The sequence below is a fragment of the Carcharodon carcharias genome, chromosome 23, assembly GCF_017639515.1.
Source record: "Carcharodon carcharias isolate sCarCar2 chromosome 23, sCarCar2.pri, whole genome shotgun sequence".
Classification (NCBI taxonomy): Eukaryota; Metazoa; Chordata; class Chondrichthyes; order Lamniformes; family Lamnidae; genus Carcharodon; species Carcharodon carcharias.
In genome coordinates, this window is record NC_054489.1 from 20,839,899 (window position 1) to 20,984,077 (window position 144,179).

Here is a 144,179-nt window from a genome sequence, read left to right on the forward strand (position 1 = left end):
TTTAGGGCTGATTCATCAGTACAATCAAGTGGCCCCTAAAAACAATAGGAAAGGTTTTACCCACAATCACTGCATTCCTCCTCCTTTAATTTTTAAAAAATATTTCTTACTTACAAGAATATCTTAATCCACACCATATACATATAAACACAGGTCATGCAATTATAAATTAAGTCTCTGAGGTGGTTTTCTAATTCGGTCAGAGCAATGCAGTTCTACAATTTGAGATTCTTCCAATGGATCGACATGATCAGGAACTGCAGCATCAGGGACATCCTTAGACAGTGGCACTTCTGAATGAGGTAATTCAACAGACACATCAGGTATGTCTATTCTATGCTGATCTGTCACCTCAGAGACTAAAGGTTTGACATCAATTACAGCTGGAATAACTGGTGGTTGGAATGTCTCTCTACTCCTTAAATGATCCACATGTTTTCAAACAATCTGGTCTTCCACTTCCATTTGGTGTGACAAGGGTCCAGTTTCAGAGACAATTATACCAGGAGCCCAAGTATTTCCATTTCCAAAACTTTGCGTGAAAACTGTATCTCCCACAGTAAATCTTTGAGTTTTGCTACGAATATCATGATTCACTTTCTGACTACTCTGGTTCTTCTCTACTTTCCTCTCTAAGTTTGGAAACCTTGTATGAAGGTGGCATTTCATCAGTAATTCAGACGATGTTAAACCCATAGTTGCATGAGGAGTCATACAATAATTGAGAAGAAAATGTGAAATTCGCATTTCTAACGTTCCTTCAGATAACTTTTTCATTCCTGATTTGAAAGTTTGCACTGATCTTTCTGCTAAATCATTGGATGAGTGATAATATGGTGCTGTTTTAACATATTTAATTCAATTTAAACTCATGAATCCCTGGAATTCTGTACTAGTGAAGGCAGTATCGTTATCTGAAACAGTGACTTCTGGTAGGCCATGTACACTAAAACATTGGTGCAGTTTTTCAAAAGTTGCACATGATGTCAGTGTCTAACTTCATATACATCCATCCACTTAAAATGTGCATTGATGATCAATAAATACATGGTACCTAGAAATGGACCTACATTGTCTGTATGTAGTCTAACCCAGGGTCGATGAGGCAGTGGAGCAGAAACAGGCAACTTGGGTTGTTGCTGACACTGGAGATAGCGCTTAACCATTTTTTCTATATCACTGTCTATACCTGGCCACCAGACATAGTTTCACGCAAGCATCTTCATCTTTGAAATGTTTGAATACCACTGTAAAGCTCTGTCAAGAGTGATTCTCTTCCTTGCAAAGGGACAATGACTCTTGATTCCCACAAGATTCCATCTTGACAACTTGCTTCATTATGGGCAGAATTTCACAGTTGGTATGTGGGGGTGGTACCAACTGGCATGCGCATAAAATGAAGCCTGATGATGATGGGTGTGCATCCCAATGTCACATCGCGATATTTTGGAAGGCGGGAGTGCTATGAGTTCGGAGGTGCACCCGCCATTAATTAACGGGCCAACTAAGTAACTTGAGGCAGTAATTGAAATCGATTTTGCGCAGCCTGTGCGATTTTCAGGGTGTTGCATGGGTGCTATGGGCAGGCAGGTAGGCCACATTTTTAAAAACCTCATCCATGGGCGGGATAAGAGGGGTGAGTGGGCTCGCTAATGCAAGTTGTTAGAACTTTAATTTATTACTTACTGCTACCTGCTTGTGTGAACAGGGCAACTTCATTTCGCTTCAGAGCTGCTTTGACAGAAATAAGAGGCTTCAGTTCAGGACTCTGGAGGAGTCATAACATTTGGGGCCTTGCAGGTATCAGACAGCCTTCCCTTACCCTGGGAATGGGGATTGTGGTCCCCAGTGGAGGCACCTCCTCTGAGGAGGAAGATAGGGACAGAAGTGGGAGGAGGCCTGGTGCCCCTATTCAGCCCCCAGGCGAACAAACCGTGGGACGGCTGGCATAAGGGGTGCAGGGCCAACAGGAAGTGCAAGGTGGAAAGGGCTGCAAAAGATGCCACTATCCTGCTGCCAGGGTTTACAGGCGGCAATGCAGCTACCTCAATATGTCTGACGTTCAACGCCGAAGGAGGCTCCGCCTCTCAAGGGCGACTATGACCTCCATCTGTCAGATAATTGTCCCTGAGATCAGCTCCAACTGTGTGGGTGGACACCCCATGTTGTGGTGCTGAAGGTCACAGTGGCTCTCAACTTCTATGCCTCCGGCTCTTTCCAGGGGTCAGTGGGTGATCTTTGTGGAGTCTCCCAATCAGCTGCCCACAGTTGTGTCAAGCTGGTGACAGATGCTCTGTTCAGGTGGGTGTTGACTTTCATTCATTTCCACATGGATGAGGCCAGCCAGGCAGAGCGAGCCAGATGTTCTGCAGTGATCGCTGGGTTCCCCTGCGTCCAGGGTGTAATCGACTGCACACATGTGGCCATCAAAGCGCCAGCGGGTGAGCCCGGTGCCTTTGTCAACAGGAAGGGCTTCCAGTCCATGAACATACAGATAGTGTGTGATCACAGGATGCAGATTCAGCAAGTCTGTGCACGGCACCCTGGCAGCTCCCATGACATTTACATCCTGAGACACTCCCAGGTGCCGAGGCTCTTTGGTGCTCCAGCCGGCTGGATGGATGGCTGCTGGGTGACCAGGGATATCCCCTCAGAAGGTGGCTCATGACGGCTCTCTGGCATCCAAGAACAAAGACCAAGCAGCAGTACAATAGAAGCCACACCTCCCCAAGGCCGGTGGTACAGAGAACCATCTGCCTTCATAAGATGCGCCTCCAATGCCTGGACTGTTCAGGGGCTGCACTGTAATACCCCCCAGATCGTGTGTCACTGATAATGGTTGCATGCTGCACTCTCCACAATCTGGCACTGGAAATGGGGAAGGCGCAGTGGAGGAAGAAGGTGTTGACACAGCTGCTCTGGGAACAGACGATGAGCCCAGTAGAGAGTCTGAGGACGAGCACGGTCAGGAGAACACTGAGGGGATAGACGCTGACCTGGGCAACCTCCAGGGAGGCAGGGGCACCCAGGAGGCTTTGATCCAACTCTCCTTCAGCTAGCCTACCAAATAAGAACCACCACCACATGCCAGGGCTGCAGGCTCCATACTCGATACCTGACAGGAACATTTACTTGGTGAACAACATGCACTATGTGCAATTTCAATAAAGTTCAATGACAAACAAGTACTCATAACATCATGGGTTCCCCTTCACCTGCAGAACTAATGAAACACCCAGAGGCTTGTTGAGAACAAACACATTTACTGCTTTGCAGCTTGGCATACATTAAGGAAAGTAAATGAAAAGGTGTTCAACATCACACCAACTTAAAACAACTTAAAAGTGGGGCAGACGAGAAACACTAGTGATAAGCCCGTGTTGTGCCTAAGGTGCTTTATGTTTTCACTTGCAGGTGCTGTGTCTAGGTACTCCCCCCTCTCTGGCACTGGCATTGGGGAGACAGCCTGCTGACTCTGCTGTACTGTTGGCTTTGATGACCTTTGTGGACGTCCTCTGGCCAGTGGAGCCTGTGCTGGCCCCACCTGGGAGGGAGCAGTCAGTGCCACAACTGGCATCTCCCCAGACGCCGCAGCCTCATCAGATGGCACGGTCACTGACAGAGGGGCGGAGGAGCTGCTGCCTTCATCCAGAGCGCCCTGAGAGGAGCCCGCAGAGACGACAAGCAGCTTGTGCGCCAGCGTCAGGTTGCTTTGGACCTCTCTGCTCACCATTGGTGGATGGTCACTTAGCTGGGATTCTGGGTGCCCAATCCATCTCCCATACTGACCACCTGAGGTCACTGCCGGTGTGAGGGCTTGTAGTTCCGGGCGCATCCCCAGGAACCCCTGATCAATCTCCTGGAGGAGCCTCTCCATGAGAGTCGCCACTCTCTCCATGGAGGAGGCAGTGCACTCGGCCATGAGGGTCATTGCATTGGTCATGCTTCACAAGGACTCCTCCACAACGGAAACCATGGCACGCATGCCCTCATGTATCTCTGCCAGATCCTCCCGCACACCCTGCTGGACTTCCAGCATCTGTTGCCTCAGGCACATCATCATTCACCAACAGAGCATGTGCCTGGTCCCCAGCAGTCCTCTGACTGCCGGCGCCCTGGGCACTCCCAACCTCCGCCGGCACCTCAAGCGAGTGTGAAGTGGCCTCACTGCTGTGCACCGAAATACTAGCTGATGATCTTATTCCCACCGAGGTGCTGGTATCTGTGCTGGTGCCTGCCTGGCTGAGAGGGGGTGATGCTGGTGCCTCCAGATAATCTGTGCCCTCAGGGGTGAGCAGCAGTCCTTTGAGCTCCTGAGACTGAGGGTGTTCTGGTGAGCCTGAAAGGAAGAAGAAGGATATCTGATTAGCTGAAGTAGTTGCCCTGTTGCTGTGCATGCCTGGCACCCAGATCAGGGTGCCCTCATCTTTCCATTATCAACGGGGATTCCACGTTGGAGGCTGAAATCAATATACAGTCAACAGTGGAATGGTTGCAATGACAGACATTCTGACCTCAGTGCACTGCACCCTTACCTCCCTGTGGCACCCCAACCTCACTGCGGCCGGTTGATCTAGGCACATGGCACCTCTCCAGCGCCAGTACCTCCTGCTCGTACCTGGTAAGGATTAGAAGGTGGGCTGGCCCTCCTCCAGTCCGCAACCTCCCTGAGTTATTGTGGGCTGCCTTCTCCTGAAAGGAGAGAGGAGCATTGATTAGTCCACCTTATACTTGCAGCCTGGCCAACCCCAACCTGAGGAGCACCTCGGAGGGCTCAGCAGATTCGTGACCCTGGAGCCGCAAAATCATTCCAAGCAGCCAGGCTCACCCAGTTTTTTTTTAGCTGCAGTTTTGTAGAACTTAATGCAATTATTTGCAGGTCTGCAACTCCTGGAAGCAGCTGTCTGCCTTCAGGGAGCTCCCTGGCCGTGCTCATCTGTGCCTGCAGTGACTGCGGGCGTTGTCGGCCCTCGTCTCACCCCCACCCCGGCAGCACCGAGCTTCCCAGCACGCGTTTCACTCGGGCTGGCCAATTAATGGCGTGAAATCGTGGCCAGGGCTCAATCGGGGGGAGGGGGGGTGGGGGTTCGGGGGGGTGGGGTTCAGGGGCTCCATTTCCCGGCCGCTCCCCGGCCTGACGATTTTGTGCGCCCCGATGACCGAGAAGTTCAGGCCACGTGAGCCGGATTTTAAGTCCCGCGGGCGGGCGCGTGGCCTACCCGATCGGGTATAAAATCGCGTCAGATGACGTCTGGTCAGTGTCCCGACGCCATCGCATATTCCTGCGATATTTCGCTTGGGCCAGCGCGCGCAAAATTCGGAAGCGAGTCTGCCAACAACTTAGCCCATTTATGGCGCAACTGTCCGCGGTTTTTCATGGCGCCTCCAACCTTACACTTGGTGAACAGGCCAGTCGGCCAATGGGCCTTTACATTTTTCACCAAACCTCATCCAAGGGCAGGATGAAATCTCTGTTGGGAAATAAAAGAGAAAGAAATTGAAGGGGGTCAGCATTTTGATGAGGTGGGCTTTCAGGTGCTTGATTAATAAAGCATGGACATTTTTTTTGCCGCCTCTTTAGAGCTTTATTTCATTATTTGCAGGTCTTCAGCCCCCTTGATGCAGCTGCCAGCCTTCAGGGAGCTCTCTTGCAGCGCTTGCCCGTGCCTGTGGTGGCGTTGACGCCCGCCCTCTTCCCGCCCCCACCCAGCGCTGAGCTTACCAGCCCCCGTTTCACACTGGCTGGTGGTTAATTGGCCAGCCGAGGGAAAATCGCGTTTGGGGGGCTGGTGGGGGGGGGGGGGGGGTCGATCGCAGTCGGGGGGTCCCTTTCCCGGCCGCTCCGGGGCCAGCCGATCGCGTGCGTCCGACAACCCGAGCAAACTCAGGCCACGAAGCCAGATAAAAGCTCTCAGATTTAGTTACTGGGAAATTAACACGGGGCAGGATTTTCCCGTTGGCGAGCGGGAGGGCGGGGCCCACTCGCCTACACGTAAAGTGACGCGCGGTGATGTCGGGCGGAACTCCCGACGTCATTCCCCCCCCCACCATTTAAATTTTCAGGAAGGAGGGGGGGGCCTCAGCAAAATCAGCTGTGCGCCCCCAACCTGTCAATGGCCAATTGAGGCCTTTGGCAAAGTCATTAAAATAATTAATGGACCTGCCGGTCCACCCTTAAGGTTGGTGGGCAGGCCAGGAGCCCTGGTGGGCTTTAGAAAAAGCATGAAACCTCATCGTAGCTTTTAAAAATATTTATTTAAAGTTTTTAAACAAGTTATGGACATGTCCCAACTCCTGTAACAGTGTCACATGAGGGAACGTATCAGGGATTTAAAAAAATTGATATTTTTAATATTTTTGACAGTAGAGCCAATCTTCCTGAGGCAGCACTTTGCCTCAGGGAAATGAGTGCACAGTCCCAGCTCAGGGAATCTCCCCCCAGCCCGCATAGCGCTCCCGTGGGAACATCACGCTGGGCGGGCCTTAATTGGCCCACCCACATAAATGGCGGCACGTCCCCTGATCGGAGGCGCTCCCGCCTCCTGAACACCGCCCCACCCCCACCTCCGACAGGGGGAAATTTCTGTCCATTGTGTTTTAATTTTTTAATCTGGATAGCATGTGCCCTTAGGAAAAAAATATATAATTTGTACCGGAGTAAAATCACTCAGCTCCTTCACAATTATTTTTCTTCAGAGGCACGCAAGAGGCACAATTCAACTTCACCCCTGACAGGGGAAAAATCCTGCCCACGGCGACAAAATCTAGCCAGTGAATAAATTTAATAATTACATGGTCATTTTTTATGATCCTTGCTGAACACAAACCAAAAATAAAACACAGATTCTTCCAAGAATTAAGCTTTGAATACACATAAGCTCAGACACCTGACGCAGATGTTTTGCTCGTTTCTCCTACTGTGACCTGGTTAGGAGCTGACAATATTCAAAGGTAAAATTTTGCCCACCCCAGACCCATCACCTCCCTCTCAGGAGTACAAGTGATTCACTGAATGTCTCTACTTATTGAATATGTTTTTGTTCTGCTTCTCTCATGTAACCTCCAAAACCCTACAAGCTACACTCCGATTTAGGAAATAAGCAGGTAGGCTACTTTTTTTCCATTCATTCACAGGATGTGGGCTTTGCTGGCTGGGCCAGCATTTATTGCCCATCCCTAGTTGCCCTTGAGAAGGTGGTGGTGAGCTGCCTTCTTGAACCGCTGCAGTCCATGTTGTGTAGGTACACCCACAGTGCTGTTAGGAAGGAAGTTCCAGGATTTTGACCCAGCGACAGTGAAGGAACAGCGATATATTTCCAAGTCAGTATGGTCAGTGACTCGGAAGGGAACTTCCAGGTGGTGGTATTCCCATCTGTCTGCTGCCTTTGTTCTTCTAGATGGTAGTGGTCGTGGGTTTGGAAGGAGCTGCCTGAGGAACCTTGGTGAATTCCTGCATCTTGTAGATGGTACACACTGCTGCTACTGTGCGTTGGTGGTGGAGGGAGTAAATGTTTGTTGATGGGGTGCCAATCAAGCAGACTGCTTTGTCCTGGACGGTGTCAAGCTTCTTGAGTGTTGTTGGAGTGGCACTCATCCAGGCAAGTGGAGAGTATTCCATCACACTCCTGACTTTTGCCTTGTAGATTGTGGACAGGTTTGGGGAGTCAAGAGATGAGTTACTCAACACAGGATTTCTAGCTTCTGACCTGCTCTTGTAGCCACAGTATTTATATGGCTAGTCCAGTTCAGTTTCTGATTAATGGTAACCACCAGGATGTTGATAGTGGGGGATTCAGTGATGGTAATGCCATTGAACATGAAGGGCCGATGGTTAGATTCTCTATGGTTGGAGATGGTCATTGCCTGGCACTTGTGTGGCACAAATGTTACTTGCCACTTGTCAGCTCAAGCCTGGATATTGTCCATGTCTTGCTGCATTTGGACATGGATTGCTTCAGTATCTCTGGAGTCGTGACTGGTGCTGAACATTGTGCAATCATCAGTAAATATCCCCTCTTCTGACCTTATGATGAAAAAAAGGTCATTAATGAAGCAGTTGAAGATGGTTGGGCTGAGGACACCAACCTGAGGAACTTTTGCAGTGATGTCCCTGAACTGAGAAGACTGACCTCCAACAACCACAACCATCTTCCTTTGTGCTCGGTATGACTCCAAGCAGCGGAGACTTTCCCCCCTGATTCCCATTGACTCCAATTTTGCTAGGGCTCCTTGATGCCACACTTGGTCAAATGCTGCCTTGATGTCAAGGGCAGTCACTCTCACCTCACCTCTGTGGACATAATTTTGAAGTATCAATATTAAATCCATCGGTGCCATACAAACCCTTTGTAGAGTTGACATACCAGGATCTAGCATAAAGGTGCTTGACTTCTGCAGGTTTCAACCCAGCATCATTAACTCTCGTCCCACCTGACGTTTAAACATCTCACGTGGAATCTTGCACCACCAAAAGGGGATTTGTAAATTGCTGAGTCACGGCCACACGTTTTTGTGGATCCTTTGTTTTCAGGGTCATAAATTTAGAATTCTTTCCATGTACACAAATGTAAAAAGATGTGACAAAAAACAGCAGTGTAACTCAGGGCTGCAGTACCGTTATGTCCTGGTGGTGGCAGTAATGATAGTAGCGACTTTGAAATGTGGGCAGATCTCCAACAGGAAGTTAGAGATGTTGCAGCTGTTTGTTTGTGAAGAATTACTCTATTATGACCTTAACCTGTTAAGAATCAAGTTATCATTTCCAGCCTGACCTTTTGTCATTGTGGCAAACTGTTGAGCAAACCTCTTCCAGGAAATGGAAATCCCAAACGTGTGGACTCGGGGGGATGTCCCAGACTTGAAGTGAATGGCTGAGGCAGGTTCAAGTTCCCTAAGTGAGAAGGCTTTAGGACCGGAACAGTGATGATATAACTTGCAGTAAATTTTGCAGCTTGTACTCTTGCAGCGGAGGGAGTTGAGGGATTTGGGGAGGGCAAAGTTATACTTTTGAATATTGTCAACTCTCAGCCAGGGTATAGTAGGAGAAATGAGCAAAACTTCTGCGCCAGATGTTCAAGCTCCTGTGTATTCAAACCTTGATTCTCTGAAGAAGCTGCATTTTATTTTCATTTTGTGTTTTAACACTCAAGGATCATAAAAAGTGACCATGGAATTATTACATTTATTCACTGGTTTAGATTTTGTCACCATGTTAATCTCCTAGTAACTAACTCTGCAAGCTTTTATCTGGCTTTATGTGTTTGGTTCCATTTTGACCAACAAAACCTGGGTTCAAATCCTAACATGGGAGATGATGGAATTTGAATTCAATAAAAATCCGGAATTAAAAGTTAGGTGATGACGATCATGAAACCATTGTCGGAAAAACCCATCTGGTTCACTAATATCCATCCTTACCTGGCCTGGCCTACATTGTGATTCCAGTCCCACAGCAATGTGGTTGACTATTAAATGCCTTCTGAAATTCCTTCTGAAATTCCGTTGTATCAAGCCACTATGAAGCCTAAAAGGAATGAAACCGGATGGGCCACCTGACATACATAGACTGCAGAGGTTCGAGAAGACAGTTCACCACCACTTTCCCAAGGGCCATTAGGGATGGGCTATGAATGCTGGCCTAGCCAGCGATGTTCACATCCCATGAACGAATAAAAAAAAGGTTGCCCAGGGACATTTTGCAGACTACTGTCAATACCCAGGCAGACTGCAAAGCAGGAAGCTAAAATTGAAGATATAAATTATATGTATATTAAACAGGAAGTGAATTAAAGTATGGCATACACATGGGGCTACAGGAGAGACATGAAAGAGAAAAACAAAGTCTAAAAAGGAATTATATATATATTTTTTTAAAAATCTGTACCATTAATTTTCTTTTGATGGAATGAAACTCTATACTTATAAAATTAATTTTTCAGGCTGGAGTGGTTGTGCAGCACAAATTACCACTTTTTATACCATTAAAAACCCAATTACTCCTGATTACATTAGTCTTGATGTTTTCATTTGTCTTCAGTATGAAAAGTGGGTTGATACCCTAAGTTCATGCCATTACAGTGAGTTTAGGACCAGAAATCATTGGTGACTGCAATAGCACAGTGTGTGGAGGAACAGGTTATCACCGACAGCAGCCTTATGGATATCTGCATTTAATTGCACATATGCAGATGCAAGATGTTTCTGTCAGTTTTACCCAGTAATAATGTCAACCATTGACTGTCTCACCACTATTAATACAGCAAAATCAGGGTCAATAACTCAATGAGAGTAGATTGGGTACTTTTCAGGCTTAATGCTTGAGTGTTAAAATGGTGGTGTTGTTTGCATGCCCATTGCCCGATTTTCCATTCCATTGAATTTTAAAATTTGCATCCTTATTTTCAAATCCCTCCATGGCCTGGCCCTCTCTAACTTTGTAATCTCCAATAGCCCCACAGCTCCCCAAGATATCTGTGCTCCTCTAATTCTGGCCTCTTGAGCATCCCCAATTTTAATTGTTCCATCTTTGGTGGATGTGCCTTCTGCTGCAAAGACCCTAAAACTCAGGAATTCCCTCCCTAAACCTCTCCATCTCACTCCCTCTATTTTCCCTTGTAAAACATTCCATCAAATCCACATCTTTGATCAAGCTTCTGGTCATCTGCCCTAAACCTCCTATTGCGGCTCTATTTCAAATTTGGTTTATACCCCTCCTGCTTTTGAAAGAGAACAATCTCTGATATATGTTTATTGGCTATATCAATCAATAGGTTTGCAAATGGACAGGATTTTTCTACCTTATTCACAATGAGTGTTAACAGAATCCCAGCAGTGATTGCGACCTCAGAGAGGTTAAGCTCGTTTTATGTTAAGGTGCTAGATAAATGCAAATTTGAAATATTTGCCTATAACAATACGTTAAAATTTCCTGAGGGGTTCTGTGATCTCTCGCTGTAACTTCGGTGGAAATTCTTGATATGAAAGAGATACTTTATCTCGGGCTTCAGTTGAACATCAGTTGAAGTATGAGAAGAGATCGGATGAACTCCCCCAGATATTCCAAGAGAACCCCACTCTGACAAACAAAACGTTATTAAATTATAGTCTTCCAAGTTTGACCAGCAAAGCCTGATTCGATTACCCATTCTAATCAATTAGTTGAGCTCCTGCTTTTGAAAGAGATAAATCTCCGATATATGTTTAATGGCAGTATCAATCAGTAGATTTGTAAGTGGACTGGATTTTCTACCTTATTCACAGTGAGTGTTAACAGAATCCCAGCAGTGACTGTGACCTCACTGAGAGGTGTGGATAACACTCCAGTCATTGTCATTTTATTATTATCAATTAAAATCTATATCTCATAAAATCACTCTCAGAAATCAATCCCAGTTTTTACCCATTACCAGAGCCCTGACCATTGCTCGCAGTATCTTGTCTGGTGCATTGTTATATTATTAGTGTTAAAACAGGCAAACCACATTGGCCCAGATTTTCCAAGGAGGGGCAATTGTCGTCGAATTGCTGCTCCGTATTTCTGGCCTGGTCTTCCGAGCCCGGCCTCTTCAGAAATGCAGAGCGTAGCTTCCATCCCAGAGCTCTGTCGGAGCCTGTAATGTCGGGGGAAAAGACTGCATCTGCCCCCTTTTTACGGCACTAACTGCCATATGGTAGCTATTGTGAATGTTAGTGAATGGGCTAATGGGTGAACCTTAGTGAATGGGTGAGTGGATGAATGAATGAATGGGTAGGATAGTAGGGTGGGTAAGTGGGTGAGGTAGGTGGGTACATGAGTAGGGTGGGTGAGGTAGGTGTGTAGATGGGTAGTGTGCGTGAGGTAAGTGAGTAGGGTGGTAGGTGGTTAGGCTGGCAAGTGCATAGGGTGGCAGGTGGGTGGGGTGGCAGGTGGGTTTGTGGGTAGGTGGATAATTGGGATTAGTCAGGTTGGGTCTGGGGGGTAGTCAAGTCTTGTCGGGGGGGCGGGTAGTCAGGTTTTTGGTGGTTAGCATGATCGCGAGTGGTTGTCGGGTTGGGACGGGAGTGGAGGGTAGTCAGGGTATTAGTGGGGTTGGGAGGTAGTCAGGTCAAGCCAGATCAGGATGTCATGGGGGGGTAGTAGTGGGGGGGGGAGGGTCAGAAGAGGTAGTTGGAGGTTCAGGGACGATAGTCACGGGGTCGCGTTGGGAGTCGGGAGATCACCATGAGGGATTGGGTGTGGGGATGTATACCAGTTGTGTGGTTACCCAAGAGCCAGACTAGGATTTTTCAGTTTAACATTTCCTTGGTAACTACCAGGTAAGTACTTCAGAACTGTCCGAACTCAGTTCAGGCTTTTGCGGAGGATCCTGGGGAGCTGGGGAATTGCCTGTTGGAAGTTTAAACTTCCCATGCATCGGGACTTCTGCAGGGTCCAGATACGCATCTTTGATCATATGTCCAGTCTTTGACGACCTAGAGACCAGAAGATCTGGGCCAGTGTATTTTTTTGCTGCAAAGGTGAAGCTTATTTCCCTTTAAGACTCCAGATATCTAATTTCCATTAAATGAGCAATAGATGTGTTCAGAATATAACAGCACTTCAGACTGCAAGTTATGTTTCTGCTTTCTTTCTTCTCTTAATTTCTGCTGGAGGTATACGTTCGAAACTCAGGAAAAGGGAGAGACTGCGGATGTATCTGTGAACTGGTCATGTGGTAAAATAAGTCAGAAATTCTGGTTCTTGTGTTAAGGTATTTTCAATTGCCTGGGAACTTAGCACACTCCACATAATTATCTTTGTTTTTTTGTACATTTTTAAAGTTTATAACAGAATATTTGCGATGCAGCGCCTAAAGTGCAATGGGCGGTAAGTGTACCAGACAAATGCATGTTGATTATTGATCTCTGCCCTCCCTGTTTTTGGTAGATTTGGAATCAGAAGTGGTTGTGAAATTGGACAGGAAGCTACTGTACCATGGTTGCCTGCCTGTTGCCACCAGTAAGACAATTCTCCCCCAGGTGTGACAGCACCTTCTAATTACATCCTTACATGAGCAGATGTATTCACATGACACAGTTATGATAAGGAAACAATGCATTTTGCACCATTATCAACATAGTAATGCTGGAAGCAGTTTGAAGGTGACTTATAGAATTGCTTCTTTGAATGGAAGGTGATTTAACATTTAAATCCTCTTCCAGGAAGTGTAATGTTCCTTTAAGAATTGCCTCCCTCTCCAGCTGCCCTGCAGCAGCGGAACTACTCTGCAGCTGCTGCTGCTATACAAAGGCTACAGCAACAACAACTCCAGCCCACGTCCATGTATCCACTCTTTTCCAAGGCTGGCACCCAATCACAACCAGAAATTCTACCAAGACGATGGCAAAATCAGTGTGACTTCGGAATAATGGCCAGTTTTGATTGTGGCCAACTCAGTCTACAAAAACATAAATCAAAGGTGCAGCAGGATCTAACCAAAGGCCAAATTCCCACCCAATTATTTTTCATATATTGTTGAGCTGCTATGGTGTTACTATCAAGAGTTTTGGACCTGCCTTTTTTCAAGTTGTACATATCACGGCCAATACTGAGGTTTATGATTGATGACATCCTCATCTGATGGATTAAAAAAAATCAATCAAATCATTTATGTTGATCCGTATTCATTGATTTGCACCATAAATTGGATCATTATGCAATTCCTCTAGCTTATTCTAAAAGCAACAATGGGGTCTAGGAATCTACCAGCCTGTTTGTCCAACAACTAGGCAAGATATGAAATGGAAAAAGCAGGGAAGAAACAATGGAGCTGTTACAAAATCTACCACGAATATTAGTCCAGCAGTTAACCAGCAATCAGGTGGAACGTTCGCTTTAAATCTGACTACGTCCTGGCTTGAAACACTGTTTTATATCAGCTGAGGGCCTGGGTTTCTTCTTTTTAATTGTGATATTCTTGGTGAGTTTTGTGTCAATCGGAAGGTATACGGGCAAATGCAGGCAAGTAGAAAATATTCCTAAGTTGGTCACACAGGTGAGCATCAGGTGTTTCCCAACTTCCAATATGCTAAATGCAGATGCATCAACTTTAGCCAAAAGTGTGTGTTTACACTGCACAGCGCAACATTTTTTCCCATTTCATTTAGACTTTGGATGATTGTATAAAACATGCCCAGCCATCCATTAAATGTCAAAGCCAAATAGGAACATATAGGCTATAACGAAAACAAAAAAATGCTGGAAAATCTTTGCATCTGTGGAGAGAAAGTATGTACGGACTCGAAACGTTAACTCTGTTTTTCTCTCCACAGATGCTGTCAGACCTGCTGAGTTTTTCCAGCATTTTTTGTTTTTTGTTTCAGATTTCCAGTGTCTGCAGTATTTTGCCTTTAACATACGCTAGAATTTTCCAGCTCTTCAGACCGGTGGGATCTTCCGGTCTCGCTGACGTGAATGGCGATTTCAATGGTTCACTGGCCCCACTGTGGTGGGCTGGAAAATTCTGAGAGGTGTTGCAGGTGGCTAAACTGATATTGTTCATTTTACAGTGTCGTCCAACATCAAAATTACCTCTATAACTATTTTTTGTGATCTCTAAGGAGTAAATCTGCTTAATAAATTCTGATTTGTACTTATAAAGACTTTTTCTTTCCCAGGGTCATATGAATGCGAATGAAATTGATGCTGGCAGTAATTCAATAAAGAAATAATGTAAGGATGGAACCACAACTCTATATCACATCAATATGTGCATTGAATGAATAAGCTGGGGATAAATCTGGTCAATCATAGTTACCAGAAGGCCCTTTGGTCCTTGAAAGAAATGTATTAATATCTCTTGTTAGAGTAAATACCATTACTGCCAAAAGTAGTTTCTCACATTATATTATCAATCCATAAACTTACATTTCAATTTAATTCCTACCAATGTGTAGCAGGTTTTGATTTATGTGAAAAATTTTAAAATATTTCCACAAGGGGTCACTCTTTGACTAGCAAAAGAGAATCATTTTTTAAAAAAATTGTTATATAAATTCTAACAGCAATTGAAAAATAGAGTGTAGTGAAGAATACAAATCTATACTCCAAGTCATCTTCTTCATTCTCTTCCTGTGCCTATAGCACATGAGGCAGACAGAGCACATACTTACATCTGCTTTCCATAGCTTATTTCCCTCAATCTATAGCCTCTGGTGTCAGGCTTATGGCCTGTCACTAGCCTGAAGTCAGAGGCTATAGGTTGAAGAACACCACTCCGTATCAAACACGGCTGACCAGGGGTCTCTCCCACTCTTACTACCTGCCAAAGCCATATTGGAAGGATTTGCAATCATATTTACCAGAAGGGCCTCATAATCAACCTGTTCAGCTCTGCTGTGGACACACCTTCCATGGCCATCAAGTTCTGGAGTAGGACTCAATCCCAGAGATTCTGGTTCAGAGGCAGGGACACTACCCACTGCATCCTAGCACCACACTCCCAGTAATCAACTTTAAATTATTTCTCTGTAAACCCAATGAGATAATGTCCCAAAGACCATTAATATCCACTTGTGAAGTCACAGCAACCTGCCCCGAACACGGGGATCCTACATTGTAGAAAGATTGTCTCAGCTACTTTCACCTCTCTCTTTTCACTAAAATTATAAAGAACTGAAATATTTAATCCACTTCAACATGTTGAAAAGCAAAAGTTGCCACTCAGTACATCCAGGCGCAAAATAGTTTTTAAAAATGAATAAAGCTGTGTAACGCACGGATAACAATGGGCGGATTCCTCCCAGATTTGCACCAGATGTGGTGGTGGCGTGGAAAACAACATTTTACATGCAGTATCGTCCCAAACCCCATCTCATCGTTTCCGCACTCCTGGGAGACACACTCTCTCGATGGTGGGCCACCTCTCATTCACCCGCCTGGCATCACCTCGCAGCTTCATCATGCCGGGCGCCATATTTAAAGTCTAGCTGCAAGCACACCTCTCAGCGCTTCCACGCCACGACTACTGCACAAAGACAGGATGGCCCTGAAAAGCAAAAAGACTGCAGCCCCCACCACCCCCCCCCCCCCCCCACCCCCCCCCCCCCCCCCCCCCCCCCCCCCCCCCCCCCCCGCCGACTGCAGCAACGCATCTCTGGAACACCTTTTGGATGCAGTGGAGTCCTGCCGGATGTCCTATACACCCCCCAGCCCTGGCTACAAGATGGGCAGCAGCGTCACCAACCAGACTTAGGAAGTGGTGGCAGCAGTGGTCAGCACTAATACCCTTCAAATGAGGACAGCTACCCAGTGCCGCAAGAGGGCAAATGATCTCCTTCATTCCGCCAGGCTAAGTCACTATTCTCATCACTCTCAACTCACACTCACAAACCCACCACACACCCACAGGGCTCTCACTCACTGCCAGTTCAAGGGACATCACCATTCGCTCTCTCACACACACCTTCATTGTCCTCACCCTGTCCATGGGACCACTCACTGCCCACACATGTCAGGCATACTTATCATCAGCAACAGAATTACCTGGAAAAACTCAGCAGGTCTGGCAGCATCGGCGGAGAAGAAAAGAGTTGACGTTTCGAGTTCTCATGACCCTTCAACAGAAGTTCTGTTGAAGGGTCATGAGGACTTGAAACGTCAACTCTTTTCTTCTCCACCAATGCTGCCAGACCTGCTGAGTTTTTCCAGGTAATTCTGTTTTTGTTTTGGATTTCCAGCATCCGCAGTTTTTTGTCTTTATACTTATCATCAGGCCTGGCAGGGGTCCTGCTTACGTTCTCTCCACCTATTCATGCAGGACAAGCTGCCACACAACAACAGGGAGAGGTTGCAGACCGGTGACAAACTGGACCAGTCCTGTGCTGACGGTGAAGTCGGTGATGCTCTACCAAGTGAGGGTCCAGCAGTGCAACATACGTCAGACAAACATGCAGTGAGTGATGTGTCCTGTTTCACAGGCCACTGTCATGCACTAATTATCTCTCCTTGCTTCCGCAGGCACATCTGGGAAATAGCCAAGAGAGTCCATGACCCAGGGCCTCTAATCAAGCCCTGAAGATGCCTCGGAAGGCACATTCCTTGAAGTCCCATCACAGCGCTCACCCACAATCTCCACCAGTGCAGAGACACACACCTCGGTGGGACCCAGCTTTAGAACAGCCTCGGGATCACAATCTGGTGAGTACATCACACTGTCTGATCCACAGCAGGCAGTGGCAGGGACTTCCCAGGTTCCCAGCACTCGGAGGACTGCCGGAGGCCAGAAATCTGCTGAGTCCGAGTCAGGTGATGAGCCTTTGGACTCGGTCATGCCACACTTGCTGGAGCTGCAAAGGCAAGCTCGGGAACATACGACCATACAATGCGGCAAAGAGCAGTGGGAAACCAGGGGATTGGGAAGCCTACAAAGACCAACAGAGGACAACTAAAAAAGAAATAAGGAGGGAGAAGATTAAATATGAGGGTAAACTAGCCAGTAATATAAAAGAAGATTGCAAGTGTTTTTTTAGATATATAAAGGGTAAGAGAGAGGCAAAAGTGGACATTGGGTTGCTGGAAAATGACACTGGAGAAGTAGTAGTGGGGAACAAAGAAATGGCGGAGGAACTGAATAGGTACTTTGTGTCAGTCTTCACAGTTGAAGACACAAGTGACATTCCCAAAGTTCAAGAGAGTTGGGGGGCAGAGATGAGTATGGTGGCCATTACCAAGGAGAAGGTGCTAGGAAAACTGAAAGGTCTGAAGATGGATAAATCACCTGGACCAGATGGATTACATCCCAGAGTTCTGAAGGAGATAGCTGAAGAGATAGTGGAGGCGTTAGTGGTGATCTTTCAGGAATCACTGGAGTCAGGGAGGGTCCCAGAGGACTGGAAAATTGCTAATGTAACTCCCCTGTTTAAGAAGGGAGTGAGGCAAAAGACGGGAAATTACAGGCCGATTAGCCTGACCTCGGTCGTTGGTAAGGTTTTAGAGTCCATTATTAAGGATGGATTTCAGAATACTTGGAAGTGCATGGTAAAATCGGGCAAAGTCAGCATGGTTTCATCAAGGGGGGGGTCGTGCCTGACAAATCTGTTAGAATTTTTTGAGGAGGTAATGAGTAGGTTAGACAAAGGAGACCCAATGGATGTTATCTACTTGGACTTCCAGAAGGCCTTTGACAAGGTGCCGCACAGGAGGCTGCTTCCTAAGATAAGAGCCCATGGTGTTAGAGGCAAGGTATTAGCATGGATAGAAGATTGGCTGTCTGTCAGGAGGCAGAGAGTGGGGATAAGGGGATCCTTCTCAGGATGGCGCCCGGTGACTAGTGGAGTTCCACAGGGGTCAGTGTTGGGACCACAACTTTTCACTTGATACATTAATGATCTAGATGAAGGAACTGAGGGCATCCTGGCTAAGTTTGCAGATGATACAAAGATAGGTGGAGGGACAGGTAGTATTGAGGAGGCGGGGAGGCTGCAGATGTATTTGGACATGTTAGGAGAATGGGCAAAGAAGTGGCAGATGGAATACAACGTGGGGAAGTGTGAGGTCATGCACTTTGGTAGGAAGAATAGAGGCATAGACTATTTTCTAAATGGGAGAGAATTCAGAAGTCTGGAGTGCAAAGGGACTTGGGAGTCCCAGTCCAGGATTCTCTTAAGGTTAACTTGCCAGTTGAGTCGGTAGTTAGGAAGGCAAATGCAATGTTGCCATTTATTTCGAGAGGACTAGAATATAAAAGCAGGGATGTGTTGCTGAGGCTTTATAAGGCTCTGGTCAGAGCAATTTTGGGCCCCGTATCTCAGGAAGGATGTGCTGGCCCTGGAGAGGGTCCAGAGGAAGTTCACAAGATTGATCCCAGGAATGAAAGGCTTAACATATGAGGAACATTTGAGGACCTGGGTCTATACTCGATGGAGTTTAGAAGGAAGAGGGGGGATCTGATTGAAACTTACAGAATACTGAAAGGCCTGGATAGAGTGGAGGTGGGGAAGATATTTCCATTAGTAGGAGAGACTAGGACCCGAGGGCACAGCCTCAGAGTAAAGGGAAGACCTTTTAGAACAGAGATGAGGAGAAACTTCTTTAGCCAGAGAGTGGTGAATATATGGAATTCATTGCCACAGAAGGCTGTGGTGGCCAGGTCATTGAGTGAATTTAAGACCGAGATAGATGGGTTCTTGATTGGTAAGGGGATCAAAGGTTACGGGGAGAAGGCGGGAGAATGGGGTTGAGAAACTTATCAGCCATGATTGAATGGCGGAGCAGACTTGATGGGCCGAATGGCCTAATTTCTGCTCCTATGTTTTATGGTCTTATGGTCTAATATCAGGAAGGGATGTCAACTGCACTCCCTAGATTGCAAGGCATGATGGAGGACTCCATCCACCTTCAGACTGAGGTAATATCACTGGCATGCCAATGCACTGAGGTCAACACTGGTAGGATGGCGGCCGCCATGAAGACCTTGGTCCAGGACATTATTCCTGCTCTGCTGAAGGCCATGGTTGGCCTCCAGCAATGTGCATGTGAGAGTGGTGCAGGGCAGCCTGATCTCACTCCAGCTACCCCTTTTCCTCAAGAGTCAGCCTGGGGCCCTCGGGCACCCATAGGGAGGAGGATCAGCAGGTGCACATCCTAGGGCCATCCATCCAGGAGACTCTGGGAGTGACCGGCTCATCCGAATCCCCTCTTCCTGTGACCTCAGCAGCTCCAGCTCCACAGGCCAAGGAGAGTACCACTGCCACACAGCAGGACCCTGAAAGTAGGCCAGGGCCCTCCAAGTCTCAGTCCTCCAGAGGACGCCTGCCAAGGTCAGGACAGACAGGATGTAGCAGTCACCAGGCTGCCTCCACCTCCACTGTGGATTTCTGGGGAGCACCAGGATGTAGCAGCAGGATTAGGAAGGTTAAGAAGAATTAGTTGCACAGCCTGGACATGGGTGTTAATCACTTGTGTATAATGTTCACTGTTGTCAATAAACTCCCAAGAAGGTCTCCCTGCCTATGACTCCTTGTTCTGATGAGTAGTGTTCTTGTCACTCAGATGTGGAACCTTTCTGCACAAAATAAATTCATGTGTCTCAGCCCAGGGCCTCTTCCCCGTGCTCTGTGCGGCCTCCGGACCAAAGTGATGGTCCAGCCTCACACTCCCTGGACACATTACCAATACCTGCACCATTGCTGCCAGAGTGTATTGGACAGGTGTCACAGAGTTCTGTCATTCTCTCTGTGCGCTCTGAGCACCTTTAAGGTGGGGCTGGCCCCCATCTCTTCAGCATCTGTGACCAGTGATGCTGTGCTCCTGAATGGCTCAGATGCTGAAGGCGGACGAAAGATCAAATGCTTCTGAAGTTTCATGGCTGCGATTCTATGTTATGACCCTGATCACAGAGCTCAATCGAGCTGCCCTTAGCCAGACAGGAGTCAGACTTTCTCAGAGGCTTTGTGAAGATCTGTGGAGTGTCCTCACTGCATGTGGTCATCATCTTCCTGCAATGGAGCGACTATTTAGGCCTCCACTGCATCTCCACGAGAGGAGCATTCTCAGAGAGGATATTCACGCTGCCATAATCCAGACTGAAGTCAAACATTCACAGATGCAATGTGGGGATTTAAGGGGTCACCTCACTGCATGTCGTCATCATCCTCCTCAAATCTAGCAGCCATGAGGGCCTCCTGAGTGCGCCTGCCTCGTCCAGCAAGTGCGAGGGCCTCATCCCTGTTATTGTCACCTCCAAGGGCCTCCTCACCCTTATCCCTATTGGCGTCCTCCTCATCACGGAGGAGACCTCGAGCTCTTCCATCTCCTCTTCAGCCAGCTCCTCTCCCCATTGGAGCGCCAGGTTGTAAAGGGCGCAGCAGGCGACGACAATGTGTGACGCCCTCTGTGGACTGTATTGCAGGGCTCCACTAGATCGGTCCAGGCATTGGAACTTCATTTTCAGTATCCCAGTGGTCTCTCCACCAAGTTGTGAGTTGCAGCCTGAGCCGCATTATACCCTCGCTCTGCTGCAGTCTGAGGCTGCTGCACGGGTGGCATCAGCCAAGGCCTCTGCAGGTAGCCCTTGTCCCAGAGGAGCCATCCCTGTAGCCTCTGTGGACCCTGGAAGATGCCAGGGATCTGTGACTGACTGAGGATGTAGGAGTCATTCACACTCCCTGGAAACCGTGCGCACACTTACAGAATGCGTTTCTGGTAGTTGCACATCAGCTGCACATTCAGTCAATGGAAGTCCTTAAGGTTGATATAGTTCACGTCGTGTTGCGATGGAGGTTTGGGCGCCATGTGAATGCAGTTGATCACACCCTGAACCTGTGGGAAACCTGAGATCTGGGCGAATCCAATCGCTCTTGCATCCTGACTGTCCTGGTCCCAGGTGAAATGCACAAAGTTTTGTGCCCTCCCGAAGATGGCATCCGTGACCTCATGGGTGCATTTGTGGGTGGTGGCTTGTGAGATCCCTCAAGGTGGGGTGAAAAGCTTTGGAGCACATGGTGGAACTTTGATGTCTTTGCATTGCTTGAGTGCGCAGATAGAATAGAAGCCCGACTCCAATCATATCAATGTGGCTGTGCCTGAACTGTCTGGGTCGCAGAGGAATGGTCACTTTATACAGGTTTCCCTAATGCGTGGCCTCTTCCCTCACCCCCACCCCCCACCCCTAATGCTTGTGTGCTATATTCAACAGCAGGCGCTTGACCATTCCCCCTAACAAGTTGCCTCAACGGCTGGGCTGCCTTTAACCCTGACCGGCCAGCGCCCCTCAAGCTTTAAGTCCAACAGGCGACCCTGGTGAGCGCTGCACAACGTTACTATGTACTCACCTCCGAGCTCCCCTCAAAGTGCAGGCCGCCAAGTACACGCCACTTATGTGTTGTTGTGAAACACGTCGGCTTGTTTTCCCACTGATGTGGACGGACGATCCAGTGGCATGGGGGGAGGGGTTGGGGGTGGGGAGACAATTCCGGTGGGCAGGCCTAGTAATGATATGCTGATGTATTACTATGATGTTCCTGATGTCCGATGGCGTGAAATGCGGCCTGTCATTGGCAGGCTGAGCAGAGAATCGCCAGCTGTCAAAACCGATCGTGCTATATTGTGTGCTCACACTACTGAACACGCCCGATGCTGGTGGGCAAGGGAAATTCTGCCCAAATGCTGGACGGGGTAGGTTTTATGGATTTAATAAAACCTCTGGCTTGAAACGATGTATATATATGCCTCAATAGGATGGAAATAGGTCAGATTTTATAATGGCCACTTCACTGGATTACTACTCATGTAACAAAGACAGAAAGCTACCCATGTGTATCTTATAACACAATTTAGGACTTTTAGGGCAGAATCATCTCAGAATTGCACTATGCATGGTAGCGGGCCGCAATGGCAGGTTTTACCTGCCGGCCGCAATAGCAGGTTTTTGCACCGTATCGTCCGCTTCCTGACTCATTAATTATGCAACCACAGGACGGTCTCTGAATCACCCACCACTCCGTTACCTCACTGTTTCCTCACTCCGGGTGCCATATCTAAACTGCAGCCACGCACACAGTTCTCAATGATTGCAGCCCAGGCCTGCGCCAGTAAAGATATGGTCCTAAAAGCCAAGAGGAGTTCAGTGACCCGTCACTGGTATGTCTTTTGGAGGCCCATCGCAATGTCCTCCAGCCCCGCAGGAGGTCCAGCAATCTCACCACTATAGCTTGGGAGGCGGTGGCAGTGTTGGTCAGTGCCAACACCGCATACAAGAGGCCAGCCAACCAGTGCAGGAAGCGGATGAATGATCTCATCTGTGCCACCAGGGTAAGGCCACCATCTTATCACTCTAAACTCTCACACTCAAGCCCATCACACATTCACTGGCATCTCACTCACTGCCAACTTAAGGGACATCACCACCCATTCTCGCACACACACACTCAAACATCTCCATCTGGCCTCATCTCCTCTGGAGATTGCCTCCTCAGCCCTCACCATCTTGAGGCCACTTGCACAGGTCAACATGTGCCCCCAAATACACGCTGGGATACCCTCCTTCCCCATTACAGCCCTCATCCTGCAGCCTCTTCCCTTGCCTGAGGCCACTTCTCCCCCTTCCCCAAGCAAGCCCTAGCCCTGCAGCCATTGAAAGCCACCCCCACCATACAGATGGTCTGGAGGTAGATACCTGCCCAGTAGCCCCCCTAAAAGTGTTGTGGTGCTGTCTGTGAAGCCTGGTGCTGATGACTGCAAGTGCTGCCTGAAGCAAGGTGGGCAAACAAACCTCAAAGTTCTGAGCAAAGTGCAGCTCACCAGGTGCATGTTACTTATGTACAATTGTGAAACATGTTGGCTCGATTGCCCGATGATCCAGCATGGGGCGATGATTCCAGCAAGCAGGGCTTATACTGAGATGCTAAAGTATTGAAGTTAGGTTCCCGACGTGTGGCAGTGGGAAATGTGGCCTGCCATTGATGGGTGAAGCGGACGATCGCAAACTGGAATCACGGAGGCCTTTTTTTTGGCTTTCTGGCCATTTTTTAAAATCCATTCACCGGATGTGGGCTTCGCTGTTAGGCCAGCATTTATTGCCCATCCCTAACTGTCTTTGAGAAGGTGGTGGTGAGCTGCCTTCTTGAACCGCTGCGGTCCATGCGGTGTAGGTACACCCACAGTGCTGTTAGGGAAAGAGTTCCAGGATTTTGACCCAGCGACAGTGAAGGAACAGCGATATATTTCCAAGTCAGGATGGTGAGTGACTTGGAGGGGAACTTCCAGGTGGTGGTGTTCCATCTACCCTTATTGTCCTCTCACACCCGCCAGGACACCCGTCACAAACAGGACTGGAAAATTCTGGCCTTAGATTACATTTACTCCCAGATATTAACTATGTAATAATTTGACTTAAAAATTTATGCATGAATAATATTTAGAACTATTTTCCCGTTGCAATTTTTCTTATCTTTCTCTATTTTATTGACATTTCTTATCTGAATTGATCCTGATTGTTTCTCTCAAGGCCTTACTCATACTTTCCAATAAGTTATTTTTCATTGCTGCACCCTCAATGTGTGAAGAACAAAATTTATTGTACTATCTCTTACTCAAACTCATTCTTCCCATGGGCCTCAAAACTGTGGAACTTCCTATTCCCCTTGTCACAAGAGTCCTACTATTTGCAGTCTTTAATAAAAAAACTAAGTTGTTACACATTACCTCACTGCCACTTCTCTCTCAATTCACCTCTCGTACTCTGTTCAATGCTTTTGGAATCCTGATCTATCCACATAGCCCTTTACCAACATTTCTCAATTTAGAAGTGGAGAAATCCTATTTCTTTGCACATTTTGCATCATCCTTTCATCAACTTATCAAAGCATCTTCCCTATGTAAAAGGGAAGACGCAGCTTGGATGAATTAGGACCAGAAAATAAGCTTCAATGCTTTGAAAACTCCCGACCATAAAAAGATTTCAAAATGTCTCTTCAGGTGTCTCTATTATGGTAATTCTAATACCACAAGAGAGGACGCATGAGATGCACTATAAGCCATCGCAACAGTAATTGCTGTTCTCAGTTTTTGAATATTTAATTATTGTTACATTTAAAAGTTCCAAGTAGATGAGAAGTGCTAATTGAATGCAGGGTAAAGCATCATGTGATGCCAAAACTCACAAATACTTAATGTTATTATTACAGTTCAAAGATGGATCTATGCTGATATTGGCCATGAGGAATGGGCTAGCGATTCAGCCCCTCAAACCAGTTCCACTGTTCAATTAGATTGCGTCTGATCTGTAGCTTTATTCTGCTTATTTCTCCTTGCATCATATCCTTCGATAGGTAAGCTTGTTGAAGTGCAAAACACTTGCAGCTTCGACTTTCATCCTGGGGGTTGTTGACTGATAGCCACATTACAGAATCAAGTGTCTGCACAGTAAAAAGCACATTGAATTAGCTCTGAAATCTCTGTTCTTTGCTACTACCTGGCATGCTAGAACAAATCTTCACGTTGCAGATGTTTCATGAATCCAATACTTTCAGACTGCCTGCCGTGGAGTAAATAAAAACAGGGAATGTTATCAGAGGGCATGTAACCTGCTACCCCTCACAGGAACCAATGATATAGGTCTGAAATGAAAACACCCCTGGCAATTCTGTAGCTGGAGATCTACTTTGGTCCCATATCAAACCCCACAGTTAGTGAAGGCGGCTTTACTCCCACCTAACTGAACCCACCTACATTTCCACTGTAACTCTTTACCCTGTATGAGTCACATAAATCAGCACTTGTATGGAATAGAAAAAATTACCATGCCCCAAAAATCCATGTGTGATTATGATGGTGAGGTTGGGATCATGTACGTGAATTCCCTCCAGTGTTGACATCAGATTTTATGGGCTCAGTAAGATGGCATCCGGTTTCAATGTGGTGGGGGGAACAATGTATGAGCTGGAGTCCACCTCCCCTAGGCAGCTGGAAAATCTGGTGCCTGGATGAAGCCCAGAGCCATTCACATAGAAATTGGGAACTGAACAGTGGCCCACACCTCTGGGGATGGCTGGCAGGAAGTGCACACTCAATGCAAGTCAGAAGCTTGTCACCTTGGTCAAAGTCAAAAAAGTCCACATGGTGCCCATGTTTGAAATGCAAGGGGCAAATAAGGAGCCCAACATCTGTTTGAGGCTTTCTGCTACAAGATTGGTTTGCCCTGAGTCTTCTGGCACCAGATACATTCAGGAGATTAAAGGGATTGCCACAAGCTGCATCCAACTGGGTCACATATTGAAATATTATTATCTGAACATGGATGCAGGAAAAACAGGATTGATTCTCCAGGCCACCCGTTCAGAGGACATGGACCACGGCTGGCCACCTCTTTCCTCACTACTCCCTTGGGCACTGTTAATTCCTAATCTGATTGCTGCTCCCCTTATCATACTTACAAAGGAAGATGGCTGAGTTTGTTGATGTCCAATCATCTCAGTCCCAGGACATCGCTGCAGGAGTTCCTCAGGGTAATGTCCTAGGCACAACCATCTTCAGCTGCTTTAGCTATGACCTTCCCTCCATCATAAGGTCATAAATGGGAATGTTCGCTGCTGATTACGCAAAGTTCAGCACCATTCGTGACTCCTCAGATACTGAAACAGTCCGTCCCATATGCAGCAAGACCTGGACAACATTCACACTTGGGCTGATAAGTGGCAACTAATATTCTCTCCACACAAGTGCCAGTCAATGACCGTCTCCAACAAAAGAGAATCCAACCATCTCTCCTTGACATTCATTGGCAGTACCATCATTCAATACTCCACTATCAACATCCTGGGGGTTACCATTGACGAGAAACTGAACTGGACTAGCCATATAAATACTGTGGCTACAAGGGCAGGTCAGAGTCTTCGAATTCTGCGAAGAATAACTCACCTATTGAGTCCCCAAAGCTTGTCCACCATCTACAAGGCACAAGTCAGAAGTGTGAAGGATTACTTTCCAGTTGCCTGGATGAGTGCAGCTCCAACAACACTCAAGAAACTCAACACATCTAGGACAAAACAGCCTACTTGACTGGCACCTTATCCATCACCTTCAACATCCACTCCCTTCACCACTGATGCACAATGGCAGCAGTGTGTACCATCTACAAGATGCACTGCAACAACTGTCCAAGGACCCTTTCACAGCACCTCCCAAATATTGACCTCTACCACCTAGAAGGACAAGGGCAGCAGAAACATGGGAACACTACCACCTGCAAGTTCCCCTCCAAGCCACTCATCATCCTGACTTGGAAATATATCACTGTTTCTTTACTGTCGCTAGGTCAAAATCCTGGATGTTTCTCCCTAACAGCACTGTGGATGTACCTGCACCACATGAACTGAAGCGGTTCGAGAAGGCAGTGCACCACCACCTTTTCAAGGGCAATAAGGAGTGGGCAATAAATACTGGCCTAGTCAGCAATGCCCACATCCCATGAAGGAATAAAAAAAATGTAGCCCATTACTTAGCCAGCGCACATATCATAATAGCAGGCATGATGGATTAGAAACTTGCCTGATTTTCTGTGGGATAGCCTGCCTAATAGCTGCACTATCTACCAGGCCAGATATTCCTATGTCACTCCTGGCATGGAATGCTCTGTGACAGAACACAAAGGCAGAAAATTACCCCTTTACCTCATTAATCAATTATAGTTTAAAAAAAAAAAATCAGTGTTGTAAATGACTAGAAGTTTAACAATGAAAGTCATTTTTTTAGTAATCAGTTCAAGTCTGTGCAACTTGCACAGGTTATTAACATTTATATATATTTCCCAGCTGAATTTTCTGATGTTTATACTTTCACAATAACAGTATGAGTACTGTCATGGCAGATCCACTAGTTATAAAATTACTTATAACTGAAGTACCACATCTGCTACCTTCCACTGTCACCACTTTCTTTGCGAGTGGCTAAGCAGACTGCAGTTAACAAACATTAGCCTATATGTTATGGCAAGGCACAGGACAGTGATTGGTGGCATAAATTCATTGTTCTATCTGTCATTCTAGCTAGTCCACAGAAAGATTGGAGGGAGCTGAAATCAGGTGGCTGAGGGAGTTAATTCCTGATTGATCAAGTTGAATGGAGCCATTTTTATACATACATTTCAATTGTGTTTTGATTTTTTTTGCAAGCAGCAAATTGGTTTTAATCTGGATAGGATGTGCCCTTAGGGGAAAAATATATCATTTGTACTGGAGTAAAATGATCCAGCTCCATCACAATTATTTTTCCTCAGCAATAGTGGTCAGAAATGTAAATAATATTAGTAACAGTGTAACACAGAAGTCATGGGTGAGGTCAGTTTTGTGTTATACGCTTACAAAGCTAAATACTTATTATAATGTTTGGATGGGGTTGTGTTTGAATAATTCAAGTATCTAGTGAAGAGGTTGTTGAGAAATATTAAAATTATACACTATAGTGGAAACCCCATTACATGCAGTGAGAGTTGGACAAATGAAGGATATGACAGGATTTATTGTGTTACTGCTGATTACAGAAAGAATATCATTTGGACTTTTTTTTTATTCGTTCATGGGATGTGGGTGTCGCTGGCTAGGGCAGCATTTATTGCCCATCTCTAATTGCCCTTGTTCAGAGGGCATTTAAGAGTAAACCACATTATTGTGGATCTGGAGTCACATGTAGGCCAGACCAAGTAAGGACAACAGATTTCCTTCCCTAAAGGATATCAGTAAGCCAGATGGGTTTTTACGACAATTGACAATGGTTTCATGTTCATCATTAGACTTTTAATTCCAAATTTTTATTGAATTCAAATTCAAACCTGGGTCCCTAGAACATTATCCTAGGTCTCTGGATTACCACTACTCCACCAGCTCCCCCCATAGTACATTAAAATATTGCAAGGAATGTTCTTGTGATAATAACAATTTGCTGTCCTTCAATGTTACACATTTACTACAGGCCTACAATAACCACAAAGATTGGACATCTAAACAATTATAAATCATACTTGGTAACCAGTTTACCTTTTAAATCTAACATGTGTCATTAATTAAAATGCCAGTATTGACCAACATGTGTACTGGTCATGTTGGATTTGGAATTCCTTGCCTCATCTTAGAAGGGACAGTCAACCTTTGTTTTGTATGATGAGTCTATACCTCTGTTTTTAGTTTCCTTACTTCCCTGATCTCCTGGTGTAACATACAAGTTGTAACTAGGCAAGCTAAGGGATGGTTCCCAAGCATTGGTTACTGATGGTGAAATGGAGTTGAACCTCCATCATATTCTTTGCCCTTTGTTTTGTAGAAAAGTTATCGTGGTTTTTCTTACTGGTTCCTTATAATAATGAAATGGGATTTTAAAAAAATGGGAAATAATACACAAACCAATGCCTTTGGTCCAGAATGTTGACAGTGCTTTCAAACTCTAGAAAAATGCCTTACTATAGACCGTATGACCATAAGGAGTAAGCCATTCGGCACATCGAGTCTGCTCAGCCATTCAATGAAATCATGGCTAATCTGATAATCCTCAACTCTACTTTCCTGACTTTTCCCATAACCCTTGATTCCCTTACTGATTAAAAATCTGTCTATTTCAGCCTTGAATATACTTAATGACCCAGCCTCTATAGCCCTCTGCGGTAAAGAATTCCACAGATTGACTACCCTCTGAGAGAAGAAATTCTTCCTCATCTCTGTTTTAAATGGGCGACCCCTTACTCTGAGATTATGCCCTCTGGCCCTAGACTCTCCCACAAGGGGAAACAACCTCTCAGCATCTACCCTGTCAAGCCCCCTAAGATTCTTATATGTTTCAATAAGGTCGCCTCTCATTCTTCTAAACTGAAATGAGTACAGGCCAAATCTACTCAACCTCTCCTCATAAGAAAATCCCTCCATACCTGGGATCAACCTAGTGAAGCTTCTCTGGACTGCCTCCAATGCCAGTATATCTTTCCTTAGATAAGCGGACCAAAATTGTTCACAGTATTCTAGGTGTGTCTAACCAGTGCCTTGTATAGTTTTAGCAAGACTTCCCTATTTTTATATTCTATCCCCTTTGAAATAAAGGCCAACATTCCATGTGCCTTCCCTTTTACCTGTTGAACCTGTATGTTAGCGTTTTTGGGGTTCATACACAAGGATTCCCAAATCCCTCTGTGCTGCAGCCTTCTGCAGTCTTTCTCCATTTAAGTAATCTTCAGCTCCTCTATTCTTCCTGTCAAAGTGCTTAACCTCACATTTTTCTATGTTATATTCCATCTGCCAAGATTTTGCCCACTCACTTAACCTGTCTAGATCTCTAAGTAGACTCCTTGAGTCATCCTCACCACTTGCCTTCTCACCTATTTTTGTGTCATCTGCAAACCTGGCGACAGTACACTCACTTCCCTCATCTAAGTCATTAATATATATTGTAAATAATTGAAGTCCCAGCACAGATCCCTGTGGCACTCCACTAGTTACAGGTTGCCATCCTGAAAATGCCCCCCTTATCCCAACTCTCTGTCTTCTATTAGTTAGCCAATCCTCTATCCATGCTAATATACTACTCCCAACACCATGGACTCTTATCTTATTAAGTAGCCTTATGTGAGGTACCTTATTGAAAGCCTTTTGGAAATCCAAATATATTACATCTTCTGGTTCCCCTTTATCTATCCTGCATGTTACCTCCTCAATGAATTCTAATAAATTTGTCAGGCATGATTTCCCTTTCATGATGCCATGCTGGGTCTGCTTGATTAGATTATGTATTTCTAAATGCCCTGCTATTACATCCTTTATAATAGACTCCAACATTTACTATAATTGGCTGGATTTTCTAACCAGTGAATGACCCATACTTGGATTAGGCAAACAAGGGATGGGACATTGGGCACAGAACCACATCTTTGGAATCTTGCACAAATCACAGTGCAGATTTTTTTGGTTGGTCTTTTTTGTGTAAAAGATTCATTTAAATATTAAATTCCACAATAATAACATGAAAATGAGGCTGGCAAAATGCCCCAGTGTTCTTGTGGGGAATGTACCAGCTGCTCAGCTCCCCAAATGAAAGATCTTTGAAGGGAAAGCAGGATGCATGTTTTCAAGAATTGACTATTTATAGTAGTGCTGCTACATATTTCATTGCAGCAATCTAAACACTGAAAATTTGCCGTGGATCAAGTGCTATTCTCTATTTTTGCTTTTTGGATGTGGAGAGGAATGCAAGACAGATTTGTTTGCACTAGAGATAGACAGCTTTCATCTAACCTTACACACGCAACTGGGACAGTATATATAACAGGCATGCCTACCTATATTAGAAAATAAGAAATAGAGCAGGAATAGGTCATTTGGTACTTTGAGCTTCCTCCACCATTCTCTATGATCATGGCTAAGCTTCTACCTCAATTTCACCTTCCCACACTAGTCCTATATCTCTTAATTCCCTTAGTACCAAAATGTCAATTGATCTCTGTCTTGAATATGCTTAACAACTGAACATCCATAGCACCTTGGCTTAGTGAATTCCAAAGATTCAAATCGCGTTGAGTGAAGCCATTTCTCCTCATCTCAGTCCTAAATGGTCCACCTCATCCCTAGTTCTAGGGAATATCTAAGGGAAATTATTTCCACAGGTACTATTTAATCAAGGAGGCAGTGATGGGAATATGCTACCTGTTGGAATCTAACCTGCAGATGACTGCCATCAAAAGAACTGTGACAGTAAGGGTTGTCAAGGTCACCATGTCCTCTTGGAACATTATGCTTCAGGCTAAATCAAAGCTTTTGAGGGTGTATTAATAGCATTAGTCATTCTGCATTGTATGGCTACATATCACTTCAAGTTGCCAGGGTTAATACCATCTCCAACAATGCCAACAACATGTCTTTAGATAATGTCCATTAATTTGTAGAGCTGCCAAAAACGGGGGTGATGAGTGGGTGGTACATTCGGGGACAGAATACGTGTGACAGTTAGAGACAAATTTGTGTTTATAGAGGGTGGGAGACCAAAAAAGAAAGCATTGGAGTAATGATGCTTTGAGATGCTGGTTTCATCTAGAGGAGGGCATCTCTAATTATTTCTTCAGGACTTTTATAAATACAGTACACTTGTTAGTATCCCTTCAAGTACTATTAACCTCGTAATAAATTGTTATTCTTGAGTCTATGAGCGAGTGAGTACAGCACAGCGACAATAATAATAGAGGCTCGAGTAAAGATTGTTAAGATGGAAATGTGAAGACAGCTCCCCAACATATAAAAATGTTGGTAATATGTCATCTAAAGGAAATGTTTTCTCTCCAGTTTTGAAGATATGGATGACCATGTTGAAAAAGAAGCACAAAGAAGAGGCAAGAATATAAAATTACTTTGAAGTAGGAACACAGCATGTTTACTTATATGAGGGTAAGCTGCAGTGTAAAAGATATATGATGTATTCAGTGACAAATTCAACTCACTTGGACAATGGTTTTGGGCATCAATGTTGGAAGGCAAAATTGAAGCAAGGAACACTTGTGACTCCTTTCACAACCTCCGGACATCTCAAAGCGCTTCACAGCTAATGAAGTGCAGTCACTGTTGTAACGTAGGAAATTAATGGAAGAATTCCCAAAACCTTCTGAATGCTCATTTTCAGATCAATGGCCACCAGACATGCTACCAATTTTGTGTGAAGTGTAACCAAGACTTTGCTGGTCTGAAATGATTTCAATAGCACTGTGACAAGATTGGTATAATTGTCATGGGGTAAGATTGTATTGCTCTTTTGAATGCTAACTCAACCAAACCTGAAAGATGATGTTGTTCCTCTCAGTTGTGTTTAAACATCAAAGAAAAGGAATCACTAAAATCCAGGGACTCTCTCATGACTTACGACAAATACAGCAGAATTACGAAAACTGAATGCAATCATCTCAAATAAGTCATCATCAGAGACTTTGTCACAAAGAATTTGTTGGTGCTTCAAGAATTCCAGATATTGACCATGAATTTCCTTCAGGGCCTGCAAAATTAGCCATATGCAGCATATTGGCCATAAGCAGGAAGCAAGATTGGACAGGACCAGGAAATGATGGGCCTTTCAGTTTTGACAGGACCTGGGTTAGGTGCAATTCTTATCTATCTAAAACTTAGCTCTTGATTTAGTAACAGTCCATGCAGAATGAACAGACTTCCCATGACTCCAACCTCCATTCTATCCTTCCATCTGTATGCTGGGAAAACTCCAACATACAAGTCACAGTTAGAATGGATATGAGGCCTGTGTGGTCATGGCCTGCAAGATCCTGGAAACCTGCCAGCAAAAGTTCTGATTAGCCTTCCTATAAAGGGATCTGACTTGTTGAGGTGCTTGCACTGTTGAAGTGCTGCCTCAGAAAGCACAGAGCCCTAATGAAGACACAAACCCCTTGCCCTGATTTCAGGGTTAGTTGCAGTTAGTTATCAGATGCTTGCAGTTCACCAGTTATCAATGTAGAAACATAGAAACATAGAAACTAGGAGCAGGAATAGGCTAATCGGCCCTTCGAGCCTGCCCCGCCATTCATTATGATCATGGCTGATCATCCAACTCAATAGCCTGCTCCCGCTTTCTACCCATACTCTTTGATCCCTTTCGTCCCAAGAGCAATATCTAACTCCTTCTTGAAAACATACAATGTTTTGGCCTCAACTACCTTCTGTGGTAACAAATTCCACAGGCTCACCACTCTCTAGGTGAAGAGATTTCTCCTCATCTCAGTCCTAAATGGTCTACCCCATATCCTCAGTCTGTGACCCCTGGTTCTGGACTCCCCCACCATCGGGAACATCCTTCCTGCATCTACCCTGTTTTTGCTACCAAAGTGGATAACCTCACATTTATCCACATTATACTGTATCTGCAATGCATTTGCCCACTCACTCAGCTTGTCCAAATCACAATGAAGCATCTCTACATCCTCCTCACAGCTCACCCTCCCATCCAGCTTTGTGTCATCTGCGAATTTCGAGATATTACATTTAATTCCCTCATCTAATTCATTAATATATATTGTGAATAACTGGGGTCCCAGCACCGATTTCTGCGTTACCTCACTAGTCACTGCCTGCCATTCGGAAAAAGACCCATTTATTCCTACTCTTTGATTCCTGTCTGCCAACTAGTTTTCTATCCATCTCAATACAGTACCCCCAATCCCATGTATTTTACACCAATCTCTTATGTGGCACTTTGTCAAAAGCCTTCTGAAAGTGCAAATAAACCACATCCACTGGCTCCCCCTCATCAACTCTACTAGTTACATCCTCAAAAAATTCCAGTAGATTTGTCAAGCATGATTTCCCTTTCATAAATCCATGCTGACTCTGTCTGATTCTGCTGCTGTTTTCCATGTGCTCAGCTATTAAATCTTTTATAATGGACTCTAGAATTGTCCCCACTGTCGACGTCAGGCTGACTGGTCTATAATTTCCTGTGTTCTCTCTGCCTCTCTTTTTAAATAGTGGGGCTACATTAACTACCCTCCAATCTGTAGGAACTGTTCCATAGTCTATAGAATCTTGGAAGATGACCACCAATGCATCCACTATTTCTAGGGCCACTTCCTTAAGTACTCTGGGATGTAGATTATCAGGCCCCGGGGATATATCAGCCTTCAATCCCATCAATTTTCCCAACACCATTTTCTTCCTAATACTGATTTCTTTCAGTTCCTCTCTCTCACTAAACCCTGTGTTCCCCAACATTTCTGGTATGTTATTAGTGTCCTCCTTTGTGAAGACAGAACCAAAGTATATATTTAGTTGGTCAGCCATTTCTTTGTTCCCCATTATAAATTCCCCTGTTTCTGACTGTAAGGGACCTACATTTGTCTTCACCAATTTTTTTCTCTTCACATGCCTATAGAAACTTTTACAGTCAATTTTTATGTTCCTTGCAAGCTTACTCTCATACTCTATTTTCCCCTTCTTAATCAATCCCTTGGTCCTCCTTTGCTGAATTCTAAACTGCTCCCAATCCTCAGGTCTATTGTTTTTTCTGGCTAATTTGCATGCCTCTTCCTTGCAGCTAATACTATCTGTAATTTCCCTTGTAAGCCATGGTTTGGCAACCTTTCCTGTTTTACTTTTGCGCCAGACAGGATGTAGCCACCCACCAGTCTTGCAACTAAGGGAGCATATAGTTGTCAAGCACATCCACAACTGTAATGGGAAATTCATCACACAAACAGAAAACATGATGAAAAATCATTAAAAACCCATCAGCAGTGGAGCTGTATTATTTAACAAAATTAATTCACTGCTACTGTGCCCCAGATTTTCACTCCTAGGTCGGATGCACAGAGCTGGGGCATTTCCCAGCTCTGTGTATATGACCCAGAAAGGAGAGGCCTGGAAGTTGCGACTTCAGATCCGGGAACGTGGGGGAGGCAGCTGGATTAGAAGTCAGTCCCTGGAACGAGTGCAGATGTTGGCCAGATGTGGAGGCATGTTGGCCAGAAGACCTGCCTCTGTGCACCAACACTGTTGAAAGGTTGAAAAAAGTAAAACACAAACATCCCTCCAGCTCTCACCCCACTCATCCCCCCACATGCTCCCCATGCCCCATCTGTGTTCTTCATGCCCCTGTACAGATCCCCAAGCCCCCATACCCTTCTTACCAAACAGTGCCCCTGTATCCATAGCAAGCAATATTTTTAAATATGCCATACATTGTTTTTTCAAAAAATGTAAAGGGCAGGCCTTTTAAATGCCTTGACAGCTTGACAGCTGTCTTTGACAGTTGTTTTTGACAGGTTCTCTTGATGGTCTTGACAAATCCTCTTGACAGTTCTGACAGCTCCTGACAGTTTAGGCGGTTGAATTTGACAAGCATGTTGACACTTCCAATGAACTTGATTGACAGTAATGAGTTTAAGCACTTTTTACACACATTTATGCCTTCTTTTAACAATTCCAAAGGGCACCTGACCTCCATCAAAGGTGTCCTGGGACCAGATCCAAAGGGGTAACTTACCTCGCCTGAGTATCCAAACAGATCTATGAAGTTCAAATGCAGATCTTACCTGGTTTAATCTGCACACTCTGGATTTCACACTCCTGGCCTCCCAAAATCCCAATTCAGTGGAGGCAGCTGATGATTTAAATGGCCAGCTGCCTCCACAAACCATGCATGTGTGAACCCCAGCCTGACTCTATTCCTGCCCCTGTGAAAATAGGGAGTCCCGTGTTCGGAGGCGGGATTTCTGATTTTCAGGCACGTCCACCATTTTCACCACGATGGAGAGGCTGTCTGTTGTGGTGAAAATCCAGCCCTGTGCCTTCCAGTCTGTCATCCCTTCATTATGTAGAAAATGCAGCACTAGTTGTCCAGACACCAAACAGTAATATATGTAGCACACAGTTGACAGGAACGGAAAGCAGCAGAATCACAATTATCAATTTATCCTAGAGGAAAAAAAGGGGGGAGTTTCGAATTTGTCTGCCTGGCTTGAACCAGGCAGACTAGGAGTTAAAAGACAAGCCATTTGGTTGCTCTTTATTTCCCACAGAGCTCACTGGAAAGACTGAGTAAAAAAGAACCCTCCTACATCTGTTTCCCTGCCTCCAATTGCTGGTCCGCAGCTGGTTCAGGATGTGTAGTGTGGAATGTGTAGTGGGAGAGAGTGGTAGCAGGCTTCTAATGGCAAGTGCTCTAATGCCCTGTTGTATAAAAGTTGATGGAAATCAAGATCTTCAGTGGTCATATGTGTCAGATAGTTGACTGTCCTTGCAGGCCTTCCTGAACCAAGTGGTCTCCCTTAGTAACATTAACATTAGTGAGACTGAACCCCCTCTAGAACTGTCCCGCACTATGTTTTGATTAACTCTACGATGGTTGAGCTGTTGCCTGGGATAGTAGCTATGATTGTGAGCTTATCAGTCCCTATTCATGACAACAGTAAACGATCAATACCAGAAATATCTGGAACTATTCCCAACTCACCAAATACTCAGTTATTCCAGGTTTGAACTACTGTAACTGTTAACTGTTTGATGTGCCTCCTGCAGAATGCAGGAGTTTAAGACAATCTTAAATCCATAATCAAATTTCTGCCAGCAATTCTAACTCCCCTTTCTCAGGGATTTGGATGCTTGGAGCATGGAAGTTTAATCTGTTGCTGCTTTGATATATTTACCAATTTTTTATATAGGTCTTAGTTCATAAGGTTTCACGAACAGGAGAATGTTAGGTCTTAGGTCTGTGTCCTGAAATTATGTGATATCAGACGCTTGTGTGAAATTCCTTTGCTATTGCATTGGAGATATTAACCCACCTAAAACCTCTGCAAAATCACACAAGAAGAATTTCAGACAAACACAAAGCCCACCACATGCATGGAGAGATCCAGTTTCTTTAAGTTTTATGAATAACTCCTAACTGTAGGGGGCAGCATTATGTTTTGTTGAAATAGTATTCTCATTTTCATCTCAATCCATTATAAATTGATATTTGTTTTCTAAAAAAATCTGGATTTTACAATGCTGCTTAGACTTTTCTTGTTCTCTTTATTCAACCAACGTATTTCAATTAAATTTATTCAAATTACATCTTGGAATAAGGACTTTTTATTTGTTACACTAGACTGCTATGATGATCATTAAGACATCTAGTTAATGAACAACAAATCCAAAATTTAATTTGAAATGATGATGATTGTGGTGATACTACTTGATAGTTTTCTGGATGTCTGAACTTTGCATTAATAAAATGATTTGCAATCTTCACTTACATTATTTGTTTCTTGCTCTCCTTTTTAGTTATGTTGCTTCATGGTTCCATTTCCCAATCTCATTTTCATTTTACTTTATCCTTCTATGTGTTCGCCTCTGTTTTTTCTCCCTGTTGTTCACTCATTCTGTTTATCTCTTCCCTGAGGGACCATTGCAAGGCAGCAGCCTGCTCCAATTGGTCAGCCAGCTGCCGTGTACAGCTCCTATCTCCAGAATCACCGTGATGCTGGATACAGTTCCCAGGGAGTCTCCAAGACCACAGCAGCATTCCTGTAACAATGCTGCACATTCTCCTGAGCCTTCTACCTTCACAGAACACCACAAGAGCAGCTGAATCGAGGACAGCCCCCAGTTTCCTACATTATCTGGAAGCGTTAAGCCACCTAGCAACAGGGAAACATCTTTCGAAGTGAAAATCCTAGGCTACCTAGCAACTAAACAATGTTATTTAGTGCCTCTCGAACTTCCAGATTCGAAAGGGGACCTGTCTCATAACACAAAGACTAGGGTTGCCTCAAGAATAAAACAACACCGGACAAGGATTGATGGTATCAGTGTGCTGCTGAAAGAATGTCTGCACTCCGTAGAAAATTCGGTGAAGACTATCAAGTTGTGAATACTTCCCGGGTTTCCACCTACAATGCTCCCATAAAAAAGAAAAGGCAAAGGTTTGTAGACAAGAACGGCCGTTGCAATGTACAGCATGGGAACTTAGGCGGAGAGACAAGTAGGTACATTTCTGACTTGTTCACTACTTTAGTGGATCTGAAGTGGAGATGGAACCTTCTAATCTTCATTCTGACTTATACAATTGCCTGGCTAGTGATGGCTTCAATGTGGTGGATCATAGCCTACATCCGAGGAGATATAAACCAGACCCATGGCGAGAACTATACCCCGTGTGTGGCCAATGTTTACAATTTTCCATCCGCTTTTCTTTTCTTCATAGAAACAGAGGCCACTATCGGTTATGGCTTCAGATACATAACCGAGAAATGCCCCGAGGGCATCATCCTCTTTTTGTTCCAGTCCTTGCTTGGTTCCATCGTGGATGCCTTTTTGATCGGGTGTATGTTCATCAAAATGTCCCAGCCAAAGAAAAGAGCAGAGACTTTGATGTTCAGCCACAGCGCAGTTATATCCCAGCGTGATGGCAAAATGTGCCTGATGTTTCGAGTAGGGAACCTTAGAAATAGCCATATGGTCTCTGCGCAGATGAGATGCAAAGTGATAAAGGTAAGCACAAACTAACTAATTTGCCAACGGAAGCCACTGTGATGTGTTCAAATAAAGCCAGACACTCTTAACCGGATTTTGCTGTCTGGATATTATGTTAGGCTAAACTGATATAGTTCTTCAACAAATGTTTTATTGCAAGGTTTTTTTGCAATCGGTAATGGAAATAGTTGCAAATTTAATTTTAAAGCATTTAACATGTACTGGCTGAAACATTTAAGTGGAAGAAATGTTGTTCTCAGGAGCATTCAGCAGTGGAGGAGTTAACAAAGAAAGTCAGTACGGGGACTATAAGTGCATTCAGTACTCGTGCCTCCTTCAAAATTAGCTTCACAGACAGACTTCGTCAGAATATGTTCAAATAATATGAATATTCCCTGCTCCCCAGATGTCTCGGAAGATATTGAAATGGTTGGGGAGAGTGGGCTCGAATTTCTGTTGCTGATATCAACAGCTAATGCTTAACATGACAATAAGGCAATTGCTGTTCCTCTATCTTGCTAGAGGTGCTATTCAGTGTGTTAAAATATGGAATTTCAGTAAGTTGCTTGTGTCTATATGGTTGATTCCTAATTTGAATTATTAGTCAAATAATAACAATGGCCTCAAAATTCAACAGATGTGAATCCTGGCAGCTGGAAGTTACAGAATGAGTGGTAGACACCACAATGCCATAGACTAGTTGGATACAGTGTCTTTTGGGATTCTTCTTTGAACACCCATTTGACCATGGCCAGAATTTTATACTCCTCCACCAGCGGGTTTTTAGGTGGGGTGTGGGGCTGGAGCATGAAATTGAAGGGATGAGATTTCCTCTGGGTTCCTGCCCGCCCTGACTGCACAGCGATTTTAACCTGGAGGAGGCAAGGTCTCAGACGGGAAGCCTGGTCTTACCTCAGTTGAGGCCCTAGGACTGTTTCCTGCCCAGCCTCAATTTATAGGCTGAGAGCCAATTTGTGCACAGCATTTTTGGTGCTGTTAGTTAAGAAATAGATGTTGGCCAGGACAAGCTGCCTGTTTTTCTAATAGTACCATAGGATCTTAAAAATCCACCTGAAAGGATGGACAAAATCTCAGTTACTGTCTCATTCAAAAGATTGCACCTTCAACAGGCCATCCCTCCTTCTGTACTGCTCCAAAGTGCTGATTGAGATAATGGTGCCAAAGGGGGGATTTTATGGAGCCCACAAGGAGGAGAAATGTTGCAAAGTGACTGAATCAGGCAGGATGCAAATTAAATTTTGACTTAAGATTAATCAGCGGCGTGTTTGCAGTGCTTTGGGCCTCACACCATCCTGTGGTGGATTCATAATTGCAATACATTTGCATGCAGTGAATACTCAGTAGCATAAAACTTTTTCAGTGAAGTCCTACCTCTAAAATAAAGTCAGTGGCGCATGAGAATCTTGTTGCACCCAGTTCACGTTTGTTTAATGGTGGCGTGCACCTTTGTGCTGTTGTGTCTGAGGTCAGTGGTTTTCCTTGTTGAACTCTACAGCAGAAGAGAGAGGGGCAGGAGAATGGCAGCTTGCATGGAGGTTCAGGACTGGCAAGAGTGAGTCAGTGGTGAATGGGGTGGGGTGGGGTGGGGTGGAGTTGTTTCAGACACATGGAAGAATGGAAGAGGGCTCAAAGGGAGGATGGAGGTTGGGGAGGCGGGGGGGGCATGGAGGAATGAAGTGGGAAGGGCCTGGCATCTTGGGTATGGTGGGGGTTGCTGAGAACGTCAGTCAAGGTAAGAAAATGAGGGGCTGAAAGGACAGTGCTGCCCAAGTGTGGGTCCAATTGCGGACTGGCAGGGCTCTTCCAGGGTTTTGAGTTCACCTACAACATTCCTGTTATCCCTACTGAGGGTGATCTTGGGCAATGTGACTCTTCCCCAAAAAGTAGTGTAGGCTGGGCCATTGAATTTGTTAGATATGAGTTAGATAGATTTTTGATGGACAAAGGTTATGAGGGGAGGACAGGAAAGTGGAGTTGAGACCACAACCAGTTCAGCCATGATCTTATCAAACAACAGTCTTGAAGGGCTGAATTGCCTACAACTGCTTCTGAGTCCTATGTTCCTCTGTTCCTCTTGTCCTTTACAATGCAAAGAACGGAGGGCCAGCTGAACCTGCAAGTACAGCCACGTGCCACAGGGTGGTGAGTACCACACTAGACACTAACACGAACATTCAATAAAGAGTGAACAGAAAAACACAACATTGTTTCTTCCATAATAAAGGAAACGTCCCTGACACTCCTGTAACTATCAATGCATGCCAATCATGAGGCATGCCAGTACATTTAGATCTCTATCTAAGCTAGACTTAACATATAACGATGAATAAATTGAAATCAATGCAATGTGAATTATTTACAAGTGAAATTTAAATTTGCACTCTCGATAAATCTTATGTTTATGGCTATGAGGTTGGGCAAGGAAGTTACTGCCATGTCATGTTTGACCAGGAGGCTCTTTTATGGCCCACCCATAGCTGCTGCATTGTTGGCTGATGGCGGGTTTCACCACTGAAAAGCAACTGCCGCTGTGTGATCCTACACGTCTCCTGCGCATGCCGCCACCATTTTAAATTTTAATTAGAATCACGAGAAAGCCAGCAAAAAGAAAGAGAACGGAATTGGTGCACACTTCCAATTCCGCCAATAGAAACGCACGCCACTGACAAACTTCTGCCCAAAGTCTTTGGAATGGAACTTGAACCCATGCATAACCTTTGAACTACCACTGCCATTGCTACCACTGAGGCAAAGTTGACACCTGGCACCAGGATGCCTGCAATCACTTGGCATGCCGTCCACCACTACCGCGCTGCATTTACTAATGAGGATCAGGAGCAGGAACACCTGACCGAGAGAGTAACCTCCCCCTCTCCCCGACCCCAACCGGTCCCTCATTTGCCTTGGATGGGGCAGGTGGAAACGCAGCAACAAAACTCGCAGAAACAGCTGGGTGCCAGCAAATCCAGCTGCCTTTCACCTGGGAAGCTCTGCCGAAACTCCAGTGGGGAATTGTTGGAATCCCCAGGGAACTTTTGGGTCAGGAAATTCTAGAGTACGCTTGGCTGATTTGTCTCCCTTGGAATCATGCAAGCTTTTGTGCAATTTCCATTTTGCATGAGTCGCTGTTTTAGGGTGCAAAGTTATTTACCAGAATCGTAGAACAAAAAAAAATGTTGCACCCTCAAAATCAATGGTAAGTTTGGAAGCATGCTTGTAATGTCAAAAGGTTAATTAGAGTTTCAAGTGATTGCCATTGTAAAAAGATTTTAAGTTAAAACGCTTGAGTACGACTCGAGAGTCAAGTCAAAGTCCTGAAATATAGAGCAGGATTTTCCACTTGACGTGCAGGGAGTGGACCCCACATGTCAACGTGTAAAATGAGGCGTGGTGATGTCGGGTGAGCGTCCTGATGTCACCGTGCACCATCGTGATATTTCACTGGGCAGGCGCGCGATGATGTCTGACGCGTGCCCCCCATTAATTAACAGGCCACTTAAGGCCTTTTAGTCTTCTAACGACGGCGATTTTTCAGCGCCCGTCTGATCTTTGGGTCGGCGCATGGGCGCAACGGGCAGGCGGATAGGAGACTTTTTTATTAACCTCATCCACGGGCGGGGTGAGAGGGCTCGGTGGGGTCATGAATCTGCTTTGTGAAGTATTTATTGGAGAAAGTCTTTTAAACTTGCCTGTATGACCTGCAATAGTTCAGAACGCACCCCAGCAGCTTTTTCGGGACTCTTGACCTTCAGGTCAGCACTCTGCAGTGAGGAATCTTTTCTGGGCCTGTAGCTTTCAGGAAGCCTTCCCTTCGCCTGGGTATGGGATCTGATCTGTCCACTGGAAGCAGCTCCCCTGAGGAAGAAGGGAGGGCTAGAAGGAGGAGGAGGCCAGGAGTGCACAATCAGCCCCCAGCTGAGCCACCTTTGGGAGGACAGGCTCAGGCACAAGGGGCGCAGGGCCAAGAGGTTGTCCAAGGTGGAAGGGGCTGCAGAAGACACCACTATCCTGCTGCCAAAACAGCTACCTCAATATGACTGAGGTACAGTGCTGAAGGAGGCTCTGACTGTCAAAGAGACAGTGAACTATATCTGTCAGATGATTGGGCTGAAATCTCCCCTAACTGTGTGGGTGGACATCCCATGCCAATGGCTCTGAAGGTCACAGCCGCCCTCAACTTCTATGCCTCTGGCTCCTTCCAGGGCTCGGTGGGTGATCTTTGCGGTGTCTACCAATCAGCTGTCTGCACTTGTGTCAAGCAGGTTACAGACGCTCTGTTCAGACGTGCATTGACCTTCATTCACTTCCATTGGGACCAGGCAAGTCAGGCACAGTGAGCCAGAGGCTTCGCGGCATTGCTGGCTTCCCCCATGTCCAGGGTGCTATAGACCGTACACATGTGACCATCAAGGTGCCAGCAGGTGAGCCCGGTGCCTTCATCAACAGGAAGGGCTCCATGAACGTGCAGATAGTGTGTGATCACAGGATGCTGATTCTACAAGTCTGTGCAAGGTACCCAGGCAGCTCCCACGATGTCTACATCCTCAGACACTCCCAGGTGCCGGGGCTCTTCAGTGCTCTGGCTCGGCTGGATGGTTGCCTGCTGGGTGACAAGGGCTATCCCCTCAGAAGGTGGCTCATGACGCCTCTCCGCTGTCCAAGAACAGAAGCTGAGCAGCGGTACAATAGGAGCCACGGTACCACGAGGGCTGTGGTGGAGAGAGCCATCGGTCTTCTCAAGATGCTATTCCGATGCCTGGACCGCTCAGGGGACGACTCCAGTATCCCCCAGATCGTGTCTCGGTGCTAGTGGTTGCATGCTGCGCTCTCCACAATCTTGCGCTGGAAAGGGGGGACGCAGTGGACGATGAAGATGTTGACGCCGTGTCTGCGGCTGCCCATGATGAGTCCAGCAGTGATTCCGAGGATGAGCATGCACAGGGAAATGCTGAGGGGGTAGACGCTGACCCGGGACTACACCAAGGAGGCAGAGACACCCGGGAGGCTTTAATCCAACGAACCTTCAGTTAGCACAACACAGATGAACCTCCTGGATAAGCCTGAGCTACCGATAGATGATACCTAAGTGCAAAATCTGCCAGGTTATTGGCAGTAACTAAGGGCCTTGTACATAAAGCTGAATGTCCAAAGAAACACTCATGACACTTTTCTTAAACATATGCATGCAGAAGAAACAAGTCACCCTCAGCCATGGTCAGACACCTGGCATTTAATGTGTGAATCAGACGTTCTCACAATTACTAAACAATAGTGTCAACAATCCAAAAGAAATCAAAAGGAGCTAATCTTGGGTCAACACAAAAGCACCAGTGAAAAACCTGTGGTGTGCCTTAAGCTTTCATTTCGTGTTGACTCTGCTGTCCTGTTGGCCTCGATGACCTTGGCGGTCGTCCTCTGGCCTGTGGAGCCTGTGCTGGCCCCGCCTGGGAGGGAGATGCCAGTTCCACAGCTGGCATCTCCCCAGTCATCGCAGCCTCACTGGATGATCCAGTCACTGGGAGAGGGATGGAGGAGCTGGTGCCCTCATCCCGAGCGCCCTGAGAGGAGCCCGCAGAGATGACAGGCAGCTGCTGCGCTGATGTGAGGTTGCCTTGGACCTCTCTGCTCACCCTGGATGGATGGGCACCGAGCTGGGAAGCTGGATATCCACACCATCTCCCACACTGCCAGTGACCAGCTGAGGTCAATGCCGATGTGAGGGCTTGCTGGTCTGAGCGCATCCCCAGGAAGCCCTGGCCGGTCTTCTGGAGTGGCCTCTCCATGAGAGTTGCCACTCTCTCCATGGAGGACGCATGGTGCTCTGACCTGTAGCTCATTGCTTCGGCGATCATCAGCATAGACTCCTCCACCACGGAGACCAAGACAAGTATAGCCTCATGTATCTCCTCCAGATGCTCCCACACACCCGGCTGCATTTCCTGTCCCTGCTGCGTCGCGGACGACTCCAGAGGCACATCATCAGGCACCGACTGAGCATGTGCCTGGTCCCCTGCAGTCCTCCGACTGCTGGCACCATGGGCACTCTCTGTCTCTGCCAGCTCCTCCAGCGACTGTGATGTGCCCTCACCATTGTGCCCCAGCACACTAGCCGCTGTCTGAATTCTCACCGAGGTGCTAGTATCTGCGCTGGTGCCTGCCTCACAGAAATGGTGTGATGCTGGTGAGACCTCAGGCCCCTCAGGCATGAAAGGGGGTCTCTGCTGCTCCTCCTCCCGGCTGTGCTCTGATGATGCTGAAGGGAAGAACAAGGACAGTGGATCAGTTAACGTGCAGCCAGTGACAAACTTCAGCCCTGTGCCCCTGGCTCATTACGCTCGCAACCTTCCAGAACCAATAGCCCAGCAATGTTGCAACAATAACTAATTTAACAATCTTCAGTGCTATGGCTGTTGGGAGGACAATGCGGACCTCACTGTTGGCCTTAAATACCTGGCCGTGTCACCCCAGCCTCACCAATGCCCCTGGGTGTATGATGCCTCTCCAGCTCAACCGGCTTAATATGGAGAGCTGTGCCTGGCCACCCCTAGTCCTCGCACACTTGGACACATTATGAGCGTTCTTCTCCTGAAAAAGAGAGAAGACCATTCATTAGGGCAAATTGCACATGGACTCTGCTTGTGCAGGCCAACCAGAGTGGGGCTAATCAGGCCTCCAGTGCCTCCTCTCCCCACATCAGACAAAGATGCTAGGCCTGCTCCCTACCCCCGCCTCCGACCCCTTGGACATATGCTGCCTACATCACATTAGGAACCACACGGTATTTCCTCCCATAGCAAGGAGGCGCAACAAAGTGTGGTGTAGAGGGCAGCAGATGGTTCTTTGCCACGACACCTTGAGGTTCCCCTTCCACCTTCTCATCACCCTGAATAGGACATGTGCTGGAGTTGTCATTACACGCCTAGCTGCAGCTCCTCCAGGTTGCCCCCAATCTAGTCATGTGAGACTAAGAACAACACATGCTGTGGGGGAGAACTCATCTCCTCATGACCCACTCAGGCTGACCTCAGAATGGGCACTATCTCCTTGGCCACCCAGCAAAGGAAAAATGTCCGAAATGATTCAATGCAGTCACGACAGTAAGACTTGGGGTGGGGCTCCTCAGGGGTTAAGGCTACCTGCTGGGTTAAATGCCCAATGCCAACATAGTACTTACCCTGCCAGAGCGCAACAAATCGTTGAAGCACTTGCGGCACTGGATCCAGGTGTGCTGCACCACATTGTGGGAGCTCACCACCTCCTCCCAGGCATGTTTGGCCATGTGAGGGGGGGCTTCCTCCTCCCATCCTGGGGGACCAACACCTCCCACTTTGTTGCCACCTCCTCGAGGAGGGCAGCAAGGCAGTCATCAGGAAAACGAGGGGCGCATTGGCCCCCTGCTGGCCTACCCTGCAGCCTGTCCTGCTCCTCTGGCCTACCCTGCAGCCTGCCCTTCTCCTCTGGCCTACCCTGCAGCCTGCCCTGCTCCTCTGGCCTACCTTGCAGCCTGCCCTGCTCCTCTGGCCTACCCTGCAGCCTGCCCTGCTCCTCTGCCCTTCCCCCAAGCCTGGCCTGCTCACCTGAACCCCTCCGGTGTGGCCTGGGACTGGCCATTGTGAGCAGCCTACAAAAGGCTGCCAGGCCTTCTCTTAAACAGATTGCCGGGTCACCATTGGACCCGGTGGTCTGTGCATGCCCACTACCGCCCACACACTCCCGCTATCCACAGGAGTTGGGAAATAGGCTGGGTGGGCTTTAATTGGCCCACCCACGTAAAATGGCGGCGCGGTCCCGATTGCGGGTGGCGATTGGGTCCATGCCTGCATCCGCCCACGCCCGCTCCCACTCCCCCTCCTCCAAAATGGAAAATCCTGGCCATAGAAATCTTATAGGTGATAGAAATACGGAATAATTCACTATGCTTGAATATGATTAATATAATGCAAATATCTAATATATATTCTATTAATGTTTGCACTAAAAGTCAGGATAATACATTTAAAGTATGTAAATGGATACTTTAGCAAGTAGAATCTAAAAATAAAATAGACTCAGTGAGAGGTTATCTCAACAAAGGGTTTGTTAAAAATTCTAATCGCATTTTTCTGTAAACCACTTTTATAATAAATTAATTCTTATGATTTTTTTACATGACTAGTCATGTATCAAGATGTTCCAGTGATGTAAAAGATAGTTTTAAATCTCTAATGGGTTTTTATAAATGCATTAATCAAAAGCAGCAAAACTGACATGTGCATTTAAAATTAATAAATAATTGGCTTAAAATGAATATGTGTAAATCTGTAAGGTAATAACCCAGTCTCACTATAGGCTTGTAGTGTGTAATGAATATACCCTCTGTTTTAGACCTTTCTTTTGTAAAGTGCAAATAAACAGTTCTATGTCTAACGTATATAATCTGTTTTTGTGTTGGATATAACTTCAGTTATAGATTTATGAAGATATATCAGCTACACATCTGCTGCTATGTATTTTAATTTCAGCTGCTGACCTTTGTTGTGGAAGGTGCACAGCTTGAATTGTCGGGCTGAATCTTGTTGAGGCACTGGGGGTTTTGCTGGGGGGTTTGGAGAGCCAACGAGAGACTTGCCATGCCTCTTGTCAGAAAGGCCCGCTGAACCAGAAGCCAACCAAGCAGCGGTGGGCAATTCCCTTGGAATCAAGCCCCCGGGGGCAGACGCCTCACCTACCAGGAGCTGCCGGCCAATTAGGAAATAAAGTGTGGGGGTGTTTTATGGGGCAGGGTCATGGGGAGAGGCTTGCAGAGGGAGTCAGCATCAAAGGTGGGAGGAGGGTGGCTCTCATCAGGACCCCCTCCCACACACCTCTCTTCCCAATATCCAGTCCCTTGATCAGCGAGGGACCCCTCCCTCCTCCACCAACAAGGAGGTAACAAATTGGTGCATAATTTTAATTGCCATGCACGCTCCATGATGATAGGCCTGCCTGCCGCTCGGATAATACCAGCGTCGATGAGATGAGGCCCTTAATGGTCATTAAGTTTTGAATAATTAGCACGATTTTACGTCAAGTTCAATACTTAGTTTATTGTAAAAATCATGGTAAAATCCATGGTTTGCCACAATGCCGGTTACCTCAGAATTGACCATGTTTGCAGCTATCAGATCCTATTCTTCCTTTTGCCAAAATAATTCCCCTTTAACCCTTTAGAAGTCTGCAACAATATTCTTGTCCATTAATCAAATATGGCATTTCCTATTATTTTTGACTGTCTTGTGAATTGAACCATTTTCATGTCCCCATTCTTATGTCTCACAGTTCACTGTACTGGGAAGAAATCTGACGAGGGAATGAAAATATTTCTTACTTTTAATGTGTTCAGACTCTAAGGATACAAAGATGATAAAGGTTTCAAACTACCATAATTCTTGTATTTCAAATAAAAGCATTGAGTATAAGCGATAAACAATTCCCTTTTTTCAATTAGTAACTACCACCATTTCAAATATTCAGAAGTGTAATAGGGATATTTTGATATTCTCTTTCGTACCAAGTATTGTGAAAGAGTTTTTCTGAAAAAGCTTTTACTTTTAATGATTCAGCGAATGTCTAGCAAGCAAATAATTGAAAAGGCTTGTTCCAAAAATGGGCTAATATTCAGACAATGGTAAAGGATGCCTCCTGTTTATCCTATGTACATTTGCCATTTGATAATATACACAAGTATCTCAGCCCCCTTTTTGTTCATACATGGCCAGTAGCATCTAAAATTGGGTGCTATGTGGCTCAATTTAGCTCATGGCCTCTCCAACTGTGCAACATTGCTGTCAGAGCCAAGATTGTGCATTGAGAGCTCTGCAGTACAGTTTGAGCCCACAACTTGCTGACTAGACTGTGAGTGCTAACATTGAACTGAGGTTGACAAAGTGATTTAAAATTCCCAGTTGTGGACTATTTACTGAATATACACATTATGGCACTTAGTGTTCAGCTCCACTTTTCCATTGACATAATGAATGTGAAAGAAAGACAGGATGTCTCTCAGCATCTGAATGTGGGTGTATGTACAGCTCCACTTTTCATGACCCATAATTTTGTTGCACATTTTCAGACGGACTATATACTACTTTGTACAAAAAAATGTCATCCGTGCGTAATGTTTTTAATTAAAATGTTATATCCCTAACTGATGACCTTGTGAGGAGAATGTTTGCCTCTGCTGTGTAAAAATCTAATTCCTGTTGGTTTAATAGTATATTAGGATGTGACTAATCTGTTTTATAAATGTTCAATTAAAGAAAAATTTCTTCTCTAAATTTGCGTATGTCTAATACAGAGTGCAAGTGGAGGAAACTTGAAGGGGAAGAGTTCAGTCATTGACACTCTGATATTGAGGGCCATATAATATAGCTGATTGCATTGTATGGTTTGTTTCTGATATTTTCACCCATTGAGTTAGTGCAAGTAGGTCTAATGGCCATATATTGGTAGATGTGCAAGTTCCAAATTCTGAGTTTCCAAATAGAAGGGGCCACAGGAAGCAAGGGTCAGTTAGCTCAGTTGGCCAATTTACTAGATTGCATTGCAGAATAACAACAACAGCGCAGGTTTAGTCGTGGCTGAGGTCGTTCTTGCAGCCTGTCCCCTTGCCTTCCCACAGGGTGATGCCATGATGAGCAACCCTTGGACAATGAGGATGCTACATGAGCAGAGAGAACAAGAACCGGGTGCTTGCTAATTTTGGGAGAATAGCATGCATTACTAGGTTTTATATCACGGGTTTAAGGTCAGAGGTTCGAACTTGGAACCCAGGAGTCTCTGGGAAAATTTTCCAGTATGCAAAGACTCCCAAAGTCTCTGGAGTCAGAACTGTCACTTATTCATAAGTGAAATACAATGCTGTGAACTATCAGGTGGAATTCTCATGAGCAATGGCTCACATTTTGTCCAAATTTTGAGGACCTGTTAATGACAAGGCTAGGTAGAATTTAATTCACATGTGGATGAAAACCACTATCCTATCTAATTTCTAGATCAACTAAACTGGCATGTTTTTTATAGATAGCTCATCAGTAACCTTAATTTTGTACTGGTTAAGAAAAGATAGTTTCCTTGCTAAACCTAGCTATTTCAGAACTGTACAGGTCCAAACAAATAGAAATCTCCCTTTTTTTTAATCACATGCATCATTATGTATGGATTTCATCTGAGTTTACCTTCTATTTATTTTGTCATCAAGAGAGTTAATCCTCTTGAATCTCTTAATTTGTGACATGTTAGTGAATTATAAGATGGAACAGTAAACAGGCAGCTCACCACCACCTTCTCAAGGGCAATTAGGGATGGGCAATAAATGCTGGCCCAGTCAGCGAAGCCCACATCACATGAATGAATAAAAAAAAAACTGCTGTTCACAGACCCGTAAGTCTTGTCGCACCTCCACAGGTAGTTCACCAATTTTGGCCCACTTGTCCAGCGGGCAGTGGCAATCTTGTAAGTGCTTTTGCTGGGGTGGTCGGGGGGGAGGGTGGAGGGTAGTGGGTGGTCAAGGACAGACGGAGGGGGACAATCCCAGACATTAGAAATACTGTGGAGCAGACTCACCTGCTCCTCATGGTTTCACATGAAAGAGTTTAGTTTTATTTTTTTGATGGCAGCCACAATTGCGCCTGGAAAGCCTGAGTAGAGCAGGCCCATGCAAGGCAGCCCAATTTCCCAGGCCAATAAGTATTTGTCCCCTGTTTAACGTAAGCAATAGGCCTAATGCTTGTTTTAAATGGCTGCCCTGGATGCCTGTGAATGTCGGAGGCCAACAGGGCATTCCATTTTTTTTCAGGCTCCCTGGTTTCCTGGGCATAGACTAGGAAACTTAGGGCGGAATTTTACGTCAACGGGACTTTACAGTCCTGCCGAAGTCAATGGACTTTTGAATGGCTTGACCCAATTTATGGCCCTGCCCCCACCATGACAGGATAGTAAAATTCTGCCCTTAGTTATTTTTACCCCATTCTGCATTTCCCATCCAGAAAATGAGGCCAACAATGACCAATTTCTACCCCATGGTGTTTTCTTGCCTTCCTCAGCCATGTTATTCTTGTTCAACTATTGATTCCAATATGAATTTAGTCAAGTCCAATAGGGTAAAGCAGAAATATGAGAATAATGATCATTTAAATACTAAGGTTGTAAACATTCATATCATTACACAAATCTGACCTGTGCATTGCATTGCTGGGCTGTTGTGCCATTCTGCAGTTTTTATACACATTCTGAAGTTGTTGGTGAGCTGTGTATGTAGGCAGACAGGCCAGAGTAGTCATCACACACCAGCAGAAGAGAAACACAAAACTTTAACAGAATAATCTTCATCTATCCCTTATGTCTTTTGGTGTAGTGCTGAAGAACAGAAGAGATCATTGCATATGTAGGGTTGAGGGCTGGTTACTGTTTAGTGTTTAGGTCTGTTTTGGTACCTGTAATACGACAGTAAAGAGTATTGTAATATGCTTTTAAGGGATTGCAGCATGACATCACTAGAAGGAAGTGTGTCATGCGATCTAGTTTTACTTTTGCTATCAAGCGTGGCACACACAAACAGCTCTGCTTCTGGTGTCTTCAAGCTTTATGCCTCTGTATAAATGTTCCCATGTGCCTAGTCTCAATAAATTAACACACAATGAGTTTGCACAATTCCATCTGAGAGATTGGTGCCTTTATATCATTATAAAAACACAACAAAGAGTACAAATAAACAATGCTGGGTAACCAAAAACAGGTAACTGGGAATGATTAGAAGGCAATCTTCTCGAGATTCAGATAACCCACTTGAATGTTTTGTAACTAAGTAATAAACCTTGAATCCTGAGGGAATATCACAGCCTTGACATCACTCTCATGAACACACAGATATATTTTTACATATACAATAGAGTTCATTTTGCATTTAGTCCCTATTATTGCTAGTAAGACAACAGACCTGGAAGCCTAGGCTTAAGGTTACCTTGTTGACTTTTGGCTGTAATTGGGCAATGGCTAAAAGGATTTGTTAACTGTTATACATGTCATAGCTTTATCTCCTTGTTTCTTGTTGTTATCTAACACACATTGAGAAGACACTAGTAAATAGAAAAGCAATGTTTTGTGTCTTTTGGCATTTTTATTCCTTATTAATTTTTTAATATCGTTTTTAATAGCAGTGAACAATATGTTATGGTTTATGGTATTATCTATCAAGCAACCTTTTGATTTTATTCAAGGAATCAGCTTCCACCTTCTTTTCAAGCAGCGCATTCCAGACCCCAACAGTTCTCCGAGTCAAATAATTTCCCCTCATTTCCCTTTGCTATTGATTTTGAATTTATGACCTGTACTTATCAACAACTCATGAGGGGAAATATTTTTCCCTAACTAGTCTATCAAAACTTCTCAGCATCTTAAAAACCAATATTAGCTCACCTCTTAACCTTTTCTATTTCAAGGAGAAGAGCCCTAAGGGCGGAATTTTACGGCTTCTCCCTCCGGTGGAGTTTTCCAGTCCTGCCAAAGTCAATGGACTTTTGAATGGATCACCACCCCCACAGTGACAGGGCCGTAAAATTCCAGCCTTAATATTCCCAACATCACTTCATAACTGAAGACTCTCACCCTGGTAAACCTCTGTATCATGTCTAATGCATTTACACCCTTCCTGCACTGTGATGTTCAGAATTGTCTACAGTACCACAGCTGAGGTTTAATCAATTAATGATAAAGTTCGAGCAACATTTCTCTCTTTTTGTATTATACTCTTCCATTTATTTCCTAAAAGTTCAAAATTATCACACTATTTTACACAGATACAGGAGCTGACACCGAAGGTATTTCTCAGATCTCACCATGTGCTGCAGAGTGATACATTGTTAGTTGGTACACAGACTGTAGTGCTGTAGTCAGTGATGTGGCATCCTGGATACTTATGGGGCAGAATTTTACATTTGGTGTGTGGGGGCGGGCCCGACACGCCAGAACGTAAAATGGCGCACGATGATGTCGGGCGTGGGTTCCGACGTTATCGCGCTGTCTCGTGATATTTCATTCGGCGGGCGCGCGCCGGAGTTGGCTGCCCGCCCACTGATAATTGATAGGCCTATTAAGGCCATTAAACAGGCAATAAACATGAATTTTACTCTGGCGAAAAGGCCAAGCAGCTTTCACGTTGTTTTTTAGGAAACCTCATCCACGAGCAGGATGAAGTTTCCTAAAGCTATTACAGATGACATAAAAATTTTCTTTGAAAAAAAACATGTCTCATCTCATGTGACAGTCCCATGAGGGGACATGTTTAATTAAATTTCTCATGTCTTTATTTATTTTGTTATAAAGTGCTTCATTCTCCCTGAGGCAGCTCCGTGCTTCAGGGAGATTGAAGCGCTCTTTCATCAGCATGTGCGAAAGACTGTTGGATCCGACTCTCTCTCCTCCCCCTGTCCGCACAGACTCCGCAACAGCCCCCATCCGCTCCTGCTGAGCCTGCCTGATGAATGGAAAATCCTGGCCATGTATACAGGTGCATAACAATACAGTTCCTAACTCTTTATGAATAATATAACACCATAATAGCGTACCATTTGTTTATTAAACACCTTATCAACTTGCTGTGCCAACTTTAAGGATCTTTGTATATAGACGTCAAAGTCTCTCAGCTCCTCGATACTTTTCAAAAGAGTGCAATTTATAATGCACTGCCTTTCCACATTCGTTCTCCGATTGTGCATCACTTCATATATCTCTACGCTGAACTCCACCTGCCGTGCTTCTGCCCATTTTACCATCCTGTCCATGTTATCCTGAAGCCTATGGCCTGAACTATCCCTCGTTGGGCATGCACGATTGGTGGGCCCAGGAGCAGTCGGGAAACAGGCCCCCGGCCACAATAGGCCCGTGACCGTGATTTCATGTTGTTTGGCCAATTAACGGCCAGCCAGCGTGAAACGCGCACTGAAAAGCTCAGCGCTGACGGGGAGGGGGCGGGAAGAGGGCTGATGACAACGTCACCGTGGGTGTGGATGTGGGCGAGAGCTGCGAGAGAGCCCCCTGAAGGCAGATAGCTGCCTCAGGGAGCTCCAAACCTGCAAATCGTGAAATAAAACATAAAAAAGCTGCATCACATGTTTATGCAGCACAATCAAGCACCTGAAAACATACCCCATAAAAATGCTGTCCACTGATGTTTCTTGCTATTTTACTTCCTAATGGGGATTTCATCCCATCTTTGGATGAGGCTTCATGAAAAATGTAAAGGCCGCCTGGCTGATTGGCCCGTCCGCCAACCATAAGGTCAGACAGACCACAAAAAAATCGAGTTCAATTGCGCCATTAATTATCCTCATCATGACTTACTGCTTCGTCAAGTTTTGTATAATCTGCAAATTTTATAATGCTCCTCCCTGCAGCCAAGTCAAGGTCATTTATAAAAGTTGTAATGGGCCCAAAACCGGGGAGCATTGCCTCAAACCACCTCCCTGTCTGACACATATCCATTCAGCATCAGCCTTTCTTAACTGTCACTGAGCCAATTTTGTATCCGTACAACCATTTTCCTCCCAAGTCCCTGGGTTTCCATCTTAATGAGCTTTCTGGGCGGTTCTTTGTACAATGCCTTCTACAGGTCCATTTATACAACATCTGCTGCACTACCTTGATAAATCTTATTCCCTCATCAAAGAATTCAGTCAAGCGAATCAGTTTTTAACAAATCCATGCTGTCTCTCTTTGCTTAACTCATACCTTCTTGAACTGAAGCTTATTTTGTCCCAGGTAATGGTTTCCAATTACATCTTCACTACTGATGTTAGGCTGACTGGTGTGTAGTTTCCTAGGGCAGCATTTTCCCCCATCGTGGGGGAGGGGAGATGTGCGGGAGCGGGCACGGGCCGGCAGGTTCCCGATCGGCGCCCGTGCTCGGGGGTGCGCCGCCATTTTACGTGGGCGGGTTCATGTTTTTTCTGAAGGCCGCCTAGGCTCTTCACCTGCCCTCCAGCCTTGAGGCTGGACGGGCAGGTCCATTCATTGATTTAATTACTTTATTAGTGGCTGTTGACAGGTCGGCGAGGGCACAGCCGACTCAGCTGCGTGCCCGCTGAACTGACAATCTAAATGATGCGTGGTGACCTCGGGACACCCGCCTGATGTCACCCCGCATCATTTTACATGTTGGCGAGCGGACCCCGCCCCCCAGCTCGCCCACTGGACGATGCAGCCCCTAGTTTATCCCTCTCCTCCTTCTTCATTCATGGCATAATATTAGCAATTCTCCAGTCGTCCGGCACCACTCCTGTATTCAATGAAGGTTGAAAGATAGTGACCAGTATTTCTGCTATTTCTACCTTCGCTTCTTCCAGCAAACTAAGATGTATTCCAGCCGGACCAGCTTACTGACCAACTGTTAGGAATGCTAACTTTTTAGTAGATCTTTTCCTTACTTTCTTCTCCTCTTTTAGTGTAACCATTAATCACTTTAATACATATGCCATATCCTCAGCCTCGACATGAAGACTTTCTATTTAGGTCGTGAATATGTCCAATTTTATCCCTCCTTAAATGCTTACATTTTATATTTTTGTAAAATATTTTAGGATTTAATACTGCTTGGTAATCTTTTCTTGTAACCTCTCTTTACCTCCTATATTGGCTTTTTTCAATTCTCTCAAGTACACTTCCTGGTTATTAAGTGAATCTTGTGCCTGACATTTTTCAAAAACATCTTTTTTTCCCATTTTAATGTAACTTTTATTTCCTTTGTCACCCAGAACACATTGGGCAGAATTTTGCGATTGACGGGTGGGCGGGGCCAACCGTGGGCGGGCCCAACCGATTTGACGGGCGGGCGGGCAGCCAATCGCCGCTGCCGAAACGGGCAGTGCCGCCATTTTGCACGGGCGAGCCAATTAAGACCCGCCCAACGGGTTTGCGACTCCCGTGTACAACGGGAAAGTCGAATTGGCAGCGGGTGTGCTCAGACTGCCAGCTCCAATGGGGAACCGGCAGTCTGTATAAAGAGTGGCCAGGCAGCCTGCTTGAGGCAGTTCACCATGGCCACTCATAGAGAAGGACGTGCTGGTTTGAGGGCGGAGGAGGAGGAGGTGGAGGAGGTGGAGGAGGTGGAGGAGGAGGAGGAGGAGGACAGGCCAGTGGGGGGCCCAGTGTGCCCCTCGGTTCTCAGATGCCTGCTGTGCTGTCCTCCTCCAAGAGGTGTCCAACCATCGGGATATTTTGTATCCAGAGGGTGGGAGGAGGAGGGCCCCCCCACATCACCAGGCAGGAGTGGCAGGAGGTGGCGGTGGCTGTAAGTGCCCATGACAATGTGCGGCGCACCGAGAAACAGTGCCACAAGCGCTTCAATGATTTGTTGCTCTCTGGAAGGGTGAGTACCATGTCGGCCTTGGCCATTTGACCCAGCAGGTAGCCTTAGCCTTTTAGCCCCCGTCTTATTGTCGTTACTGCATTGGGCATTTAGCACATACTGGGTGGGAAAACAGATAGTGACCATGCTTACATCAGCCTTAGTGGCTGAGGAGTAGATGGGTTCTCCCCGGAGCATATGTTGGTGTTTGTCACATTTGAGTAGTATGGGGGCAACCTGTAGGGGAGGCAGCTGGACACATACTCAGAACTCCAACACATGTCTTATTGATGGTGATGAGATGGTGGAAGGGGAGCCTCAAGGTATCGTGGCCAAGAGCCATCTACTGGCCTCAGTGCCGCACCTAGTTGTGCCTTCTTGCCATGGGCGCTAAGAACAGTGTGATATTCAAAGTGATGGACGCCGAATGTGTCAAAGGTGTCCATGAGGGGAGGGGGTTGGGAGCAGCCGTACTATCTTCTGGTGACTGATCACCAGTAGTGTGGACAGGAGCTGCTGGAGGCCTTAGATGGGCCACTGTGGTTGGGGTGCGGCGTGCGCGTGCAGAGTACATGAGCGATCAGCCCCAATAAATCCTCTTCTCTGTTCTGCAGGCAGAAACAGAGAACAATCTCAGGGAGCGCCAGAGGACAGGTGGTGGACACGCCATGCTGCCGCGCCTCACCACCTATGAGGAGCAGGCCATGGAGCTGGGGAGGAGGCAGGCAGCCAGGGCAGCAGGTGTCAGGGAGGCTGGGGTCCAGTGGGCAGGTATTTGAGGTCCACAGTCCATTCACTCCGTCTCCCCACCATCCAAAGCACTGATGATTGCTGCAATCGTTAATGCTGCAACACTGCTCATTCACAGACTGAGACAATCAGACGTGTGAGTCATACACAAAGACCTCTCGGCCCCTTGAGGATGCGCATCTCTAGCAACTTCCAAAGTCGCCTTATCCCATTTGTGACCACTATCCCCATGGCCTAACATGCCATGGCATCGCTGCTGCACATCCAAAGATGGTTTGCATCTTAGGAGGGTTTGTATCTCCACCACCCTTTCAGCCACTGCATCCCACATTACTCTGTCCAAAAGGTCCTCAGCAACTCACCTGTCAACCTCATGGCACTCAACTTAAATAAATGCCACCACGTTAGTCATCTGCCCGCCAAGGGAAATGTTGCCTTCTCTCCACCCGGTCTATGCCCCTCATAACAGTATGAAGGTCAATAATGTGACCTGTCAATCTCCTGTGCTCCACGGCAAATGTCACAAGTGTTTGCAATGTTTCCATATAACTCCAACTCTCCAGGCCGGCATGCATCCTGGTCAGGAACCTCTGCATTCTCCCCAGTCCAATACCATCCCTCCCATGAAGCGCAGGTCACAACTGAACGCAGAAGTGTAGCTGTGACCTCGACAGAGTTTTCTGCACTTGCAACATGACCTCCCTTTTCCTACGTTCTATTCCTCGGCTAATGAAGGCCAGCCTGGCTTTGACCTTGTTAAATGCCTTATGTTCCTGTTCTGCTACCTTAACAGGTCAGCCCAGCAAGGTCCCTGTAATTGTCGTGACCTCCCATGGTCCTACCAGTACTCATGTATTCCCATACCTTGCTTGCCTTGCCCAAGTACTTAACCAAACACTTATCCACATAACATTCCATGTGGCATTCCTTAGGCCATCTGACCAGCCTATTTGTGTGCGCGTGTAATGTTTGGGCCTCCTCTTGACTATTTACCACCCCAACAATGTTCGTCTCCTTAGGTTCTTGAAGGCTGAGCGACTTATGAGGTTGGGGAGGAAAAGGATGAAAGGTGTTACTGACTGAACACTAACTGATGCACTGTCCTTGTTGCTAATTTCAGCATCACCACCGCATGGCTGCCCCCAACAAGTCCAGAGCCCCTCCTCAACACCTGAGGGGCATCACTTGCAACTAGCGTCACATCATTTCAGCAAGCCAGGCACCAGCACAGCAACAAACACTTCGGTGGGGAATATAATGTCGGCTGGTGTCCCGGGGCACAGTGGAGGGGGCACTTCACAGTCACTGGAGGACATGGCACGGACAGAGAGTGCCAATGCTGCCAGCAGCCGGAGGACTGCAGGAGACCAGGCACATGCTGAGTCAGGCAGTGATGATGTGCCTCTGGAGATGTCACAAATGCAACAGCTGCAGGACAAGCGGTAGGTTGCACGGGAGCATCTGGCAGTGTTGCATGAGGGTGTGCTTCAGTTGGTCTCTGCGATGGAGGAGTCCAGGCAGAGTGCATGTGAAGGCATGAACCTCAGGGCAGAGCTTCAGGCTTCCTCCACTGAGAGATTGGTGACTCTCATGGAGAGGAGGTTCGATCGGATGGAGACTCTTCTGATTGGGATACGCTCTGACCTGCAAGCCCTCACAGTGCTAATGGCCACAAGTGGTCATTCGCAATGTGGGAGATGTTTTGGGCACCAAGTGTTGCCGCTCGGTGCCCATGCATCTGCGGTGAGCAGGGAGATCCAATGTGACCTCATGTCGGCGCAGCAGCTGCCTGTCGTCGCTGTGAGCTCCTCTCAGGGCGCTCCGGATGAGGGCAGCAGCTCCTCCGCCCCCCTGCCAGTGACCGTTGCATCCATTGAGGCTGCGACAACTGGGGAGGTGCCAGTTCAGGAACTGACCACTCCCTCCCAGGCGGGGCCATCACAGGCTCCACAGGTCAGAGGACGCCCGCCAAGGTCATCGAGGCCAACAGGACAGCAGAGTCAGCAGGCTGTCTGACAAGCCACTCCGAGCGATGGGGCGGCACCAAGACTTAGTACCCACAAACGTAAGCATAAGGCACGTTAGGCACTCCACAGGTTGTCACTGGTGATTTTGTGTTGGCCTTAGATTAGGGAAAAAATAGTTGTGTACATCAGATCGACGTTTGTGTTTTATGTTGGACTGAATAAAGTGCACTTTTCTGACCATGGCTGAGGGTGTTTCCTTTGTGCTGCATTTGTATGTTTCACAGACATATCATGAGTGTTTGAGTGGACATTGATGTTTCTGTACTAAGCCCTTAGTTGCAGCTGATGAGGTGGAAGATGTAGCACCTAAGTGCCACGTGTGGAAGTGCCAGGCAAGGATGTTTTATTTAGAGTAGACATAGTGATGAAGTGTGTCCAGAATTAAATGATTGCACTGGGTTTAAATTATTAGCATCAAGGGATGGAATACTGGCTGATCGATGTGTGTGGAGCTAGCTGAAGGTTCGTTGGATTAAATTGTCCCCGGTGTCCCTGCCTCCTTGGTGTAGTAGCGGGTCGACGTGCTGCCCCTCATCATCGCCCTGTGCTTCCTCACCCTCTGCGGCACTGCTGGATTTATCATGTGCAGCCTTATCCAGGGCATCAAGGTCTTCATCGTCAACTGCATCCCCCCTTTCCAGCGCAAGATTGCGCAGAGCACAGCATGCAACCAGTATCAGAGAGACACGATCTGGGGGGTACTGGAGTGCGCCCCCTGAGCGGTCCAGGCAACAGAAGTGCATCTTGAGAAGACCGATGGTTCTCTCCACCACAGCCCTTGTGGCTCCTATTGTACCGCTGCTCAGCTTCTGTTCTTGGATGGCGGAGAGGCATCATGAGCCACCATCTGTGGGATAGCCCTTGTCACCCAGCAGCCATCCATCCAGCCGGGCTGGAGCACTGAAGAGCCCCGGCACCTGGGAGTGTCTGAGGATGTAGGCATCGTGGGAGCTGCCTGGGTACCTTGCACAGACTTGTAGAATCTGCATCCTGTGATCACACACTATCTGCACGTTCATGGAGTGGAAGCCCTTCCTGTTGATGAAGGCACCGGGCTCACCTGCTGGTGCCTTGATGGCCACATGTGTACAGTCTATAGCACCCTGGATGCAGGGAAAGCCAGCAATGGCCGCAAAGCCTCTGGCTCAGTGTGCCTGACTTGCCTGGTCACAGCGGCAGTGGATGAAGGTCAATGCACGTCTGAACAGAATGTCTGTAATCTGCTTGACACAAGTGTGGACAGCTGATTGGGAGACACCGCAAAGATCACCCACCGAGCCCTGGAAGGAGCCAAAGGCTTAGAAGTGGAGGGCAACTGTGAGCTTCAGAGCCACTGGCATGAGGTGTCCACCCACACAGTTAGGGGAGATCTCAGGGCCAATCATCTGACAGATATAGTTGACTCTTTCCCTTGACAGATGGAGCCTCCTTCGGCACTGCACCTCAGTCATATTGAGGTAGCTGCTTCACCGCCTGTATACCCTGGCAGCAGGATGGTGGCGCATTCTGTGGCCCCTTCCACCTTGGACAACCTCTTGGCCCTGCGCCCCTCCACAGGCAAGTTTAAAACACTTTCTGCATTAAATACTTCAGAAAAGACATGAACAACCCCTCTGAGCCCACATATCCCGCCAGTGCATGAGTTTTGTTAAAATATCACTTACCCGCTTGTCCGTTGGGCCCATGCGTAGATCTGAAGATCTCACGGGCTCCTCAAAATCAGTGCCAATTGCCGAGCATAGTGCACCTGCCCACCTAAATATCACGATGCCGCGCGTTGAATTCAGGACGCTCACGTGATGTCAGCGCGTGACATTTTAAGCGTTGACTTGCGGGCTCCGCCACCCGCGTGTCAGCCAGAAAATTCTGCCCTTTAACTTTGAATGTTCTGCCCTTTTTTCTTCCTAGGGATAAGTCTATTTTGCATCTGAGACATCTCTTCCTGAATGTCCTCCATTTTCTCTGTTATAGCTTTACCCTGCAATTGCCTCTTCCAATCAACACCCGATCTAGCCCTCATACACGCCTGTGTAATTCTGTTTTGAATGATCTTTAAAAACCTTTTAAAACATATTTTGTTTTGTTTCTTTTTAAAGCCAATATTAATCAATGAGCAAGTCTCAGAGTATTGATGACAAAGGACAAAATGTTTGCTATTTCTTTCCATCAGTCAAGCTAACCTCTTAACTTACTGAGATCAATTATTTTTTTCAACTGAAATTAACAATTAGATGGAAATAAATCCTTAATTGTTAGCAGATAATTTGATAGGGCATAGAATAGTCTTCACACATGGCACTAATTTGATGTTTTTATTTAGAGTAGACATAGTGATGAAGTGTATCCAGAATTAAATGATTGCACTGGTTTTAAATTATTAGCATCAAGGGATGGAATACTGACTGGCAGTTTACCATTGTCAATTTTTCATTTTAATGTGGTTAGGCTGCTGTTCTGGTTCCCATGAATGTATTATGGCCTGATACAATCAAATACTGCAGTGTTAGTACATTGTATGTTTAAGATCCTAGGGAAGGATAAAATATACAGGAAAATGAGAGACAGAGACAGATAGAAAATGCAAAGGAAATAAAAGGGCAAAATGAAATCTACTAAAATGAAAAAGAAACTTAAAAAAGGGGAAGAAAATAAATAAGAATAACAAAAAGCATTAAGAAAGTGAAAAATTGGACAAATGAAGGAGTCAGAAAGCAAAGAAGAAATGGGAAGATGATCTTAACAATTCACCCATTTCTATCTGCGATCTCCATTGTATTGGTATTAACTAGCAGTTATTTATTCTAGGAGATTGCTGGTGAGAATTTGATTTTCTTTGTGATTCAATGACATAATTCTAAAAAATCTGCAATGGATGTTGCTTTACTTTCCACCTAACCATTCTGGTTTGGAGGTACCTTTTCCTTCTCTCCCTGCTAAACGTGCAATGTCTTTATCCCATCATTTCCTCCTTATGACTGATAGATAAGTTCTCTCCTCTCTCTTCCCTTCCATAGACTACCAGGACAGCTCCCTTCTGGACTCCTAGATAGTAGATGAGAATTATAGGGCTGGATTTTCGTGGAGTCAGGGAGACTCTATGGAGGGGTGAAAATGGTGGCCAGGACCTGATTCAGGCTTTCCAACAACATTCCCGAGATTTCCAATTTTCATCAATGCTATTTTAGGATGTACCTTGTACTCCTGAGCTGAAGTCAAGCCAGCTTTTCAAAGAGTCATGGTTCAGAGCACCTCATTGGTGTTGTAAACCATAGTGTGGATGAGGGAACCTAAGTTCAAAAGGTCTTATTCATGCTCCTCTTGCCAAGTTACATCCTTCCAGCCAAGAATGCATAATGATGCTTGGCTGAGAGCCCAGAGACTGATTAGAGTACTGAAACAGCTACGTCACAGGGAAAACATTGCTTGATTGACAGCTCTGCCTCTCTGATCTCTTCTGTCAATTTCACAATGTTTACTTACACAAGATAAAGAGGTTTCAAGTGCTTGCAGTTCTGCTATTGACACTTTAAAGGGTCTGGATGATTGACACTTTTATTGACTGTATTGAAAGCAGTGATTAAGAATGAATGACTGTTAAACACATCCTATTGTCACTATAGGGTTCATTGGTTCTATACAGACTGTATAGTGAGTAAATGGGCGTGTAGGTGCCACAACTTGGTATGGAAGGTATGAGAGGCCATGGGAGATAGGTGGAAGGAAATTGTTTGGCTTAGGGGTTATAAATAGATATGAAGGGTTGGTGGGGGAGCATGTGGCATTAGGGACTATAAAGGGACATGAGGTGGGGAGAGGAAGATAGGTTGGCAAAGGGAATATGAGGGGCCCAGGGAGGTGGGCGGACCACATGAAGTGGCATGGATGGGGAGTGTGTGGGGCTGAGTGGGCATGAGGGGTGAGGACTATATGGGTGAGGACTAGAGGGCCTTACTGTTTTTATTATAACTGAGACAAAGTCCCAAAGCACCGAGGCAGGCCATTTAAACAGCTTGCCTCAGAATCCAGGGAATGGCTGTATTCCAAGCTTTTGTTTAGTTGAAAAAGGCGCAATGTGTGTTCATGATCCTTCTGTCCGAAAAGGACAGAACCTTGTATGTGAATATATGCTGCTTCTAGCATGCGTAAGTGAACCACATTGCAAGCCTGACTGATAATCTTATATTTGTTATCAGTGTAATTCATAGCACAATCAGGATTGTTTAGCAAGTGTTGTCCAATCGCAGCAAAGTATCTAATGTTGGACACCATGGCCAGGATTTTACAGCCCTGCTACGCTGTCTCTCCCCGCTGGCAGATGCACTGACCCATTTAAATCTCCATTCAGTTCAGCGGGATCATAATTTCCCATCAGGTAGGATGGGCCATAAAACCCTGACCTATGGGCAGAATTTTCCCCCCATTAGGGGGGGAGTTGAAGAGCAGGTGTGCGGAGGCGCGCCTCTGATCGGCACCCCTGATCGGCCGCCATTTTATGTGTGCATGCACACAAAAGAGCACACTCATCTCCCTGAGGCAAAGTGCTGTCTCAGGGAGATCGGCTGTGCATTAAAAAATATTAAAAATAGAAAAAAAAATCCCTGACATGTCCTGTCATGTGACACTGTCACATGAGTTGGGACATGTCCATAACCTTTAAAAACACTTTAATTACATTTTTTTAAACCTACATGAAACTTCATCCTGCCTGTGGATGAGGTTTCATGCTATTTCTAAAGCCCACCAGGACCCCTGGCCTGCCTGTCAATCTTAGGGTTGGACGGACAGGTCCATGAATTACTTAAATGACACTGTCAAAGGCCTCAATTGGCCTTTGACAGGTCGGTGGGTGCACAGCTGATTTTGCTGACCCTCCTGCCTTCCTGAAAATTTAAATGGGGCGGGGTGACGTCGGGAGTTCCACCCAACGTCACCGCGCATCATTTTATGCGACGGTGAGTGGGCCCTGCCCCCCACTCACCGATGGAAAAATCCTGGCCTATGTGTTGAGTGTTGTGAGCATGGACTGGTTGGGAACAGTCAGTACTTTGCCTGTTATGAATGGGCGAAGGTCGGTGCTGTTTGATACGATTCTCCAGTTTCTTGGTTCATTCCCCATGGCAATGTCTTGACAATCGGAGTTAACCTGCCTGGTTTGAATTTGAATAAAAGCTTGGCAGTTAACTGTTCCTTGATGCCTTCTCCATGGCAACACCCCCACTAATCAGTCCACTTACCAAGCAATCAGCACTCTCTTCTCATGAAGTTTAAATTGTTGTTTTCTTTACTATTGGTAATCTTGTGATCTGTCCTGATGAGTGCAATATAAAAGCTTAGGCAGCATATTTCTTTTTTCAGCAATACATCTCTTTTTTGTCATCTCTTGTTTTACCACTCAGTAACTTTCACAAAAGATGTTATAGTGATCTGTACATCAAAGCCCAAGAATAGAACACAAAAAAATGAGCAAATTCAAATTCTAAAAATTGTAAAGTATCACTTTCCTTCTGGAAGGTATTAATAGTCCACGGATCTGAATATATGTTAGAAATGTATCAACTTGATGTAGTGTGAAAAACCCTATAAATATGTATATTTTTATCCATCCACAGGCTTCGCTGGCTAGGCCAACATTTATTACCCATCCCTAGTTGCCCTTGAGAAGGTGGTGGTGAGCTGCCTTCTTGAACCGCTGCAGTCCAAGTGGTGCAATACAAAATCTAGCTTCAGATCTAATTTTGTCTTTTCTCTCTTGTCTTCAGTCCAGGCAGACCCCAGAAGGAGAGTTCCTGCCCCTGGATCAGTGTGAATTGGATGTTGGATTTGGGACTGGTGCAGACCAACTGTTTCTTGTTTCACCTCTGACTATTTGTCATGAAATAAATCCTAAAAGTCCCTTCTTTGACCTATCACAACGATCCCTAAGAAGTGACCAGTTTGAAATTGTGGTGATCCTGGAGGGAATTGTGGAGACCACTGGTAAGCCTGTGATTACTTCTATGTGGCAATAAGCTATCCTATCTCTTCTTTACATTTTACATAATCCACAGTGCTGTTTCTAACCGGCTGCTCTGAGCTTTTACGAGACAAGGGGTGAGACTTTTGCCAAGATGGTGTACCTCTCTCATTCCCACATTCGTGTAGACGAGAATGGGGTGGGGCATTTCGCACATTCACTTTTCTTTAGAGGCAGCTGGCCGTTCAAGTAACCGGCTGCCTCCACTGAAGTGGGATTTTGGTAGGCCAGGAGTGTGAAACCTGTAGTGTGCAGGTTAGACCAGGTAAGAACAGATCTGAGCTTTGTGGGTTTGTTTGGATTTTTCCCTTGTTGGGCAGGCTTGGCAGGAGTGGCCAGGAAGCCGAATGCCTCCTGCGATCAGGGTCGGACCGCGATTTCACTCTGGCGGGCCAACTAAGGCCCCAATTCAACGCTCAGTACTGCCTGTGTGTGGCTGGGAAGTGGGGGCTGGTTGGGGGTGGGGGGGGAGGTTGCGGTGGGGTGGGGGGAGGAGGGCAAGAGTGCAAGTTCACACATGCACACGGGTGCACACTGGAAAAGGTCCCTGAGGCACAGAGCTGCCTCAGGGAGGTGACGATATGAAAAATTAAAAATAAAGATTTTTAAAGCGTTGTAAAACATGTCCCCTCGTGTGACTCAGTCACAGGAGCAGAGACATGTTATTGATGAAATGCTAACATTTTAATTTTATTTTTAATTGCTGTTGGAAACCTCATCTCACCGTGGGTGAGGTTTCCTAAACAATGCAAAGGCCGCTTGGGCTTCTCGCTCGCCTGCCAGCTGTAACGTTGGATGGCCAGCGAAACATTTCTTTCAACTATAACTTTAATGGCCTTAATAGGCCTTTTAATTGTCGGCGGGCACGCTGCTGACTCCCACACAGGCCCACTGACCGAAATACCGCACAAGTGCACAATGACATCGGGACGCTCACCCAACATCATCCTGCATCATTTTACGCTTGTTCGGGTCGGACGCATGCCCACCTGAGGGGCGTTAGATTCTGGCCATAAGCTACCCCTTTGGATCTGATCCCAGGACATCTTTGGGGAAGGTAAGGTGTCGTTTGGTGGAGGTCAGGTGTCCTTTGGAGTAGGTCAGGCACCCTTTGGAATTGCAAAAGTAGGCAAAAAAATGTGAATAAGCTCATTACTTTCAAGCTCATTAGAATGGTCAACAGATCTGTCAAAATAAATTGTCAAAACTGTCAGAAGCACTTGTCAAAAGGAGCTGTCAAAGAGACCTGTCAAATTGTCAAGGCATTTAAAAATCCTGCCCTTCAACTCTTTAAAAAAAATATCTGGAGTGTTAAAAACTGATCGCTCTCTTTATCTGTTGACATAAACCTGAGGGCTTCCACTGCTGGATTAATGCTGCATGACTGATTTCACAACCATCTACTATAGGATGGTTGTTAGTTCACAGTTTGAGTGACAGCTACAAGTGGCTTGATGTGGGACTATGGAGTCCATTACTTATTGTTGTAAGGGATTGTGCACTTGAATGAAATCTTTGTTGTTATAAGACTTTATTTAGCTGAAGGAATGTAAATGTAGTAAATGGGTTTTTATGAATGAGAGTGCTCTTTTCAATATAGCAAAGTCTGTCAGAGACAATTAGGCGGAATTTTACAGCCCCATTATGGAAGGGGTGATGCTGTAAAATGCAGTGAGCCATTCAAAAGTCCATTTCCTTTGGAGGGACTGGAAAATCCGGCTGGCAGGAGGGGTTGTAAAATTCCACCTTAGAACTTAATTTTATCTCATATCTTGCATGGGTCCTGAGGTCTACCCATGGTGGATACTGTATGAGTTGACATGGTAGGTGTAAGGGTAAAAGGTTGGGGGGGGAATTGTATGGGGCATATGTTAGTATGAATTGGCATTAAATTGGTATAGAGGCTATAACTGGTCCTGGGGTGGAGTGGAGACGATGGATGGGCGGAAGGACATAGTTTGGCATAGGCACTATAAAAGGCCATGAGGGGTGGGTGGGGTCATAGGTTGATATGGAGGGTATGAGGTCTTATAGGTGTGGGTGGGGCATGAGGCGGAATGGGTTGGTATGGGTGGGGCCTGGGGAGTGATGGGGTGGGAGAGTGGTGCTGAGGGGTGATGGATGGAGGGATGTTTCATGCTTTCGTTCTTATTTTTATATCTTGGACACAGTGTTGGAGTCCTGAGGCAGGTTTTCTGCCTAGCCTGTCTCTGCACCTGGAATCCTCCTCACTTCTTCCCAGGTCACCCATCCCAACTTCTAATCCAGCCTGCGCAACCGCACTCCCACTGCTCCCCTGCTCCCCGCCAGAGCAAAAATCCGATTTCCGGGCAACCATTTTTAAAGGTTAGGTTTGCAGAGTTGGGAATTCTTTGAGCTATTGCTTTTGATGGAAACAAAGAAAGAATTGCATTTATATAGCAATTAGCATGGTCTCAGGATGTTCCAACGTGATTTACAGCCAATTAGGTACCTTTGAAGTGTTGTCATTGTTGTGATGTTTTGCTAGTGGGCATAGGATTGTATTAAGTTGGATTTGTTGTCTTGATGCTTAATTTTTCAATCAGCCTTACTACTGCTTTGTACCAGATTGCTTCATCCTGCAGCCAGTCTGGGCACTAACGCTGGTATGAGTCTCACCAGATCCATTAATATCTGTGCGCATCTCACAGGGTACTGGTGGGGTGATGCCAAGAGCCAGGCCTTGATTTACAAAGAAATTTTTCCTATCTAAAAAACAAACTGCAGCTTTTCTGTTTTGCTCCTGTCCATCCTGTTCATGTGAGGTCAAGGTAATAAAATATTAAATTTCAAGTAAAAGTAATTCATCATTTCAATAGCTACTGTCAATTTGAAGGACAAGATTTCTCCCCGCCATTACAGCAGTACAGTGCTGGCTCTTATTACCGTTAAAACACACTTGCTGTAAATACATTTATCTTCTGTGGAGAAATTTGCTGCCCAGATTTGCATAACAGCCAGACAACCCTGAACTTGCAGTTGATTGGTTAACGCCTTAGCCTGGGCCTGATTTTAACTTCTTTAAGTGGATGGGTTTTTGGCCCAAGCCTGTCACATCTCAGGAACAGAAAGTTAAAATGGAGGTTAGAAGGGCTAAACACAGCTACATTCATAGAATATATTGGGACAGAAAAATGGGACTAATTTTTTTATTTATATTTAATTTAAAGTGTAAAATTAGGACTGTGTAAAAGATAGTGCAAGTAGAGCTCTGAAAAATACAACAAACCAATCCCAATTGCTTTGCATGTTGCCCAACTGCTTTTGAAAAGGACATCAATTCGAAGTGATTACATGAGTTCATGCTCAAGCAAGCTAACATCGTTATTTGTTAAATATTATAAAATATCAATGGCTGTGAAATCATAGAGTGAATTAATTGAGGGAGCCTGCATTGTGACAAAGCACTGTCTTAATGTCTTTTTCCTCACCTGAGATAGGCACAAAGCAGCACTGTAAATAGCTCCTGTGCTCAGTGTAACCTTGGAGAATGGACCACATCAGGTGTGCAGGGAAAACATGGGCGTAAGGGCTGAGCTGACAAACACCCACTGCTATTCTGCTGAAGAGGAAATTTAGGCCTCTTGCCTCTCTGAGAAGCTACTGAATAAAACTTACAAAGTTGCAATTGCACCTGTTCTCACATCACCATTTTTATATTTTGCTTAAATATGCTTTCTGAGCCATGAAGTCGAAGACTGGATATCTGGGAGCTATTGCAATACAGCAATCTCATTCAGGACCTTAGAAAGTTTCCTTTCAGTCCAGTGTCAGTTTATACGCCTAGGCCAGAAAGTTACCTGTTTCGGGTGGGCTGGGCAGGAGCGGGCATGGAGCCAATTACCACCCGCGATCTGCTGCGCGCTGCCATTTTATGTGGGTGGGCCAATTAAGGCTTGCCCAGCCTGGTGCACGGCCTGTGCGGGTAGGGGGGGGAGGAGGGAGAGTCGGGGCCTTGGCTCTTTGTGCGCGAAAGAGCACAGCGGTCTCCCTGAGCTGCCTCAGGGAGATTAAGTTGTTCAAAAAACTTTGCTATAAATAAAGTACAAAATTATTTAAACATGTCCCCTCATGTGACAGTGTCATATGAGCTGGGACATGTTTTTATATTCAGAAAAAATTTATCATCTAATTAATAAAAGCTTTAGGAAACCTCATCCCGCCCGTGGATGAGGTTTCCTAAAAAAACGCAAAGGCCGCCTGGGCTCTTCACCTGCCCGCCGACCTTAAGGTAGGATGGGCAGCATTGCAAACAAATTTAATTGGTTTTTTTAGTAATCTTAATAGGCCATTGACAGTTCGGCGGGCACGCAGCTGCCTCTGGTGTGTGTCCACTGAATGAAAGACCCAAATGATGCGTGATGACATCGGGACACACGCCTGACATCATCTTGTGTCATTTTGCGCGTTGGCATGTCAGGCCCGTCAACAGCCATATTCTGGCCCTAACTTGGGACAGGGTTTTCATTTTTCGGTTGGGATGCCGACGTTGGCAGGAAAATGCAGGTGCCGACCCCAAACTGTGTCAGAAGTATGCAACCCAACATTATTTCCGCTGGTTTGGCCAGTTAGGGCATGGAGGATGAGCTTGCTGTCAACTTAAGGATGGCAGGCAGGGTCTCGATGCTGGAGGGGTAAGAGGAGGCCTTCCAGAATTGAAGGAACTTCAGCTTGCTGTTGCAGGTAAGGGAGAGACAGGGTATTTCTATCCTGAGGACTTCCCTCAACATTTTTAAAATATTTGAAAAAAAAGTAACCACAGCTGCCAGATCACCATTGTGGAGAGGGACCCCTTCCATTAGGCGGTCCAGCCACACTTGTGGCTGGGTAGGGGGGGAGGGAGGGTCCTCAAAGTTATCCTGGGGCCTGGTTCTAGCTACTGCTGAGAAGCCACCTCCAGGCAGCTGCCATTTTTCCAACACCCTGGGGAGCCTGCAGGCCAGCAGGATGATTCCAATTGATTCTGATCAGTGGTCTTTTAATTGGCTGAACAAACTACCCATTTTGTAATATGCCTTTAAAGGATGGCAGCATGACATCACCAGAAGGGAAACATGTAATGTGATCCGGTCTTAGTTTCACTTTTGCTTTGAGCAGAACACAGCATACAACTCTGGCGTCTTCAAGCTTTATATCAATGGATAAATGTTCCCATCCATGTGCCTAGTCTTAATAAATGAACCCATAACATGTTTACCAGATCCCTTTGAGGCAAATGGAGTGCAACCGAAGAAACTGAGTGCAGACCTGGAGTTTGGTGAATTGGGGAGCTTCGGTGAAGGGGGAAAGGTGTTTCTTTCCTTTTTTATATCTTTCTCACCCTGTAGGAACTGATTCTTACTCTACTACAGGGAAAGGAACTAGCTATTTGGTGAGTATCTAGTAAGTGAGTAAGTTCTATTCTATCCCTAAGGTTCAAAATAGTACACAAATTGGTGGTAAAGTTAATAAAATATTAAAGAAAGCAATATAAATAAGTGAAGAATATAATTAAGTAATTATTTGAAAAACATTAAGGATGGCAGGACAGGTGATGTGTCAAGGCTGCAGCATGTAGGGTCTCCTGGATAACAGTGTGATCCAGGGCAAACATATCTGTAGTTTGAGGAGCTTCAGCTCAGAGCCATCTGAGCTACAGACTCTGCGACACATCAGGGAGGGGGAAGGTTACTTGGATGCTTTGTACCAGGAGGCAGTCACACCACTTAGGATAGGGTCTTCTGATAGTGGTCAGGGACAGGAGGGTGTGACTGTGAGTGAGGCAGGTAAGGGGACCCAAGGGCAAAAGTGTCAGCTCTGCAATTGTCCAATAAGTTTGAGGTTCTCTCAAATTGTTTAGATGAGAGCGGTGGCTGCAGGGTGAATGAGCAAACTGGCGATGGCACCTTGGCACAGGAAGCCATTCAAGTGGGGGGAGAAAAAAGGAACGTGGTTTTTTGTAGGGGACAGTCAGTGGGGGGGATTGACACTGTTCTCTGTAGCAAAAGGCGAGAGTCCAGACAGCTGTGTTACCTGCCCAGTGCCAGGGTTTGGGACATCTGCTCAGGGTTGAAGAGAAACTTGCAGTGGGAGGGGGAGGATCCAGTTGTCTTGGCCCACGTAGGTACCAACAACATAGGTAGAACTAGGAAAGAGGGTCTGCATAGAGAGTATCAGGAGCTGGGCACTAAATTAAAAGCAGAAAAGTTATAATCTCTGGATTATTACCTAAATTGCATGCAAATTGGCACGAGGTACATAGAATTAGATGGATACATGGCTCAAAGGCTGGTGTGGGAGAAGTGGGTTCTGGTTTGTGGAGCACTGGCACCAGTACTAGGGAAAGTGTGGGCTGTTCCATTGAGACAGCCTACACCTGAACCATGCTAAGGCATGTATTCTTGGAAACAACATAACTAAGGAAGTAGAGTGGATTTCCATCTAAATAGTGGGAGCAAGGGATCAAATGTGAAAATATGTGTAATATCAGAGTAGAGGCAAGATGAGAGAGAAAAATAGTAATATGGGAAATAAAGGTCAGAGAATGGCAGGAAGGGACAGAGAGAAAAAAAAAACGTAAGCATGCACCAAGAATCAAGATTAGCTGTTATGAAGATAACATAAAGGCTAAACTAAAGGCTCTGTATCTGAATGCGTGTAGCATTCATAACAAAGTAAATTAATTGAAAGCGCACATTGAAGTAAATAAATATTATCTAACAGCCATCACGGAGCCGTGGCTGCAGGGTTACAAGGGCTGGATCCTGAATATTGAGGGTATATGATATTCAAGAAGAATAGGAAGCTAGATAAAGGTGGAGGGGTAACACTGTTAATCAAAGATAGCATTGGTGTAATAGTTAGAGATGACCTTGGTTCAGGGGATCAGAATGTAGCATCAGTTTGGGTGGAGATGAGGAATAGTAGGGGAAAGAAGTTACTAGTGGGTGTGGTCTACAGGCTCCCTAACAGTAACCACAATGTAGGACAAAGTATACAAGAAGAAATATTGGGTGCTTGTGATAAAGGGACGACAATAATCATGGGTGACCACATATAAACTGGAATAATCAGATTGGCAATAGGAACCTGGATGAGGAGTTCATAGAATGCTTTTGTGATAGTTTCATAGAGCAGTATGCTCTGGGATCAACCAGGGAACAGGTGAAGTTAGACTTGGTATTGTGTAATGTGACAGGATTCATTAATTACCTCAGAATAAAGGCACCCCTCAGTAACAGCAATCAAAATATGATTGAATTTCACATCCAGTATGAAAGGGGGAAGAGGGGTCTAAGACTAGTATTTTAAACTTAAATAAGGGCAACTATGTGGACACAAAAGCTGAGCTAGCTGAAGTGAACTGGGAAACTAGGCTAGAAGATAGATCAACACAGAAGGAATGGTAGACATTTAAGGGGATATTTCAGAATACTCAGAATAATTTATTCCTATTATAAAGAAAAATTCTAAAGGGAGGACCCAACATCCATAGTTAATTAATGAAGTTAGGGAAAGCATCAAATTTAAGGAAAAAGTATAGAACTGCATAAAGATGATTGGCAGGTCAGATGATTGGTCAGAATATAAAGAAGGGCAGAGAATGACTAAAAGGTTAATCAAGAGAAAGAAATTAGAGTATGAGAGGAAGATAGCTAGAAATGTAAAAATGGATAGCAAGAGTTTTTAAGAGTATTTAAAGAGGAAAAGAATAAATAAAGTAAATGTTGGTTCTCTAGAGAGTGAGACTGGGGGGTTAATAGTAGATAATAAGGAAATGGCAGATGAAATGAACAAATATTTTGCTTCTGTCTTTACTATAGAGGATACAAAACATTCCAAGAATAGCTGTAAATCAGGAGGTGGCAGGGAGAGGGGATCTTGGCAAAATTATAATCACTAGGGAAGCAGTACTGAGCAAACTAAGGGCCAGAGTTTTGATGTTGGTTTGTGCGGGCGGGCCTGACATGCCAATGTACTAAATGGTGCGCGATGATGTCAGGGTGTGTGTCCCAATGTCACCGCGCGTCATTTAGATCTTTCGCTCAGCGGGCATGTGTTGGAGGTGGCTGCGCACCCTCCAAACTGTCAAAGGCCTATTAAGGCCACTAGGAAAGTAATTTAGGTAATTAACAGCTCTGTCTGTCCATCCTTAAAGTTGGTGGGCAGGTGAAGAGCTGAAGCGGCCTTCCCGTTTTTCAGGAAACCTCATCCACGGAAAGGACGTGTTTAAATAATTTTTCAATTCTTTATTCAAGATTTCCATTACCAATTTAATCTCCCTGAGGCAGCTCCATGATTCAGGGAGATTGCTGCGCTCTTTCACGTGCATGCATGTGAAAGAGCGCAGGCCCCAACTCTCCCTCCTCCCCCTGCCTGCACAGGTAATGCTGAGTGCTATCGGCGGTGCGTCACGCCGGATGGGCTTTAATTGGCCCACCTGCGTAAAATGACAACGCATAGCCAATCGCGGGCGATGCTCGGCTCCGCGCCCGCCCCCGCCCACTCCTGCCCAACATAGGTAAGTTTCTGGTCATGGACTTGCAGGCTGACAAGTCTCCGAGTCCTGATGGACTTCATCCTAGGGCCTTAAAAGAGGTGGCTATTGAGGTAGTAGATGCACTGCTGTTAATTTTCCAAAAATCTCTAGATCCTGGAATGGTTCCATCAGGTTGGAAAGTAGCAAATATAACCCTTTTATTCAAGAAGGGAAGGAGGCAGAAAACAGGAAACTATAGGCCAGTCAGCTTAACATCTGTTGTGGAGAAAGTGTTAGAGTCTATTATTAAAGAGGTTATAACTGGGCAATTAGAAAAATCATAGAGTAATCAAGAAGATTCAGCATGGTTTTTTGAAAGGGAAATCATGTTTGAAGGAGTAACATGTGCTGTGGATAAAGGAGAGTTTGTAGACGTGCTGTACTTGGATTTCCAGAAGGCATTTGATAAAGTGCCACATCAAAGGTTATTGCAGAAAATAAAAGTTCATGGTGCAGGAGGTAACACATTAGCATGGGTAGAAGATTGACTGGCTGGGGGGAAAACAGAGTATGCATAAATGGGTCTTTGTCTGTTTGGCAGGATGTGATGAATGGAACCCCACAGGGGTCTGTGCTAGGGCATCAACTTTTTACAATTTACATCAGTGATGAAACAAAGGCAGCAAAGTATGTTGTGAAGATGACATAAGGAGTTTGCAGACTGATATAGATAGGTTGAGTGAGTGGGCAAAAATCTGGCAGATGGAGTATAATGTGGGAAAATGTGAAGTTGTTCACTTTGGCAGGAAGAATAAAAAAGCAGAGTATTATTTAAATGGAGAGTGACTGCAGAATTCTGAGGTGCAGAGGGATCTAGATGTTCTCGTGAATGAGTCACAAGAAGTTGGTATGCAGGTACAGCATGTAATCAGGAAGGATAATGGAATGCTATCCTTTATTACAAGAGGAATTGAACTTAAAACTAAGGATGTTATGCTTCAGTTATACCGGGTTTTGAAATGCAGAGCTAGCAGACAGAAGTGTTGATTGGAGATTATACCCACTTACATGGAAGGTTTCCACAAAGGAAGATCTTCCAGAAAAAACAAAATGTATAGCACTGAAGAGCTACTCAAGGATGGGTGTAAGCACAAAGTGATCCTCGCAGTTCAACAAAGCTTACAGGTCCTAAGTACAACCCTGTTTGTTGACACTAGAACACCCAAACCCAGACTGCATCTCGAATACTGTGGGCAGTTTTGGTCTCCTTGTTTAAGGAAGGATGTAAATGCGTTGGGTGCAGGTCAGAGGAGGTTTACTAGATTGATACCTGGAATGAGTGGGCTGTCTTATGAGGATAGCTTGGACAGGCTGGGCTTGTTTCCACTGGAGTTTAGAAGAGTGAGGGGTGACTCGATTGAAGTGTATAAGATCCTGAATAGTATTGACAAGGTGGATGTGGAAAGGGTGTTTCCTCTTATTGGTGAGTCCAGAACTAGGGGCACAGTTTTAAAATTAGGGGTCGCCCTTTTAGGACAGAGAAGAGGAGAATTTTTTTCTCTCAGAAGGTTGTGTGACTTTGGAATTCTCTGTTTCAAAAAGCTGTGAAAGTAGGGTCACTGAATGTTTTTAAGCAAAGATAGATAGATTCTTGTTAGGCAAGGGAATCAAAAGTTATCGGGGGTAGATGGGAATGTGGAACTCAAAACACACACAGATCAGCCATGATTTTATTGAATAGTGGAGCAGGATTGAGGGGCCGAATGACCTACTTCTGCTTCTATTTCGTGTGTTCCATGTTATGAGTTATTGGTACCTTGTTCTTTCATAGTAAATAAGCCCCAGGTACTATATTATTATAATAACACAACATTGTGATCACTGGTGGTCAGATTGGTGGCAGTAAGATTATGTACAGGTATGATATGGTGAACTGACTTATATTGTGCTATATGGCATGAAGAGATCTTGACATTTTGGTCAGAATGCAACTAAATCACAGCATCGGAGAGTGTTGAAAATGCAAGTAGTGACTGCGAAGAAAAGTTTTGAAGGAACAGCACCAAGCTAGTGCTCAAATAAAGAACTGGTAAGCAGACAGATTCCTCATGATAAGATTACACTGAACTGTCAGTTTAGTGAGAGAGACAGCATGTTGAAAGAACTATTTCAGGATATGAATGAGAAGTGAAATATAGATCACACTACTTCTTCCCTCCTCATTACCCTAGGCTGAGTGGCCTAAATGAATGAATGATTCACCCAGTGAAATCCTTAATTCTCAAAAGTAGACAGGCCAAGCAAAATCTATACATTGCATCTGAGAGCAACACCTTTAAGTGCAACTAGTCAATCACTGACAGAGCTCATGTTTGGCAGACCAGTGCATAACTATTTACTAATTACTCATTCTACTCTGTCAGAAACTACAGAGCAACTTATAAAACTGTAAGGGAAGATAACCAACATGCACAATAAAAATATAGTTACAGAGTTGCCAAGGTTAGAGTTGGGACAACAAGTTCACACCCAGGATCCCACAGAAGGTATGTGGCCACCAGCTGAGGTGACAAGGATTTGTTCAGAACCGAGGTCCTATGAAGCCAATATGCACAAAGGTGCAATGGTGAGGTGTAACTGAGGACAAATCAGATCCAAACCAGTCCCTCAGCCATCGTACAGCCCTATTGCATCTAGGACAAGATCCCAAACACAACAAGGAACAACATCCAAGAATGACAATCCCACCGATCACTGAAAGCAATTAAATAAACCTCTAGACAAGTTTACCATTACAAGATCTGGGTGTACCGGCAGATTACCTTTACGCTTTAGAAACTCATAGATTCATGAGTTCTATACACTCATGTAATGATAACTAAACATGGGCATGTATTGTAAATTGTTGCTTCTTTGGAAGGGGGGGGAAGTATCTTTAAAAAGAAAGTGGGATGTTGTAATGTGCCTTTAAGGGATAGTAGCATGGCATATTTGGAAGGGGAACGTGTCATATGATCCAGTCTTGGTTTCACTTTTGCTTTGAGTAGAGCACACACACAAACACAGCTCTGATATGTTCAGCTTTATACTTATGTTTAACTATTCACATCGGCCTAGTCTTAATAAATAAGTCCACAATGTATTTACCAAGTCCCTTATGAGCAATTGGTGACTTGTGTCTGTATAGTAAATAAGCCCAAGGTATTAAATCATTATAATAACATGGCAACCTGCTGCTTGCCTTCCGTGTCTGTTCTGACCTTCTTGAAAATGGCGCTGGAGCGGGAGCTTGGTGGCTGGCCAATGGCACAATGTTACCCACCTGCTGACTTCAGTTCTGGCCTTCGAAAATCCTGCCATTGCAAATCGATGCCAGCCCAACTTTGATACTGACCTAATTTCTATTGTGATTCCAAAGGGATTTTCCATGTTTACCCTGAAATTAATTTTATTCATGATTTGAATGTATTCTGAGTGTCAGGAAGGGTTAAAGTAGGTGAAAGTCTTTCAAACCTCAGAATTAAAATATTTGCCCACAGCTAGAAAAATTGGATATTCTGCTCTACACTTTTTTCTGTTGGCAGATTCTCTTTTAAAACAAACTGTATTTTTCCAGGTAAAAGGATTACAATCCACTTATTAAATTTTATTTAGCTAATGGTTTTGTGAACAATTTCCTGCTTCATTTTGTTGACTTTGTGTTTCCTAATTCTTGTGATTGAGCCGTCAAGAAAATACATATTTTTCTGATCTGTTTTGTAATCTCTTTAAGAGGTTTGACAGGGCTGAAAAGCAGAAAATGTTTTTCTGTCCTTATCCAGTCCAAGCGTCAAGCATTCGTTCCCTCGGTGTGTTTCAACTGTAAAGTCAGAAGTAACCTTACCCATGCTCCCTCTTAGCTCAAATCATGTGACACTTCCACCCATCTCATGCTGCTGGGCTCTGAGTGAGGTATCCCAGATAAAGGCAAGACCAGGGTTTTCAGTAAATCTGGGTCGGATGCTAGGAATTCTCAGCAGCAAGGAGGAAGAATCCCTTCCTTGCACTTTTTTCGTTGCACTGGACTATTAAAGAGTCATTGAGAGCAAAATTTGGCTCCAAAACACCTGTAGTTTTGGCATTGTGGGTGCCATTTTCATCTCAAAATAGCATCTGGGCTGCACATGCACATTTCTTGCATGGCCCATCCCAGTTGCCATTTTGGGGAGATGAGTAGTAGGAGCAGATGCTGGAAGGAGGCAGAGTTCCCAATGGTGGAAGGGTTGAGGACCAGACTCAAAGTGATTGACAAAAGAAGCAACAGTGCCATGAGGAAAATCTTTTCTACACAGCGAGTGGTCAGCATCTGGAATGCACTGCCTGACAGTGTGGTGGAAGAAGATTCAATTGTGGCTTTCAAAAGGGAATTGGATAAGGATCTGAATAGAAAATATTTTCAGGGCTAAGGGGAAATGGGTGGGGAATGGGGCCAGCTGGGTAGCTCTTGCAGAGAGCTGGTATGAACACAACAGGTCAAATGGCCTCCTCCTGTGCTCTAACCATTTTGTGATTCTAGTAAGCAGATTGTGATGCCAATCAGTGTGTGGCATTGATTTGACACCAGCACTGTCATTTTTGAACTCGCCACTCCAGCTAATGCCCTCTTTAAACATACACAGCTGACCATCGGTTCTAGAGCAGTAACCCCCACTAGCACTATTGAAAGGGATCATCAACTGTTCTCAGGTTAGTCGCTAATTACTTTCTACTGGCTCGAACTGAGTTTGTAGAAGCTGGTGCTTGGTGGTTTGGGAGTTGGTTAAAGTTGGTGAAGTTGACGGGGAGTGGAACTGCACATGCAGATGGCCTTCATTTTGACTTCAAAGACCATTGTCAGACCACTTGCCCCAAGTCTTGACTTGTAACAACCAGACCCTCCCCTTGGCCTGTGCAGAGGCAGCACAGAAGAGGGCACATTGCTCACATAGGGAGGAGTAGAAGAAGGAGAGGGCTGTCAGCAGGAAGCTTTACCCAACCAGGATCTTCTGGAAGCATGTCCCTTGCTGTAACATAAGCCAGGGGAGCAGTGTGTACGTTGTCTCCATTTTATGAAGGAGGTGCCCTGCCAACTCCTTGTGACCACAACGATGAAATAAAAAGCATCACAAACTTTCCAAACTAATCCAGTATACTAGAGTCAACTAGCCATACTTGTGCATTCCCTTAGTGTCCGTCTGGTTGCCTGAGTCTGGCTGAGTGCTCCTGTGCACTGCCACCCCAGTGGCTGCAGCATGGCAGGCGGAAGGCTACTGACATTCGGTGAAGGAGAGGCAGATGGCCTTGCGAGGACCTGTTGAGCCCCAGAAGTTTCTGCTTCAGACTGTAACACCTGGACATGGGTGGCAGCAGTCAGGTTTGGCTGGCTAACAGGCCTCTCCAGGGGCACTGGTAGAGTGAGAGAGGCAGGGAGATGGATGCTGCAGCTCTGAGGAAAGATTGCAGGTCCTTGCCACTGCCACTCCCCAGGGATACACCTCAGCAACCCTAGTAATCTGCTGGAGGATGGATTGCTGTGAAACCCTCCGAGGTTCTTTCAGTACTGGTCTCCGCAGCCATGATGATAAAAGCCTGAGCCTGCACATTCGCAGGTTGAGATTTCATGACCTCAGACTGAGATTTTCCTGCAGCACTCAGTCATTGGGTGTCTTCTGCTTGTGCTGCAATGGAAGCTGAGACATTGGCTCACAGATGCTTCATCATGGTCATCTGCATTGACCTTCAAAAGTGGCAGGGGTGACCTAACTGAGGTTGCATTGGATACATGGGGAATTGTGGTACAAATGTTTCTTAAACAGTTCATTCATTACATATGCACACTTTCAATTGGAGGGATGGATGCTAGCTTCATCAGTACTGATTAAATAACACTTCCTTTTTCATCATACTGCCAATCTCTTCTTTCCTTCCTTGAAGGCTTTGACCTCTTCCTGGAAAATAGTTCCCTGGAAACTAATAACCTTTTCATGCTTCACCCAAGTGGCCATTCTTGGTGTGTGCACTTTCAGCCTTAACAATGAGAGTTGGCAGGTAACCAGACTACAGGGGGCCAATCTTGTCTCACCTCCCCCAGTATCCACATGCTTCATCAAGGTTGGCTGCATTGTGATTAAGAGAAAGAGTCCTGTTCAATTTTTCCTTCCCCGACCTCCCCCAGTATGCCAGCTCTGATTAACTAACTCAGTGCAGACTGGGAGCTTCCAGAGCTGTATCTCAGTTACTTGCAGGACAAATTCGTTCAGTTATCAAAAACGGCCTTTCTTTGTCAGACCAGCCACACTGGCCTTTGATGACAGAATCACTGTTGGCTTTGCGATGTATTGCTACATCCAAGAATGAAATTTGAATGAACCTATGAACCAATCCAGTTTTAAAAGGGAGGTTTGGGACGTACTATTTATTGGTCTGGCTTATACAAATAATAAATTCACTGAGATAAAAACAAAAAAACTGCGGATGCTGGAAATCCAAAACAAAAACAGAGTTACCTGGAAAAACTCAGCAGGTCTGGCAGCATCGGCGGAGAAGAAAAGAGTTGACGTTTCGAGTCCTCATGACCCTTCGACATGATTGAAACTCAAGTTCTGTCGAAGGGTCATGAGGACTCAAAACGTCAACTCTTTTCTTCTCCGCCGATGCTGCCAGACCTGCTGGGTTTTTCCAGGTAATTCTGTTTTTGTTTAATAAATTCACTGGTTGAATCCACTTCTGAAGCAAATTCAACAGTTTAGTATCAGTAGAGAACATTTGTGATTCAGGAGCGTTTCGGGCAAAAAAATCATGTAATGGTGAAAAATAAGAATGTGCAACAGCTGGAGTTGAGATCTTACATGTTGAAGGTTGTTTCTGCTTTGCTTCACTTCACTGCTATGAGCGGTGGCATTGAAGATGGTGAGCAATGAGTATATAAAATCTGGTTATTTCAAATTTAACTGATGCCTCAACTTAAACAGAAACAGCAGTTATGAAACCCTACCTAAAGCTTTCCTGTTGCTTCAAAGGTAATTATAATTATGAATGTCCATTCGACATGGTTAGGAGTACAAACCTCATGTTCTCTGAATTCTCACCTGCAATATCCACCTTTAAAGATCCCACATTTAGTTCCCATTGGTGTTGTCTACTCTCATGTAGATTATATGTTGAAACAACATGAGAATGACATCATTACAATGCAGTCATTGATAACCTATACACTGTTTGATGTACCCAGATAGTCTTGGGTCTTCCCATCTTGGGATGGACTTTAAAGGCCTTTTTGGAAAGGAACTGTTAAAGGTACACTGACTTTTGTAACTGGCTAACTTTCTAATTAACTTGTATAAAATTTGGCCAATGCTTTCAAAGCACTCCTTCAGGTAATATCATTGATTTCAGTTATTGATTTGACTTTTGTATTGATGGTAGCCTGAGAGGTTCTTAATCAAGGTTTACACTGGAATTGCCCAACCTGTTCAAAACAGACTGGGGAGAATTTTTAGCTCTGCGTACGGGCACACGCCTGACCAGACCGAACGTAAAATGACGTGCAATGGCGTTCGGCACGTGTCCCGATGTCATCATTCACTTGCATGATATTTTGGTTGGCGGGTATGCGCAGGAGTCGGCAGCGCTCCCGCCGACAATTAAAAGGCCATTAAAACTGTAATTAAAAGAAATTTTTCACAGCCCATCCAACCTGACGGCTGGCGGGCAGGCGAAAAGGCCAAGCGACCTTTGCATTTTTTAGGAAACCTCATGCACGGGCAGGTTGAAGTTTCCAACGGCAAATAAAAATAAAACTAAAATTTTAAAATTTAATTCATAACATGTCCCTGCTCCTGAGACAGAGTCGCATGAGGGGGGACATGTTTTATAACATTTTATAAACCTTTATTTTTTTATTTTGCAAACTGTTCATCTCCCAGACTCAGCTCTGTGCCTCAGGGAGGTTTTTAAGGGTGCAGTCGCGGGCATGCGTGAAGCTCGTACTCTCCCTCCTCCCCCTCCCACACAGGTAGCGCTGAGCGCTGAGCGCTGCCTTTCGCATTTCATGCTGCACGGGCCTTAAGTGGCCCGCCAGCGGGAAATCGGGGTCCAGCTCCGATCGTGGATGGTGATCGGCTTCCCGCCCGCCCCTTCTGAGCCCGCCCAACGAGGGAAAGATCCTCACCGTTAAACTCAGAGCCCAGACTAATCGTCCGAGTGGGTATTGATGAGATATCCATATCTAGTTAGTAATTTGTTCTTGTCACATAATTTAATATATCAATTGCTGAAATGGCCCTAGTCATTCTTGCTTGTTGCATGAACAATCACCCAGATAATGTGGTCAGTGTCATTATAATAGTTGATTGTGCTAGTGGAGTCCAGCATTAGGTACTATACGGTACCCTGTACTAGATAGGGGTCACCTGACCTGGGAGTTGAAGATCAGATAGCACATGTTGGAACCGTTCTTGAGAGAATTCAGTTACTGCAGATATGTGTTTATGTTAGGAAAATGTATTATTAATAAAGTTAGCTCAGCCACAATGTCAACGTCCTGTGTGTATCGCTGAAACAAAAAACAAGACAGTCAGCAGTGAAGGAACCCCGCTCCCGTTCACCTCGTTGACCGCTGATCACAAAGTTTTTTGCTTTTTAGTGGAAACCTGCTCTAATTGGGCGTCTGATCCAGTGTGACAAACTCTACAGGGCATCTGTAGAATCTGTGAGCAAGGAAGGAAACAATGAGGATTTGCAACCAATCAGACTGAAGAATCTTCACTCTGACACACAGCGGGGAATTTTAACCCTGAAAAACAGGCAGATTTGGTCTAGGTTGGATGCTGAAAATCTGAATCCCACCCCATTCCATCTCCAGCTCGCCCACTTCCAACTTTAACTGAGACAGGACGGAGGATGGGAAACTAATCACTTCAAGGAATTGGGTTGGCACTTCAAACATTATAAGGAGCCTTATTTGTAATCACCATTTCAGATTTAACTGTGGGTAACTGGGTCTTCCAAGCCTCCGGAAATTGGTCAGCTAAACCCAGGTGAGGATAGTCTGAACTGAGAGGAATGTATGCATTTACCCCCTGACCCTTCAGGTCTTCCCCTGACCTTCACCTCGAGTCTGATGATTCTCTATAGCTTTTTGACACCACTCCCCAGTGTGAAGCCTTAGACCCCCCACCCCTGCCCAGGCCTCAGACACCCCCAGTTGGACCTCAGAATCAGACACCCTCTGAACCCCAGGACTGATGCAACTTGATTGCCCCGTCTACTCTTGGGCAATGGGATCGACACTCTCTGGACCCCAGGATCAGATCCTCATCCCAGGATCTCCCACCCCTGCTGGACCATAGAACTGAACCCACCCCTGCCCCCCACCAGGTTTGACTCACCCAAGTCTACAGGATTGGCTAGCTCTGGGATTGAGCCCCCCCCACCCTCCCCCCAGGGTTTATCTGGTCCTGTGGCCTCCTCTAGAGTTCTCCTCTTCGAACTGGAAGCCAATTCTGTTAATCAGACAGGTTTCTGGGCGGGGAAGCTATTGGGGAGGCACATGCATGCTGTCGAGTTAAAATTCCACAGCTTGAACCTTGACTTACCAGTTCTCTGAGCTCCCCGAGTCTCAGCCACTGAGTGGGTCAACTAAGTTAAAATCCAGCAGAGTCTAAGCCGGAATATATAAAGCAAAAAGTATAAATTAGATTTAAATTATGTACAGAGAGCAGAATAAAAATTGGGAATAACAGAATGCGATTACAAAAGCAAAATTAAAGAGACAGACAGAAAAGTATAAATACTTATAATTATTGTTTTCAAAAAGTCTCCAACGCTGATTAACCAATGGAGGAATGAAACTCCACATTTGTAAAATTAGAATTTCATCCCCCAAGAGGTTTTTTAACATAATTATTAGTTATCACACCATTAAAAATTCACTTACTTCCTGAATGCACCAGCCTTGATTTTTTCTGCCATCTTTAACAAATTATTAGTGGGCAAGTACCCCAAGTTCACACCATTGCATTTGTTTCAGTACTGAGCCTACCAGTAGGGGCTGTAACAATGCATTCTATAGAGGAGCAGGTATCTTTGACAGCAACCTTTGAAATTGCACATGATGCTGGAAGTCACTGTCTGATTAACTGTTACTATCTATGCAACATTCGGCCAATTGTTTCTGTTTCTGTTTAAATACTGTGAATCAATGATTCAATGAAGAGTTCAGGAATGCATGCCAGGAGCAGCATCTGGCATACCTAAGTATGAGGTGACAATCTGATGAAGCAACAACACAGGACTGCTTGCATGCCAAACAGTCAAAACAGCATACGATAGACAGAGCTAAGCAATCCCACAACCAACAAATCAGATCTGAGCTCTGCAGTTCTGCCACATCCAGTTGTGAATGGTGGTGGACAATTAAACAACTAACAGGAGGCGGAGGCTCCACAAATACCCCATCTTCAATGATGGGAGAGCGCAATGCTTCAGCGCAAAAGACGAGGCTGAAGCATTTGCAATAATCTTCAGCCAGAAGTGTTGAATGGATGATCCATCTCGGCCTCTTCCTGAGGTCCCTAGCATCAGAGATGTCAGACTTCAGCCAATTTGATGCGCTCCACATGATATCAAGAAATTGCTAAAGGCACTGGATACTGCAAAGGCTATGGGCCCTGATAATAGACCAGCAATAGTACTGAAGACTTATGCTCCAGAACGAGCTGTACTCTTAGCCAAGCTGTTCCAGTATGGCTACAACGCTGGTACCTACCCTGCAATATGGAAAACTGCCCAGTTATGTCCTGTGCACAAGAAGCAGGAAAAATCCAACCTGACCAATTACTGCCCCATCAGTCTACTCTTGATCATCAGCAAAATGATGGAAAGTGTCGTAGATAGTGCTATCAAGGCAGCACTTACTCAGCAATAACTTGCTCGCTGATGCTCAGTTTGGGTTCTGCCAGGGCCAATCAGCTCCTTACCTCATTACATCCTTAGAACAAACATGGACAAAAGAGCTGAACTCAAGAAGTGAGGTGAAAGTGACTGCCCTTAACATCAAAGCAGCATTTGGCCAAATGTGGCATCAAGGAGCCCTAGCAAAACTAGAATCAATGGGAATCAGGGGGGAAACTCTCCACTGGTTGGAGTCATCCCTAGCACAAAGGAAGATGGTTGTGGTTGTTGGAGATCCCAGGATATCACTGCAGGAGTCTGTCAGGGTGGTGTCCTCAGCCCAACCATTTTCAGCTGCTTTATCAATGACCTTCCCTCTATCATAAGGTCAGGAGTGGGAATGTTCGCTGATGATTGCACAATGTTCAGTGCCATTTCGACTCCTCAAATACTGAAGCAGTGCATGTTGGTATACAGCAAGACTTGGACAACATTCATGCTTGGGCTGATAAGTGGCAGGAAACATTCGCACCACACAAGTGCCAATGATCATCTCCATCAAGAGAGAATCCAACCATCTTCATTTGACATTCAATGACATTACCATTGCTATCCTGGGGGTTACCATTGACTAGAAACTGAACTGGGCTAGCCATATAAATACTGAGACTACAAGAGAAGGTCAGAGGCTGGGGGCAGAATTTTGCCCTCGGATGGCGTGCGGGCCCCACCGACTCGGTAGCGGGCAGATAGCCGACTCCCGCCACAGAAATGGGGCCCACCGCCATTTTGAGTGGGCAGACTAATTAAGGCCCGCCCAGTGGCCTGCCTGACAGGAAGCACTATGCGCTTCCTGTGTGTGGGGGGAAGAGATTCCTCATCTCACGCCATTTTCCCCTTGGCGAGAGGGCCCCGCCCCCAAATCACCAAGGGGAAAATTCTGGCCTAGGAATTCTCTGGCGAGCAACTCACCTCCTGACTCCTCAAAGCCTGCCGATCATCTATAAGGCACAAATCACGAGTGTGGTGGAATACTCTCCAGCTTGGGTGAGTGCAACTCCAACAACAATCAAGAAGCTCAACACCATCCAGGACAGTGCAGCCCGCTTGATTGGCACCCCACCTCCGACCTTCAACGTCTACTCCCTCCACGACGGTCACACTGTGGCAGCAGTATCTATCATCTGCAGCCAATCTAGATAATTTAAGTACATTTATTTTATTATTTTTCATTGTTTAGTCTTGTCTTTACTGGTTCTTGAACAGGTAACTGAAATAAACCGGTACAGATTGATAGTGGATTCATGGGTCAAAGGAGAAAGGGCAAGATAGTTCAGTGATTGACTGCGAACAGGTGTTACTAGTCTGGTTTTATCTGGGCTGCACATATTGCCACCATATCTGCAGTGAAGACAGCGTAGTAAGTCGAAAGGAATACAATTTAATTGTTGTTAGAGTGTTCAGGACAGCCATATCCAGGAAACTGGTTTTTAAAGCTTGGGATAGAATTATTATATTGCTGCAGGATTTATAATTACAGGAGCTTAAAAAAGACACGCTGACGTTATTTTAAACCATACCTGAAAATTACGTGGATAGATTGGAGAAGGTGGTTCGTACTCCCTAGAGCAGAGAAGGTTGAGAGGAAATTTGACAGAGGTGTCCAAAGTCATGAAGGTTCTAAACAGAGTAGATAGAGAACAACTGTTCCCATTGGCAGAAGGCACGAACAGGGGGCACTGATTTAAAGTGACTGCCAAAAGAACCAAAGACGACATGAGGAAAATCTCTTTTACTCAGCGAGTGTTCATGATGTGGAACACACTGCCTGAAAGGCTGCTGGGGTCAGATTCAATCGCAGCTATCAGAAACGAAATTGGTTCGTACTTCAAAGGAAAAATCTGCAGGGCAATTGTGAAAGGGCAGGGGAGTGGGACTAACTCAATTGTTCTTGTAGTCCGCTGGCATGGACTCAAAGAGTCAAATGGCCTCCTCCTGTGTAGTAACCATTATATAATGCATTCACTCTATGAAAGTTACTTGTATGTCTTCATCTCACCCCCTTTAATGTCTCTAGTTTTGCAGTGATTATTCCATTTCTACCTGAAATGGTGCGCGTGTGAGACTGAATTTTAATCAATTTACACAATTACTAAAGAGTGTCATGACCACAATGTGAAGCATTAATTGTGTTCAATGGTGCTTCAACAAAGCATTGCATTATAATATTTCTATCAGTAGCAACCCAATAATTCAGCTCTACATAGGAGTGAAGAGATAAGGACAGGTACCTCGATGTTCAGCAATATGATGAACATCATTACATGTCAGCCTGATTCAACAGCACTCTTACTTCTAAGTTAGGGGGATGATGATTTCAAGGTCACATAATGTAAGCTGACCCTCCAGTGCAATACTCAGGCAGTGCTTCGTTGTTGGAAGCAAATTCCTTTGGATGTGATGTGTTTCTTTTGTCCTGTCAAGTCAATGTTAAAGGATACAATTTGAAGATCTGCAGACAGATTTCCCAGATAATATGCCTCCCTGTAGCAACAATTTAATAAACAGGTCCATCGCCTCATTGCTGTTTGCAATTACATATGAACATCTGAATAAGGAGCCGGAGTAGGCCATTCAGCCCCTCGAGCCTGCTCCGCCATTTAATAAGATCATGGCTGATCTGATAGTAACCTGAAATCTGTATCCCGCTACCCCCAATAACTATCACCTCCTTACCAAGAATCTATCCACCCCTGCCTTAAAAATATTCAAAGGCTCTGCTCCACCACCTTTTCAGGAAGAGAGTTCCAAAGACTTACGACCCTCTGGATGAAAAAATTTCACCTCATCTCTGTTTTAAATGGGCGACCCCTTATTTTTAAACAGTGACCCCTGGTTCTAGATTTTTCCACGAGGAAACATCCTCTACACATCCACCCTGTCAGGACCCCTCAGGATCTTATATGTTTTAATCAAGTCGCCTCTCACTCTTTTAAACTCCAGCGGATACAAGCCTAGACTTCCCAACCTTTCCTCATAAAACAACCCACCCATTCCAGGTATTAGCCTGGTAAACCTTCTCTGAACTGCTTCCAATGCATTTACATCCTTCTTTAAGGTGATCAATACTGTACACAGTACTCCAAATGTGGACCTGTACAACTAAAGCATTACCTCCCCACTTTTGTATTCAATTCCCCTTACAATAATTGATAACATTCTATTATCTTTCCTAATTACTTGCTGTACTTGCATTCCGGCCTTTTGTGATTCATGGACTAGGACACACAGATCCCTCTGCATCTCAGAGCTCTGCAATCTCTCACCATTTATGATATGTTTCTCTTTATCCTTCAAGCCAAAATGGACGATTTTACATTTTCTCACATTATAGTCTATTTGCCAGATCTTTGCCCACTCACTCAGCCTATCTATATCTTTTTGTAGTCTCCTTATGTCCTCTTCACAATTTACTTTCCTACCTATCTTTGAGTCATCAGCAAATTTGGCACCATCCCTTCAATTCCTTCATCCAATTCCACCAGCAAGTCTTTTTTTGGTTCCATTATCTTCAATGCCATTATCTCCGTGGAGATGATGACCCCAAAATCGTGCAGGCTTGCAATTACACTGGCATTCAGCCTGCCAGTAGCCTTTGTCACTGATTTTACTGGAGTACAATAAAGAGGAACTGATTAACAGAAGCAGCGTATCCTGGACATTTACCAACCTGGGATGCCACAAGATATGATCTTCGCGCCAGATCAGAGGAGGTGTTGGGTCTCTCTCTGCCCAGAAAAAAATGGCGAGGCCCCGATATCCCCATTGTGGGGGAGCCACTGGAGTGGGGGGGGGGGGGGGGGGCGGTATTGAAATTCAAATTTAGTGATCTTGTCCATTGCCTTTGAGTGTTTGGCTATTTTCCTAGCCTTAACCCCTAAGCCAACCCTAAACCTGGTACGCTCCTCCCTTTCTGACATGCCAGCCTCCAAAGTTAATCCAGAGCTGTGACAGGAACAAATTGTGCAGGGAGTTAGTGCCTTTGACCTCGCCCCTCTGATCCAGATGCCCTTATGAAAGCTGGGTGGTGCATCTTCCCCTTAGGCCCTGCAGGTTCTGACAACATAGGCTGAGGCCCAGCCTTTTCTCCAGCGTTGTCGCCACCGTGGACTGCTGAAGTTGCCTTGACAAATGTTTTTAAAAATATCTCTTCCTTTGTCGGATGTATCATCACCTCTTATTAAAAGGCTGTGAGTTCAAACCCTCCTCCTGAAATTACCCGCAATGGGTAGAGTTTAATGTCCTCCCGTGTAGCAAGTTTGGTGGCAGACGGGAGGATGGTAGGGGGTGGCTCACTGTCACCTTCCTACATCCACCCCAATTAAAGTCTGGGGCAGGAAGGTCAGTGGACGGCTTCCTGCTCTGCTGCCAATTGAGGTCCTTAAAAGCGCAATGGATGCCTTAAGGGCCTCATCCCATTGCTGCTGGTATTAACCAAGTGGCGGGTTGGGGGCTCACCATGCAGTAAGTTCAAAATACAAACCCAATCTGGGTTGGCTGTTGTTTATGGGCTCCCAAGTGGTTGGGGTTGGGAGTGGGGTGGAGGAGAGTCCCTCATTCAAAGGCACTCAGCACCTGATTGATCCAGCATCAGAAAGATGGGGTTGTGGGGAGGGGGACGTGGTGGGCAGTTGGACACTGAAAGCCACCACCCTGCCCTCTTCTACCATAATTCCTACCCCACGGTCCCCCTCCCGCCAACACTCATCCATGGCCTGGGTCCATCCACAACCCTAGGACTCGGGTGGATGTTGTACCAGCAGCGGTCACTATCTCCCTAGTGGCGCTGACATTTAATGCAGCTGCCAACCTCTGATAGGCTGACAGCTCTGGGCAAGCAGGACTTCTACCCTTGGGATTCTTGAACCCAGGGAAGACCTGCTGCTGTCCAGTCGCTGGAGTGGCAATTAATGCAGCAGGCCTTCCTTAAAAGAGATGACATGGGGCTGTAACATGTTCTCCAGCTGGTGGGCAAGACCTGCATCACCTTCATTAAATCCAACTCAATACTTAGACTGAAACTCCAGTTGTTATGCTGAGTGCTGCATAATCCGAGATGTCATTCTTCAGATAAAATTTTAAATGGAGCTCAAACCTGTGGCTCAAATGGATATTAAAAACCATATGGCACTGTCCAAAGAAGGGCAGGCTGTTCACCAACGTGCTTCTGTCAAAGTGTTCACCCATGTCTGAGAAAAGCATTTAATTTGATACTTGAACCACATCACTATGTGGGGGGGCAAGAGTAAGCAAATTTTCATCTGACCCTGTCGAAACTGAGGGGATGATAGAGGTTTTATTGGTTAGTCTGTGGTAAAGACTACTATTTTCTGTGAGTGCAGTGTCTTTGTACCAGTATAGCATGAGTTCTATGATCAAACTGAGGGTAGGACAATCCTTCATTCTAATCACACTCCCCAAACATATAGTTATTTTGCATCCTGTACAGTCAGCCAGAGGCTACATCCATATTATTGCTTGTTTTGAAAATGTGGCATAGAATGGTTAGGAACCATCAATGTGTGACTGATAATGAATTATGATTGGATGAAATTTATATTACAAGACCTTCAAGTGTTGCATTAGATGAATGGTATTGTCAAAAATTATTAGCATAAACGGGACTTGAACCTATGAGCTATCAGCACAGCTTTGCAAAGTGATATGCTTACGCTCTAGAAAAATTTCACAAATCTGTGTGTGTTTAATTTATTTGTGGTTAGAACATGATAATATGAGAGGTCAAAGGTTGAAACTGTGGCCTGGATTTTCAGTGAAAGGGTTAAAATCCTAATCTCTGCAATCCCATTCTCTAATATTAATGGTGCTGATTCAGGCCTAGGTAAGTGTCCTACTAAAACCAGGCAGGGTAGATTCAAAGGCCATGGCCCAATGATGTCAACAACACCACAATTTTAAGGTCTATGCAGAGGGAATATTGCATGTCCATCACTCAGCAACAGAACCAGAGCAGGATGAGTCATCTGGCTTAAAAAGGCCCAAGAAAGTTTAAAACCTTGCCTGTCTTTGAGCTCCATCCGTGCCCAGAGAAGCAGGAGTGTACTCCCAGGTCTCTCAAGGAGTTACTGGGTCTCCCAAGCTCTGGAATTCCCATGATTTTTAGCGAACTTCCAGTCACAATAAGCCCTGCCTAGAATTGTTCACCCATTAAAAGAAAACCCTGGCTGCCTTTCCAGCGTGATGCAGGGGAATCCCTTCCAGCCACTGACCATTCTGCAATTATTTGAATGAGGCCCTGCCCTCAAGATCAGCAGGGCCTGAATGCTGGAATTTACTCCCACTCCTGGGCTTCCCCCTACCCTCCTATACAAATCAAGGTCCATGTGTCTCCAGGCTTCTCTCTGACTGTCACCTTTTTCTTTCCGTCCCTGGGTGTCTCTGTCTCTCACTGTCTGACTTCTGTCTGTCAGCCAAGTTTGCTTAAATCCTCTAGCGGAGCTTAACCCACAATCTTCAGAGGTAGAGCTGAGAACGTTATCAAATGAGCTAGCTGACGTGTGACTCATGATCAAAAAGAGGAAAAAGGCTCGCAGAACCCAGTTACGTTTTGTGAGTTGAGTTTCCATGGGGGTTTTCCTCACCATCTACCAAAACACTGATGGAAATTCTGCAGAAACCACAGAGAAACAGCGTAATAATGAAGTACATCAAAACTGATTACATAAATCAAATGGAAAGAAATGAGCCCAACTGTGGAGCTCCCAAATGAGCTTTGGTAGGTTTGCATGATGAAGAAAGAAAAGTAAAAAGTAAAAGTAATTGCTAATAATAATTTCTACACTCTGGGTTGAATTTCCCCTGTGTATTATCTTACTGCATTAGCTAATGGGTCTAGAAAATATAATGACATGTTAACAACAGACAGGTTTCTCATTAGAAACATCAAGCTTTATTTGCAGGCTGCTGCAGCAGTTACAAGCTTCCATCAAGCTTCACAAGTAGAAGAACTCCCACTCTAAGATTTCCCTTCCTTCAAACTGATTGGTTTACACAGATCATGTGATCTTACAACTCAGAATTATTCTTAAAGCTAAAGTCATATGTTTATCAAAACTATAACTATTACAAATGCACAGCGTTATTGATGCACAAGTAAGCCAGCAAGTTCAGGGGATGAAGAGACAGGCATTTGTTATGAATCTCCTGGACCTGATGGTTAATTTACGCCACCCCACTGTTTATTTTGCACAAATGGTTTCTTGCACTATAGCCTCCCTGAAATTTTTAAGAATTTACTGGATTTACATTTTAATTGCTTTCTAAATTTGTCACAGAATTTCAGAGCTGTTGATTAAGAGTGTAAGTTCCCTGTTAATAACATGGTAATTGTTAATTCAATATTAATCAGCCTCTCTGGCTCAGAATGGGAACAATTCAAACGGATCAATCTCATCCTTGCATGTAGTAAATTGTTAGGGCTTTTAAAATGTCAATTTGAAAATTTTTGAACACTTTACTTACTTTTCCTTTCTGTCCTTTCTCTCTCTGCCTCATCTTTCCTTCCCTCTCTATTTCTCATTCAGGGCTCTAATTCATCCTCCTTCTCCATTGCTCCTCTTCTTCTTTCTCAATCCTTATGTCTCCTTGGTGAAAGAGATAAACTGTTGATCTCACTGTCCCCTAAGGTCCCAGATGCTAAATTGCCCTCGCCGTATCATCAGCTTGCACCTCCAGCAAATTACACTACTGAAAAATGTTCAAGTTGCGGGGTGCCGAAATAATTCTAACGGCATGTCCCATGAGATGCCCATTGTGTTTCTGTGGGGTTGAAGCTACTTTTGTCTATAGAAAATTTCCATCTCAAATGATAGTCAGCACTGAGAGTCCAATTCTCTGCTTTTGGAAATGCCATTCACAATCTGCTGTTCCAATACATTTGGCATTATTGCACTGCTAGTTATATCATTTCTACGGTATTTTCTGCTGATCAGTGTAATACATTTTAATCAGTTCATTGTCCGCTGATGGTTTCATCGTATGCTGCAGGAAGAAGTCTAACAGTGCCCACAGCAAAATGCTCTGCTCCAGCAGGTTTTGACCCATTGTGTTTGCAGTAAATTGCTGTTAAATGCACTTGCTAACCTGGGAATGTAATAAAACTTTGTCAATCAACATTTAAACAATAGAATATTGAGGAAATTAACTCCCTTTATGTTTTAGAGAGTAACAGGCAGCTGGCAGTGAGTGAGATAAGAGACCCAATGATATTGGTGAATGACCTGAGATTTTCTCAGACCATTTATAATACCAGAACAGCATGATTAAGTTATTACCTTGTAACTATATTCTATTTAAGTAAATGTTTTGAAAGAGTTTGCCCAAGAGTCAATCTCCAGCCATCAAATTTTGTATAAAATGGCAACATCATAACTGCACAGTTTCTAAATGTGTGGACAAAAATAGAGGGAAAAATTAAGTTACTTTCTAATGCTCGCTTCTGAGATAACATGGAGAGGTCATTAAGAAAACAGAAATAGAAATCAAGCAATTGTTAATCCAGAGAAAGTTTCAATAAGAAAAATAATTAACCTCTGATTGAGCTCAGGACCAACTTAAAACATTTGTTCACAGGTAACACTTGGGCAGTGGACTTAAAAGGACAGGCCAGGTTAGCAGTCGAACATTGCAACTATGCTTTGGATCCCCATGAATAGCAACACGGAAGATCAGTTGGTATATATAATACTCACGCATACCACTTCGGTCCCACTTGGAAGTGTCACACTTGGAAGTATTAAGCTTGCAAAGCCTGTGTTAGCTTTTCACCGGATATTCAGAAAACTGAAGTACACAGCCACTGAGCCTACCAATGAGAAAGCAGGATCTTAAAAAAAATTCCAAAAATGAGGAAGGGAATTAATAATTTCTTGTTCTTTTGTTCTGACCTGGCATTGGCATTTACGAGCAATGGCCAATCAATAAGTTTTTATCAGCAACAGCAATTAGCAAGTGATTGACTTTGATATACAGCAATTAGACTTTGTGATGTTAAAGGGACAAGCCAGGTTAAACACAGGCTCTACCATATTTGAAAAGAGTACATTGCGCATTTCATGCTGTAATGCTCTGGACATGTTAAAACGGTGCATAGAATTTACAACACAGGAATAACCCATTTGGCTCAACCAGTCTGTGTTATTAGTTGCACAGCAAGTGGGCAAATAGTTCCAACCACATTTACCCACCCTACTACCCTATCCATTCACCCCCCTCTTTCCTTTATCCATCTTGTGAAACAGCTTTTGTTTTGTTTGTTCGTGGGATGTGGGTGTCACTGACAAGACCAGCATTTATTACCCACTCCTAATTACGCTTGAGAAGGTGGTGGTGAACACCTTCTTGAACCACTGCAGTCTGTTTGATGTCGATACACTCACAGTGCTTTTAGGGAGAGAGTTCCAGGATTTTGGCCCAATGACAATAAAGTGATATATTTCTAAGTCAGGATGAAACGCAACTTGGAGGGGAACCTGTGGAGCTGGTGGTGTCCCCATGTGCTTACTGCCCCTGTCCTTCAAAGTGTTAGAGATCACAGGTTTGGAAGGTATTGTTGAAGAAATCTTAGCGAATTGCCACAGTGTGTCTTGTAGTTGATACATACTGTAGCCACTGTGCACTGGTGGTAGAGGGAGTGAATGTTTAAGGTGGTAGATGAGGTGCCAATTAAGTGGACTGCTTTGTCCTAGATGGTATCCACTTCCTGTGTTGATGAAGCTGCACTCATCCAGGCAAGTGGAGAGTATTATATCATACTCCTGACTTGTGCCTGATAGATAATGGAACAGATTTGAATACCTCTTCAAAATAAATTAATATTTGGTCCACTATATTTCCTGTATAGCTCCCATCTGCCACTTTATTAAACTCTTAAACTTAACAAACAGAACTTAACTTTAATAATGAGCCTTTGAATAATTTATGCATTTCTAAATTATTATAGACAGGGTCGGGAGAGAAGTGAAATATTTGTACCCTTTTCCTTTTGGAAAGGAAAGTGTGGGCATGTGTGTTTGTGTTTGTGTTTGTGTGTGTGTTTGTGTGTGTTAACCCCCTAGGTGTGTGGTCAATTTGCAGAACAGCAGTAAGCTTTTGTGGGCTTAAATAAAGAGAAATATTTATTCATGCATTCACCCCAAAAGTCTAAAGCTTATCACTCACACACTCACACACTCAAGAAAGATACTGTTAAAGAGAATAGTGCACTTTTACAAGTGGTAAGCAAAATAATAGTTCATTGTTCATGTGTTTGGTTCATCACGGGAGAACAGTCATTGCAGGCCTATCAAAATGGTGTTTTCAATCCAAAAAAGGTAGTTTGCAGTGGTTTCAATAACTGGAGCCATATATCTGGATTATTGCAAGATTCCCTCAAACAGATGGATGTTCAGCAGGTCACGAAGTTAGTCAATTCTAATTTCTTATTAGCAGGAGGACAAGTTTCTTTATAATTGGGCTTGGAATTGGAGGCAGGGATACCTTGTTTTTTAGATGCAACAATCTCCAGGTTTTAAAAGGCTTGGGTCTACTACTTTTTCTGTAGCTGGTGGTCAGTCTAGGAGTTTTATCTCTGGGTCTTGAGATAAGTACAATTCATTATCTGAAGGTGGTTTCAGTCACATGATCAAACTCTATTGTCCACCCAGAAGGATCTAAAAGTCAGAAACCTTGGCTACACAATGGGATAATGGATAAGTTCTTCACACTTACTTAGGATGGTTTGGTTTCTGCCCAGCTCTCATTGTTAAGGTTCAAACCCAGATACATGGGGTCTGGACTTGTATTTGAGGTAAACCCATGAAAAGTAGCAAGTGTAAATTCCATAGATAACATTCGTCATGGTATGTCTATTCAAGGGGGAGCACTCGACCCATAGGAATTCAAGCAGGAACTTTCTGGAAACTTGAGGTAGTCTTTGTAGAAACTGCAGTAGTCAAATATCAATACCTCTATTGTCCACCCAGAATGATTTGAAAAACTGTCTTCAGATAACCAATCTTCCTTACTCCAAGCAGTAGGGAGAAGCCAGTCAGTCTGCAAAGAATATAGCAAGAAACAGCAGCAATGCCTTAAAACTGGAGATTGCAACATCCATAGGGTCTCCCACCCTGTTCCACTTCAAGTCCACTAGTACAGTGGAACCAATGTCCTAGTAGTAAGACTACAAGCAACTAACTTCATAACCTGCTGAAAATCCACCTCTTTTCAAGCAAATCTTGCAATAATCCTAATATACGACTCTGGCTATTGACTACAGCTAGACTACCCTTCAGATGTGAGAATGACTTCTTCATCCAGCCTGCAATGCAATTTTTTCTCTAAGAGAAGCCAAACATGTGAATTATGAACTCTTTTGTTTATTCTCACTATTCTCTTTGACTTTATTTTTTGCTCGCATGTGTGTGTGTGTGTGTGTTTCTGTGTGTGTGTGTGTGTGTGTGTGTGTTTCTGTGTGTGTGTGCGTGTGTGTGTTTTTCTGTGTGTGTGTGTGTTTTTCTGTGTGTGTGTGTGTGTGTTTCTGTGTGTGTGTATGTGCGCGCATGTGCGTTGGACTTTTTGAGTGAATGCATGAATAAATAATCCTCTTTATTTAAACCCACAAAAGCTTGCTGTTGGTTATTCAAATTGATCGCACGCTCGGGGGTTAAGAAACACACATCTTCATTTTCAACAACACACTGATTATGGACAGTAAGGAAAGGGAACTGGGGTTTCAGATCTCTCTCATCCCTGCCCCTAATATTTGAAATACTGGGTTTACTTTATATATATCTTTTCACGTTTTGTGCGGTTAAATACCTTCTTTCTAGACTGTAAAGGTTAAAGATCTTTATATAACCTTGGGTTTTGCTACCTATCCTCTATTACATGATCGTACCAGATAGACTAGACATTATGCTGTGTGACATTAGCAATTGACAGCTTAATGCATTCCTTTGAACTAATAGTATCTTCTATTTAAACAGGATCATAATTATGAAGCTGGCTTCTGACTAAATGTAAGATTTTAGCACAATGTTCTATAAATTATTGAGAATACAAATTACTATTGATATCTAAAAATATTGCATTTGTTAGGTGTCATGATTTTAGTTAAAACACCTTTTGACTTGGGAGCATCATGTTCAACTCCATTACAAACCTACAGCTAAAGTTTATTAAGTGCTGGAGTACATGCTGTACTATGTATCCCAACCATCATTCAGAATAAAAAACTCCCACCATTAAATTATGGAGTTTTCCTGCAGTGCGGTAAATGATATTTACGTCAATCTGGTGGAAAAAAACAAGCAAAAAAATCTCACCTCAAGCGCCAGAGTGATTATTTAATAGCACTCAGTGCAGAAATCTAATCTGAACCTACACAACACAAATTCAGGGAAACTGCATTCACATCAAAACCTCATAACCCTTCACAGGACTATAGTAAAATAATGGGCTGAACTTCATTGTTTTGATGTGCTCACAGCAGGAGGATGCTGACAGTGTGTCAGGAACCTGGAGCAGCCGGTTTTTCAATGGCTTTTTAACTAAGCAACATCATTAGCATCCCACTCCCTGACCAATTAAAATGTGCAGGAGTGATCATGACCTGCACCCAACTGTTGAAGCTTTAGTATTTACAAGGATTCTGCAAGGATCAGAACATTACCACTATGAAGGGAGAGACAGCTACCTGAGTGATAGAGTCTTAGCAAAGGGAAAGCTGCCCCACTGGCCTTGGATGCATTCCTGGGCATCATACTACAGCAGGGCCCACTGGGAGATTCTGTTCCTGGCAGACGGGAGAAGGAAGCCTGCCTTGGTGGTTAGAAGTGGCAGAGCGAGTGACAGGAGTGTGGTGTCTCACTTCCTGTACACTGCCACAAGAGGTTCAATGACCTAAAAAGACCATAATCTCTGCACCCATTTTGTTTACTTTTTAAAGTCATTTACAGTACAGAAGGAGGCAATTCGGCCCATCAAGTCCATGCCAGCGCCCTGTAGAGCAATTCAATCATTCAACTTCCTTGGACAGGTAAAGTGCCAACACATGCCACAGTCAAATACCAACTCCCTCACTCTGACTTCCCCAGTTTTCTCCTGCACAGCTTCCCTCAGACCAACACCTTGCAGGTGCACCCATCCTACTCAAAATATCTCCTCCTGTCCCCATCGGACCTGCCACCACACCCATCCATCACTGCATCTTTCATCTTCTCAACACATTCCATTTGTCATACTCATAATTCTCTTCTTGCGGGAGAAGAGAGCATAGAATACCATTGGGAGGCAGAGAACCAAGGGCAACCCTTCAGACATCATGACCGTGACCACTGCAATGAAGGATGTGGGTGGCTTCATGGACTCCAAATCTCAGAGGGCATAGGGCATTGACCACCGGCATCTCAGCAGTCAGAGCAGGGGAACAGGCAATCTGCTTCTCGTTCTTCTGAAGCCACGAGGGTTGCACCATGCAGGAATGCTAAGAAAAGCAAGAGAAAACATTTGTTGTTGCACAGCATAATCACTTGTATGTTTAACACTCTGCTAAATTGTTAATTTTATGTTCAATGTTTCTGCACCATAAACTTTATTTCAAAGCTCCGATGTCCAGGCATCACCATTGTTGCCTGTTGTCTGCCAAGTGGCCTTCAACCTTGAAGAAAATAATATGACAAAAGAAATGGATGTCAGTGAGAGGGATGGCCTGTCGACAGTGGGAATGCTTTATGCTGGTGTCCCAGATGACTGTGATGCCTCAGGTTAGCTGAAGTGTATCTGAATGAGCCTGTCCTTCAGGCATCCCTGGCAGCAAAGTGAGCAGCTGCAGGTGTCCTGGCCAAATCAGGCTCCTCTTTCTGCTTCTCCAAAGATGCAGAGTGGCCATAGCCTCCCTCCTCTGCCTCTCTATATTGGGCAAAGCAATCCTCTCTGCTGCTCTGAGTTGGGCAAAGCACAGCACATCAATATCATGGAGGATACCCTGGCTCGTGCATACTGAAGGGCATCCCCAGATCTGCCCAGCCACATGAATTGCACCTTCAGCATCCCAATGGCTTGCTCAGTGACAACATTTGTGCCCATATGGCTTTGATTGGAACTTTCCAGGGTGTCAGTTGTAGGGCTCCTCATGGGTGTCATCAACTACATCCTTAGAGGGCATCCTTTGTCTCCAAGGACCCAGCCACTGACTCTATTTGGAGGTGCAAATGTAGGAGACCTGACTGGTGCAGAATAAAGGCATCACCGCAACTTCCCTGGTATCTTGCACAGACATGCATGATGATCTTTGGTTGTGTACCAGCTGAACAATCATGGAGAACAATCATTTGATTGATGAATACTGCTGGTTGACCTAAGGGTGACTTGATAGCTACATGTGTGCAATCTATGGCTCCTTGTAACTATGGGAATCCAACGAGAACAGCAAATCTTCTGGCCCTCTCATTCTGACTGGCCTCATCTGTAGCAAATTGGACGTAAACAGTGGCCCCATCACCTGGGGGATGCACTTGTGCGCAGAGAATTGTGGGATTCTCCAACCACCACCAGAAGACCCCTGAAAGGGAAGGAGGGAAGGAAGGAGAGAAGGAAGGAGAGAAGGAAGGAAAGAAAGGAGGAAGAAAACAAGGAAACAAAGGAAAGGAAAGGAGGAAGGAAAGCTAGGAAAGGAAGGAAAGAAGTGTAGTCACTGAGAATACAGGAAATGTGGCAGCCAATTTGTGCAAAGAAATCTCCCACAAAGCAGCAATGTGATAATGACCAGACAACCTGTTTTTATGATGCTATTGAGGGCTAATTATTGGACACTGGGGATAACTCCCCGGCTCTTCTTCAAACCATTACTATGGGACCTGTTATGTCCAACTGAGAGAGTTTAATGTCCCATTTGAAAGAAAGCACCTATGACAGTGCAACATTCCCTCAATACTGCACTGGAATGCCAGGCTTGAGTCCGGAATCTTGTGGCTCAGAGGCATGACTGTTACCGACTGAGCCATGCTCATATGCCACCCCCATATAACTGAATTAATGTATATACATTAATGATCATTATCAATTATACACAGCAGATGAAAGATCAATAATTAGTTTTCGTTGTGGATAGTTAGAAGTCAAGTATACAATTATTCAAGCTGTTCTAGTTTGTGCTTCAGTTGCTTATGATTCAATCACTGTGAACAAGCTTGGAGAAAGTATATTCCAGGGTTGGGGGTGGCTGTTCAGTATTTAATTATCAGATGTGCCACAGATCAGCAGCTAACATAGACTCTTACTCCATCTCAATTCCTTGCTGAATGACACACTAATCATTTTTGAACATGTTGTATGTTATGTTTGAACCTAGAGCTACTCTTTTTAATGAATTACATCTTGAGCCTTGCCAGCAATCTTTATGAATTGTTTAACAAAGTCTTTCTTCAATCCATTCCATTCCTGAGATGGAAGCTATTTTTCAATCTCTGAACCATCTCTTGCAACACATTGATACCTAGCAGACTTCCTTTATTTCAAATATCTCTCTTAGTAACATCAATTCTACAATAAATAACAAAATGTTTTGTTCACAACAGACATTGAGAAATACTCAAACCAGAAAAAGATCATCACTCCAGAATAAAAATTATTCACCCCAGTAAAAGGGTCCACTCTGCTGTTGTAAATGTCTGCAAATGCTGACTGTAATACATGAATATAGAGGAGATAATTGATTTCTGTGATGTTATAGGCTGTCAGAAGCTACAAACATTTTCTCATGCCCAGTGAGAGCATGTCCTATTCATAACTTTAAAAGTAAATTGACTCATTTTATAATTTTCTGGAACTGTATTTTATTTTAAAAATTGGACACTAACAATGCTGTTAATATGCTTGCTGAGGGTCATGTGACTTACAGAGCCATTGCTACAAAATGAGAGATGGATGGTGGCTATTCACAACTACATATGATTAACTGGTTTCTGCAGCTCTCTTTTGTTAAGTATCGAACTCGGAGACAGTCGGCCAGGACTCCATAGGTTTTGAGTTTTGGGTAAGTCAACAAACAGTGGGAGGTGTGAATTCCACAAATGGTTTTGTCTTGGTATGTCCACACAAGGGAGGCACTCCATCCACGGTCATTCAGTTAGGAACTTTCCAGAAACTTGAGATACTTCTGAGTCTTTGCAAAAATGACAAAAGTCACCTGAATCTTGGCAGCTATCTTAGCAACCTTTTAATGTCTGTGTTAAAAAGAAAAGTTAGTTCCTGGAAATTCTATACTGAATACAGTCCATGTTTAAAGTTACGAATGTGGCACACCATTACTGGGCATGCCACAAAGTACACCAAGAAGTCAGAATCAGAGGACAGAAATGGAAATTAGTGATATGTATGTTTGGAATAGATACCCAGAAGGACTTCCCTACTCCATGAATAATCTACCAAGTAATTTAGTAAAGACAGAATAATTGGATAATTCAGAATACAATTAGATCTTGTGATTGGAAATGTAATGTCCTGGAGGAATTAGCTTTGGTGGCCTAAATCGCCACTTATCTCTGAAATATGTTCTTTTTTTAACTAGCAATACCCTTTTACTTGCATACAGCACAAGCGATAACATTGGTTGGATCAAATATACAATGTTGATGGAGTGCTACAAAATAATTTATTTTGGATAAATTGTGCTCATAGAGATATGGTGTGTTGCTGGGAAATACAACATTTTTCAACATACTTGAACTCGTGGCTGAGCACGCCAGGCCTAGTGAAAGGAAGAGAAGAGGCCTCAACAAATGAATTTAATGTTAGTATCAGAACTGGATCCCATGCTGCCTCAGTGGGCCATTTTCACTTTCATTTCGCACACCAAATATCTTTATAAATTAAGTCAGAGACAATTGTGTGCCCAGTGGTATTGTGTTGTCAATAGATTTAACTGGAGACTCGTGCTGGTCTCCAAATCAAATGGGTTGTTCCCGTTAGGAAATCATTGATCTGTGAGTCCCTGTTTGTACCTGTGGAGATTATAATATTTAAGGTACAGCATGCTCCAATGCTGTTACAGTGGTTCTTGCCTAGCAACAAGGGTGGGACCTCATGGGAGTGTGTTGATAGGTCCACTAGATCATTTCAAGGGCTAGTGAAGAGCAGTTCAAGGGTGAGTCAGTTTTGAGTCAGGCAGAGTTATTCAGAAGCAGTCAAGAAAAGAAGGTCGCTAACTCCACACAGTTGAAGTGCTCTTATTAGCTTGGAGGAGCTGAGGTGGCAGGCTCCAGGTAGAGAGAATGAGGGAGAAGCCCTGGAGAGCTGAAATTACACCAGTAATTAAAGGCTGGAGTGCAGCCTTAGGAGTTCAGGGGAATGTAGTCTGGGGAGTTGACACTGAAACCCTGGGAAGTAAGCAGTAGTTGAGGCAGTCTGAGTCAAAGCAGCTTTGAGGCAGTTCTGAGGCTAGATCTTTGAAAGAACAGAATTGGAATCCCTTGTGAAGAAGACCGAGTTTTAAACAGATTGTATAATTTACAGTGAATGCTGACGTTTGGGTGGGTTCTTGAGCAATCTATGGACACTGCCTTGGTCGCATTTGTCATTTACTCTATAAGGTGGTGTGTTCAAGCACAGGTTGCCTGTTAATTCATGTGTGCCTCATGTTAATTTTGAATATTAGATTATAAGGTATAGATATATATATATATATATATATATAGTAGATTGTGTTAGTTCCCTAACTTTGTATAGTGAGGATTATTGTGTTTGTTCAAAACCCATGGAATCTTGCGGCTTTACTGGTCCCTAATTGGTCTCTTTGTCTCTTTCCCCAACACTGCCACCTCCCCGACCCCCCCAACCACAACCAGTAGCCCCCCCAACCCCACACCCCACCACCCACCCACCCCCACGCCCCCCACCCACCATGTCCTGAGATCTGGCCAAGAATTGTAACATACATTAAGGGGCTTTTGCAGGATTTTTGATCCACGGACAGGTGCAAGTGCTGATACCTGCTGAGGTGAAGCTTTATAAGATTTCCATTGTGAATTTTACTACACTAATTGAAAGATAGAATGGCTTTGTCAATTGCTTTGACTTTCATGGAGAAGGAAGGTTTATCCCTGAGTGATTTGCAACAATTAACCAAGGATAGGCTAATTGCATTAGCAGAAAAGTTAAATTTAGAATTAAAAACAAGGGCTAAGAAAGCAGAAATAATTGCAGTAATAACACGGCACCTGGGATTGGGAGAAGCAGAAGTGAATCCGGTTAACAATTCAATTGAATTAGTTAGAATTCAGTTGCAGATGAAGCAACTTGAGATAGAAAAAAAATGTAAATACGAAAGCTTGAGTTTGAGTTTGAAAGAGAGAAAGAAATTAGGCAGCATGACTGGCTAGAGAAAAGCTTACGGTGCAGGGTGAAAGAGAGTCTAGTAGTTTGGAAGAGGGATCAAGTCTCATTCTGAGCTTTGATATAACAAAGAATGTCCGTCTATTGCCTAAATTCACTGAAGATGGTGTTGAGAGATATTTTATCTCATTTGAAAAGGCAGCTAACCAACTAAAGTGGCCAAAGGACACATAGACTCTCATTTTGCGAAGTGTTTTGTTTGGAAAGGCTATGGATGTATATTTAAGTTTTTCAGAGGAATAATCTTCAGATTTTGGGATAGTTAAAGCTGAAGCATTTAATGTTTACAAACTTGTCCCTGAAGCATATCAGTTGAAATTTCGGACTTTAAAGCAAAGACTGAATGAGACGTTTGTAGAATTTGCTAGGTAAAAAGAAATACTGTAGGACCAATGGTTTCGATCCCTGAAGTTAGAACAAAATTTGAGAATGTGAGAGAGTTAATGATAATGGAAAAATTCCAAAATAACATCCCAATCACTATTAGGTCACACCTGGAGGACCATAAGTATACTAAGGTACCAGGAGCAGCAGCTCTGGCGGATGGGCATGATATATCACATAGGCAGCTAAGGGCAGTAGCTCTCCCTCTGTAAACCAACAGGAAAACTGGAGGAACAGGAAAGAATCTAACTTTACAGAAGAGGCTACAGTCAGGAAACATGGTAGAAAATAAAAGGGGTGAAGATTTTGTTGCTGTAAAATTGTGCATGTCAAAGCCCGTTGATGGAAGCTGAAAGGTAAAACAGCAGCAGTAGTAAGAACATTTAAAGATTCCTCATACTCATGACTGTACTAGAAGAGGAAATGGATAATAAGGCGGTACAGGTGAAATATGTTCCCTCAGAGCACGCTAGAAAGGGGGATATGGCTCAGGATAGTCAAAAGAATTCTTTCTCAATGACTGCTAATGCAAGCCAGGCTACTGGAGGTTCTAAATGTTTTATCCTGCAGGGAAAAGTGTTCCCTCACTCCTCCAACAAAATAAGTAAACCAATTAATATTTTGAGAGATACTGGTGCAGATCAGTCATTGGTTGATGATACAGTTTGTGTTCTAGGCAGTTCGAGCAGGTAAAAGTATTAATAGTGGGTGTAAATGGAACTTATGAACCTGTTTCCTTGCGTAAAGCTAATTTACAAAGTGACTTAGTAAACAGAATTGTTATGGAGGGAATTGTTCCTAGTTTACCTAAGGAAGGGATAGATTTTTTATTGGGAAATGAGTTGGCTAACAGAGTCAGTAACATGGCGATGGCTGTGGGTGGAATCATCCCAGATCTGCACTAAGTGCGGTAGCAGGGGGAGAAACAATGTTTTATCTTCTGGACACAATGGCAGCTTTCATGCCGTATTGTCCCAAACCTGCCGCATTAATTATGCATACCTGGGATACACTCTATTTCGATCGTGGGCGGGCTCTAATTCACCTGGCCACTTCATCACTCAAGGCAGCACATTTATAGTACAGCAGTGCTCAGTACTTCCACCCCAGGACTGCAGCAAAGAAGACATGGCCCCAAAAGGCAAGAAGACTGCAGCCCTCGAGTGCCTTTTTGACTCCGTGGAGGCCCACTGTGATGTCCCTTACCCCAGCTCTGGCCACAGGAGGGGCAGCAACATTACCGTTCCAGCTTGGTAGGCGTTGGCAGTGGTGATCAGTGCCAATTCTGTACAGAAGAGGTTGGCCATTCCATGCAGATGAATGATCGCATCCGTGCAGCCAGGGTATGGCAACCATCTTATCACTCTAAACTCACACACTCAAGCCCATCACACATTCACTAGCATCTCACTCACTGCCAGCTCAAGGGACATCACCACCCATTCTCACACACATACCCTCACATGTCCATCTGGCCTCATCTCCTCTGGAGACTGCCTCCTCAGGCATCACCATCTTGAGGCCACTTGCACAGATCAACATGTGCCCCCACACACACCGTGGGATACCCTCCTTCCCCAGTACAGCCCTCGTCCTGCAGCCTCTTCCCTTGCCTGAGGCCACTTCTCCCTCTTCTCCAAGCAAGCCCTAGTCCTGCAGCCATTGAAAAGCCACCCACATATGGCTGATCTGTGAGGCCCACTAAAAGTGATATGGTTCTGTCTGTGAAACCTGGTGCTGATGATTGCAAGCTGAATGGAGCAAGGTAGGTAAACAAACCTTGAAGCCCCAAGTGAAGTGCAGCCCGCCAAGCGCATGCCTTATATAGGCTTTGGTGAAAAATATCAACGTGTTTTGTTGCCAACATGGGCAGACGGTGAGGGTAGTGGGAACGATTCTGGCAGGCTGGCCGAATAATGATGTGCAGATGTATTAAAATGAGGTTCACGTCACCGAACACGCCCGCCTGGCCCTAGTTGCAACAGGCACTTGGTCATGCTGATCTTACCAAGCTCCTCGAAGTTACTCTGGCTAAGGATCATAAGAATCCCATCAGACTGGACAGGATTTAGATGCAAACTTCCATCACTCGGTGTTCTTTTAGTTTTATTCAGGCAGATTGTTTTAATGTGCAAATCAGCCAGAAAATTCAGGGGATTAAGAAAAAAATATACTTCCATTTATATAAAAGCAAAAAACTGCGGGTGCTGGAAATCCAAAACAAAAACAAAAATACCTGGAAAATCTCAGCAGGTCTGGCAGTATGTGCAGAGAGGAGCACAGTTAATGTTTCGAGTCCTTCAACAGAACTAAGTAAAAATAGAAGAGAGGTAGTCTCTTTATGTAGGGTTTTCACAATGACCAGATATCCTAAAGTTCTTTACAGCTGGTGAAGTACTTTTGAATTACTGTTCTAATGAAGGAAATGCAGTAGCCAATTTGAGCGCAGCAAACTCCCACAAACAGCAATGCAATAAATGGCCAGATAAGTTTTTTGTTTGTGTGTTGAGGGATAAGTATTGACCTGGACACTGGGGATAACTCCCCTACTCTTCTTCAACATAGTGCCATGGGTTATTTGAGCAGGCAGATGAGCCACAATTTTAATATTTCATCTGAAAGATAGCACCACTGACAGTGTAGCACTCCCTCAGTACTGCATTGGAGTGTCAACCTTTGTTTTTTTGCTCAAGCTCTGGAGTGGGACTTGGACCCAGAGCCTTGTGACTCAGGTGAGAGTGCTATTTCCTGAGCCATAGTTGACATTTATGGCTGGTTTACATTGTTCCACTGTTAGCTTCACAAAAACTGCTTCTTGCCCTTAGTCCCTCCATAATTTTTAAGGAATTGCTGATTCTACACATTAATTGTCCATTAAAATTGCTACAGAAAGTTAGGGTTAGATTTTTACAGCATAAATACCTTTTCAACAGCATGGTAATTATTAATAAAATACCATCCCATCTTTTGGTCTAAAAAGAGAACAATTGAAACTGTTCAACCTTGTTCTTGTATGTTGTCAATTGTTGTTTGAGATTTTTTCAAAACCATATTATAAATATTTAATGTTTTTCTTATTTTTTTCCTTCCTCATCTTTTCCTCTCTCTTAATCTTTCCCTTTCTATTTCACTTTCTGATTTGATTCCCAACCACCCTTCTTCTCCATTGTTCTTCTGTTTCTTTCTCAATCCATTAGTCAGAGGTTGGGAATTCTGCAGGGAGTCATTCATCTCCTCGTTCCCCAAAGCTTGTTTGTCATCTACAAGGCACAAGTCAGGAGTGCCATGGAATACTTTCCACTTGCCTGGATGAGTGTAGCTCCAACAACACTGAAGAAGCTCAACACCAGGCCACTCTAAATATTCACCCCCACCATCAAGGTACAGTGGCACCAGTTTGTACCACCTAGAAGATACACTGCAGCAACTTGCCAATGCTCCTTCAATAGTACCTTCCAAATCCGCGATCTCTACCACCTTGAAGGACAAGGGCAGTAGACTCTTGGGAACACCACCATCACTTGGAACTATGTCACCGTTCCTTCACTGTCGCTAGGTCAAAACCTTGGAGCTGCCTTCCAAACAGCACTGTGCATCTACTACACCAGATGGACTGCTGTGGTTCAAGGAGGCAACTCACCACCACCTGGAACTCCCTCCCTAACAGCACTGTGGGTGCACCTATGCCACATGGACTGCTGTGGTTCAAGCAGGCAGCTCACCACCAGCTGGAACCCCCTCCCTAACAGCACTGTGGGTGTACCTACACTACATGTACTGCAGCTGTTTAAGAAGGCAGCTCACCACCACCTTCTCATGGGCAATTAGGGATGGGCAATAAATGCTGGCCTACCCAGCGATGCCCACATCCCATGGGTGAATTAAAGAAAAACCTTTTCATGGGCCCTGCCAAAGATGCTCACACCCCAGGAACAAATGTTAAAAAAAGCAGACTGTTGGTTACTCCTTTCACCAAGGTGCCAGAAGTGTGTTGATCTTGACTTCCAGCAAATTATAGTACAAACATCTGATCAGCTGAAGTGCACAGAGAAATGTTTAACTAATGAGAAATGCCATAAGAGGCCCTGTTCCAGCAAGATCCAGTTGTTATATTTTTTGGGAGAAACTATATTTGTTTATAGAAAGTTTCCAAGTTGAAATGATAAACACTTGAGGGTTCAATGGTTTGCTGTTGGAAGGGTCATTCACAAGCTGCTTTTCCAACTTACTCAGCGTTATTGTGCTGCTAGTTATCACATTTTTAGAGTATTGCCTACTGATTGGTGGCCTACCTTCAGCTGCCAAGGCCCCAAGCTCTGAAACTCTCTCACTAAACCTCTCACTCTTTCTACCTTTCATTGCTCCTTTAGGATGCTCCTTAAAGCCTCTAATATTTTTGAATGTAGCTTGGTGTCAAATCCTGTTTGATAACGCTCCTGTGAAATGCATTGAGTTGTTTACTGCATTAAAGGTGCTATATAAATTTAAGTTGTTGTTGTTGATCTGTGTTATAATTTGTACAATGTAGTCTGATCAGCAGCACATTATAGACTGATCATTTCATTGTAGGCTAAACAACGTAATATGGTGGAAGCGAATGGAATAAACTTATCCATACTTTTCCTCATGATTAACAACACAATTTCATAAACTGCAAACTTCAAATAACAAAAGTCAGATCAATTCTATCCCTGTCTGCATTTGTTTTTCTTTTCATTTTGTAACTGGGAAGTCCCTGGCAGAATTGAAATGGCTGGTGAGCGATTCTACAGTTAATGCATTCACTGCCCTGTTCACAAAACCATTCCAGGTATAGATCACTCTTTGAAAGTAATCTTAACATTTGGAGATAGTATAAACAATGTCGATCAGCTGCCTGTTACACATCACTCCTGATTTTCATTTTCATTGTGTGAATAGGTGCTTCCTGACATTAATCTCGAACTTGCCTTTTACCAAATTTATACTTGTATCACCTTGTTCTGCATTCATCAGTTAACTTAAGGTAACACAGGTTTACAGTTTCAATTCACAGGTTGGTAGTAGGGTCACAAATTTATGCCATGCCCTACCTTGCCCTTGCTCTGAGGTGAGAAAATACCTTTCATTTTTTTCGATTTGGTCGGCTTGTGCCGCTATGTTGCCTCAATAGATGACCTCACTCTGCACTATAAATACCCACTTGAAACATGTCTGCACTGTAAACTAGGTTAAGTGACACAATTAGCGCCACCACCAAACATGTGGTGAATCTCACTGCCCATGAATTCTCTGAAAGCGAGGAGTTTGTTCTTGCACATGGCTTTAGTTTTGATGTGCCTTCACCCCATATCAAATGGGAAGAGGTATTTGTTGAGTTCGAATTTCTCTATTTCCAGCTGTCCTGCCACAAACCAGTGTCCACAGAAGGTGAATTCCTAAAAGCGTGCCTAGCCGATCTACACACACATATAGCAGGATTCCAAACCACTTCGCCAATTTTCACATGTAACGCGAGTCATCCTCAACAATTGTGACTATATCAACAAAATTCACACCATTCTTAATGATGAGTCCAAATTCGTACCCATTGGACCTGCTGCTAAGCATGACCGCACAGCCCTGCTTGAAAGCAAGTTACAAAAACGCTTGCCAGACTTGCGAGAGGGTAATGAGCTGCCAGGTGGTATTTATGATAAGGTTTGTCTCCATGGCTCACTGCATCCGCCTTTGTATGGGCTGCCCCAGACACACAAAAGTGACGTCGTGTTCACCCTTATCTTATCTATGGCTGTTTCTGCACAACATGATTTGGCCAAATGGTTGAGCAAGTTGTTACAACCATTTTTCCTTATATGCAGTGAAGGACCCCTTCACCTCGGCGAAGACCATATAGGACTTGCAAATCGATAGCAATGCCTTGTTCATGTGCTTGTTCGATATTGCTAGCCTATTCACCTATGTACTAATGAAGCCATAGACATTTGTATCATGTCATTATATCATGGTGATCTTGATGCACTTCCAATTTCTGAGTCTGTATTCAATGAACTTATGAATTCAGCAATTCATGAGGTTGAGTTCAGTTTTAATGACACCATATATGGTGAAATAGTTGGTGTTGCCATAGGATCCCCTCTAGGTCCAGCACTCGCAAACGTCTTTGTCGGTTTCCACGAGAATGCATCTTTGATGGAATGGCACCTAATCTCCTATCTCTTGTATATTTCCGGTGCTTAGATGATATGGTTGCTGTGTTTGCATCCACAACTGCATGTAAGAATTTCCTTACACACCTTAATGTGTTCCATTCTGCATTCAAATTCATCTTTGAAATGGAGCAGTCAATCTAGCTCCCTTTCCTCGCTGTGCTAGTATTGGCAACCTCGAATATAGGGCCTGAGCCATTTGCTCACCGTCCAAAATTGATGCTGAAATAGGGACGATCAAATTGGGATAGTGCCTACCCTGATCGGATCAAAACTTGCTGTATATCATGCAAACTTATGAATAGGCGTACGCCCACCACTTTTGGGACTGAAAAGTGCCCAATCTATCTCAGATTACCCTGTGAGGGTAAGATAACTCAAACGTTTGAGCAACAGGTGAAGCTAGCCATTGCATGTTATTACTTTGCAGTAGCAACACAAGTGGCATTCTCCACTAACAGGATGCTGCCGTCAAGCCAAAAAGATGTTCCGCCTATCACACAGATGAGTAATGTGGTATGTGAATTTCAGTGCCAGCGTGACACCGTATGTCCCAATGATCGGTGGATCATATCAAACAGCATGTCCCTTCAGCTGCTCACAACAGGCAAAGTACTGACCATACCCAACCAGCCCGTGCTTACAAAACTCAAAACATAGTCGGGATTTTTCGACCCCGCCACTGGTGGGCCACTCTCAAAATTTTCCTGTCCTGCCTGCAACGATGCCCACCGCTGACAGGGCTGGAAAATCCTGCCCATAGTGTCCAACGTTAGATGTGATTCCACAATTGGACAACACCTGCTAAACAATCCTGATTGTGTAAAGAATTAAGCTGAAAACCAATTTTAGATTGTCAGCCGGCGTCGCAATGTGACACACTCTTGTTTGCTAGAAGCCACATATGTTTACATACAGGTCTCTGTCCTTTGCAGACAGAAGGGACATGTTCACATTTTGCACCTTCTTCAACTAAACAAAAGTTTAGGGAACAGTCATTCCCTGGTTCATTCCCCAGAACAATGTCTTGACCAATCAGAGTCAACCTGGGCACTTAACTGTTCCATGTTGCATTCTCCTTAGTAATGCCTCCACTAGTCAGAGTCCACTTGCCAACCATTCAGCGCTCTCTTCTCATGGGGCTGAATTTTCCCCCCATCGTGGGAGTTGTGCGGGGACGAGAGTGAACCCGATCGGCGCCCCCAATCAACTGACTGCCATTTTACGTTGCCCGCCCAGCATGATGCTTGCCTGGCAGCGCTGTACGCTCCCTGTGCGGGTGTCGGGGATTCCCTAAGTCGTTCTCATGTGTGCAAAAGAGTGCAGAGATCTCCCTGAGGCACAGAAGTGCCTCAGGGAGATCGGTTTGACATGTGTAAATTTTAATAAAGGGAAATAAAAACTTTTAAAACATTTCCCCTCATGTGACACTGTCACATGAGCTGAGACATGTGAAAGAATTATTTTAAAAATTTTTATTGAGTTTTAAAACACTTCATGAAATCTCAACCCGCCTGTGGATGAGGCTTCATGAAAAATGCAAAGGCCGCCTGGGGTCTTCGCCTGTCTGCCAACCTTAAGGTTGGACGGCCAGCTCAGCTAATTGAATTAATTACTAATTAAATGGCCTTAATAGGGCTTTGAAAGTTCATCGGGCACACAGCCGACTTAGCTGCGCACCCACTGAACTGAAAATCTAAATGATGCGCGGTGACAGTGGGATGCCTGCCTGATGTCACCGTGTATCATTTTATGCATCAGCAAGTGGGCCCCACACCTGCTTGTTGACCGGAGAACTCTGCCCATGCAGTATAAATTGTTGTTCCCCCATTAAAGTTGGTAATTTCTTGCGAGCTATCCTGATGAGTGCAAGATGAAAAGCTTTGATAGCATGTCTCTTTTTTCAACAAAACTCAAGTTTCAATTCTGTTTAGTATCTCATATAGCTCTACAAGATTCCCTATCGTTCACCTTCTTTCAAGGCTGAAGAGCAAAAGATTGTTTTATCTTTCCTCGTAACTCAGTTGCTAAGTAATCTGAATCAGACCCATGGACTTTCCTGGTGTCCATGTTATGACCAGTGAACAGCAAACATGCTTCTTTTAGCGGTAATGAGGTGAGGTGGTTATTGCTGCAGACAGTTTGATCATTTGCACGTCCTCATACTCGCTGGACTGGCTTCATCAATTATTTGCCATTTCACTGGTCGCAGTAGAGTGCTGCCTCTCACAGCTGGTGTGAAAGCTCTCACATCCAGACAGTGAGGCAGCTGCTGACTGTAAATTGGCACTGATGCAGCTTATGGGGGAGACTGCAGTGATAGAACTTCCCCTGGTTCAGCAGAAGGAAGGGAGCAGTGTCAGGTGGCATTAAAGAAGATGCATAGATACATGCAAATCAATATATGGAGGTCTCGACCAGGAGGAGAATTAAGTTCAGATTTGAGTTGAAAGAAAAGGGGGCAATTACTTATAGCTCAGGAGATCCAATCTGGATCTGCTACAGTATTTTAGCAAGGATGTTCTATAATGAAGTCAGGGCAGGTTGAAGCTGTTTTAATTACTCGGATTTTAATTTGGTTTTGGATGCTCCTGCTGTCATTAATTTTGATTGCAGTGTTAACATTGCACCAATTTTTATTATAACCCTTGTTCAAAATCTGGCTGATTGCAATGCTAGCATCATTTTGTTTCAGTTCAAAGCTCTCCTCTGGATCGTTAACAATAGATTTTTCCATGAATAGGAAATACATTAAAATTTTACCAACATAAGAGTTTTTTTTCTATGGTTTATTTTAATCCTTTTGGCAGCATATGTCCAATAGAACTTTCAAGTGCCTCACATATAACTCATGCATCATGTGTGCTTGCATCTCCCTTGTCCTCCACTAAAGTGAATATTGCCAAAATATTTGGCTCTGGGTGACTCTAAGAGAAGGCATGAAAGTTGTGTTAAACCTTTATATATCACAGGTTAGACCTCAGTTGGCGGAATGTGTCCCATTCTGGTCTCTACACTTTCGCAGCTGTCGAGGACTTGGGGATGGTGCAGGGAAGATTTACTAGAATGACCAGAGATGCGAGATTTCAATTATGCAGGGAGACTATAAAAGCTGGAATTTTTCCCCTTGAGTAGAGAAAATTAATGGGAGATTTAATAGAAGTTCCCACTGGCTGCAGTGACCAGTTCAGGTGCCTTTCAGTGGCCTTCTAGTGACAGACCGAGGTCCTATAGACCCTGCCTGCCTGGGCATTGCAGAAGCTGCAGGCACCCCCCCAAACCCACCCTTACCCCACCTTGCACCCCACCACTGCTGCATGCACACGCACACTCACACACACCTACACGAGCACACACACACACATAAACACACACAACACAGTGATGGCCTGCCTGCAAAACCCATTTTTAAAATTTAAACTTTAACAATTAGTGGAGAAAGGGCACTTCCATTTGGAAACACCCCCCTCCTTTACTTACCCTCTCTCCATTGCAACCTGCTGCTTTCAAGTTGGCCTGCAAATTCAAGACCCCATCCACCTCCCTTAATTGATGGCGAGCTTTCCCCCTGGCCATTAATTGGATAGTGAGCCTTCCCCCTTGCCATTAATTGGATGCTCCAAGGAAAATAACAATGAATCACCATTTCCAACACAATGCGGGTTTCTGACCATACTTCAGCCAGACTGCGGGGTTCAGAAACCTGAAAGGAAAATCCTGCCCTATGATTCTATTTACAAACAAGGATATTTTTCTCAAGCAATTTCCTGGTCGGTAATAGGTTGAATTTTTTGAATGTAGAACAGTGTTAGTGGAATTAGAGAAGGGTGCAGATCAATTTAAATGTTTGAGGAATCCTAATCGATTAGTCTCGAGTTTAATAGTAGCTGTGATTTTCCCAGCTGATTATGTTTCATTTAAAGTATTTCAAATTTGCTTCCTATTTTTGAACAAGCAAAGGTCAGGCTTGTTAAAGGATCAATGAACTGCAATGAAGTCTGAAATAAAGACAGATCTCAAATCAGATTAGAATGGAGATTCCAATGAAGGATTATGCCAGAATCATTATTTTGCCCTTTTTCTTTTTCAAATAAGGCAGATCTGCTGTTTATTTCCAGTATTTTCTGTCTTTATTACAGAATTCAGGGGCTTTCTTTTTGATTTTGCTCATTCTTCTGTTGTTACAACGACTCTGTGCATTTTTAAAAAAAAATAATTCATGGGTTGTGGGCTTCGCTGGCTGGACTGGAATTTATTGCCCATGAGAAGGTGGTGGTGGTGAGCTGCCTCATTGAACCGCTACAGTCCATGTGGTGTAGGTATGCCCACAGCGCTGTTAGGGCTTTATGTACAAATGGAAAGCTTATAAATAGTTACTGATATCCATGTTAAACACTTTATGAAAAGAGTCTGTAAATATCTAATTCATCGTGCATTTTTAAAGAGCTTTGACTCATACTGTACTCACACTGGAATGATAATGTTCCTCAATACAAACAGAAAACAAATGCATGGCAGGCAGCATCTGAAAAGGCGATTGACAAGTTAATCTGTCAACAGAACTTGAAATGATGTCTGAGACATCAATGTTCTGTGCAGCTATACTAGGGAATGACTCTCAATCTGCTTTTCAGCACTGCATTCATTTTCCCCCTTTCCCAGCTTATTTTTTCCTTTTCAAAATAAAGTTATTTATATAAAGCCCTTCATGACCTCAGGACATTTCAAAGCACCATACAGCTAAATACTTTGAAGTGTAGTCACTATTGTGTGTCCAAAATGCAGCAACCAATTAGAGGACAGGCAAGATTCCACAAACAGCAGTAAGATAATGACCAGATATTCGGCTGAAGAGTCATACGGACTCGAAACGTTAACTGTGTTCCTTTCCGTAGATGCTGTCAGACATGCTGAGTTTTTCCAGGTATTTTTATTTTTGTTTTGGATTTCCAGCATCCGCAGTTTTTAGCTTTCAACAAGATAATCTAGGTTTTTTTATGATGTTGGTTGAGAGATAAGTATTGGTTGGGACACTGGGGAAAACTTGCATGCTCTCTTTTGAAACAGTGTCGTGGGATCTTTTGCATCCACCTGAGAGAACAAATCTGACCTTGTCAAATTTTGTTTGATAATGCTCCTGTTAAATGTCTTGGGATGTTTTACTAAATTGAAGCTGCAATATAAGGGCAGATTGTTGTTGTTCCATCCAAAAGACCATCATCCGACAGTGCCACACTGCCTCAGTACTATAGTAGATTGTCAGTCTATAGTTGTGTGCTCATGTCTTGAATTCACGAACTTCTGACTCAGGCAAGAGTGTAACTATTGTGTGCTGACTGATACCCGATACATAGATGATTTATTAAACTCCTTCATATCTTCCAGGATGAAAATTGCTTCATAAGTAGAAGAATTTCACTTTGGCAGGTGTATCTTCAGCAACTACTGGATTCAATTGTATAATTAACCAAGGAATGGTTGGTTTAATTCAACCTCTGACCCTCACCCTAAGATTTATTTCCCTTCAGTAGCCTCACCCAAATTGGGAGCTCACTTTATAGGATATATGAAATTATGGTCCAATCCCATATTAGTGCCACAAACCAATAAATAGCATTGATAAGCACACCTTCCTTGATGTTAATTATGAACAAGAAGTAAATGTTTGCTAATAAGTAGAAAGAAACTTGTCTTTTCTGCTCTTTCCCTGAACCTATTTCCTCCTTCAAGCATCTACCCAATTTCCTCATAAATATTGTGATTGAATTGGTTCAATAGTTTATTGTGATAATGCATTCCATATTCTATTCAATGCTGTAAAAGTTTGGTTTTATTCTCCCTTTTATGCTTTTAGTACTAATCCTGAGTTTATGCTCCATTGTTACTGATTTATCTGCAGGCAGAAGTCATCTGTTTACTGTTTACTCTCTCAAATCCCTTCATTATTTTGACCATTCCTCTAGGATTTATTCAAGCTTCTGTGTTCCATTGAATATAGTCCACGTTCTTCCAAGTCTCTCATCAGTCGTCTTAACCATAATTTGTAAAATATTTAACTTGAGCAGAATTGTAGTTAAAGCATGGCATTTTGTGGCAAATTAAAACATGTATTTATAAGGCTAGAGCTGTTTCTGATCATCTATCATGTATGAAGAATTAACTGTTCTTAATCATGTGAAAAATCTTATATTTCTATCAGAAATTTGTTCTCATAATGGGAGCAATAATGGGCACTTTCGGTCAACTACAATAATTATCTTGACACTTGTGATTTGCCAATGCATTTTATATTAGCATTTTTCTCTAATTATTATAATTGGAAAAGTGATCTAATTTTGTAAACTATATCTATTTAGAAAGCTTTAATTCTGTTATTCTGTTTTGCAGGAATGACGTGTCAAGCGAGGACCTCGTACACAGAAGATGAAGTTCTTTGGGGTCATAGGTTCCTTCCAGTCATGTCACTAGAAGAAGGCTTTTTCCGTGTAGATTATTCCCAATTCCACTCCACATTTGAGGTCCCCACTTCTCCCTATAGTGTAAAGGAACAAGATGAGAAGCTGTCGCTTACATCGCTCTGTGCCACGCCCTGCATCAGCAACAGCAAGAACAGAAGAGAGAGAATCTTCTCCTTGAATTGTATTGATACTCTAGAGGAAAGGGGCAGCAAATTACCAGCCAAACTTCAGAAAATGAGCACCAGCAAAGAGGAACAGCAGAGGAAAGTTCTGAGGATGACTGCCGATATAGGCGAAAAAACTTGCAGCACTGGAGATCTCCCTCTAAAACTGCAGAGGTTAAGTTCTAACCCCAGCAATTTTGGTGTTGAGGAAAGACTCCCGCTGAAGAGTTTCAAAGTCAATTCGGAATCCATTACTCAGTCAACAGGAGATCTGCCACATAGGGAACATGGCCTGCAGCCCATAGGGACACGGATGGAGGACAATTTGCCTGCCAAACTGAGGAAAATGAATTCTGGCCGCTTCACTTAGAAGCAAACAATATCAAATACAGCATGTTTCTTTTTGAATATCTGTAAAATTCAGAGACTTAAGACCTTAAGTCAAGTGCATTGGTCTGTTTTAGGGTATAAATTCTCAATTAATGTTGGCTTTGATTTGCATAACTAGGTGACCACTAAGTTGAGGGGTTAATGTGAAGATACATGTTGAACATGTTGGATTATTAAGGCCATCCAAAGTAAAAGTATAAACAGAAAAGTATAAACAGTAAAGGCATCTCTTGTGTTTCCAGAGAGGCCCAGTCAAAGTCAATTGAAGTAATTTATTACAAATTAGCTTTTAAATTACCTGAGCAGAGCCCCTTGCTGGAACACTTTATGTGCTCAGTAGATTAATTCACTGTCTGCTATCAGTCAATTATACCGACTAGGAAAGTGTCAGGGTATTCTGTGTATTCTGGATTGAGTTAGACCATCAACTGGGTAACAATCAAAGCTTAAAATTGATTTTAGCTAAAGACGAGAAAGAAAACAAGCAATGACCCTCTAGTGACTCATAAGGGTGAGTTTTAACACCCAAAAATGGATGGGTTGGAGCCATATCCATTATTGAAAATGTGAAACTCAACCCAATCCTGCCTCAAACATGCCAATACCAGGTTTAACAGAGTCAGAACTTGTTGGGTGTGGGGTCCCAGTCAAATCACTCCCAGGAGGCATGTTGGCTTGGTTGGGCTCAGGAAACTACACAGCTGAAAGGAGATGAGGGCAGCTTCAGGGACAAGGTAATTGCCTTTACAGCACTGCTAGTGGACCAGGAGGAGCAGTAACGATTTCCACCCCCATCCCCCGGCTTGCTAACTAAGTGTCCCCATTCCATCATATGTCCCTCACACAGAGGTGCATAGGGACAGAGATAGATCCCCTTCATTGTGAATCAGCTCCCCGACCTCAGGTCATGGATGAGTACTGCCCCGTTACCCCACCCCACAACAACCACGAATCTGACCTGGCCGTTCCCGTGGCCTCGCTTCAGAGTCCTCCCCACTCAACCTGGAAGCGAGGCTGTTAATCAGGCTGGCTTCTGGGTGAGGAACCTGACAACCACAAAAGATGCAGGTTGTGGAGTTAAAACACCTGAATTTCCCATGCAATACTCCACCCCTTTTAATATCCAGCCCATATTGTTTTTGGTGATGCGTTTAATTTAACTAGTTTCAAGGTTCTTTATGGTCTCAGATAGAATGAAAAGATGTGCCCATATTGAGGTCTAACATCAATGTCACTGCAGAATTCAGCCACTAATAACAAACTTCATCTTATGGTCCTACCTAGAGCAACTTGGCTTAAACCAGTCAGCTAACTGAAACTCTGTCGGAGATGAATTGATAAGGAAACGTCTATATTTCCTATTGAAATCGAATAAAACATTGACGCTTGCTGAAATAAACAAACATCCATGAAGGTTGTTCGGAATTTTTGTAAAGCACTGGTCAGGCCCCAGCTGGAGTGTTGTGGCCGTTTCTGAACTCCACACTTTCGGAAGGTTGCCAAGTTCTTAGACAGGAGAGTTTTTAGAATGGTACCAGCAATGAAAGATTTGAGTCTCTGCGGAAAAACTAAAGCAGAGAAGGTTAAGGATAGATTTGATGGCGGTTTTCAAAATCAGGAAGGGTTTTGTTTCAATAAGGAGGGACCGATTCCAGTGGCGGAATGTCAGAAGCAAGAGGACTCAGGTTTAAAGCAAGAACCAGAGGCGACATTAGGAAAACATTTTTTAAGGAGTGAGCATTTATGATTGGGTAAGCAGTGTCTGTAAGGATGGTGGAAGTAGATTCAATAATAATGGCCAAAAGGGAATTGGATAATTACTTGAAGGGGGGAAGTTTGCAGGGATATTTGGAAGTAGCAGGCAAGAGGGACTAATTGAATAGCTCTTTCTGTTCTGTACTATTCCACAGTTCTGTGACATTCGTGTGGATCAAGCTTAGCTGTGATGCACTCAGTGAACAAATAGCTGACCAGCATTCACTGTCTAAGCTTCTCCTTACAGAATGGCCACCCACCTGCAAATTGCAGCTGAGAGTCTGCAGCACCAGTGAATTATAAATCTGCACTGCAGGGAAAAAAAGAGAGAGAAAATTAAAGGGAAGTACTTTTTGTGATTTTTTCTGACATGAAAAATAGTACTTAGTGAAATAATGAAACCTGAATCAGGAATCCATCTGTGTATTTTGGCTACAAAATAATGAACGCATTACTTTAAAATTGATTGTATATTGCTTCCATTCTGATAACTTTCAGTGTGGTTGATTCTAGCTATGGCATTTTGATCTCTGAAAAGCACCGCAATGAAGCCTAATCATTTGGTCTCCAAGCAACCCCAGCCATCTAAATTTCATATTGAAGCCATATGAAACATTGGGACACTTATTGATGTAAACATCCATAAATACTGATATCCGAAGGTTATTCTGAACTTTTGTTAAGTATTGGTTAGACCCCAGCTGGAGTATTGTGGCCATTCCTGGGTCAGCTTCAGTCTCAGAAAACATTTATTGTGGGGAGGATACAATGCTTTAATGCAATGGCCTTGATTCTTTGACACAACTAATAAGTGACCCATGTCTGATCAAATTGCTTTTAGAAACAAGATGAACACAAAGACCAATCCTCAATTTGGAATGCTTGCATTATGTCATTATGACTCCTTCCCTGCTGTCAATCTCTCATTTCTGTCTTTCTCTACATTTCTGGTGAGTCTCTTGTCCTTCAGCATATCTCTCCTCCAATTAACTCAACCCCTCTCTCTCTCCCTACTTTTGTCACTCTCCATATTCAAGTCCCTGGGGGAAAAATTGTAAGAGGTGCAAGGATTGTGAAGTGTGATAAACCTGCACCCATTTATGGTGACACAGGTATCACCAATCTCTGTGCTGCCTGTTCATTATAATGATAGTAGTGTACAGCCTAGTGCCTTTTAATATCTAGGCCATATTGTTTATGGTGATGTGTTTAATTTAACTAATTTCAAGGTTCTTTATGGTCTCAGATAGAATGAAAAGAAGTGCCCGTGTTAAGGTCTAAAATCAATATCACTGCAGAATTCAGCCTCTAATAACAAACTCCATATTGTGGTCCTACCTAGAGCAATTTGGCTTAAACCAGTCAGCTAATTGAAACTTTATCGGAGATGAATCGATAAGGAAACATCTATATTTCCTACTGAAATCGAATAAAACATTGATGCTTGTTGAAATAAACAAACATCCACGAACATTATTTGGAACTTTTGTAAAGCACTGGTCAGGCCCCAGCTGGAGTGTTGTGGCCGTTTCTGGACTCCACACTTTAGGAAGGTTGTCAAGTTCTTAGAGAGGAGAATTTTTAGAATGGTACTAGTGATGAAAGATTTGAGTTTTTGTGGGAAAACTAAAGCAGGGAAGGTTAAGAATAGATTTGATGGTGGTTTTCAAAATCTGGAAGGGTTTTGAGTAAATAAGGAGGAACAGGATGGTCAGTAACAAATTTAAATCTAAAGTAAATGCCAGAGGTGACATGAGGAAAACATTTTTTTAAGGAGTGAGTTGTTATGTTCAGGGAAGCAGTTTCTGTGAGGACGGTGGAAGCAGATTCAGTAAGAACAATGAAAACTGTGTGGTGCCAAGGACCTGAACTCAGTGCAGGAAGAAGTTTAATGGCCTCATCCGAGTGGTCAAAGTCAGTGAATGCATTGTCAAATGACATAGCCTTGCAAATGGACCACTAACCTCAAAAGCTGCTCCATTCCCCCTGCTCCCTTCACACTCTCTAAATGACTCATGCCTAATATTCATAGCCACACCTCACCCTCACATATTTGGCACTGCTGAAACCCGGCGTCCCCATCTCGCAGTACACACTGCCAACTTTTCAACTAGACTGGCACATCACCCAAATACATTGCAACGCACTTACTGGCACATTTTACTCACTCTTTCAGAATGTGGTACACAATCGCAGGTAACAGCATCTAAGAGGCAGAGTCTGGACATGATTGCATGCTTGCACCCCCATGGAGGAGATGGTGCTGGTTATCATTGGTGCATCCACAACTGAGTCAATGGCCAGTGGCGGGGCTGAAGCCATAGAAGATGATGGTATGTTCCTACCTAATCCAACTTCTCGCCCCACATTCCACAATAGCTTCTGATATACAAGCTGAAGATGATGTAAGCATGGATCTCTTCCATTTCCCCTATCCCTCACTGCAACCCTTTGTGTGTTTCTCCGTTCAGATACACAAGATCTACCACCTGTTCAAGCGCTGATGAGGAACATGAGGTGCAAGAGGAACAAGACATTGATGATGAAGAAACACTGTCACTCTTTCTCACAATCGCAGCCACCAGCTCAAATACTGGAACCTGTGCAGCCATTAGAGGGTAGCATAGGATCTGCATGTGGTGAGTCACTGGGCATAAATGACCTGCAAGGGCAGGGAGGAAGAGTAGTGCAGGCACCAGCTCTGCTGAGGGTGAGATAGCACTGTCCTGTCATTATAATGATATAGTTACCTTGAGCTCGTTTGCTGCACACAGTTGCCAATTACTCTCAAGGGATTGGGTAAACACATTGTGGGTTCATTTAATGAGACTAGGCACATGAGAGCACCATCACCTTCTCAAGGACAATTAGCGATGGGCAATAAGTGCTGGCTTAGCCAGCAACACCCACATCCCATAAATGAATAAAAAAAAAACATAGGCCTGAATTTTTCAGGCGGTGGGCGGGCTCGGTGAGAGCAGGTGGGGCAGCCATGGAGCCAATTGCCGCCCGCGATTGGCTCTGCACTGCCATGTTACATGGGTGGGCCAATTAAGGCCTGCGCAGCATAAGATGTGAGCCGTAGCACTCAGTGCTATCTGTGTGGGCAGGGGGGAGGAGGGAGAGTTGGAGCCAGTGCTCTTTCATGCACGCGCGCAGAACAGCACTTCAATCTCGCTGAGGCACGGAGCTGCCTCAGGGAGATTGAACCGCTACTGAAATTATTAAATGAATGGTTTAAAAATGTAATTAAACATGTCCCCCCATGTGACTGTGTCACATGAGATGGGACATGTTTTTATATTTTGGAAAAATTATTTATTTAATTAGTAGAAGCTTCAGGAAACCTCATCCCGCTCGTGGATCGGGTTTCCTAAAAAACGTGAAGGCCACTTGGCCTTTTTCCCTGCGCGCCAACCTTAAACAACTCCCTTACTCACTTCCTTAATGGCCTTAATAGGCCATTTACAGATCGGCAGGCGCGCAGCTGACTCTGGCACACGCCTGCCGAATGTAACATTGTAAGACAGCGCGATGACGTCAGGATGCAAACCTGATCTAATGATGTGTCACTTTATGCGTTGGCGTGTCGGGCCCATAGGTATGAAGCTTGAAGACATCAGAGCTATGTGGTGTGTGTGTGTGTTCTGCCCAAAGCAAAAGTGAAACTAAGACTGGATCACATGATATACTTCCCTTCTAGTGATGTCATGCTGATATTCCTTAAAGGTGTATTACAAGCACGAGCTATGTTTCAGGGGACTTAGATGAGGACTTTGATGGGGTAACATACAGAAAAAGCTGATAGGCTTCCTGCATTGGCAGGCCTGCCAGAAAGTCTGCTGTCATGGTGAAAAAGTATGGAGGGGTTCAGCAACAAAGTGGCACAGGGCTTTGTGCAGAATTTGGAACCCATTCTTTCCAGTGTGGAAGTGGCGGCCAATTCCATAACAGCACTTGTGGATCTGACCATGATGCAGCATCTGATGGCTGATGTCTCAGCTGCCAAAGTAGCACCAGCCAGAAGCCACTCAAACTCTGTGTGCTGCAGTGGAAGCCCAGGCTGAGGTTCTGAAATCTCAGTTTGTTGCCACATGAAGACAGCTTGCTACATGCAGGCTCAGCCCATTGCTACCATGACCGTGGATACTAGTCTTCAAAGGTGCAACCTGTCTACTTTGCCCATCGGCACACTTCTGCTTGGAAATGTATGCGCATGGCACCAAAACCATTTTAGGATCAAAATGACACACGTAGCACCAAAGGTGTGGGCGCTCCCCAGCCAAATTTTTCCTCCTGTCTCTTTGCTCCTTCACTTCCATTTATATGGCTTTAACTTTACCCTTTTGCAGCAGGTGTGCGGCGGTCCTGATCTCGCATTAAATCGCACGAGAAGACATCTGGGGGGGGACGGTGGGACATCATGACATCATCGTGCCATTACGTGGTAGGCGCACACTCACAGATCTCAAAAGCGCGCCTGCCGACAATTAAAGAGCAATTAAGCCAATTAAACAGGTAATTCGCAAGGATTTTAGGAGGACTGTGCGATTTCATGCTCAGCACTTGAGCCACTTGGCCAGGCGGCCATTCTGTTTTTAACTAAAACACGATCCATAGTGGGAGAAAAGGCAAACAGGATCTTGGAAAGTTGAGCAGCTAGGTGTTTGGCTGGTGAGTTGGCTGGAGGTGGTTTTCAGACAGTTCATTGCATTTTGTCTGTGTTCTGGAGGACTCTTTGGTTTACCAATACTTTCAGAGGCTTTGTGCCCAGAGACCCCTTCAGTGCGCTATCCTGTGCAAACTGTGTTTCAGCAAATGGGGATTGCCTAGTTTGCTGGACGGATCTCCTCAGAAGAGGAGGAGAGGGCCAGAAGGGAGATGAGGGCAGGAGCCCATGGGCAGCGTCCCAGAGAGCGACCTGTAGAAAGAGAGGCACAGCCAGGTGGGGTGGAGGGCCAGCAGGAACTGAGAGGCAAAAGGGTACCATAAAACCATCAGACCATAAGATGTAGGCCATTGGGCCTATTGAGTCTGCTCCGCCATTCAGTGAGATCATGGCTGATCTGATAATCATCAACTCCACTTTCCTGCCTTTTCCCCATAACCCTTGATTCCCTTACTGATTAGAAACCTCTCTATCTCAGCCTTGAATATATTTAACGAAGAGGGACCACAGGAGACACCATATCCTGCAGCCAGAGTTTACAGGCTACCTGGACATGTCCAAGATCCAGTGCCGAAGGAGGCCCCGCCTCTCTCTAAGGACACTGTGACCTCCATTGCCAGATGATAGGCCCAGAGATCACCTCAAACTATGTAGGTGGCCACCCTATGCCAGTGGCTCTTAAGGTTACAATGGCCTTGAGTTTTTTCACTTCAGGTTCTTTCCAGGGTTCAGCGGGTGATCTCTGTGATGTTTCCCAATCTGCTGCCCACAGCTGTGTCAAGCTGGTCACCGGCACCCTGTTTAGATGGGTCAGTAACTTCGTTCATTTCCAGACTGATGAAGCCATCCAGGCTGAGTAAGCCAGAGGCTTTGCTGCAATTACAGGGTTTCCCCACATTCAGGGAGCCTTAGATTACATGCATGTGGCCATAAAGGCACCAGTGGGTGAAGTGGTCACTCCCTGACCGTCCAGCTTGTTTGCGGCTGCAGGACTCAGATATTGCAGGTCTGTGTAGGTACCCTGGCAACTTTTATGATGCATACATCCTGCTAAACTCTCAGGTGCCAAGGTTATTCATCACTCCAGCTTGGTTGGATGGTTGGCTCCTGGGGTGCAAAGGCTATCTCCTGAAAAGTTGGCTCATGACGCCACTCAGATACCCTAGGGCAGAAGTGGAGGAGAGGTACAATAGAAGCCATGGCACTACAAGGGTGGTAATTGAGAGGACCAGTGGGCTGCTCAAGATGAGGTTCAAATGCCTGGACCAATCAGGGGGAGCACTGCAATCTCCTCCAGGGTGTGTCTCACTTATTGTCATTGTCTGCTGCGCTATGCACTATCTGGCTCTTTCAAGGAGGCACCAACTGGAGGATGAAGACATGATCCTGCTCCACATGCCGCAGGGATGGGTCTGAGTCTGAGAACAAATTAAAGGAGGCTAATGTGAGGATCCCTATGGGAGGCAGGGAGACCAGGGAGGCCTTGACTCTGAGAACTTTCAGCTAGGCTTCCAATGCAAGGAGTCAAGGCGATGGCAAGGGTAGTGCCATCTTAATGACCTTTCCTGATGAGGCAATCCTGTCATCCTTAAGTCAAGGTCTGACCGTTGAAATAAAAGTTGCATCCTTCCCTCTGTATCACACATGACTCACAGGCCTATTCCCTTTCCAAAGCATGAAACACACTACCGCCATTGCACATAATGAGGCATTTTTGTAAGGAAGCCCCATATACAAATGAACCAGTGCACACATGCCAAGGAAACATAAATCTCCCGTGACAAGCCCTTTTGCAATCATTGTGGCTTAAACTTACGTTTGCGAGTGCTATGTGTTGATGTACCCCCATCACCCAACCCTGCTCTCGCTAGCAGCTGGATTGGAGGCAGGCTGCTAATCCTGATCTCTTTTCGGCCTTGATGATCTTGGTGGCCATCCCCTGACCAGCGGAGCCTGCGCAAGTCCAATCTGGACTGGAGAGTACAGTGCCATGGCTGGGTACTCCTCAGTCGTTGCGGTGTCACCAGATGCGATGGCCACTGGCAGTGGGGCAGAGAATCATCCGCATCGCCCTGAGAGGAGTTTGCAGATGTGAGCAGCAGCTCGTCAGCCAACATGAGGTTGGTTTGAACCTCCCTGCTCACCATTGATGGACAGGCAGCTAGCAGAGTTACTAGGTGCTTCATCCATATATCACACTGGCAGTGACTTGCTGAGGTCAATGCCAGTGTGTGGGCTTGCAGGTCTGAACACAACCTCAGAAATCCCTGATTGAGTTCCTGGAGCTGCCTCTCCATGAGAGTTGCCACTATCTCCATGGAGGAGGCTGTGTGGTCAGAGCTCCGGCTCAACACAGTGTTCATGCTCCGCATGCACTCCTCCAAGACAGAGACCATGGCACGCAGACCCTCAGAGATCTCTGCCAGACCTTCCCGTGCATCCCACTGGACATACAGCTTCTGCCACCTGATGGATGACTCCAGAGGTTCATCATCTGCCTCGGATTTAGCATTGTCCTGGTCTCCAGAAATCCTCCAGCTGCCAGTGCCCTCTGTATTCTCTGCCTCCAGCAGCTCCTCAGGCGGGTGTGATGAGCCTTCACCACTGTGCAGTGACATCTGATCCGATATTCTAATTCCCACTGACATGTCTGTGTATGTGCTGGTGCTTGGTGCAGAGGATGTGACATGGGTGCAACTGTGAGTGGCTCCTCCTCAGGGATCAAGGGAAGGTCCTTGTGGTCCGCCTGGTGTTGTGTGGATGGAGCATCTGAGTGATGAAGAGAAAATGTCAATAGCAAACATCATTATAAAGTCATAGTGCTTGCACTCTGCTTTAGCTCCTCCAAGAACCCTGTCTCTTCGTGACCTGTGGACCTGACACTCACAGGCCATCTCTAGAGCTTCCTCCTCTGCTTACATCATAATAGGGAGGTTGGGCATACCTCCACCCATTCGTCCTCACTCCTGAGTGTTATGACTCTTCTTCTGCTGTAAGGATAAATGTGCTTTCATGAGTCACCCTTCCATATGCCAGATCATGCTAGCCACACTCTCCCCACCCCACCCAGAGACACAAGTATAGGTGCCTATCACAGTGGCACACCTCATCCTTACATACATCCAAGCCAACTGGGCACATTTTTCAGCCTCTCAAGGCACAGGGATATGTGCCATTTGGCACTCTGCATTTCATACCCATGAGCACCAAGAAGTCCTGCCACCTGCTACGACATCTATATACAGTTGCAAACGGACTTAGTTCTCACCCTGGCAGAGTGCAGAAGGTCATCAAACCTTTTCCTGCACTGGAGCCAACATCATGGCTGCTCACTTGGGAAGCCATCTCCATCCATGCCTTCTAGTTTTGTTGAAGTGGCCTCCTCTTACCATCCCGCAGGATCAATATATCCCAACAGGCACTCACTGCCTCCAGAAGAACAGATAGGCATTCATCGGTAAAACGGGGAGCAGAGTGCCCGTGGGCACTGTCTTCCCACCTGGCATGGGATGCAGGTCCATAATTACTATAATTACTGCTCCAACAGAAAATATCCTTCCAGGCAATGACCCGCTCACATCCAGCTCCCTGAAACTTCTGACCACCTCTTGGAAGTCTTCAGGGAGCTCCCTGTCCACTTTTAAATCCCACTCCCCCACCTTGGAACCTCATTGGACCTGGCGTCCACCTGGCTCCCAAACCTGCTGACAACGCATATCCAGTCTCAGTGTGTTTCATGCTGGCCGGCCGTTGATTGGTCAGCCAGCTGCAACTGGGGCCAGGAGCCAATCGTGGGTGGAAGCAGATATCGCATCCCTGATAGTGCTCCCGAAACAAGTGTAAAATTCAAGCCTATGTTTCTTAATCACATCCTTCAACTCTGGGTTCTCTCCTTATTCCTGTCTATCCTCTCTATTGCTTTTCTTGCATCTCTTCATTTTTAATTTTTCTCTTTCCTTTTCTAAACTGTGGAAGCTTAGAGGTCATCGAGTCAGATGGCAGCATTTGGGAGTGACCCAGGATCGAAGAAACAGCAGCAGCAGCAATATTGGAGAAACAGAGTTAGCATTTCAAGTTGAATATAACTCTTCTACAGAATTGGACTGTTTTTAGCTTTTAGTTTAGTTATTATCCTGCCTTGAGCTATCTGAGGAACATTGACTTGCCAGGATTTTACAACTTTCCCAAAATAGCCCAGTACCTGGACTTAGCACCTTCGCAAATAAATGTTATTACAAGCACGCAAGGAGGGTTCAAATAACTCCCCTATTCTCCCACTCCATGCTTGATCGTAACAGGGTCTTCTTGAATTTAGAGAGGATGTGCTTCGCCGATTCTTCAGGAGTCCCACTATTTATGTTTTGAGATTGTAAAGAATTATTCAGACAGGTTTTCTCAAGTAAACAAAGAACAAGATAAGTTTACTGAAACCTTTTCCTGAGCTGAAAAAAGAACTAGGAGGAATTGAATACAAAAGTAGGGAAGCTATACAGTTGTACAGGGCACTCGTGAGACCACATTTGGAGCACTGTGTACAGTATTGGCCTTCTTATTTAAGGAAGGATGTAAATGTATTGGAAGCAGTTCAGAGAAGGTTTATGAGACTGATGCCTAGAATGAGGAGGTGATGAGGAAAGGTTGGACAGGCCACTGGTGTTTAGAAGGGTAAGAGGTGACTTGATAGAAACATATAAGACCCTGAGGGTCTTGATAAGGTGGATGAGAAGAGGATGTTTCCCCTTGTGGAAAAATCTAGAACCAGGGGTCACTGTTTAAAAATAAGGGGTCGCCCATTTAGAACAAAGATGAGGTGAAATTTTTTCACTCAGAGGGTCATGAGTCTTTGGAACTCTCTTCCTGGAAGGATAGATGAAGCAGAGTCTTTGAATATTTTTAAGGCAGAGGGGGATAGATTCCTGGTAAGCAAGGGGGTGATGGGTTATCGGGGGTAGGTGGGATGCAGATTTCAGGTTACTATCAGATGAATTATGATCTTATTAATGGTGAAGCAGGCTCAAGGGGCTGAATGGCCTACTCCTGCTCGTTGTTCCTATGTTCATAAAATGCAGCCAGTATTCATATGTCGCACATATTTGTCTGCCCACACACACATACACACACACACACACAAACATACAAGTACAGATGGCAGAGTAAAGAGGATAGACTTATAGGTTTTTTGCAGCTCATGAAAGATTAAACAAAGGAGTATACAGTTCGCTGTTCCTTTACTGTTTTCGATATGGTGGTTCAATGCTGTGGACGTATTGTTCAGCTGTCCTCCTGGCTGCTGTTGTATCGAGCAGATTTCTATGTTTTTTTTTTAAAAGATTTCAGTTCATAGTCGGTTTTGCATCTCAGGGTGGTTACTTAGCAAACTGAGCACAGTGTGCCCAAGAGAGTAAGACAGAGGGAGCAGAAATCTTCAATCTGCCTGAGTTTAGTATAGCATTGTGTTTTGTCTCTTCTGTCCTGCTGGGAAAGGCCTGGTGAGGCCCTTGAAGTACCTTGCTGGATGTATATTCCAGAGGAACCCTATTAGTTCATGTCTGCTGCACTTGTTATTTCAGAACAGGCAATTGCACTTTGTTGCCTCATCTCAGAAACATTTGCAAAGCCTCAGGGTGATGTGAATTGACAGGGGCTGGAGTCTTTCATGCTCCCCAGGGGATTGAGTTGCAGTCTTCATCCCACTTAGTAGAATGCAAAAATGAGTGTAATGCAGCAGCCTGGGTAGTTTTCCCATTGCTTATATATGGTCTCAGTGTTTTAAAATCCAGCCAGAAAAAGAAAGGTTATAAATTGTATCAACAGGATATCGTAACAATATTTAAAGTTCTGGTATTGTGGCTTTAAGCAGGAGCCCTGTTACTACTCGGGTCGGGGGTGGAGATGAGGGTAGGGGTGGTGATGTAAGTAAAACAGGTTAGTTTTGATGCAGTTTTCTCCTCAACATTTGAATATACAGTGCTACCTTGGTGAGTTCTATGTTTTATTCAGACCCAGTAAGCAATGTATTCATTAGCCTGCTAAAGATAAAAAAGTTTTTTAACAGCCTGCTGATCTCAGGTTTTAGGAGGTAAAAGAGACCTTTCGTCCGACCACATTCTGGCTGTCAGAGACCAGGAGTTGCCTATATTAAATGATAACAAAGAGAGAATGATGCACCAGGAATGATTTCTACTCTGATCGATTTCAGGGAAAGTTCAGACTTGATCCAGGATTTTGGGGTCGGGGCGAAATGTTATCTCTCGGTGAAAAGCAGTGTAGGAAATGTGATTATCCATTTTTGTTGCAAATAGATGACAAGGCAAATGAAATTTTGTTTCCCAAACTCATCATCTATCTAACTGATCTAGTCAGACTTGGCAGTTTAGAATGAACACGACCCATAAACAAAGTAAAAGTGTTAAATACTGTAACATACTTTAAAAATCCAGTCATGTCAACGAAGGAATCAGATTTCAACCTCAGGTGAGGTATGGCTTCGGTCTTAAAAGTAGATGTCAGTTCATATTGCAGCTTCCAGAGCTTATTGCTCTCCCAGCTGCAGAACAACTCCCTCCTTTTTTGCAAGGAGTAAGAGATAATTTAAATGAAAATGTTTCTCAACTAAGCATGGGCTGCTTTTAAACTCCCAGAAAGTTAACCTCTTTATCATAACCTGAACTATTTCCGCCGGTGACCTGTTCTTCAGTCTAAGGATGTTTTAGGGCATTCTCAGCTCAGCTAGTCCCTTTCAGTTGGTGATTCTTCTTTGGCAGATTCTGTTGATTCTCTGGAGAGTCTGTGCTTGCCAACAATCCAAGTTTGGTACACTCGGCAAGTCAAGGCGTCTTTAACCCATCCACATATGGGCACCTCTTTCCATCTCTTACTTTTTGAAGATGTTGAACTGCAGACTGCAGCATGCATTCCCCTATGATGGAAGGATGCATGTGAAAGGGTTATTTGTGATTTGGCACTCTCACATAATGAGTAATTTAAAACTAGCAAACTATTGAATGCTACACCATAGAAGGTGGCCTTTTGACTCATTACTGTACATCTGTGTCAGCTTATGGCAATTCAGAACTAATTCCAATTTCATTTTATTTTATGCGTAAAGTATTTTTAAGAACTAGTAATTTTTAAGTCAATATGGGGGAAGAGAATTGAGCTGTCATGGATCCTATTCATGTGGGAATAGGAGGATCTCAAGGGGCAAGCTAATAGCTAGCCTGGTTCCTATGGTGCTTCTGAAGAATAAGAAGACTATGCAAGGTAATCTTAGTCATATAGTTTAATTTTCGTGCCTCTGGTTAAAACAGAAAGAGAAGTTTGGCAGTGTCAAGCATCAAGGTCTGTCACTGGAACAGATTTTTGTGAGGCTTGGGGAAGAAAACAGATGGCCCTTTTAGCAAAATGGATGAATATTTGAATAATTTCACCAGAAACATGTAATTGAACTAGGTTTCAATGAGAAATTAGAACTGGAGGAGAGTTGGAGGCTGATACTAAGAGATGACTCACTTCGCCGTTGATACATACATGTCTAGGTGGCAATTAATTTCATTAGAATCCAATGGGACTAGATGCAAGGTATTTTTAAGAAAGGTAAATCAATAAATTCCAATGAACCTACTTATGACTTTAATTTTTACAGTTTTATTTCATTTATGTATATGTTTAGTGCAGTGTTCAAATACAGTAATAAAATATTTACTCAATGAGGCACCTCTAACCCCAGTACCTTTTGTATTCAAGTTAAATGGGCACTTACCTGCATTTCATTCTTGAGGGTCATAATTTTAATTCCCATCCTTCACAGATATAAAGTTAGATTTGTGAGCTGTGTTTCTCTATTCTTGACAAGGTCGTTACAGGGAAAAAAAAACTGGCTTTAAACTTTGGAAAAATGCAACACTTCTAAATAGTATTAAAATATTTTTAAAAGCTTTTGAAAATGATGAGTAGAGGGAATATTGGGAGGCAAGTCTACAAGACAAAATGTCTTCGGTCAACAGAAATGCAGCAAAGATGGCTGCCTTGATTTAACATGTTGTAGGAATTATGTTTTTTTTTATAAATTACTTTAAAAATACTTCTCAGAAGAATATTAGAGAAGAAGACCAATGGATGCCACATCCTAAAGGATTCATTAAATGTGAAACCACACAACAACAATGAGATTCTTTCACAATTAAATTGGCCCCACAGCCAAAGCAGCACCATGAGCTATCTGGAAACAGCAATAGCCTGCGCTTGAATGCTTTGTTGGACTGTGCGTGGAATTAAATATACACACAAAAAATTAATATGTATCAAGTAAATAGTTTAACATTTCTAAGCAGTTTAATTATGTGAATAGGGTAGTCAATGGGTACCAGTGTGCCATACTCTTTTTTAACAACCTGTTGTCCCTGTTACACTTGTATTTTTGTCACTTTTATGTTATTCAGTTAGCCTTCATCCTGCATTATAAATGATCACCTGCAACTACTTCTATCTTGATGGAAAGAAAGAGTTGGCAGAATCAGCCTTGCTCCTCAGATAAATGTGATCTTCAGTGATATTGATGCTGGCAGCAGTTGTAAGATGGCAAATAGACTGACGGCATGAAAAATGATCTGTAATCTTTCAAGAACTGATGATAGAAATTTGTAGAAATTGGATTATATAGAATACCAAAAATGGCGATATATCCAACCCTCCAGTAATCCACTTCTCACAGCAAATAATGGTCACTAAGAACTGTTATCTTCGTACACTTGAATTTCTCTCGCAAGTATGTTTCACCAGAACCATGAATTAGAAGATTTAGAGGAAAAGTTTCTTATCCATAAAATGTTGTACAGTTGTGATTTCTCCAAGGGCCCATGCTTTCCCAGATTTGGATCAATGTAACATCAGTTAAACTGATAATAAAATCACACTAATCTACAGTTTAGTGGAAGTGTTGCTCTTTAACATATTAATGCATGGCAGCAATTTTGCCACAATGGGAAAAAAATGAACCAATAATAAAAGAGGGCTGACTTACTGGAAAATCAAGCTTTGATGTTTTGAATTATTCACAACAGCCTCATGCATTAACTGCCACTGTACGAGAAGACAGGTAAGATCATCACTTGTAATTGGTTGCATAATTTTAAATGGAAAATGCACATGTTAACTGAATATGATCTGGTATAAAATATCATCTAATCACAAAGCTGATCTTTTTTGCTAAATAATCCTCAGTATGCTAAGAATTACATGAACAACTAATTTAAGCTTGTCATTTGGGCTCGCAGTGTGGTGCATTTGCCTGTACTCGAAGCTACATATACTAATACACAGGGTCCTGTTCTTTGCAGACAGAAAGAACATGTACACACATTGCGCCTGTTTCCGCTAAACAAAAGAAGTGACAGCCATTCATTGACTCATTCCTCAGGGCAATGCCTTGACCAATTAGGGTCAATCTGCTTGGTTTAAATTTCAAACAATGCTTGGCAGTTAACTGTCAGTTGCCATCAGTGGTGCATTCTTCATGTCAATGCCTCTACTAATCAAAGTCCACTTGCCAAGCAATCAGCACTCTTACAGTATAAATTGTTGTTTTCCCCTTCTAATGGTATTCTTGCAAAGTGTCCTGATGAGTGCAAGGTGCAAAGCATGTCTCTTTTTTCAGCAATACTGAAGTTCTGTACTACCAAATGACTAACAGTATATTTTTATTATTAACAATGTTTTTCTTACTAAAATGAACAGATAATAACTTATATTTGTTCATTCCTTTTAATTTGCACCGCACAAGTGTCAAGAAGTGACCATCTCCAACAAGAGAGAATCCAACCATCTCCACTTGATATTCGTTGGCATTTCCCAATACTGAATTCCCCCACTATCAACATCCTGGTCAGAAACTGAATTAGAATATCCATTTAATACTGCAACTACAAGAACAGGTCAAAGGCTGGGAATTCCGCAGATAGTAACTCACCTCCTGACTTCCCAAAGCATGTCCACTGTCTACAAGGCACAAGTCAGGAGTGTGATGGAATACTCTCCGCTTGCCTGGATGAGTGCTGTTCCAATAACACTTTAAAAAATTGACACCATCCAAGACAAAGCAGCTGCTTGTTTAGCACCCCACCCACCATATTCAACATTTACTCCCTCCATCGCTGATGGATAGTAGCAGCAGTGTGTACCATCCACAAGATGTACTGCAGCAACTCACCAAGGCTCCTTTGACAGCACCTTCCAAACCCACAAGCTCTACCACCAAGAAGGACAAGGGCAGTGGATGCATGGGAACAACACCACCACCTGCAAATTCCCCTCCAAGCCGCACACCATCCTGACTTGGAACTATATCGCTGTTCCTTCAATGTCACTAGGTCAAAATCCAGGAACTCCCCCTCTAACAGCACTGTGGGGGGTGTACCTACACCACATGGACTACAGCAGTATATCAAGATGGCTCACCGCCACCTTCTCAAGGGAAATTAAGTATGGGCAATAAATGCTGGCCTAGCCAGCAACGCCCACATCCCATGAAAGAATTTAAACAAAATTCCTTTTTAATATATAGAATGTTCCAAGTGTTTCTCAGTTGGATTCATGGAAAAGAGCCCTGAGTCAAAGAGAGATTAAGATAAGGTGACCAAAAACTTAGTCAAAGTGTTGAGTTTTGGGGACATTTTTAAAGAAAGAGAGAGGTCGAGGGGGTTTAAGAATAGATTTTCAGGGAGTGGGGCACAAATGGCTAAAATCTATGCTGCCAACAGCATAGTAAAAGGAATAGGAACATGCAAGATGCCAGAATCATAGGAACAGAGTGTTCGGGGGGGTCATAGGGCTGGCGGAGGCTGCAGAGATAAGGTGCCTTGTGCTGTGGGGATTTAAAGACAAGGATGATTATTTTAAATTTGTGGCTTTGGGGAACATGGAACCAATGCAGACAAGTATAATCCACTAGTGAAATTTTGGTAAGGGGTAAGGTGTTGCCATTTGTGAGGCAAGTTTCAGCCAAAGCCAAGATTTTAACATGCCATCATTCACAATATTGTCAAAGGTGGCAGGGGTCCTGAATGAGAATGAATGGACATTCTAAAGGGAAATGTAGGGAAGGTTGGTGATTGACCCATTGCCAGATTCAAATTGATGGGTTGGGTGAGCAAGATGAGAAAACGGTTGGTAAGCAAACCCCCACTGGTTGCACTGGGTGGGATGGTCGACAGGAGAGTGGGTCTGGGGCTGCTGGGTTTGCTGCTCATAAATAGGCAGTGATGGATGCCTCATTGGGGCCCTTGGACAATGCCAAGGGAGGCACACAGGGCAGCTATGGGCTTAGTCGCATGGCAAGGAGGGGTGTTAAATGTTTGTACAGTGGCAGGAGAAAAGGAAGACAGAGGAGTTTTAATAGATTGGGGTAAGGACTGGAGGAGGCAAAGTATCCAAGAAGGCGGAACTAAGAGGTGGCATGACTGAAGGACAGGAAGGAGAGGGATAGAGGAGGGAAGAACTCAAGAAGGGGCAAGAGAAAGGAAGAAGAGATAGCAGTAATGGGCTGAAGTCTGGAGTAACAAGCATGCTGATGTAACCTTCTAACCTTCGGAGCCAAGGTTTTAACCAATTTTTCTTTTTTAAGTGTGATTATCAATTGCTCCACATATGGGGGAAAATGTTCTGCTTTGAGAATATTCTTTAAGGAGATTGAGATTGTTGCCAACTAATGAACAGATTTTGCTGCCATTTTCAGAAAGTAACCATGTTCTACTTTATAGCTTTTTGGCTACTTTAATCACATGGTTTCCATGAAATATATCCTCGTACAGTAACTCAGGGCCCAATTACCTGACAATGAGAAAAGGAATTTTCCTGACAGGTGTAATTCCTGAAAGAACCACTTGCTTTTTTTCACCGTTTACAGCAATCACACCAGCCGCAAATCAGAGAAAGTTCGTTCTGATTAATTATCGGCACTAACTGCATAAGCTATATACTGAAACCCATGGCATTACATTTAAAAGATGAAAAGCATTGGCATTGAAACAATGAAAGCTTAGTGAATAAATTGGCAAAATAGAAGGATTTTCTTGCAACTGAACCAGTCAATGTGGCTGCTTGAGTGTTTCACAGTTTGATTTCAAACCTGAGGGACGTTGAATAAAATAAACTGGGTTCTTTGCTGGGTTCTTTCTGCCAAAGTGTGACGGATGTTAACAACTCCGACACTTCTGTGATCACAGTTATGTGGTAAACTCATTACTTTCCATAGCCTGAAGGTTACACGTTCAGGGTCTCAAGAAAGCTGATGAAACAAGGATATTTACCATCATTTCAATTTTGATACACTACTTATGCATAAAATTACATTTAAAATGACAGCTCCATAAATAAACAATGGGCCATATTACATTGACTTACTTCCAGCTACCTTAATTACACTTAACACCATATATTTAACACTCTAACTTTTTAATGCCAAAATTCAGGCAAATAAAGAGTTTTACATGTTTGTGTTATGAATTTTACATGTTTTCTGAATAAACTAAATTGACTTTGTGTGACAATGTGAAATGGATGATAGCAAGTCAGCAGCTCGTTTTGCATCTTCCCCATATTTCTGTTTCTATTGAAGCCAATAGAAAAAACTGTCAGCAGAGATGTACCCCAGTGTTTACATTGATATTTTGGTAAGTGGCTCTTCTTGTTCTACAGCCCCTTTCAGTATGGTGCTCAGATGATTTGGCCTTCTTCAATGATTTATGACTTGGGTAAATTAGTTTGTTGGCCAACCAAACTCTAACTGCACAGTTTCCTATGTTCTCCTCAATTGCTGCTTGCAACCAATAACGGGGAGAGACTGATATAAGACTAATCAGTGATGGTTTATTGAGACATAGGGCAGAGCACTCAGAAACCTCCACAACTAGACTTAGTTGCCCGCGCTGTATCATCAGTGCTATCATATGATCTGTACACTTACATTGTCTTAAAGGGACAGGGTGCCTCACTTTACCACACAGTGCCTTTGGTAATTCATACTTATCCCTTAGGAAAAACAGTGGTCTGGATTTTGCCAGCCATCTGGGGAGGGGCTGAGAGGTAGCAGAGGGGTGTAAAATGATGAGGGAAGATGGAGGCTGCAGTTTCTGTCATTTTCCTGCAGCCATGACATTTTACCATCAGCAAGGAGGGTGGAGGATGGCCTTCCTGCCCAAGAGGCCAATTAAACCCTGGCAAACTCCCTGCGGGCTCATGCTGGGGGTCCCCTTATTCAGTGGCCTAAGGAAGAGTGCCTCGGCAGCAATAGCTGCCCCCATGGCTATAACCTCTCTGCCCTCACCAACATACCTCCTCCCTCACTGGGGCCTGTCTGACTTGTCCCAGCAGCCCCAGACCCCACTTCCTTGGTTTGGAGGGCAACATGGTCCCATGGCTTCCTCTCTTCTAGGTGCAGTCCCAGCAGTGGCCAAAGCTTTCAGTGGCACTGCTGAGACTGCTGAGATGATTGGTTGGCAGCTTCTGGGGGTGGGCGCTTACCATTTAAAGGGATGGGAGCTCTGACTGCAACTAATTTGTTGCTGGACAGCCTACAAAATGCAGCCTGGGGTTTCCCCACATCCCACTCCCCACCAGCTTTCAGGCCTGGTGCTGACCCTGCTGTGTCCATAAAATTCTGGTCACCCTGTCTACATGCTCAATTCCACTTGGCTCAAATTGAATCAGATCATCAAAATCAACCATAGATGTGTTTCATTAAAGTTTCTGTTAAAGTTTCTGTGAAAGCTATAGAACAAATTGTACCTCAGCTCAGTTCTTATTATTGGCAGTCACCCATAATGCAGATTAAGTCTAGGAGTTCTTTCACCTTACTTACATCCTCCACCATTACTACACACCCCACCCCGACTCTCCTGACCCCACCACCCACCCCCCACCACCCCACCCCCCCACCACCCCCCCTCACCCCCTCCAGAGGAAATGTTCTGATTTAAGGCATTGAAAAGCAATTGAGCTGCTTTTCTTGGGTCCAGGGCAATCATCATTATTGCCATTTATCCTGACATTTACTGTCCCCATGCTCATTTATGTCAAAAGATCTCTTTCTCTCCTTCTCTTCGGATGTACTATTGCTCATTATCCTTTGCATCATGCAGTTCTTTTGGGCGAATCTTAAACTGCTCTGTTTTCACAAATGCTTGCACTCCCATTTTATCACCATTAGACTGCCACTTGTGATGAAAAGAGCTTGAAGATATATCTTGTTAAGGGACTCCATGGCACATTAGGTTGGGAAACTATCCTTCCTCCTCCCTGATCTGGATGAAAACCCAACTAAGATGGCCTGAATGATCGTGTCCTCCATTTTTTTTATTATTTCATGGGATGTGGGCATTCCCGGCAAGGCCAGCATTTGTTGCCCATCCCTATTGTCCTTGAATTGAGTGGCTTGCTAGGCCAATTCAGGGGGCTGTTAAGAGTCATCCACATTGTTGTGAGCCTGGAGTCACATGTAAACCAGACCAGGTAAGGATGGCAGATTTCCTTCCCTAAAGGACATTAGTGAAACAGATGCGTTTTTATGACAATCTCCGGTCCTACATAAAATGAACGTGGGTAGGTAGTTTCAATCCCGTTTTCAGTCAAGTGCAAGCAGCCATAAACCATGAATTGAAGAACTTATGGGGAGAATTTTCCCTCCATCAGGGGTCTTGGGCGGGGGCAGGCGCAGACCCAATCAGCGCCCCCAATCGGGTCCGCGCTGCCATTTCTCACCCAGCGTGACGCGCACCCGGAAGCGCTATGTGCTCCCTGTGCGGCCGGGGGAGGGTGAGAGGTTCCCTGAGTCGGGAGCGCGCTCTTTCGCACATGCGCGTGAAAGAATGCAGAAATCTCCCTGAGGCACGGAGGTGTCTCCATGGAGTTTCACAAGGAACTGAACAGCCCGTTCAGTAATCAATGTTGTTTTGCAGGTAAGACAATAACTCAGAGTAGAAAGGGTGAAGGGGAATTGATTTAGAGATTAAAATCACAGGCTGAGGGATGAAAGAAAAATCTCAGTTAGAAATTTGGGGTATGGCTTGTGTGGGTTTTTAAAGGAGGTAAGAGGGGTGGAACAAGGTGAGATGTTCAAAAGAGGACAAAGTGCCAGAGGCAGAGACCAAGGTGTGAGTCAGTGCTATGTGCCAGTTTGGATGGTAAGTATTCATTGATTTGACATGTAGATTGGGCAGTCATTCTGTTCCTGAAGAATTAAAAACTCATTAGGGGTCCTTTTCTTATTTACAAACAAGAACTAATACTGAAAGAAATGCAGTAACCCATATTGTTCTGTTCAAAATCAGTTATGCAATGTATTAAAGGATCCTGTATGAATTGAATACACTTTCACAAGTGAATAGAACAAAGTACCAAGATACTTTGGCGAAGTTTTACTTCACTCATCATTATACAAGCAATTCTTAATAAAGAGTTGGTTGCACATGAAGTGAGAGAAATTAGACTCACTGGGCTGAATTTTCAGGCCTCTCTGACATTGGAAATGGAGGCAGATGGGGCCTGATAATTTACAAAGCTGGCCCATGTGCCGGTTTCTTGATCCTGGTGGTGATGTTGACCACTTTGACTGATGAGAGTTTGGGGCCCAGGTAGGCTGGGGAAGTGTATCATTGAGTGTGGGGTAATGTGTTTGGGTGGCTGAACGGTTAAATGTCTGCAAGTTGTGAGAGGTAGTGTAAGGCTTGCAGCAGTGTTAATGTGTGAGGGTTTGGTGGAGCATGTGAATGTTAGGGAGAGCTGGGATTGATGGAAATTATAGGTAGGTGAATGGTGGGGTGTGGTGAATTGAGCTGTATCTGAAGTGAACAGTGCAATTGGCAGGATATGCTATTTGAAAATGTATACACTGGCCTCGATCACTTATGTAACATCATTGAACTTCTTGCGGCACTGCATGCAGGTCCTCAGAGCTTGAATCCTGGCATTGACTGCCAAGCTATCTGCTCCCACTGGTTCTGAAGAATTAAAAACTCACTAGGGATCCTTTCCACCTACTTGCAAAAAGTATTAATACAGAACATGTGTCAGGAGGTCCTCCATGGTCTCTATCAAGATTCCATTGCTGCATCTGAAAACCTTGGAGCCTACTCACTGTTGTGTTATTCTTCAATGTTTCCCAATGTCAGATTGACTTCCTCCATGGCTGCCAGTGCCTGCTCCACCCTTTATACACCTCTCTTTTAAGAAGTACAAACTACCTTTAAGTAGTGCAATCTCGCTTTAAGTGGTGCTAGTCACTCACGATATTGGTCCTTTGCTGATGTATCCTGCCACAGACACCATAGTGAGTGCTGCCTGAATGCTGAAGTCATTCAAATGAGCAGGCAGCATGAAGTTGGCATGCTTGTTGCATTGCAATAAACGGGTGTGGAATAATCATACATTGTGAAGCCTGTGCCAAATTTTGGGGGCTATTCAATTTAGACTCCCAGAGCTCTGCGTTTTGGGAGAAGGCACTCAAAATAAATGGACGGGAATAAACTGTTATTGTGTTACACTGTTGTTCAGTGTTGGTTCAGTTTTTCCTTTGGCTGTTGCTGGTGCTGCAGTTGCCATTATGCAGCAGAAAATATCCTAAAGATGACTTCTTGCATAATTTCCAACTTTGCATCTTTAAGAACTCCTATCTTTATTGACACTGCATTTCCACCAATCAAAATATATGTTTAAGTTACAGATTGAATTATAAATCAAATGTTACATACGCATTCCTTTATTTAAGATCAAGCTGGCACCGTATTAATTGACTGTGTTCCCTTCACAGTGTTAAGTGCTATATTAATTTTACAATTGAGCAATTGGTTAGATACAGAGTAAACAGTTTAAGTCAATCTGCAATGAGTTTGTGCTGTAGTAGAGCTGCTAATCACAGCTAGCTGTATATATTAACTTATGAAAAACTATAATAAATCTAGTCATTCCTTTGTCATTCATTGCTAGAGTATTAGAAATCCTTGATAATACAATTCAATAGCCACACACATGATTCATTCAATGGCATTTCAAAATGATGGTGAGGGAAGAAATTGACCATTGAAATCAATGTAAAGGTGAGATTCTGAGAGAAGCTGACATTGAAAATGAATGAATACTCCTTCCCTAACAGCACTATGTACCTACGCCATATGGACTGCAGTGTTCAAGAAGGCAGCTTTCTCATGGGCAATTAGGGATGGGTAATAAATGCAAGCCTAGCCAGCGATGCCCATATCCCATGAATGAATGGAAAAAAAAGGTAGTCAGGAGCACTAAATGATTTAGAGTAACTCAGAAAAATTTTCCACCTTGGTGGCCGGATCTCATTATTACACCCTTGGCAGGCCAGGGCAGAAATGGATGGCCCATGGCAGCCCTCCAGCTCTGGGCCAACACAGTAATCACGGACAGGTTGGAGACAACGCACCTGCATTATTCTTCTTGAGGCTGCAGGAATACTCCAGCTCTACTGGCTCCACAAAAATAATTTCAGTACTTTTACTAAATTGAACTTATGGTGTTATGATGATGGGAATTGTGACCGAGTGATATCAACGTGTAATTTCACCAGCTAACCAAACATATACTGAACTGTTTAACAAGGACATTTTAAAGATAAGAAAAGACAATGATGAAAGATGGCTGCCACAAGTCACCTGATGTCTGGTATTGTAAGTAGACCACTTGCCTAGAAAGTTTCTTGATGGATTGCACTGCAGACGTCCCCTGACATGCTGCTAATGGAATTTCACACCTGAATGTGTCAAGGTCCACTTCAAAATGAACTATTGAAAGGAAAGGGACATAAAATTTTCATCTTTATAAGATTACTTCTCTAGTAGAGACCGAAATTCTACCAGGATTATAGCTACCTGTGAAGGGGGTAATCAAAATGGATAATGACCCCTTCAGTAGCTAATGACTACAACATTATGGGCCATAGGACAAAAGTCAGATTCAGGCATCGATAAACACACCCTTTATGAAATCATTGTGGGGAAAGAAGATCATGTGACTAGTAACCATTTTTGAAATCTCTTTATACAGCTACTGAACTCAGAAGCAAACGTAGTCTACAGAAACTGCCAATGGAGCAATAAAGGAGTTCCCTTCTCTCTTACTCATTAAATTAAATCCCTACCTCTTACAGTTTAAAAATCCAGCACTGAGATAGTGAATTTCCATTGAAATTAACTTCTGGGGCAAAACTCATTGATTTCTGGAAAATACGAATTACGGATGAAAAAGGAAATTGTCTCTGGCTATTGCAGTTACACGAACTTCAACTCAACCCTGGAATTTAAAGAAACCTGGAAAAACCACATCTGCTATGTCCAGCAAAAAACTCATAAACTGGGAATCACCCAGTGGAAGGTCCCGAAAAATATATTGGTGGAGTTTTAACATACCACTATTCTCCCACCTGTATTTTAACTCACTGTACAGTTTAGCCTAACTCACCCATCAGGTGCAAAGTTAGTTTTACGCCCTGCCTGATTATGCTTTCCATTGAAATCAATACACCATGTCATTGGGCAGGTTTTAAAACCAGCATTCCACCTGATCACATGGGATTCCTAACAGCACTGTGGGTCTAATTATACCAGACAGACTGCAGCGTTTCAAGGAGGTGACTCTCCACTACCTTCACAAGGACAACTAGGGATGGGCAATAAATGCTGGCCTAGGCAACGATGCCCACATCCTGTGAAAGAACAAATAATAAAAAATGAATTCCTGCCTGGCAAGAAACTACAATTACGCTCAATGGGGTGGCAACCTGGCCTGTCTATTCTATCCAGGATGGAAGTCTGTAATGCTTCTTGGGGAGGTGATGGAATAGTCATAATGTCACTGGGCTAGTAATCCAGAGGCCCAGGCTAATGCTTTGGGAACATAGGTTCAAATCCCACCACAGCAACTGGTGGAAATTAAATTCAATTAATAAATTTGGAATATAAGGTTAGTCTCACAACTATCATTAATAGTCATGAAGACTCATCTAGTTCACTAATGTCCTTTATAGAAGGTAATCTGCCATCCTTACCTAGCCTGGCCTACAAGTGACTCCTGGCTCAGAGCAACGTGGTTGACTCTGAAATGTTCAGTTCAAGGGCAATTAGACATGTTGACTTGGCCAGTGATGCCCGCTTTTCATGAAAGAGTGAAGAAGAAAAGTTCACACTAACCTAGCCCTCTCTGTATTCACAGGGATCATAGCAGGATATTTCAGTATTTTCCAACAGACTTCAACCTTGAGAGTGCATAATCTCCTTTTCACAGCAAGTAGCATTGTCCAGCTGTTGTTTACACGTGTAGTAAAAGGCAATATCAATATTTGTGCCACTTGACAGATCGGTCCAAACATTGGGCCAGCATCAAAGAGGCTGCAGGATAGATGAGAACAGTATGGATGATTGTCTGTAAAGTCGCGTTTATTCTTTCAATTATTTTGGCTGATGCTGCAGCCATTTTATTGGCATGATGTTATCTTTCAATCTGTGAGCGAATGTTTTGAAACATAACCCAAAAGCTGTATAAAATTCATGTTATTTTACAGACTGATTAAAAAAAAGGAATAGGTTTATTTTTATTTAAAGATGACCAAAAATACCAGAGCACATAAGTTATGTAGAATACTTTCAGTGGATTCGTCCCAGATTTGCAATATGTGAAGTGGCGGGCAGGGAAAAGGACATTTTAACTGCTGGCCACAATGGTGACCTGTTTCGCTGCATCATCTCATTCCCGGCACGTCCCATCTCATTAATTATGCGGTCCTGGGAAACGCACTGGGTCACTGGCGGAACGGCCTCTGATTTGCCTGCCCCAGCATCACCTCAGGCCTTCAGTAAAACCAGCGCCATATTTAAAGGTCGTCTCTGCACAGAGCTAGACCTCTTCAAGGGACAGGAAGCTGCTGGAAACTTATGGCTGCCAAAGGAAGGAAACATACTGCCCACAAATTTAGCGATGCCTCCGTCAAGCACCCAGTGGATGCAGAGGAAGCCCACGATGAAGTCCTCTACCACTCTGGGTGAAGATCAGCAAGCAAGGTCACCAATCCATCATGGGAGCCAGGCAGTGGTAGTCAGCACCAGCGCCCTGCAAAAGAGTGCCAAAAGAGGGTGAATGGTCTCCTCCGTTCCACCAGTGTAGGTCACTCTTCTCATCGCTTCCAACTCATAGGGCAGAATATTTCGCCAGTCAGTGGGTGCAGGCGGGAGTCGGCAGCACGCCCGCCAACAATTAAGTGGCCTATTAAGGCCATTAAAATCATAATTAAAAGAAATTTTTTGTTGTCCAGCCAACCTTGTGTTTGGCAGGCAGGTGAATCGGCCAGATGGCCTATGGATTTTTTTATGAAACCTCATCCATGGGCAGGATGATGTTTCAAACAATGATTAAAAACTAAATTTTTCAAACTAATTTCTAACAAGACAGAGTCACATGAGGGGACATCTTTTTAACATTTTTAAATTCTTTATTTTTTATTTTAAAAATCTTCAGCTCCCTGAACTTCTGCGCTTGCCTCCTCCTCCTCCTCCTCCCCCCCCCCACCCCCCCCCACTCAATCTTGGCAATACTGAGCGCTACAGCACGTGAAATCACAGTTGGGGCCCAATTGTGGGAGGTGGTCCACTTCATGACCATTCCCTCTCATCCCTGCTGAGCCCAACTTGACGACTGGAAAACTCTGGCCATACACTTCCCAAGCCCATCGCACATCCACAGGGATCTCACTCACTGTCAGTTAAAGGGACATCATCGCTTCCAACTCATAGGGTCACAGGCAGAACGGCCTCTGATTTGCCTGCCCCAGCATCACCTCAGGCCGTCAGTAAAACCAGCGCCATATTTAAAGGCCGTCTCTGCACAGAGCTAGACCTCTTCCAGGGACAGGAAGCTGCTGGAAACTTATGGCTGCCAAAGGGAGGGAACATACTGCCCACAAATTTAGCGATGCCTCCGTCAAGCACCCAGTTCCCTTTCTCACACACACCTCCATTTGCCCTGCAGATTGTGTCATCCTGTCCATGGCACCACTCACCACCCGCACATGCCAGGCATCCTAACTATCTGGCCTGGCAGGCGTCCTACTTACATTCTCTCCATCTCTACTCATGAAGGACAAGGTGGCACACAATAAAAGGGAGAGGTCATAGACTGGTGAAAGAATGCCCGACATCAAGGTCCTCACAGACTTTGAAAATAGGGTCATCCATCTGGCCGGTGACAATCTGGATCTTTCCTGGCTCAACCAAGTGAGGATCTAGCAGGGCAATATTTATCAGACAACCATGCCGTGAGTCAGTTCCACTGTTCTACAGCCCCCTGCCATGCACTAACTACCGCCCCTTTCTTTCCCAGGCACACCTGGGAAGCAGCTGAGGGGGTCCATGACCCAAATCCTCGACTCAAGCCCCGAAGACAACTTGGAAGAAGAATCTGATGACACCCTCATTGAAGATCTACCACAACGCTCACCCACACCCTCCACTAGCGCAGAGACACACACTTCAGTTGGAACTTGCTATAGAATGGCTGCAGGATCACAATCTGGTGAGCACATCGTACTGTCTGATCTGCAGTAGGCAGCTGGAGGCCAGAAATCTGCTGAGTCCCGGTCAGATGACGAACCTCTGGACTCGTCATGTCTCAGTTGCTGAAGGTGTAAAGGCAAACTCGGAAACGTCAAGAGGGGATGACCA

At 44.4% G+C, this 144,179-nt stretch overlaps 1 protein-coding gene across 1 annotated transcript; it reads left to right on the forward strand.

The window, feature by feature from the left end:
- Positions 1-37,788: 37,788 nt before the first annotated feature.
- Positions 37,789-116,010, forward strand: LOC121269062 (G protein-activated inward rectifier potassium channel 1-like). Its single transcript, XM_041173492.1, has 3 exons — positions 37,789-38,454; positions 64,353-64,569; positions 115,406-116,010. Exons 1-3 carry the CDS (start codon positions 37,789-37,791, stop codon positions 116,008-116,010), a joined length of 1,488 nt encoding a protein of 495 aa, XP_041029426.1.
- Positions 116,011-144,179: the final 28,169 nt, after the last annotated feature.

What these genes read in the sequence shown, in the direction of transcription:
- LOC121269062 (XM_041173492.1), top strand. Translation starts at nt 37,789, where the DNA reads ATGTCTGCACTCCGTAGAAAATTCGGTGAAGACTATCAAGTTGTGAAT. An exon ending in TGAGATGCAAAGTGATAAAG is followed by an intron (nt 38,455 to 64,352) that starts GTAAGCACAAAC and finishes TCTTGTCTTCAG; the next exon opens with TCCAGGCAGACCCCAGAAGG. An exon ending in GGGAATTGTGGAGACCACTG is followed by an intron (nt 64,570 to 115,405) that starts GTAAGCCTGTGA and finishes TCTGTTTTGCAG; the next exon opens with GAATGACGTGTCAAGCGAGG.